This window comes from Phoenix dactylifera, chromosome 4 (assembly GCF_051530095.1).
Source record: "Phoenix dactylifera cultivar Ajwa chromosome 4, Ajwa_hap1_PhDact_Kaust_v1.1, whole genome shotgun sequence".
Lineage (NCBI taxonomy): Eukaryota > Viridiplantae > Streptophyta > Magnoliopsida > Arecales > Arecaceae > Phoenix > Phoenix dactylifera.
The window spans coordinates 5,661,302-5,775,712 of record NC_143193.1 but is presented as its reverse complement, the minus strand read 5'-3'; the positions used below and the strand labels follow the sequence as shown (position 1 = coordinate 5,775,712).

General features: G+C 38.9%; 2 protein-coding genes, 1 long non-coding RNA gene and 1 pseudogene across 8 annotated transcripts; 1 reads left to right on the top strand and 3 right to left on the bottom strand.

Moving 5' to 3' along the window:
* Positions 1 to 9,360: 9,360 nt before the first annotated feature.
* On the top strand, positions 9,361 to 76,744 carry LOC103697039 (putative magnesium transporter NIPA1; annotated as a pseudogene).
* LOC149753614 (uncharacterized) lies at positions 59,291 to 67,984 on the bottom strand. Its single transcript, XR_016400157.1, has 2 exons — positions 67,413 to 67,984; positions 59,291 to 60,327 (listed from the first exon to the last, which is right to left on the bottom strand). It is a non-coding gene; the product is annotated as an uncharacterized LOC149753614 (long non-coding RNA).
* Positions 76,745 to 85,354: 8,610 nt separating the features above from the next.
* LOC103717045 (galacturonosyltransferase 8-like) lies at positions 85,355 to 88,674 on the bottom strand. The gene is made up of 2 exons (XM_008805275.6): positions 86,550 to 88,674; positions 85,355 to 85,833 (listed from the first exon to the last, which is right to left on the bottom strand). The coding sequence occupies exons 1-2, from the start codon at positions 87,942 to 87,944 to the stop codon at positions 85,558 to 85,560; spliced, it is 1,671 nt and encodes a 556-aa protein (XP_008803497.2). The 5' UTR covers positions 87,945 to 88,674; the 3' UTR covers positions 85,355 to 85,557.
* Positions 88,675 to 90,288: 1,614 nt separating this feature from the next.
* LOC148703667 (wound-induced basic protein) lies at positions 90,289 to 106,573 on the bottom strand. 6 transcript variants are annotated; one of them, XR_016400155.1, is made up of 4 exons: positions 106,401 to 106,557; positions 97,335 to 97,875; positions 97,161 to 97,224; positions 90,289 to 90,303 (listed from the first exon to the last, which is right to left on the bottom strand). XR_016400155.1 is itself a non-coding variant. In XM_089930061.1 (3 exons), exon 3 carries the CDS (start codon positions 95,719 to 95,721, stop codon positions 94,501 to 94,503), a length of 1,221 nt encoding a protein of 406 aa, XP_089786187.1. In that variant the 5' UTR covers positions 95,722 to 97,224; positions 97,335 to 97,875; positions 106,401 to 106,557; the 3' UTR covers positions 94,213 to 94,500. The 6 variants fall into 6 exon arrangements, 3 of the variants coding, with proteins under 3 accessions (XP_089786187.1, XP_089786186.1, XP_088575812.2); XR_016400154.1 differs by having other exon boundaries at positions 97,161 to 97,875; XM_089930061.1 differs by lacking the exon at positions 90,289 to 90,303 and having other exon boundaries at positions 94,213 to 97,224.
* Positions 106,574 to 114,411: the final 7,838 nt, after the last annotated feature.

Below are 114,411 nucleotides of genomic sequence, written 5' to 3'. Positions count from 1 at the left end.
AGCAATTTTTTATTTTAATTTGACGGTAATTTCTTTTTCATATATCAAGTATTGAAATCTCTTTCTTTCTATAAACAACTTGTACTTTTGTTTAAAAAAAAAAAGTCTCCTCCCACACAATAAGTGTATTTTGCTTGTATAATATTAACAAGATAGGAAAAAGTAAGCCATCCCCTCACTAGAATTCATCAAAAAAAAAATATCAAACAAAAATCAGAGAAAAAAAAACCAAGTCATTTTCAATGGTCATGCCATTATTCTTAATATCCTATTAAAGAGTTAAAAAAATATTATTTTTCATATTTCTTTCTCTTGCTTGATTATTGATTATCATACAAAAATGTTGTGTTGGACCTTTCCCCTTCCTTTATTACTATAATAATGAGCTATCAGATTATGTATGGTAAGCATCAAATACTCTTAATTTAACATTGGGACTTTTTTTCATAAACCCTCACTCTAATTATTATTCCAATTATTTTATTTGTATATTTTTATTTTTTCTCTTGAAGTGGGGGTATTTTGCTGGTAGAAGTTTAATGGAATACAACTCTAAATTGAATAGAGAAGGTGAGATCTTATAGCTTTTTATTGTTGTCTCTCACTCTTATAGTCCTCGCTTTTATTCTCTTGGTGGCTTGGACTCCATACCTAAACTATTCTTATAATGAGATTCTCTTACTCATTTATCCTATTTTCCTCCCATCTTAACTGGTTTGAGGAAGATTTGCTATTGGTACACTAGATTATTGGTGAGAATCTAATTCTTTTGTTTTAGTCATTTGATCATTAGTAAAGTACCAAGGGTTGTATAAGAATATTATTTGAATGGAAAGATTTTACTGAAGTCAACAAGATTTAACTATATGTATTTTCATTATGATTTCTCAAAGGATTAATGCCTAGGTTCATGAATACGTCTCATCATGTTGATGTGTGAAAAGTATAAAAGTATGATAAAACATAGTTTGACAAAAAAATATATATACTACTTTTAGGGCTGGTCCCTAAAGATGGAAGGGCTATCTCCGCTTCTTTCCAACGGATCATTGGAGATAGAAGTAGTATTTCTATTCTGATTGATCTCCAGATGATGTAGGCTAAGAGCAAGCTAGGCCCAAAAATAAATTATCAAGACCTAAGAATCTATTGACAATGGATAGTGCAATGTCAGAATTCAATAAATAGTGCACTAGCCACCATCAAAAAGCTTCTGATAATAGCCTCTTACCATATGAAGGTTTCAATCCTTATTTGGGATGGTCTTCAAGTCCTAAGAAGCCAAGGTAGCTTTATTCGCTATTAGAATATCCAATGGCACTATAACTAGCATTGGGAGCTAATATCTTCTAGAAAACAGAGAGCAGTAAGATAGCCAAGTTTAGTTAGCTTACAAGTTGTTTCTCTTGTTTCTCCAAACTCTAAGGGTACCCAAATGTCCCTAACTTTGTAATAGACCTAGAGCCTATAAATACCCTCCTTTATATTCAATTTTGGTCATTGAAAAATTAATAAAGCTTATTTTATTGGATACACTCTGGTGCTCTCTATCTATGTAGTGTATTCTATGCTCCCCTGATAGATCTAGAGAATGGTAACACGACTAGATGATAGAATCCTTAGCAACATCAAGGTTCTTCTGGTAGTGAAGCAACAAGTAACTAGTTATCCCCCTTCTAGTTTATTTGTTAACATTTAGATCCTAGCCTTTTGAATCTTTAAATTGATAATTGCAACAAGTTACTAGTTATCCCATGAGAAATTGTTAATTTAAATGGGACCTAAATATCACATGAGAAAAAAATTAGAAAATAACTAAACTAGCCTTAATTAATATAACATCCGCCCAAGGTGGAGAATAACCATAAGACGCTATGGGTCTGGAGCTTGATCTTGATGAATTATCAGAAAAGAGCTATGTGTCAAGAAAAAAGTAATTTAGATCCCCTAGACAAGTCTTAATTAATATAACATCCACCTAAGGTGGAGAATGGCCATAAGGCGCTATAGGTCTGAAGCTTGATCTTGATGAATTATCAGAAAAGAACTATATGCCAAGAAAAAAGTAATTTAGATCTCTTAGACAAGTGGATGCCTCTAAAATTTTTTGTTGCAGAGAACTAGTATCAAGAGTTTTATCGCTTGAGCTAACCTGCTTATGATTGAAGCCAAGTCATGGAATCACAACTGAAATACCTATCAAAAAGAAGAGTTATCACACATATACTAATTTGAATTCTTTTGATGATAGGCCGCCAGAGCTATCATAATTCTATATATAGACATAGAAATCTTCATCCACAATGATAATGTTAAGAAATCTTATCTACAGTATTGGACAAGTAGAACTCAGAATCAGCAAATGATACATCCGCATCCCTGATCTTTATGATATGGTGGGTGGGGAAGCGATAACAAAATCTTGTTAGAAAGGATGCTTGTTGCCGAATGCTAGTCGAAAATTAAGAATGCTCATCATTAGATGCCAAATAGAAAGTTTATCGTCAGTCGCTCGTTGGGAAAGGATGCTCATGGTGGGGTGGCAAAGCAAAAATGAAACCTTAGCCATTCAATCTCAAAGAGGAGAAGACTCATAAAGATAAAAATCTTCGAAGAGATCAAAGAGTTGAAAAAGTAAAAGAAAATTCTTATTTTCTTATAGGAATAATTTTAACTTTTTATAATAGATAAATGGTTTCGCTAACGCTGTCAATTTAACTAGGTGTAACTGTAGATTTACAAAATATAAGGTATAAATGTAATATACATAAACCTTAGGAGAGTTTTTGTGTCATTTTAAAAAATTGTATGATGTGGCACTTGGGTCCCATAATTTACTATTGGACTAATGTTTTTTAAATTATGGGTTAAAGTATTGAATAAAAATAAACTTCAGGGTCGTAAGCTTAGGTTTTTCATACTATTAGGTGTAAATTTAATTTATCCCTAATCTTAGGAAGGCTTTTGTAATTTATGCATAAATAAAATATACCATCCTACTAGTATTTGGGTGCCAGGCTAATGGATAGCTTTATTTTCAATTATTTTATGTTTTTCATGTTAAGATTCTATAATTGTAATTGAAAAATAATCTTGGCTTGACAGTGCATCTAAGTCCTAGGAAAATAACTTTTTCTTCTTCTCAGCCCAAGAGTAGTTTCAGCATATTTTCATTGGCTATAGTTTAATTAAAGGATTTGAGATACTTCGAAAACAAACATAGTAGTTAACTTACTTAAGCTAGAGATAGATTAGATGCAAACTAAATCGTAATTAGTAGATTTTGAGGAGCTCCTTAGGCTATAGATTGCATCAAAATTCATGGCTCGGGAAAGAAAGTAAAAGTGAATGGTAGCGATTTGAGAGTCATTTCCTAAAATTTTTGGGATAATATGTGCTTGTGGAAAATGCATTGGATCTTGAGAAGAAAGTGGAACAAAGAGATTGATTAGGTCTTTTATCACATCATCATTTTTTCTCTTTTTATGTTTTAATTTTTTATAAAAAATTATATTATGTGACCTAGCTTGGTGATAGAGCTGGAGACAAATGGGCAAAAGCATCGTGTAGTTATTTGGATTGTAGTTCATTAAGCTCTTGCATGCTTTTTGCGTAACGTATGTCGCGTGAATGATATTTATGTGCCTAAGAATAAAGGTTGTAGAAATCTTCTACAGCTAGGGCTGCATTGCATTAGGGTTTTTTTAGTATGCAAGCATGATGATCTTGTCAATGGAGACAAAACGAATATGATCGATGGTGATGGAGCTCTATTGAAAGATGATGGTTGGGAGCAAAGACATGACATTTTTATCATTAGATTTAGACTATCTAGTGCCTTTTTAGCTTGTTTACTATGAAAACTCTTTTTAGATTTAAATAATCTATTTGATATAAAAATCATAATGTCCAGTCTATAATTATTGTTTTGGAAATATCAGCATCCTATTTTTAAAATATCACTATAACTTTGTAGAAAGGCTGATATAGTAGTGGATTAGAGAAATAAGAGAGAGGCATAGATATAGAGAAGAGATAGAAGGGTAATAACTATAGCTTACCATGGGTGCATGACATTGAAAGAATAATCTAAATTTCATGCAATTTAATTTGTGGATTCATAAAATGGCACCATATATAATTTCCAACATATTCTATTGGTTGACCAATGCATCAGTGAATTAAATATTTAAAATAAAATTTTCAAAATTTCTGGATGTCATTAGCAATATTGTTACATGTGTGGAGAAGGTGTTTTTCTCCCACTCACTCTTATCATTAAAAAAAGAAAATGAGAAATCCAGTTATAAACATCATCTTGGATGACCCTTGAATGTAATTGCAGTAATGCATATTTGACTCTATATTCTTATCTTCATGGAATTATGACAAAGTTTAAGTCGGCACAAGCCAAGCTACTATTCTTCATTATCTCCAAAAGTATTGTTACTCGTTTTCACGAGCCTCTAAACACTCACAAGAAACTTGTGTGATTCCCTCTTCCGATGCCAACTTAAGATTGCCATATGAAAACAGCATACGAGCAGCCCATACACATAAGCTCAAGTATGCGCGTGGCTTCAATAGATTAGATTCAATCTTGGATACCAAACTCAGAACCAAGTGGTAGCATCTGAACTGCAAATTTAGACCTAACCATCCAAGAAAATCTCCCTTCTTGATTCCAAACGCCAACATCGTGGCCGTCTCAAATTTCCTTAACAGCAGCACAAACTTAGGCTCGTTTGGAAGAGTTTTTGGAGGGCCAAAAAGTACTTTCTGACTCTCTAAAAAAACTTTTAGATGAAATAGGAGTGTTTGGTAAAAATTTCGAAAAGTTGTTTTAGTTTTTTCAGAAAGCTAAAAATAGCACTTTTAGGCCCAGTCGGGGAGCTTTTTTTTTTTTACCAAAATACTCATGATAAAATATAACAATTACACAAAATATCTCTTTAATAATTGTTTAACCAAATTTATTACCTAGCTAAAAAAAATTTTATATTATGAAAAATTAATTTATGCAAATAATTATAATATTTTATATCTTTATTATTGTATTATACTATAAATATAATACTATATTACATTATATCATAATATATTGATATATTTTGTTAAATAATTTAATATTATAATAAATTATTATGATATAGTATACAATATTATATTACTATATTATAATAATATACTACATTACAATAATATTACACTATATTATATATTTGTGTATTAATATATATTATATTTTATTATGCTCTATTGTATAATACTATGCAATGTTTTTTATGGTTATTTTGTCATACCAAAAGTACTTTGCAATGCTAAGGTTTCTTCTTATCTCTTGGGATTCCCCACCCCCCGGCTATCTAAAGGTGAATTTCGATGGTAGCGGCCCAAGAGTTGATGGTGGGAGCGGTGTAGGTTTTGTGATTAGAGGCCACGACTCATAGCTGATTGCTACTGATGGGCGACGGATCGATGGGCTCTCAGCTACAGGGATGGAGCTCAGGGCAGCATTGGAGGGGTCTCCTGTGCGAGATGGAGGTTAGGGGTCGAGCACATTATCTTAGAGGTAACTCGGCCACAATGATCGATTGGATACAGAAGAAGGAATGAAGGGGGGATAGCAGTCCCCTATTGTGCGACATCAGATTGATGCTGAGAGATTGCAATGCCTTTCAGGTAGTGCACGTGTACCGAGAAGTGAACAGGACTGCAGACTAAGTTGCATCTGTAATAATCCCAAAAATTTTTATATAAAAAAAGGATAGAATAGTCCTTTAAAATTGATATAAGGGGTAAAATTGGAAAGAATCAAAATATAATGGCATAGTTGTAGATGCGTTGAAGTGGTAAGGATAAAATTGGAAGGAGTTAAAAATTAATGGCATAATAGTAGATATATTGAAGTGTTAGGGGCAAAATTGAAATTTAATAATATTAAACAAAGGGTGAATAGTGCTTGATGTGACTTAATTCATGGGTTAGTGCTGTGTCCGTGGGATGAAACAGAGGAGGAAAGGGAGTCTCAGGCGGTGACAGAGAGAAGGAAAAGAAGAAGAAGAAAAGAAAGGAAAAGAAGAGGAGGAAGAAGAAGAAGAAGAAGAAGAAAGAAGAAAGGAAGGGAGCCCCGGTTGCGCTGCCAACTGAAGGAAAAAGAGTAGATCTCCTTTCCCTCTACGCAAAAATCTCGATTTTTCGAAGAAAAAAAGATATATACCCATCCCTACCTAGTCTTTTGATGAAATTAGGCTATACAAAGGGTAGATGTAGTCTAGTGGGATCGGATAAGGGTTGTAGAGGTAGTTAAAAGAGGAAGAATTAGATTTCGACAAGTTTTTCCGGCACTGCGGAAAAACTGTGTCGAAGTTTCAACTTCGGTGAATTATTTTGGGGGTCAATCGGTCTCTGATGGTAATGCATGTTATCTCTCTGGAAACCTCTATAAGTGTAGAATGTTAGGTAAAAATTTCATAAAATTTGGAGTTTGGAAAGTGGAACAAAACCGGGATGAAGTAACCCACTGTCAGTCCGGGTTATTGTTCACCCAAGATGAAAAAAAGTGAGAAAATGGTGGGAGTCGCCTCAAAACGCGCCGGAGTCGACTCGAGGTCAACTGGAGTCGACTCCGGGCAGATTGAGGTTGACTCATGCCTCAGAGGGGTCGACTCACGAGGTTGGGGGTCGACACTCTCTGAGAGTCCAGAAAATGAAGTTTTGCGGCTCTGTTGTCAGGATCGACTCATGAGGTTGGGGTCGACTCACGCCTCAGTGAAATTTTTAATGAAGAAGGATTTTGACTCTTTCTCGCATCTTGACCCTATAGCAGTAGCCTAAGGTATGTGTGTGATGCTTTTGCATCATAATACATATAAGGGAAAGATTTATTGATAGAAAAAAGAGAAAAAAAAGAATTTAGAAAAGGGGGGAGTTGAATCAATTAAAGTTTTCTATATTATGATTGGCACGCAAATTATGGCCCTTGATACAAGACTAAATATATTGTAAATGCATATATCAGTTGGGCAAGAAGCTAGGGAATAAGAGGAGGAAGTCCTTTACTGCCTACTGTAGATTTTTGGAGGTGTATCAGGGCTGTGCTGGATTGACAGGTGAGTGGGAGTTTATACTTTGCACCATGAGCACATTCCTTAGTCATTTTCATGAATGTTGCCAAGTGTGACTTGATTCCACCTGAACTTATTGATTAATTGTTGTGGTAGATTTCTCTATGTTTTGTTCTCCATGCTTGATTATTCTGTACATGCATTTGAGGGAATATTGAGAGGAATTACGAGGGATAGATGAGTAATTAAATTGGTTCCAAATTATGAAATGACTTCTTTTGTAAATTGATTTCATTTCCTCTATTTCAAAGACTTGTGAGTGGTAGTTTTGATTATACTCCTTTATGAGTAGTTAAATTGGTTCCGAGTTGTGAAATGACTTCTTTTGTAAATTGATTTCATTTTCTCTATTTCAAAGACTTGTAGAGCCCTTTTTTGTGGTATATTAAGTTGCATTGTACTCCCTTGACCTCTCACTCCCAACCCTGATGTTAGTTTATGATTGGGTCGGAGTCGAGTGAGTGGTAGTCTTGATTATGCTCCTTTTTAGTAGAGTATTGGGAGGGTGCATTATGGCATTATGCATGGCTTGACAGTATCTACAGGACACCTATAGTCGATGGGATTAGACATCGGTCTGTGTATACATAGTAGCCTTCTGGGTGGGCGGAGCCCAGTCCCTTCCTGGGAGGACACGGCCCTAGGCGTAGGATCGGTCAGTCCTACGATTTATATTCTGCTTGCCGTCGGGCATAGTAAGACCCCGCGAGGTGCAGTATGGCTTTTCGCGGATGTAGAATTTCCGCGAGATGCCATTTAGTATTCAGATGTGAGAAGAGTCTCACGATTTTCTATGGATTTCTGTTCTGGATACTGGCCAGCATTTACATGATCAGTGTGATGTCTTATTCTGCAGATGCATGTGATTGTAGAAAGTTGTTGTGGTTCGTCTGGGGCGTAAGACTCACCTTCCGATAGCTATTTATCAATGTTTCAGCATATTGACACCCGATTTGTATGTTCCAGCATTATGATCTGTCGAGTATATTCATGAGTAGCATATATGATTACTTGATTATTCCATATGTGCTCCAGATGAGTTGATTGTGATTGTTGTGATATTGATGATTTACTCCATATTCTCTATGTTGAGTTCATGTTCATCTTGTTATTGAACTTGAGATTTCATCTCGAGCCATGATTATATTCTGTCTCATATGCATAGTACTCTCTACTCCACTCACTGAGTATTCATATACTCACTCTCCAGTTTGGTGTTTTTGATTGCAAGGCAGGTATTGTATAGAGAGAAGCAGGATTAGTGGTTGCCTGCTAGCTGTGCCGCTCCATAATATACTGTAGATAGAGGTTTATACCTTTTGGTGTATTATAAACCTTCTTTTGTATGTAGTGTATAGTTGCAGTCATAGATCCTGTTGTGGATATGGGTTTGACCATGGATGGAATGGGAACTAGATTTTTATACTGATGAGTTATATGCCTGTGATGATGTATTGATATATATTATTCAGGTTTATTATGTGACAGATTATGTGATTGCTGCTCTGACAGGTAGTGTTGTTGTATGTATTGAGATAATCCTGACAGGTCACCATCGGAAAGATGATCATTTTGTGCATGCATCATGCCAAAATTTTTCAGAATTTATTGATGATTGATAGGTAGTAGGATTCTACGTGGTGGCTGGTGGCCTTATGCCTACCCGCACCCTAGGACCGTCGCGGCGGCCCGCCGGAAGCGGGGCGAGGGTCCTGACAGAAGTGGTATCAGAGCAAAGGTTAAGAAGAGTCCTGTCAGAGCAATAGGATGAGTCAGGATTAAGTATAGGATTATACTATGGAGCATAGGGTTTTTTATGTTATTTTATGAGTCATTTACAATTCAGTAAGATATATTTGGCGATGAGACTTAAGAGTTGTTTTTTTTGGCTCTACTTGAGATAAAATTTTATATCATTCAGTTTACAATCAAGATTTGTATTTTGATAGAAAGTCAATTAATAAATTCGGAGAATATTGATCAGAGTTGTGCACCGAAAGTATAGTGGATCGAGTCAATTTAAATTGGTCAAAAATATTGACTGTGATGGGAGACTAGATTTTTCAATAATGAAGGTTTGTGTTAATAAGAGAAGGTGAATATTGTAGATTCTCAGATTAATTATGATATGACTATGCGATCTCTCTGATAGTTTTTGCTATTTTTGCTATGTTAAGAGATAATTTATGTAAACTCATTATAAATTCTTGACTGCTAGGTAGCCGTAAACAATATGGAGGATGAAAGAGAAACAAGGGCACCTTCCCCGGACTCTAATAGCCAATCAATTTCACAAACTACTCCACACTCCATAGCAACCCAGGCAGACCTAGCAGGAGTGTACCAGTTAATGGCACAACTGCTTGAGCAACAGCAGCAGATGCAGTTGGCTGCCCAACCTGTACAACCGATGGATTCCTATTACGAGAGGTTCCGTAGGCTGAATCCACCAATGTTTGATGGTGGATTCAATCCCATGACAGCTGAGACCTGGATCCGGAAAATGGAGAAGATGTATGAGTTACTCCAATTTCCCGAGGAGGTAAAAGTCAAATTAGCTACCTCTATGGTAAGGGGGAGTGCTGATTATTGGTGGACTGCTATGAAGACAGCATATGAGGTCGACGGAATGACTTGGAAAGATTTTAAGAGGGTATTTTATGCTAAGTATTTGTCGGACTCAGTCAGATAAATAAAACAGAATGAGTTTTTATCGCTGTCTCAGTCCGAACATATGACTGTCCTGTATTATGCCAATAGGTTCGAGGAGCTGAGTCGATTTTGCCCCCAGTTCATGGAGGACGATATGAGTAGAGCCAACCGGTTTGAACAAGGGCTTAGATATAGGATCAGGTCCCGAACATCTTTACAGGTAATTTCCAGCTATAAGGATATTTTGGACAGAGCTTTGAAAGTGGAGGCTGAATTAAAAAGATCTGATAAAGAAAGAGCTGACCTGATGAGATATAGATCAGCTAGAAGTCAGAGTGGCAGGCTATGGGATTTCAAGGGCATTTCAATTCAAAAAAAGCCTAGGGCCCGCACTTACTCTAGCAGATTCCATAGTGGGCCCTATATGAGGAGAGCGAGGGCATGTTATAGTTGTGGGCGGACTGGACACCTAGCACGTGATTGCCCGTACAAGAGGAGGAATGAGCCCAGACCTCCTGTACTTGGTGACCAGAGGCCAAGAAGCAATGCTCGAGTTTTGCACTGACCCACCAAGGTGCTAGTGCCAATGACCGGGTGGTAATAGGTATATTACCAGTCAGCTTGATTGATCCCTCTATTTTGTTCGATTCTGGCACTATGCATTCCTTTATTTCAGTTAGTTTTTCTAGATAATTACACTGCATAAGAACTATTGTATGTTTCTACACCCCTATAGAAAATAGTAATTGTTGACATTAGTGCAAGAATTGCATATTTCAAATAGGGGTAGGAGAGTTAGCGACAAATCTTATATAACTTGACATGCAAGACTTTGGCATCATTTTGGGAATAGGTTGGATGTCTCAGTACCACACTCATGTCCCAGAAGGAACTCAATATGAGATAGGGAAGATGATTGGAATTGATAAAAATTATGCCTTGTCTATACACTACTCCCCGAAAAAAGCTAATGTTGAGGTAGATACACCGAGTTGAAAAACTTCTGGTAGTATTGCTGCTCTACTCATATCCGAGAAAAGCTAATGTTGTGGTAGATGCACTGATCAGAAAAGGTGTTAGTGATACAGGAAAGGTTGAGGACAGTGTTTAGTAGGCAGAAGAGCTACGCAGATGTCAGAAGGAGAGATATGCAGTTTGGCATGGGGGATCATGTTTTCTTAAAGATCTCTCCTATGAAAGGAGTAATGAGGTTTAGAAAGAGGGGCAAGCTTAGTTTCCGATACATTGGCCCCTTTGAGATACTAGACAAGGTTGGCAATGTATCTTACAGATTAGCACTGTCTCCAAACCTCGCCATGTGCATTCAGTATTTCATGTATCTATGCTCCGGAAGTATGTGCCGGATCCATCCCATGTGCTACCAGTGTAGGAAGTTACAGTAGAGGGAGACCTTTCTTATGAAGAGCTTCCTCTAGCTATCTTTGATACTCGGATCAGGAAGCTAAGTAATAAGGAAATACGTATGGTGAAGATCCAATGGCACCGGCACAATGTTGAAGAATGCACTTGATAGTCGGAGCAAAGTATAAAGAGCAAATGCCCTCACCTCTTTGAGTAATCATGTAATTTACTCTTTTAAATTCGAGGACGAATTTTATATAAGGGGGGAGGATGTAATAACCCAAAAAAATTTTATATATATAAAAAGGATAGAATAGTCTTTTAAAATTGATATGAGGGGTAAAATTGGAAGAAATCAAAAGATAATGGCATAGTTGTAGATGCGTTGAAGTGGTAAGGGTAAAATTGGAAGGAATCAAAAGTTAATGGCATAACAGTAGATATGTTGAAATGTTAGGGGCAAAATGGAAATTTAATAATATTAAACAAAGGATGAATAGTGCTTGATGTGACTTAATTCATGGGTTGGTGCTGTGTCCGTGGGATGAAACAGAGGAGGAAAGGGAGTCTCAGGCGGTGACCGGGAGAAGGAAAAGAAGAAGAAGAAAAGAAAGAAAAAGAAGAGGAGGAAGAAGAAGAAGAAGAAAGAAGAAGGGAAGGGAGCCTCGGTTGCGCTGCCAACTGAAGGGAAAAGCGTATATCTCCTTTCCCTTTACGCAAAGACCTCGATTTTCCGAAGAGAAAAAGGTAAATACCCATCCCTACCTAGTCTTTTGATGAAATTAGGCTATACAAAGGGTAGATGTAGTCTAGAGGGGTCGGATAAGGATTGTAGAGGTGGTTAAAAGAGGAAGAATTGGATTTCGACAAGTTTTTTCGGCATTGCGAAAAAACTGTGTCGAAGTCCCAACTTCGGTGAATTATTTTGAGGGTTAATCGTCCTCCGATGGTGATGTATTTATCTCTCTGGAAACCCCTATACGTGTAGAATGTTAGGTAAAAATTTCATAAAATTTGGAGTTTGGAAAGTAGATCAAAATCGGGATAAAGTAACCCGCTGTCGGTCCGGGTTACTGTTCACCCGAGATGAAAAAAAGTGAGAAAATGGTGGGAGTCACCTCAAAACGCGCCGGAATCGACTCGAGGTCAACTGGAGTCGACTCGGGGTAGATTGGGGTCGACTCACGCCTCAGAGGGTCGACTCATGCCTCAGAGGGGTCGACTCACGAGGTTGGGGGTCGACTCTCTCTGAGAGTCCAGAAAATGAAGTTTTGCGGCTCTATGGTCGGGGTCGACTCATGAGGTTGGGGTCAACTCACGCTTTAGTGAAATTTTTAGTGAAGAAGGATTTTGACTCTTTCTCGCACCTTGACCCTATAGCAGTGGCCTAAGGTGTGTGTATGTGATGCTTTTGCATCATAATACATATAAGGGAAAGATTTATTGATAGGAAAAAGAGAAAAAGAAAAGGATTTAGAAAAGGTGGGGAGTTGAATCAATTAAAGTTTCCTATATTATGATTGGCACGCAGATTATGGCACTTGATACAAGACTAAATGTATTGTAAATGCATGTATCAGTTGGGCAAGAAGCTAGGAAACAAGAGGAGGAAGTCCCCTACTGCCTACTGTAGATTTTTGGAGGTGTATCAGGGCTGTGCCGGATTCACAGGTGAGCGGGAGTTTGTACTTTGCACCATGAGCACATTCCTTATTCATTTTCATGAATGTTGCCAAGTGTGACTTGATTCTACCTGAATTTATTGATTAATTATTGTGGTAGATTTCTCTATGTTTTATTCTCCATGCTTGATTATTCTGTACATGCATTTGAGGGAACATTGAGAAGAATTACGAGGGGTAGATGAGTAATTAAATTGGTTCCAAATTATGAAATGACTTTTTTTGTAAATTGATTTTATTTCCTCTATTTCAAAGACTTGTGAGTGGTTGTCTTGATTATGCTCCTTTATGAGTAGTTAAATTGGTTTCGAGTTGTGAAATGACTTCTTAAATTGATTTCATTTCCTCTATTTCAAAGACTTGTAGAGCCCTTTTTTGTGGTATATTGAGTTGCATTGCACTCCCTTGACCTCTCACTCCCAACCCTGATGTTAGTTTATGATTGGGTCGGAGTCGAGTAAGCGGTAGTCTTGATTATGTTACTTTTTAGTAGAGTATTGGGAGGGTGCATTATGGCATTATGCATGGCTTGGCAGTATCTACAGGACACCTATAGTCGATGGGGTTAGACATCGGCCTGTGTGCACATAGTAGCCTTCTGGGTGGGTGGAGACCAGTCCCTTCCTAGGGGGGACATGGCTCTAGGCGTAGCATCGGCCAATCCTACGACTTATATTCTGCTTGCCGCCGGGCATAGTAAGACCCCGCGAGGTGCAGTATGGCTTTCCGCGGATGTAGAATTCCCGCGAGGTGCCATTTAGTATTCAGATGTGAGATGAGTCTCACGGTTTTCTATGAATTGCTGTTCTGGATACTGGCCAGTATTTACATGATCAGTGTGGTGTCTTATTCTGCATATACATGTGATTGTAGGGAGTTATTATGGTTTGCCTGGGGCGTAAGACCCACCTTCCGATAGCTATTTATCAATGTTTCAGCATATTGACACCCGATTTGTATGTTCCAGCATTATGATCTGTCGAGCATATTCATGAGTAGCATATATGATTACTTGATTATTCCATATGTGCTCTAGATGAGTTGATTGTGATTGTGGTGATATTGATGATTTACTCCATATTCTCTATGTTGAGTTCATGTTTATCTTGTTATTGATCTTGAGATTTCATCTCGAGCCATGATTATATTCTGTCTCATATGCACAGTACTCTCTACTCCACTCACTGAGTATTCATATACTCACTTCCCAGTTTAGTGTTTTGGATTGCAGGGCAGGTATTGTATAGAGAGGAGCAAGATTAGTGGTTGTCTGCTAGCTGTGCCGCTCCATAGTATACTGTAGATAGAGGTTTATACCTTTTGGTGTATTATAAAACTTTTGTTGTATGTAGTGTATAGTTACAGTCATAGATCCTGTTGTGGATATAGGTTTGACCATGGATGGAATGAGAACCAGATTTTTATACAGATGAGTTATATGCCTGTGATGATGTATTGATATATATTATCCAGGTTCATTATGTGACAGATTATGTGATTGCTGCTCTGACAGGTAGTGTTGTTGTATGTATTGAGATAATCCTGACAGGTCACCATAGGAAAGGTGATCATTTTGTGCATGCATTATGCCAAAATTTTTCAGAATTTATTGATGATTGATAGGTAGTAGGGTTCTACGTGGTGGCTGGTGGCCTTATGCTACCCGCACCCTAGGACCGTCGCGGCGGCCCGCCGGAAGCGGGGCGGGGGTCGTGACAGCATCTTACGCTGTGTAGCATTCTGGAGAGATACTTTGGCCGCACCGGAGGGCCCCTCCTTTGTTTCTGAGTTAGATTCTAGTCTCTGATTCTGTTGGCAGGTCCTACACTAGAGTAGGGTAAGGTGCCGTTGTACCCAAAAAAAATACTTCATTAGTTTATTTACCAAACACATATTAAAATGGCACAACACTTTATAAATATAGTTACCAAACAACAAACAACTTTTTATAAAAACTCTATTTCAAAAAGCTCTACCTTCAAAAGCTTTTTGTGCCCGCAGCTTTTTCAAATGGGACTTAAACACCTTCTCCAACGATCCACCATCTCTCTCTCTCTCTCTCTCTCTCTCGTTCTTCTACTAAATCTCGTCCCTGGTAACCAAATCAATTCCTAGGTCTCACCAGAACCATCCCCTCCTCCCCCATCCGAGTCCATACACGGGAAACCACTGTATAGTCTAATCAGATCGTTCAAACTTAGAACCAACGGACAGAAGTTCTCGGTGTGGGAAGGGACTCAGCTGTCGTCTACTAAAACGAAATATTTGGAACCCAACTATAATAGCAACAACTAATTCCACGTATCACGAGGTGATTCGTTTGCGTAACTGTAGATCCGAGTTCAACCAATTATTTCTTGCCATATGACATGGTCTCTGTTTGGTACTTGAATTGGGCTCCATAACAATAGTTTTGTTTACTTAGTACGGAGGGTGGGGTCCGAGGGACTCCGAGCCCGCCGTCTTAAACCGTATATGCCCGGGATTCGGCCCCCCGTGTAACCGAAATGCTGTTGCATCCTCCTCGTCCGCTTCTCCTCCTCGACTCCGAGCTCCGATGTCCTCAGCCCGCCTCCGGTCGCCTCCGCCGCCCTCCGCCGACCCCTCGCGCGACTCCAACCTTCTCGAAGGCATCTGCGAATGCTCTGAATCCGAGCAATCTGAGGTTTAATGGCGTTTAATGTGGAAATAAACTGAGATGAGTTATGCGTTGCTAGTTTTGGTTGGATGCTTTGTAGTTTTGGTGTTCTTTTTGGGGTTTGGTGTCTTGGGATTGGGTTTCGGGTATTTAGCTTGGATTTCGACCATGGTGATGTCATCCGATAACATCCGGGGCTTGGTGTTGGCCCTCTCATCGAGTGTTTTTATTGGCTCGAGCTTTATTTTTAAGAAGCAAGGGTTGAAGAAGGCCGGCGTTACTGGAGTCAGAGCAGGTTTCCGTCTCATATTCTGGCCGTTTATTTTAGGTTTCTTTGCTTTTTACCATCTTTATGTTGTTGATTTAGTCATGATTTGTATGAAAACTTGTATTTATGGTGCATGGACATGAGATGTAAAACCATCTGAAGATTAAAAATCTGATTTTTATGAAGTATCTTATGTTTTTGATCTGTTTCTATGAGCTTGAAGGATGGGATTCAGGTTTCTGTTTGGTTGTTCTGTGCTGCATTATGTTGTTATTTCCTTTTTCAGGATCTGGAGGTCACTCATACCTGCATGAACCTTTGTGGTGGTTCGGAATGATTACCAGTAAGTATTTTGTTGGACTTGATTTTTCTCCACTACACTTGTTGGTGCTTGGTAATATAAGATGGTTGTGTTATGAATCCTCTTTTTCTTTCTTGTTCTGTTGTGTGCATTTGGTGTGAAATTGTTTTTGTTATGTGTATTAGTTATGGAAGAGATTCTGCAAACTAAATTCCTACATTCCTAAGTGAGAATTTGAGATCAAAATATAATTATTGTTATACAAATAAAAAGGGCGTCCTCGTGCACAAGAATCCCTCCACTACTCGGTCCGGGGAGTGTTAGATGTACACAGCAAAAAATTTGTTTCCAGATTTCAAACCTATGACACGCAGGTAGCAACTTTACATTTGTGCCAAGGCCCGCCCTCATAATTATGGTCACACAAAAGAGTCTTTAGTGTTTTTTTTTTTGTTTTGTTTTTTTAAGTCTCAACCCGCATGATGGTTTTGAGTTCACTTTCCTTGTTATTGTTCCTGGAGGTGATTATGTGGATGATATATGGCTGAATAACTTAGATTGGTTGCTTTCAGATGTAGTATCTCTTTTAAGATAGTTCATACCCTTTGATGCGATGGATACTTTTGCTCTCTCAAAGAGAGATTACTTCAGAATTTTTTTTTTGATAGTCAAGCTGTACAAAATTTCTATTCTTCATTATCCAAAGGATATTGGGATGTGCGAAAACCTAGTTTCTTCTAAATATTAGGAATTCAGATAATGTTCTTACAGGATATGTGAAATTCACCACTAGTCATTTCTTAGTGGAACTTGAGTCCACAAGACTAGTGCCTCTGGGATAAATTTATTTTGGGTGCCAAATTGTTTGGATGATGAATAGACCTAAGGCAATTTAATCGTTGTGACTATTTAAATGCTTGATTTACTCTTTTATCGAGGATCATCAGAAAATGATTTTTTTCCTCCTTCGGCCGCTAGACAAAATTGAACTTGCAAGCTAATGATTTGATTTTTCAAGGATGAATTTTGCCTTTGCATCCCAACAATTCATCATTGAATGTATGGTGCCTGTACAGTTCCTTCCAGATTTGCTAAATGGTGCTAGCCGCTTCTAGTTTGAGTTCAAGCTGTGTTATAGGAGATGACACAAACTGAAGTTCTCTTCTAAACTTTGTATCTTTAATAGTATATAAGTATGGAACTTTTGTGGCCTGAATAGATATTGAAATTTCAATATCGTACATAAGTTTATGAATTGTCACTGCTGATCATATGCTGTATTGCAATCATCTTCAGCATATTCATGACTCTGTATTCTTTCTAGGTAGAACCTTATGAGTGAAGGCCACCAGTTGAGCATCCCACAAGACTGCTCCATTTCTAACTTGTGAGATGCCACATTTAATCATGGATATCTTTTGATACATTAGGAAGACTGAGGTACTACAAGTGATTGTTAAGTAGCCATCACCTTCCTAAAGAGACTATAAGAGGTGTACTAGTTTTCTTGTAGCTGCTTTCAGTTTTCCATAGGGCAACCTTATAGAACCTTTACCACGAACATACCATCTTGGACTGGTTCAACATGCTTCTCACCTTTAGGAACCATGGCCACCCCACCCTATTATCTGAAGGATACAATGGACATTTAGCATAGAGTTCATCGTCTCCTGAAGTTTTAAGGTTAGATATGGATGACAAGAATGTTCTCTTTAAAGCAAACTATTATTTAAGAAAACAAGGATGAAATACCTCAAAGCGTGAAGGACATTATTCTTAAAGTTTCAGATGGTTTCTTCAATAACCCATAATGCCCATTATGCAAAACTTGGGCCTTTTTCAGAGCATCAATTCCATGGACTTCGGTTTGGTTAAAGATTGACTTGATATCAAGGCTTATAAATATATACTTTAAGCTGCCTTATATATCACATCTAGCAACTGGTGTAAAATTAATTTAGACAGCTAATTTCACAATTGGGGTTTTACCCTTCCAAAATAAAAAATCATAACTAGAGCTTAGAAAAGTCAAATCAAAAACTTTTTGTATTTTCTGCTAGAATTTGATTTTTACAAGGTTTGGGTCCTTCCCAAATCCTGCTCCAGGAAATTTCACCAGTTGTGGCTCTTCAAGGAGGTTAATTGGTTAGACTTAACATAACTCCTATTCTCCATCTGATTCAGCCATGTGCTTGCAGTTTAAATGGAGCAGGAGAGACTTAAGTTGATCTCATCTGATTTTAATTTATTTATTCTGGCCGCATACCTAAACTGTAGGAAATTCTTAGGCTTTGGGATATGGAGAATCTGGTGCTGAATTTAGACTCATAGAGATAGTACTATGAAGCGAAACATGGTGAAGGTTCCAGGAACTCGTAGAAGATTGAGGTTAGGTTTTTGTGGCAGATTTGTGAGTGGCCTTATCTCGATTAAAATTTGTATAGAAATAAGACAATACTGGGAGAGGAGGAGACTTTTCATCCTGTTGAACAATAAGCAAGCGATCATCCATCCGTCAAATTCTAAAGCAACACCAATAAAAAGGCAAAGTGGTAAGGGCTCACACAAAGGATGATGTTGAGGGAAGGTAATAGATTTTGGAGACCTATCCTGGTTGAAATGGATTTAATACAGAGGCTAAGCTTGAGATGATCTGATGCCCAATAAAAGCGACCAATGTTAGCAGATTTTTAGCATGTTTGATTGCAGATATGCAGATTTATTTTCAATTTTTAGTCCCTTTGTTTTAGGGTTTTTATTTTTCTATTTTGGAAATTTGGAGTCTCTTTTATTTGTATGGTATATATTAAGTCATCTAATCTCTAGATTGAGGGCTTAGAACAATGTATCATGTGCCCATGTAAGGCACCACCACATCCTCAGGTCAAAATAATATAGCACTTATTGATCCAACCACAAAGAAAAAAAGAGAGAGAAAAAAGGGGACACATGGACCAATCCCCACCTTCTCTGAGGTGTCCATATGGATCCACATGTCCCGTGCTTTCTTACTCCAAGCAATGTAAGCAGCTTACTACTACTATGGTCATTTTGGAGAATTAAAATTAAGGTTCTTGGTTAGGGTTTGGTTGTTTAAGTATTATGGTTCTATGGCAACAAGAAATGATGATTATTGGTAGATTCGAAGTCCTATTCTCTATTGCACATCAAATTTCTCAATCTTTTCTTCTCTACTGGTTTTTTTCTTCCTAATCTCTATTCTTATATTTTTCTCTTACTTTTTTTTGACACATGAAAATGACAGCATTGGCCTTCCTTATCATCTTAGTTTCATTAAGCCAAGTTGTTGGTATAGGAAGGCCAAAAAACCCCCAAAGACCCCCACGTAGGTCATAATGGCATACAGAACATTAGAGACTTAGGCTTATCCTAGAACAATGCATGTAGTAATCCAATTACAAATAGAAAATATGAAATGAAGCACTCGTGATCCGAGATGTCAATGTCTTGCACTCTAGAGCATTCCTTCTGTTTCAAGCTCTCCAACGATCACTATATGGTACGCTATACTGGTCGGTACCAGTGCATATCGGGCATATCATAACCGGTAACGAATCAGCATATGGTACGACGGTATACCGAGTGTAAGTACGCCAAACCAGCTACCGTACCAACATATTAATATTGTACCAGGATGGCTGGTATATGGGGTTCATTACTGAGATAACGAACCTTACTGGGGCAAAGAAGAGATCCACCTTAGAAAAACTTGTGAGAGTGAGAAATCGATATCTTGCACATTAATTGTTGCCCAGATAGACAACCCAAGAGGGGGGGTGAATTGGGTTTTAAAATAATTTGGCTATTAAAACTTTTGTGGATAACTAATTAATGCTTTTGCGAGATGATTAATTAGTTTCTATGTGCGGTGAATGAAATGCGAGAGATAGAGAGAGACAAACAATCACAAACACAATGTTTTATAGTGGTTCGGAGCTAACCCTTGCTCCTACGTCCACTCCCCAAGTCTCACTTGGGAATTCACTATAACCCCTTGGATTACAGCCGGTTGTTTTCCAAGCTCACAACCAAACTTGTTGTTTTACGAGCTCACAACGAACTCGGTCGGTTTTTCCAGGCTCACCGACTAGAACCAACCCGATTGTTTTTCCGGGATCACAATCGAACCCTTACACGTTGGTTTTACACTCGGCTCACCAACCAACCTCAATACCCTTGATTCAATCCCCCGATTGAACCAAGCAAAGACAAGATGGAAGTAAAAAAGAGTAACAGAAAAACAGAGCTTCTCAAAAGCAGATAAATAACAATATAAACAAAAGAGAAGTTAGAAGCCCTCAAACACGTTAGAGTTGGAGTAGAGTAGGGCTTCTTGAACTTCGGGTCTCCTCTTGAATGTCTGATCGACTTGAATGCAGGAGGAGATCTCTTTCAATGTTGGGAAGAAGTAGGTGGATGCAGTTAATGTTGCTCTTCCCTCTTTTCCGTTGAAAATCAGGTTGCAGAGAGTGAAAGCTTGATTACTTTGAGTGGAATAGTTGTTCTCTACCTTGCTACAGTCCTCTGTGGCTATTTAAGCCATCCCCCACGGAAACTAGCCGTTAGAGACCTTTTTCTGCCGTTCTGCACACTCTGCACAGCCTGACAATATGTCCGTTGGTGGGTTGGAGTCGACTCGCGCGATCAGGAGTCGACTCGGCTGTAGCGGGAGTCGACTCATGCTTTTCTGGAGTCGACTCGGCAACTGTTCCGGATTTGAATTAAAGTCGCCTCTTCGACTGGGAGTCGACTCGACTTGACCCGGAGTCGACTCGCCAACTTCTGGAGCTGACTTGGCATTTTCGTAGTCGGCTCATCCCATGAAGTCCGTGGATCTATTTTTGAACTTGGTCCACTCGAGTCGACTCGACAATCCTGGGAGTCGACTCGGCGCTCAGAGCCCGAACTCTCGATCTACTGTCTTTTGGCTCGTCCAGTCTTGGAGTCGACTCGAACTGTTCCGGAGTCGACTCGGCTCTCAGTTTCCGAAACTTAGTCTTCTGTGTTTTTGGTGAAGCGCTGCCTTGGAGTCGACTCGAGCTGTCTGGGAGTCGACTCGAATCTCAGAGACAGCAAATTGGTCTTCTGTCTTCTTTGGGGTCGCGGTGTCTCGGAGTCGACTCGTGCAATGCGGGAGTCGACTCGAATCTCAAAGTCCGAAAACTGCTCTCTGACTTTTTCCTTGTGTTCCTCTGAGAGTCGACTCTCACTACCTTTGGAGTCGACCTGCCAACCATCGGAGTCGACTCGCGTTCCACAGGAGTCGACTCGAATCTCAGGGTCGAAAACCGCTCTCTGACTTTTCTGCCTGTGACTCCTTGGAGGCGACTCATACTTCTCCGGAGTCGACTCGGTAAACATCGGAGTCGACTCGCGCACTTCAGGAGTCGACTCGCTGACAGATTTTGAGTTGATGCTTTCTGTTTGTCTGTCTGTTCTCAGTTGGAGTCGACTCGTAATGGTCAGGAGTCGACTCGAGCCCGTGCCAGTGATCCTGATACGCTTGGAGTCGACTCGTAATACTCTGGAGTCGACTCGAGTCTCAGACTTTGGTTCAAACTGACTTCTTAACTTATCCAAAATATTATGAACCAAGTCTTGAGACACTTAGACAAGATTTTCACTGAAACACTCAATTGAATTCATTAGTAAACAACATATATACTCTAATGCTTTGAGCTCATCAAAATCAAATAGGGTTTTAATCAATCACTCCACAATCTCCCCCTTTTTGATGATGACAAAACTTTGAGTATATGTAAAGTGAATTGCTCAATAAACAAGGAAATAAAATCCATAAATGAATTCATATGTCTGGTAATTTAATATATCCAAGCTTGAAAGGTGTGAAATAATAAATTTTGGAGTTAAAGCTCTCCCTTTCATTTGGAATTATATAAGCCTTCATATCATGCAATCAATTGTTTGGCTTATATATATTTAATGATTTGGCTTTCTTAAAAATTCAGATTCTCCCCCTCAACATATGCATTCTACTATGTTTTGATTCTCTGAATTTCCTTTTAGTATATTGAAGTTTTTGAATTTTAAATTTTGGTATTTAGAGGGAAAATCTGTCAATTTGTTCTTGAGTTGGATTCAGCTAATTTCCGAATGTCCCTTGAATAGATTCTGGAGATTACTCCATTAGGAGCCCCAAAAGAGAGATAATGAGCCTCGAGGTACCAAATCCACTAAGAACAAATTATGTTTTAATTTTTGATTCTCATTTTGATTTCTTTTATGTTGATTCCATTTACATATCTATTCAATATTTCTCCCCCTTTTTGTCATCGTATCAAAAAAAAGGAGGTAAGCAGAACACACAATCAATCATAGATCAAATTGCACAGAAATGAAGATAAGTTGTCTACTCATTGTATTGATGTGTATGTGAATACATTTGAGAATACAATAAGTAAAGCAAAACAGTACATGTCAAAATAAAACACAAAAGCAGCTACGGTCTCCTCGAGGATGTAGCTCCTCCTCTCGAGGATGTGGCTCCCCCTCTCGAGGATGTATCTCCTCCTCTCGAGGATGTGGCTCCCCGAGGCATGCACTCAACCAGTGCTTGGACCGCATTGGTGACGTTCTCGAGATGTCGGATAACGGCCTGAATGGCCCTGCTCTGTGTCGTATCGAGCTCGAGGACCGACTTCTGCAGTGCGTCCAGCTTGTCGATGAGCACATTCGACAAGCGCTCGGCCCCCTGGGTAGTGGTGCTCATGTCCTTCCGGATGTCATCGCGCATCTTCCGAGTGATGCCCGTGACCTCACTCATACTGGAGAACTGAGCCTGAATCAAACTCCTCACGTTGTAGATCTCTTTCCGTGCATGGGCCGTCATGTCAGTCACGGCTGTCAAGGAAGGGACCAACTCAGAAGATGTGGGTGCAGGAGTGGGAGCTGGCACTGAACCTCGGAGCTCCCGAAGTAGCTCATCTCGCAGGTCTCTAACAATCTCCTGCCGCAACTCCAGGAGCTGCTCAGGAGCGATCCGGACCTCCATAGGTGGTGGAGCTGAGGAGGAAGGTCCGGCTGAGGTGGTAGGAGCAGAAGTGGAGGGAAAGTCAGGATAGTCAGAATCTGGCTCAGGGCTAGGAGAGTGTCGGGAGGTATGTGTGGAGGTGGATAACTTCCTAACCCATGTTTCCTCTACCTTCCGAAACCCCATCCTGTGTAGGGTCCCCGGACGCATGCGATCAGTCCATCGCAACGCCTTAGAGGGTTCCCCCTCAGGAATGGAAATCTCGTACTCCCTAAACAACAGAGTGAACATCATACCGTAGGGGAGGGTGAGCCTAGGTCTATCTAGGGGCTCACACAGATATCTATAAATGAGTTTGGAGAAGTTGATTGGGGTGTCCTGAAGAATATAAAACATAAGGGCGAGGTCCCTCTCAGACACAAAATCGAAGCGGCCAGTCTTCGGAAAAATGGACCTAGACAAAATACTCAGGAGGATCCGCACCTCAACAGGAAGTGAGCTAGCGGATACCTCGTCTAAAGGGGACTGAGGAGGATATCCTAGTATGGCCGTAAGGGCCTCAGTCCTGTCCTCGGGGTGTGTGGGAGCCACCCCTACTTGTGGAAGGTGGAGGATGTGGGCAATAAGATCCTCCGTAACGAACAGAGGGACACCGGCTACCGTGCCCTCGATACCCCCATCTCCCCGATGGACGGTACCGTAAAACTCTCTAACTAATCCAGGGTAAGTGGGGAGATCTAATGCAAGAAAATACTCTAAGCCCTGGACACGCAATCTCTCACCTATGGTGAAGCCCTTCCGGGAGAGATAGTCGAAATCGACGTATCTCCCGGTGGAGACCGCCTTTCCGGCGCACGGCCTCGCGGGAACCGCCCTCGACGGGGAACGAGCCGGAGGTTGTGACCTCGCGGGATCGTGCCGAGCCTTGGAGCGCCTCTCGGGACCGGCCTCGGGTTGGGGCCTCTTCCGGACGACGGCTTTACGAGGCATAGTGACCTAGAATGGGAGGAAAAGCCCTAATGGACGGTGAAAAGTCGACGAAAAAAGCTTGGGGACGACCGGGGACGACCTAGGAGTCGGCTCTAGGGCTTGTGAACAGTGGCGGCGGAGAATAGAAATGTTTTGAAAATGATGGAGCTAGGGTTAAAAAGTCGGATCCCGACTGCGAGTCGACTCCTCTGAGTCGCGAGTCGACTCGACCTCGAGTCGACTCCAAAGTATGCGCGAGTCGACTCTCCTTATGCGCCTATTGACCCCGACTCTCCTTATGCGCGAGTCGACTCCCGACTGTATGCGAGTCGACTCCACCTCTGCTGCCATCGACCTCGAGTCGACTACCGACTAAGCGCGAGTCGACTCCCCCTTACGAGCCGACTCTGAAACTTACTCGAGTCGTCTCGAACTTTGGCACGCACCTAAAAATTATGCTATGTTCGTGCCGAATGAGGGAAAATCACTAAATTATGATCTGATTTGATGATCATTGAAAAGAAACTCTATTTTAACCACAATCTAATCATCAAAATCAATGAATCTAGTGGAAACTACCACTAGGATGGATCAATCACTCCTAATCCCCTCCTAAGCACACTAAATCTCTCTTCACTTAGGGGTTTTGTAAAAATGTCAGCTAATTGATCATCAGTACAAACAAATTGGAGTGTCACATCACCATTCAGTACATGATCTCTTATGAAGTGATGTCTTATCTCAATATGTTTAGTTCTTGAATGCTGAATTGGATTTTTAGTTAGATTAATGGCACTTGTATTATCACAATTAATGGGTATTTTATCTTGTTTAATGCCATAATCTTCTAATTGTTGTTTGATCCATAAGATTTGAGCACAACAACTTCCGGCTGCAACATATTCAGCTTCAGCAGTAGATAATGCAACCGAGTTTTGTTTCTTGCTAAACCATGATATTAAGTTTTCTCCTAGGAATTGACATGACCCGCTGGTGCTTTTTCTATCAAGTTTACATCCAGCAAAGTCTGAATCTGTATATCCTATTAAGTTCAGGCTAGATTCTTTAGAATACCATAACCCTATATTCTTTGTTCCTATTAGGTATTTAAAGATTCTCTTTACTGCAATTAGATGTGATTCCTTAGGATTAGCCTGATATCTAGCACACATGCAAACACTAAACATGATATCAGGTCTACTTGCAGTAAGATACAATAAAGATCCTATCATACCTCTATATAGTTTCTGATCTACAGATTTACCTGATTCATCTTGGTCTAATTTGCATGATGAGCTCATGGGGGTGCTGATTGATTTGTTTCCCTCCATATCAAACTTCTTGAGCATCTCCTTGATGTATTTGGCTTGATTGATGAAGATGCCTCCTTCAGATTGTTTGATTTGAAGTCAAGGAAGTAATTCAGCTCTCCCATCATGCTCATCTCAAATTCACTCTGCATCAAGTTAGCAAATTCTTCGCAGAGACGATTGTTAGTAGCACCGAAAATAATATCATCAACATAAATCTGTACTAACAACATATCTTTGTTTTTCTTCTTTAGAAACAATGTAGTATCTACATTACCCCTAGAGAACTCATGTTCTAATAGGAATTTGCTAAGCCTCTCATACCATGCTCTAGGTGCTTGTTTTAAACCATAAAGTGCTTTGTTCAATTTATAAACATGATTAGGGCATTGATGATTTTCAAAACCAGGAGGTTGTTCTACATATACCTCCTCATTAATATACCCATTTAAAAATGCACTTTTTACATCCATTTGAAATAACTTAAAGTCCTTAGAGCATGCAAAAGCTAGTAAAAGTCTAATTGCTTCAAGTCTAGCTACCGGAGCAAAGGTTTCATCAAAATCTATACCTTCTTCTTGATTATAACCCTTGGCTACTAATCTAGCCTTATTCCTTATTACAGTACCATTTTCATCAAGTTTATTTTTATAAATCCATTTGGTACCTATAATTGAATATTCAGTAGGTCTTTCAACTAGATTCCATACTTTGTTTCTAGTAAATTGGTTTAATTCTTCTTGCATTGCATTTATCCAATTTACATCTTTTTCAGCTTCTTCTATGTGTTTGGGCTCAAAATGAGAAACAAAGGCTAGATGATTATTTACGTTCCTAAGGGATGCCCTAGTCCTAATAGGTTGAGATGGATCATCTAGAATTAATTCCTTAGGATGCCCGTGAGCATACCTCCAAGCTTTAGTTAGTCCATGATCCACAATAGCCTCTTGGCTTGATGATGCACCTTCAATTAATTTTTGATTATCATCTTGTAATGTCATCTCATCTATCTTTTCTTCAAGAATTTCAGCATCATCATCAAAATTAACTCTCTTGCTAGAAGAGATGTCACTAGAATCATCAAATACAACATGTATAGATTCTTCTATAACTAGGGTTCTTTTATTAAAGACTCTATAGGCTTTGCTAGTTGTAGAGTACCCCAAGAATATAGCCTCATCAGATTTTGAGTCAAATTTTCCTAGATTATCTTTCCCATTATTATGAACAAAACACCTACATCCAAAAACATGAAAGTAGTTTACCTTTGGTTTTCTGTTTTTCCAAAGTTCATAAGGTGTTTTCTTTATAATGGGTCTCAATAAAACTCTATTTAATATATGACAAGAAGTATTAATGGCTTCTCCCCAAAAGTACTTAGGGAGGTTACTTTCACATAACATAGTTCTAGCCATTTCCTCTAGAGTTCTATTTTTCCTCTCCACAACTCCATTTTGTTGTGGTGTCCTAGGTGCAGAAAAATTGTGAGTTATTCTCTTTTTACTACAAAACTCATCAAATAAATGATTTTCAAATTCGGTACCATGGTCACTTCTAATAGCTATTACTGTAGTATCTCTAGCATTGGTTACTTCCTTATGAAACTTTTTAAATACTGAAAAAGCTTGATCTTTATGTGCTAAGAACATAACCCAAGTGTATCTAGAATAATCATCTACAATGACTAGACCATATTTATTTCCACCTAGGCTTGTTGTTCTAGTTGGTCCGAATAGGTCCATGTGTAATAATTCTAGAGGTCTAGAGGTAGAGACACATTTTATGGATTTAAAGAAGTTCCTAGATTGTTTGCCATATTGACAAGCTTCACATATTTTATTCTTTTCAAATCTTAGTTTTGGCAAACCTATCACAGAATCTCTTTTAACTAGTTTAGATATTGTGTCCATGCTTACATGACCTAACTTACGGTGCCATAACCAACTAGCATCATTGTCCTTAGTTTCATTAACAACTAAGCATGGGTTGTGTTTGGCAAGATCCTCAAGATCTACAACATACACATTCCCACGTCTTATTCCTTTAAAAACTAAACTATTATCATTTGGGTTTGTTATGATGCATAGTGATGGTTTAAACATAACATTATAGCCTCTATCACATAATTGACTAATGCTTAATAAATTATGCTTAAGACCATCAACATATCGAACATTATCAATAAAAGTAGAAGGGGTAATTTGAACTTTACCTATACCAATGATGTGACCTTGGTTATTGTCTCCAAAAGTCACAGCACCTTCCTTCTTAGCTTCAAGGGTGAAGAATTGATCCTTGTCACCCGTCATGTGTCTTGAGCAGCCACTATCCAAGTACCAGCAATTTTTGTTGACCTTGGCTGCAAGACACTCCTACACAAGCAAATCATGTAATCTTAGGTACCCAAGTTTTCTTGGGTCCTTCATGGTTAGTCATGTTGGTTCCTTTTGGAACCCATACCCTTTTAATTTTTCCTTTTGTTTTTCCTTTTCTATAATTACACACATTTGCCTTATGTCCTAATTTTTCACAACAAAAACAGGTTATTTTCTTAGTTTTACTTTCTCCTGCTTTAACAAAGAAGTTACTAAGAAGTTTTTGCTTATTTTTAGGTTTATATCCTAAACCTGCTCTATTGAATACTGCACGTTGACTATTAAGTATCATATTTAATTTTTCAGAACTATAAGTAAATTTCTCAACCAAAGGTTTGTATTTTCCAAGTTCTTTAGTTAGAGTTTGTTTTTCTGTTTTTAGAGTATTCAAGTCTTTTATGAGATTTTCGTTTAAGATTTGTTTATTATTTTTAAGTTCTGAAATTTCCTTAGTTAGTTTTTCATTATCTTTACTTAAGGTGTTAGTTTTTTTAATTAAGAGTTGGTTGCTTGTCTTAAGTTCTAGATTTTCTTTGGTGATACAGTCCTTATCCTTAACTAGTTTATCATATTTATGTATGTAAGTTTGATTAGCTAGTTTTAGCTCTTTATTCTTAATGTTTATAGCCTTATATTCAATCATTAGTTCATTAAATGCATCATAAAGTTCATCAAAAGTAAAATCTAGATGCGTTTCGGATGTTACCTCATTTTCTTTGGCCATGAAGCAGAAATTGGCCTTTTCTTCTTGTTCCTCATCCGATGATGAAGATGATGCGTCGGAGTCCGATAAGGTGGTGACAAGGGCTTTCTTCTTCTTGTACTTGCTGCCCTTCTTAAGTAAGGGACACTCAACTCTGATGTGTCCCGGCTTCTTACACTCATAGCATCCAATCCCCTCATTTTCCCTTTCCTTACCTTTATCCTTGCGATAGAAATTTGAGGGGCCTCTCCTTTGATGATAGGACTTCTTGTGGTTGATGAATTTTCTGAACTTGCGCACAAGAAGAGCCTCATCATCATCTCCCTCATGATCTTCTTCTTCACTGCTGCTACTGCAGGACAAATCTTTGTTAGATGATGTGGATTTAAGAGCTATTACCTTTTTCTTATGTGAGGACTCTTCTTCGCTGTGTTGCTTCATGGTTAGCTCGTGAGTCATTAGGGATCCAAGGAGCTCTTCAAGTGGAAGCTTGTTCAAGTCCTTAGCTTCTTGGATTGCCGTCACCTTGGCTTTCCATGACCTTGGTAGACATCGAAGAATCTTCCTGACAAGCTCACTGTTAGTATAGTTTTTGCCAAGGCTTTTTAGGCCATTGACAATGTCAGTGAATCTAGTGAACATGCAAGTGATTGTTTCATTAGAATCCATTTTAAATAGTTCATACTTATGAACCAATATATTTATTTTGGATTCTTTGACTTGATTCGTGCCCTCATGGGTCACTTCAAGTCTATCCCAAATCTCTTTTGCAGAATTGCAAGTAGAGACTCTATTGAATTCATTCCTATCTAGTGCACAGTAAAGCACATTCATTGCTTTAGAATTGAGTTGTGCCTTTCTCATGTCGTGTTCATCCCAATCCTTTTCGAGTTTGGGTACAGTGACCCCCTCTACATAAATGGATGGGATGTATGGCCCATTTGCTACAATGGTCCATATCTCATAGTCTTGGGCTTGGATGAATATTCTCATCCTAGCCTTCCAATATGAGTAGTCAGATCCATTAAAGAATGGGGGTCTTTGGGTGGACTGACCCTCAATGTGGGAAGATCCAAATGGGGTTGTCATTTTGATCTTTGACTCTTAGGGTAGAAGAGTTTAGGCTCTGATACCACTTGTTGCCCAGATAGACAACCCAAGAGGGGGGTGAATTGGGTTTTAAAATAATTTGGCTATTAAAACTTTTGTGGATAACTAATTAATGCTTTTGCGAGATGATTAATTAGTTTCTATGTGCGGTGAATGAAATGCGAGAGATAGAGAGAGACAAACAATCACAAACACAATGTTTTATAGTGGTTCGGAGCTAACCCTTGCTCCTACGTCCACTCCCCAAGTCTCACTTGGGAATTCACTATAACCCCTTGGATTACAGCCGGTTGTTTTTCAAGCTCACAACCAAACTTGTTGTTTTACGAGCTCACAACGAACTCGGTCGGTTTTTCCAGGCTCATCGACTAGAACCAACCCGATTGTTTTCCCGGGATCACAATCGAACCTTTACACGTTGGTTTTACACTCGGCTCACCAACCAACCTCAATACCCTTGATTCAATCCCCCGATTGAACCAAGCAAAGACAAGATGGAAGTAAAAAGGAGTAACAGAAAAACAGAGCTTCTCAAAAGCAGATAAATAACAATATAAACAAAAGAGAAGTTAGAAGCCCTCAAACACGTTAGAGTTGGAGTAGAGTAGGGCTTCTTGAACTTCAGGTCTCCTCTTGAATGTCTGATCGACTTGAATACAGGAGGAGATCTCTTTCAATGTTGGGAAGAAGTAGGTGGATGCAGTTAATGTTGCTCTTCCCTCTTTTCCGTTGAAAATCAGGTTGCAGAGAGTGAAAGCTTGATTACTTTGAGTGGAATAGTTATTCTCTACCTTGCTACAGTCCTCTGTGGCTATTTAAGCCATCCCCCACGGAAACTAGCCGTTAGAGACCTTTTTTGCCGTTCTGCACACTCTGCACAGCCTGACAATATGTCCGTTGGTGGGTTGGAGTCGACTCGCGCGATCAGGAGTCGACTCGGCTGTAGCGGGAGTCGACTCATGCTTTTCTGGAGTCGACTCGGCAACTGTTCCGGATTTGAATTAAAGTCGCCTTTTCGACTGGGAGTCGACTCGACTTGACCTGGAGTCGACTCGCCAACTTCTGGAGCTGACTTGGCATTTTCGGAGTCGGCTCATCCCATGAAGTCCGTGGATCTATTTTTGAACTTGGTCCACTCGAGTCGACTCGACAATCCTGGGAGTCGACTCGGCGCTCAGAGCCCGAACTCTCGATCTACTGTCTTTTGGCTCGTCCAGTCTTGGAGTCGACTCGAACTGTTCCGGAGTCGACTCGGCTCTCAGTTTCCGAAACTTAGTCTTCTGTGTTTTTGGTGAAGCGCTGCCTTGGAGTCGACTCGAATCTCAGAGACAGCAAATTGGTCTTCTGTCTTCTTTGGGGTCGCGGTGTCTCGGAGTCGACTCGTGCAATGCGGGAGTCGACTCGAATCTCAGAGTCCGAAAACTGCTCTCTGACTTTTTCCTTGTGTTCCTCTGAGAGTCGACTCTCACTACCTTTGGAGTCGACCTGCCAACCATCGGAGTCGACTCGCGTTCCATAGGAGTCGACTCGAATCTCAGGGTCGAAAACCGCTCTCTGACTTTTCTGCCTGTGACTCCTTGGAGTCGACTCATACTTCTCCGGAGTCGACTCGGTAAACATCGGAGTCGACTCGCGCACTTCAGGAGTCGACTCGCTGACAGATTTTGAGTTGATGCTTTCTGTTTGTCTGTCTGTTCTCAGTTGGAGTCGACTCGTAATGGTCAGGAGTCGACTCGAGCCCGTGCCAGTGATCCTGATACGCTTGGAGTCGACTCGTAATACTCTGGAGTCGACTCGAGTCTCAGACTTTGGTTCAAACTGACTTCTTAACTTATCCAAAATATTATGAACCAAGTCTTGAGACACTTAGACAAAATTTTCACTGAAACTCAATTGAATTCATTAGTAAACAACATATATACTCTAATGCTTTGAGCTCATCAAAATCAAATAGGGTTTTAATCAATCACTCCACATTAATTGACATCTTCCTTCTAGTGGTCTTATCGCGGAGCACTGGTGCCAGAGAAGAAGATCTGCAATGTTCATTGTTTTCCACAAAACCATGATGCCAATTCCAACTTCCAAGAACCCATCTATAGCATTGCAATGAGCTGATCAAGTCACATTCCTCATGCTTCCTTGAGCATAGATTGGTCCACCGCTTGACATACTGCTTTGGGCTATGGGGATCACCCAAGAAATCTGATGGGGGGAAATCATGGACAGTCACTATCACTTGGAGCCAAAGAAAGGCCAAGATTGCAGGAACAGACATGATGAAAACAACAATACAACTACCTGAACTATAAAAGGCTGAGAACGACCCACACTACAATCTTGTTCCAAGAGAAGTTTTAGAGAGTGATGGGGTGCCAAGAACACTCTTCAGTGATCTCTATTTTGATATTTCTTCTACTCTATTTTCTTCACCTTTTCACCTCCCAATTATTCTCTTTTGTTGCCATCTCTAGTTAAGAGAGAGAATCAGTTGTAACATTTTGTTTGCAAGTTAAATCAATTTTTGATAGTCCTATTCTACATCAGGCTACATCAATTATCAACTGCCTAGGCAATTTTGGGTAGTGCACCCTCCCCCCTCCACAAAAAGAGAATGCCTAGGCAGCCAAGCAATACTATAGGTAATTATTTCAGTAGAAACAATTATAATTTTTCATATAGATTCTGAAGTTATTAAACAACAGTCACAACACAAGAGGAAGTTTTAACAATTAATATCAAGGGACAATAATATGTGTCCATTCAGATTTTATGATTATTCTGTGATGGGGTGCCTATAACATGTCATCCGTCAGACATTCAACAATGCAAAGAGTATTTGATGTTCAGTAGGTACAGGCATTATTGTAATGTTGTTAAAATATTATAATTCACAATCTGGATCGTATGATCAGAATCAAAATGACCCTAAATGATATGAATTGTATCTTTGGATTAGGTTCAATTAGGAAAAAATATGATCTAGATCCGTATTATGAATTACACAATCCCTTGGATCATAAGATTTGACTTGATTATGATAGTTAGATATTAAATCAGGTGTTATTCCATTTCCTAATATTTATTTGACTATATTGCTTTTTAAATTACTCATTACTGATAAGTCTTGACTCATAAGCTAGCAAGTTTGTCATTAGAGTTTATGGAGTTAAAGAGAGGCAAGTTTTTGTAACTTTTACATTCATAAATTAAAATCTTATTCTTGTTTATTTCTTAAGAAATTATAAGTAAAATGATAATTGAACTGAAAGGTAGTGTATAGATGTCTTGAATTACCGGAAAGTCTGAAACAATGTTTGTTTCATTAGACATGCAACATATGAGCTTTATTGGTGAAAACTAGTTTCATCATTCATCTACTATATTTGAATCATATGTCAATTTTTATAGTTCTCATAGACTTGAAAATTTTGAAGGAAATAGGAAAATATTTACAATTTATGATCCACAATCCAATCCGATCTAGCCAACTCTACAATTTATGACTCGATTCTGATCTTAACAATATTGGGTACAAGTGATTGGTTTAAGAGGCGAGAAATATGTGATGGATGGTCATGAACTCATGCTAGTTCGGTGTTTAGACTTGCCTCTCCATCTAGTATATTATTTATAGATTGTATTTACTTAAAAAAAAGTTTGTATTTTTTACATGGTAATTGATATGTAACTACCATCCTCTATTTTAACACTTATCTTATGTTTTCTATTTAAAATGTGTTCTTGGGAGAAGTAAAATAGTTGAAAAGGAGGGAAACAATTTATCATAATTTAAATTGTATAAATTGAAATTACCGAGCTGCCTTTATCTACTCAGCTAAGATCAGAGTAGCTTCTTGGCCACTAATTTGCCCTTAGGTGCCTAGGCATATGCTAGGTGCCATATCCAAGCAGCAATTTTTTAAGGGCCTCCAAAAGTGTTAGGCGCCTTAGTGATGGGGATCCCAGGTGCCTAGTGGGGACCGACTAGGCCACTAGGCTGCATCCATTCATGATATTGTCTTGCTTGGGGCCATAATAATAGTCCTTCATTGTCTCCTTAGGAGGAAGTTCTTTCCCTTTTCACGTTTTGTTCTTAGTGTTTTATTAAACCCTGCTTACATAAGGGCCAGTTTTTCTTCTTAGAATAAAATTTTTGATCTCCTCTTCTTACATGGTGTGACTCCAAGCTATCAAAGTAGAACTCCTCTAGTCCTTGATGTGACTACATGAAAGATTAAAGTGGTGCTTTGCTGCCTAATCCTCTTATATCTGTTGCTGTATTTTCCCCTTCTTCTATTCAGGCATTAACAAATCCCCTTTGCATTTCTCCTTTACCTTGTCCTTAATATTAACCATTCTTGCATTTAATCTCTTATAGCTAACACAAGCAATGCCAAATTGCAATCTTTGAAATCAATCGACCCTCCAGTAACTCCTTTAATTTTTGAGACTGTATAGTTCCTTCTTCTTCATTTCAACTTCAATCCCCTTGTCAATTCCATTAGAGATTACAAACTCTCAAATCTCAAGTTTGGCTAGAGTGAAATTTGAGGTTGAAGCAGAATTATTAGCAAATTGAACTTTGGACTTTTGCAACCTTAAATCCCATTAATATTTTAATATCCTTGCTTCTATATCTTCATATGTCAATTTGGCAATATCAAAGTTTCATCTCTTTGACCATCTTTCAATTTCTATACTTTGCATATATAGATTCTGTAGCAAGGTACGCTATACAGACTCGATACGCCAAAAAAACTTCATACCATAGTGTACTGACACTGTGCTAGTGTGGCACCGGTACGAGGTCCAGTACTAAGACGGCGAATCTTATTCTGTAGCATTGACCCTTTTGTGTAGTGTATTTATGTGTTACTTGGTGTGCATCCTTTTAAAAGGTAGAATCACTGTAGATAATCCAAAAACCTTGAATCTGTTCGCACGAGGCATTTAGTATTGCCTGTGATAAAAAGAATTAATGACTGGAGACCAAACATAGCACATTCCTTTGCTTTTACCACCTCTCACTACCTCCATATGTAAGTACAGACTAATCAGTTAAGTTCTTAATATGAGGTAGAGATGCAAGAAAAATGCACCACCTTTAATATAGTGCATTTTTTAAGTTATGTGAATAATCAAAATGTTTCTAATGACATGAGAACTCACAGCCATCCATGCTTCCACTGAGGTGCATCACATGCTCCAGTGCTAGTCTGTGAAATACTAAACAATTGGGTTAGCACAAACAACCAATTTGCTAAGAAGTTACACATCACATGTTGTAGGTGATTTTGCCAACAAGTTTCCTAATTCGGCTTACAGATTTCATGTGCAGTTGCCCCAAAAATATACAGATGATGGTGATTTACCATTTCTTAGAAACTTTAATCATAAAAGTATCAGTCATTAAGAATTTCTGTATTTCAATTAAATCCAACTGCAGTGCTGGCTGATTAGAGAAGGTTGTCAGCGGAAGAAACTTAAAATGTGGAGAAATATGATGATTGCTACTTTGCGTTAATTTTCTTATGGTGTCTAACACTTAAATGAACCTTGGACATTCAACATTTGTTCTTCTTGAACTCCTTACTTTCATAACATTCTCCCTAGCTGAAAGTTTTACTTTTATTAACTGTCTCTTTTATTTTGTAGTGATTGGGGGTGAGGTAGCTAATTTTTCTGCTTATGCATTTGCTCCAGCAATACTTGTGACTCCTTTGGGAGCTCTGAGCATTATTGTCAGGTCTGGTACTGGAGGCACTCAGAAATTAAATCAGAGAATTACATGACATTTTATTACTAAATCTCTCTTTCATGCAGCGCAGTGCTAGCACATTTTGTTTTGGATGAAAAATTGCACATTTTTGGTATCCTCGGCTGCATTCTTTGTGTTGTGGGTTCGACAACTATTGTATTGCATGCCCCGAAAGAGAAAGATATTGAATCAGTGAAGGAAGTTTGGAGCCTTGCTACTGAACCAGGTTAATTGACAACAAAAACAAACAAAAATTGTTACAATTATTTGATCGCCCCCCCCCCCCCCCCCCCCAAGGAATCATCCATATTAATTTGGTTTTATGACGACATTGGTATCAACTCCCTTTTGAGGAACTGAACTTAAAATATCTTTTCTTTTTTAAGGAGAAACATGGTCAGTTAAAACATCTCCTTGATACAGTTGCATTTTGTTATTAACATCAAGACTCAAGAGTCTTTCTAGTCATTTCAAGTTTTCAACTAATAATCTTTGATCTACAGGTTTCATTGCCTACAGCTGCGTGATCATTTTCTTGGTTATTTTCTTGATCATCCAGTTAGCTCCACATTATGGCAATACACATTTGGTTGTATATATTGGAATTTGCTCGCTGATGGGTTCTCTTACGGTATGTTAAAAAAGCTTTCTGAATATAATCTAGGCAAACTTCATGCTCTCTTAATCCCAAATGTTCATTTTGACAGGTAATGAGTGTGAAAGCATTGGCCATTGCCATAAAGCTAACATTTAAGGGAACAAATCGATTTATCTATGCTCAGACTTGGCTTTTTGCTGCTGTTGTAGTTATATGTTGTCTCTTGCAGTTGAACTACCTAAACAAGGTAATTATAATATGTACGAAATTCTGTTTAATGAGTATAATGAGGCATATAAGGTTGAGATTGATTATTTAAAATCTAATAGTTTTAATTCTTATTGAGGTTCTGAACATTACTTGGCCATTCCTGTAACTAAAGCGAATTAACTTAATACTACAAGGCTTCAGAGATTAAAACACCTTGTGAATTTCTTGTAATATGGCAGAGAATGATGCCAACAATGTCTTGTCCTGGTTGCTTTGACAATCAGCTAGTTTCTATTCCATACTTTTTGATTTGTGTGGGTTATATTGCGCTCTATTACAGGATGCATTGTGCAACAATTTTCCAGTATCTGCATTTTTTCAGTGCATACAAGTCTCTCTTCTTGTGCTTAATGCATAAAAGTCTGAGAGAAGGTCATCACAACACCCTGCCACTTCTGTTCTTCTTAGAAACTCGACATTTATGTGCTACTTAGAGAAGAGGCAAAATGGTTCCCTTTTTATGAAATTTTAAGGTGATGATGGAGAAAGATGATTGGGTTCCATTACAAGATAAAGAGAAGAGGCAAAATGGTTCCCTTTTTATGAAATTTTAAGGTGATGATGGAGAAAGATGATTGGGTTCCATTACAAGATACCAAATTAGAGCTCTGTAATGTACAAACTTTAAAAGTGCTGTTGCCTTAGACAATACCATGTCATCTTCATAAGCAGGATAAGTGTAAACCCTATAGGTAACTGGAGATCTTTTGTGCTCCAAAAGAGAATGTACACACATGAATGTCATAGCACATGCACAGGATTAACAGACTTTATAGAAGAGAGATGCATAGTGTGTCCCGTGAGTCCCACAAGGTGCCATGTAGAAACCTGGGCCATTATCTGATCATGTGTGGATCTATTGTATCCTATAAGAGGATTTCTTAGTGCTTTGTGATGATATGAATTATACGAAGCATGAAGTCATAATGTATTGTTATTTTTCTCTGAAGTTATTAATTGATAATAACATTGCTTCTTTCTATTGTGCAGGCATTGGACACATTTAATACTGCTGTGGTTTCTCCTGTCTATTATGTGATGTTCACTACTTTCACTATCTTTGCTAGCATGATCATGTTCAAGGTGATATGCTAGATTGAAATTTTAAATTTAGTTTTTATCTCAATACAAGTGTTAGTTCCTTTCATATTTTCTAGTGCTAATTCCTTTTAGTTATCTATATTAGAGCATGAGAGCTTTGTTAGAAAAAGTTGGATTTAAGAGTATCTTATCTTAATGTTGATGGTTGCTGCTACCTTTTACCTCAAAGAAAAGAAGAGTATATCATCTTATATCAGCTTTTCAAACTTACTCATAAGTTGCAGTCATTAAACTTACTCAATCTAGTCTATGTTAGCAAATATATGAAGAAGGATATTTATCAAATCCAAGGTACGCGGTATTGACTGAACCGACGTACTGGTGGAGACTGGTACCGGTTGGAACCAGTACCGAACCGGTTCAGAAAAAAAAGCGCAGACGCGCACGAGTCTGCGTTATGCCAACTCTGTGGAATTAAAAACCCACGTGGGTTGCCCCGTGCAGCGAGCCGCGTGGATGCGTGGTTTGCACCGCATGGAACGCGCGCGAGCGCGAGTCAGGGACATGTTTCCCCACTCGCGCCCACGCCCCCACGCACGGGCACGCTGCCCTGACCTCTCTCTTTTTTTTTCTCTTCTTCTCTTCTTCTCTTCTTCTCTTCTTCTTTCCGAGCCGCTCTTTTCTTCCCCTCTCTCCTCCTCTTTTCTCTTCTCTTTCCCCCTTCTCCCGCGAGCAAGGGAGGTCTTCTTCCCCGCGAGGTAGTCTTCTTTCCTGCGAGGTGCTCGGGAGGAAGAAAGAGACCCGGTAGGCAAAAATTCCCGCAAGAGAGGTCTTCTTTCCCCCTTCGATAGGTAGTCTTCTCCTCTTCTCTTCTTCTTCGTTTTCTTTCTTCCGCTTCTTTCCTCTTCTTTCCTCTTCTTCCCTGCGAGTACCGATGCGAATCGGTGTGGTTCGTAGCGGTAATGGGCTTGTACCGGTGGGAACCGCACCGGTTCGCATCAGTACGGGCAAGGAACTGTTCGGTTCCAACTCCTTTAGGATCGAAACTGTAATGTCCGGGCCCAATACTAACTGGGCCCAATACTTTTGAGGCCCAGTTTAAGGGTATTTGGGCCAGGTATTAGTGAGTCGTATTGGACCCATGGATGGCAGCCCATGGAGGGCTGCCACCTCACGCCTGAGGGCAGAAATGATAGGGCCCCAGCTAGCCAGTAGAGAGAAGGCCAGCTGTTGGCCCTTAACCAAGCAAATTAGGAGCTCGCCACCTCTCATCCTCGGTTAATAGAGGAACTTAGGTGGCCTGAGAAAGGGGGGCAGCTGGAGGCTCCCAGAGCAAGGGGGGAGGAGAGGATGCCACCTCTCCAAGGGGTCATTTCTTAAGCAGCATTATATAAACCCTCAGCTTCTTAACCTAAGATTTGCTATACCTTCTTAATCTCTAGCCCTTTGGAGTACTGCACCAGAGAAGCTGGACCCCTCGAGCTGGAGGCTAAAGGAGATCTAAAGCCCTAGGAGAGGATGGAGGGATTTCGTGAAGGTGATACTACTCGGATGCAACCAACCGAAGCAAGGTAAGATATGTTTTACTTAAGTAGATAGGGTTTAAATGAAGTATGAGGGGTGGGCATTTCTCTGTGGAGTACTTCTCCCCCCTGTTTCAACAGTGAAACAGAGAGGAGAAGACCCTTGCACAGGGGAAAGGCCGCCGGATTCCACCACAGACCAGACTCACAGGCCGTGGGTCGACTGGCCTGAGAATGACCCAAGTCCGGCCTAGGCCCAGGCTCGGTGTTCATCCGGGCCGAGCCCAACCGGACTCAGCCTGTCGATGAATAGGGCACCGCAGCCTCAGCTGCGGCTGTCCTAGGGCACAGGGGGCGACCACGGGCCGCCAGGTCTGGCCGAGTTGGCACCAAACGCGGCCACAGGGCCGCCAGCCCCAGTTGAGCCCCCACCTCTTCTTCGGTGAAGAGGTGGTGGCAACATTATTAAAAAAAAAAAGATCCGAGAAAGACCCCTTAAGCGGGTTGGCCTAACGGGTCGGATCCGGATTCGGATCCGAAACCCGTAGGCCCAAATAAAAGAAAATAGGTTTGGTAAACCCAATAAGACCTGAACCTGAGCCCAATTGAATAAAATAGGCTAAATTCAAGCCCAAATGACGTTGACTCTGAACCTAACTAAACTGAGCCGAGTTTGAACGGACCCAATTGAGCAAATTGGGTTAAATCAAAACTCAATTAAGCCCAATTGAGCTGGGTCCGAGCCCCATTTATGTTATACTGGTCCCAACATACCCAATTAATTTTAAATCAGGCCCAGTTCAAGTCCAATTCAACTGACAGAAGGCCAAATTGATCTTGGGCTGATCCAAACTCAGGCCCAAATGAGCCACATTGATCCTAAACCAAAATTTAAGCCCAATTAAACTTGAGACTAAGTCTATTGGCCAAATCAAAAGGCCAAATTGGCTAGAAAAGGCTGGATTCAATCATAAATCAGGCCCAATCCTTTCATTAAAAGCCAATTAACCCATGTAGACTCAATTTGGTTTTAATTGAACCCCAAAGGCTTCAAATTGGGTAAATTGGATTGGGCTAAGATCTTTGGATGGGATTCAAGCAAGTCCATAGTAAGATAAACTAAATTGTATAATAAATAAATAGAGAATAATGTGATCCTTATGATGTGGTTTTGGGTGATTAAGGATCTGTCACCTGGACTTAAGAATTACTGTAACTGTAAGTAACTTGCCTTAATCTTTTATGGATCATGCTATGTTTATGTCTTCTTACATGAATTATCAAGTATAAGTTATTTGTCCTCATCTTGTTGGATCATGCATGCAAGTAGCCTGTTCTTTAATCTTAATATGGATCATGTGAGCATCATGGTTATTAAGATTTTCTAAGTATTATCCATATACATACTTCATGTATGGCATATCATGAAAAGTAAGTAATTGACCTCATAATTTATGGTTATGCATGCATCAGGTTTATGCTGATTTTAAAGTATCATGCAAGCAAGTTGATATAGTAATTGCATTTAGCTATGTGTACTGCTTGCAAGAGGTACTATGGGCTCTTGATACTACGGGTTGAATGCAACTGAGCCGGCCTTGCCAGTGGCCGAGAATGACTGAGCCGGCCCCGCCAGTGGCTGATAAAAAACTGAGCTGGCCCTGCCAGTGACCATTAATGAATTCGCCGTAGCATCCAAGAGGTACTACTTGCAAGAGGTACTATTAATGGGCTCTTAGATGCTACTAATCGAATGCAACTGAGCTGGCCTTGCTAGTGGCTGAGAATGATGAGCCGACCCCGCCAATGGCCGATAATAACTGAGCTGGACCCGCCAGTGGCCGATAACGATTTCGCAGTAGCATCCGAGAGTATGAACCACGACATGCCGGGGGTGCGGTTTTTACAATATATATTTTTATGAAAATTCTTGATGACATAAAATACTAATTTATTTTCTCAGTATAAATGTTTTATCGTGATGAATTGTTAGGTAGTGTACATGTCAGCTTCTCAAACCCCGTTAAATATGTTTAGCATTATAGTTGATCCAATAAGATTATGCAGGATTACTTACTGAACCGTATAACTCATACCCGTTCATTTATATTTTCTCTCAGATTACCACCAATGATAGCAGTCAGAGACACTGTTCTTTTGTAACAGGGCTTCTTTCTTTTTGGGGTGAAACATATATACTTTTGTGTACATGTACTATATAGAAGCTCTGTATTTTGTAACAACCAGCAAGTTGTACCAAAAATATTTTAATATATGAAAATTTGACTGTTTTGGCTACCTATTACCCATGTATGAGGCTTCATGCTATTGTGGGCGGTAGTCGGCAATAACACGGCCGTGTCACGGATCCGGGTTCGGGGCGTGACATCTTTTGGTATCAGAGCCCTAGGTTTAACAAGAAAATAATCGTAAAAATATGGGATAATGGGTAGTTAAGAATGTTATAACTTATAGAGATTGTCATAATATGTTAGTTTATTGTAATCTTACTCTAAATTTTTTGATTGCTAGGTGACCGTTAAGAGTTATGGATGATGATAGGAGAGCACCCTCCCAGAGCCTAGCTATCAGTCGGTTTTCCAGGATTCTCCATATTCTGTAGCAGGCCATGCAGACCTGGCCGGGGTATATCAGTTGATGGCACAACTGCTCCAACAATAGTAGCAGATGCAGTTGGCTGTTATACAACTGGCAGATTCCTACTATGAGAGATTTCATAGACTGAACCCACCAATGTTTGATGGTGGACCCGATCCCATGGTAGCAGAAGCATGGATTAGGAAAATGGAGAAAATGTTCCGAGCACTCCATTTTTCGGATGAAGTAATAGTCAAACTGGCTATCCCTATGCTAAAAGGGAATGCCGAATTTTGGTGAACGGCCTTGGAGACGGCCTATGCCGTCAATGAAATAACCTAGAGGGACATTAAAAGGTTATTCCATACTCAGTACTTCCCGGACTCAGTCAGCCAGATGAAGCAAAATGAATTTTTGGCGCTGATCCAGTCCGATCATATGTCTATTCTGGAGTATGCTAATAGATCTAATGAGCTGGAACGATTTTGTCCCCAGTTCATGGAGGATGAAAAAAGCAAAGTAAAACGGTTTGAGCAAGGATTGAGATACGGGATTAGGTCCCGGATATCCTCCCACCTATTCACTAGCTACAGAGATGTGTTGGACCGAGCTTTAAAGGTTGAGGCTGACTTGATAAAGTCTGACAGAGAAAGAAATGACTTGAAGAGGACCAGGTCGACTGGAGGGCAGAGCAGTGGGCCCGGAGGCATCAAGAGGCCTACGATTAAGAAGAGACAAAATCGAGGTTGCCCCAGCTGTGGCAAACACCATAGTGGGACCTGCTTGAAGAAAATTGGGGCCTGGTTTACCTGCGGGCAGACGGGACATATTGCGCACAACTGCCCGAGCCGAAAAAGGAATGAGCCCAGACCTTCTGCACCAGAGGACTAGAGACCGCGGAGTAACTCTCGAGTTTTTGCACTGACTCGTCAAGACGCCAGTGCTAGCGATCAAGTGGTGACAAGTATATTACCAGTCAACTCGGTTCATGCCTCTGTTTAGTTCGATTCTGGTTTTACGCATTCTTTCGTGTCAGTTAGTTTTTCCAGACAATTACACTGCACATATGATAAATTAGAAGAACCATGACATGTTGCTACACCCTTTCAGAAAACAGAATTTATAGACACTAAATACAAAAACTGCATAATTCAGATAGGAAAAAGAGAATTAGAGACAATCTTTTGCAGCTTGACATGCAAGACTTCAACATCATTTTGGAAATGGAGTGGATGTCTCAGTACTACGCCCATATTGATTGTTACAATAAAAGAGTGGTATTCCGGATGCCTGGAGAACAAGAGTTCTTTCAGAGCGACACATCACTTCAAGGTAATTCAACACTGCATTTTATTTTCGCTTTGAAAGCTCGAAAGGCGCTAAGAAAGGGGTGTACAACTTATCTGGCCTATGTAATGGATACCCGAGAAGAGATCAAACTGGAAGATATTCCAGTAGTCAGGAAATACCCGGATGAATTACTGGGATTACCCCCTGATCGAGAGATCGAATTCACTATCGATCTCGCACCAGGAGTGGGACCTATCTCCAAGGCTCCTTATTGGATGGCTCCTGCTGAGCTAAGGGAATTGAAGATACAATTACAAGAACTCCTGGACAAAAAGTTTATTCAGCCCAGTGTGTCTCCATGGGGAGCTCCTGTCTTGTTTGTGAAAAAGAAAGATGGAAGTATGCGGCTATTTATCGATTACCGAAAATTGAATAAGATAATAATAAAGAATAAATATTCTCTGCCCCGGATCGATGACATGTTTGATCAGCTGTAAGGTGCCTAAGTCTTCTCCAAGATAGATTTGCGGTCCGGTTACCATCAGTTGAAGATCAAAGCTGATGATGTGCCAAAAACTGCATTTCGAACTAGGTACGGGCATTATGAATTTCTAGTTATACCTTTTGGACTGACCAATGCTCCGGCTGCGTTTATGGACTTAATGAACAGAGTCTTTAGGCAACATTTGGATCAGTTCGTGATAGTCTTCATTGACGATAGACTAATCTACTTAAGGAGCAGGGAAGAACACAAATGTCACGACCCCCGCTTCGTTCCCGACGGGCCGCCGCGACGGTCCTAGGGTGCGGGTAGGCATAAGGCCGCCAGCCACCACGTAGAACTGAGGATGATAGTGTTATTTTGATGATTAACAAGCAATAATCAAGAGTATGTTACAAGTTAATTCGATACTTCATTTATAAGTCTGTTACTCTCATTATATTCGTATAATAAGATAAAGATGCATTTCATTGTTTATATGGATGAATCTAACCTTGAGTTGCAGCAAAGTGTGGATTGAGTCGACCCCAAGGTTGATTGGGTCGACCCCGGCACATAAAGAAAGCATCTGGCACACTTCTGCAAAAATGGCACGGATGAACAGTAGTTGGGTCGACCCAAGGAAAGCATGAGTCGACCCAAACCTCAAGCCTCAAAAAAACAGTTCTCTGGAAATACTGAGAGGATCGACCCAAGAGGAAGTTGAGTCGACCCAAGCTTGAGTCAACCTAAACACTGAGAGGGTCGACCCAAAGGCAGTGACAGAATACATTGACAGAATAGGTTCTCTGGAAACCCTGAGAGGGTCGACCCAAGTGAAAGTTGAGTCGACCCAACTGAACCTTGAGTCGACCCAAAGAAATGTTGAGTCGACCCAAGTGAAGAAAGGCTGAATTACAAGTTTCTGTGGTTCTGAGAGGGTCGACCCAAGGAAAGGTTGAGTCGACCCAAGTGAAAGTTGGGTCGACCCAAGGAAAGGTTGAGTCGACCCAAGCACGGGCAGAAGCATAACGGCTAGTTCTGCAGAAGTACTTTTTGTCCTTCCAACAGTGAGTAACGGCTAGTTTTTGAATTCTAACCATTGGGGCTTGTCCAATGGATGAAAAAAACTATTTAAAGTGGCACTATTCATCAGAGAGAATATCCTTTTGCAAAATATCAAAGAGTACACAAGAAAGACAAAGTGCCCTAATCTTCTTCATCCAAGTGCTTCATTCAAGAGTCAAAAGAAAGTGGTTGAGCAGATTCCAAGAGTCATTAAGAGCTCTATCCACCCTTGAAGAGTGAAGCATCCTTGACAAAGAAGAGAGAAGTCACATCAAGCGATAACTATTCTCTAAACTCTTCTTTGTAAATTATATTGTTATATTTGCTCATCTAGGAGCTTAAATCTTCTTACTTTGTTTATTAAACTCATTGTAAAGGTTAGTTGGTAAGCCCGCAAAACCAACGGTATAGGTTGATTGGTGAACCCGTAAAATCAATTGTAAAGGTTCGTTGGTGAGCCCGGAAAACCAACATAGGTTCGTTGGTGAGCCCGTAAAACCAACATAGGTTTTTGGTGAACCCGGAAAACCAAAGTGTAAAGGTTTTTGGATTGTGAGCCCGGAAAACAATCCAACTGTAATCCGCGGGATTATAGTGAATTCCCAAGGGGTCGCTTGGGGAGTGGACGTAGGTGCTTAGGAGAGCACCGAACCACTATACTTCTTGTTGTTTGTATTGTGATTTGTTTTAATTCCACTAACTCATCAATTAACATAAGTAAGATAGTTAAAATTAAGAGAAACCAATTCACCCCCCCCTCTTGGCTTGTCACCTTGGGCAACAAGTGGTATCAGAGCAAGGTGCTCCAATAGTACTTATTGATCTCACAATCAAGAGTTAAAGATCATGACAACCCAAGTGGGATGTTCTATGAGTGAGGGGCAATCCACAAATAGACCTCCTCTATTTAATGGCACAAATTACACATACTGGAAAGCTAGGATGAGGATATTCATTCAAGCTTTAGACTATGAATTGTGGTATATCATTACTAGACTATGAAGGGACTAATCAAGTTAAGGAGTCAAAAATAAACATATTAGTACGTAAGTATGAATTGTTTAAAATGAAATCCACTGAGTCCATAACTGATATGTTTACTCGTTTTACTGAAATTATAAATGGGCTAAAGAGTTTAGGAAAGTCTTATACTAACTCTGAATTGGTGCGAAAAATTCTCAGGTCTCTACCAAGAGTTTGGAAGGCCAAAGTAACTGCAATTCAGGAAGCTAAGGATCTCAATATACTGCAATTAGAGGAACTTCTAGGATCACTCATGACCCATGAGTTGACCATGAGGCAAAATTCAGAAGATGAGGTCAAGAGAAGAAAGACTATTGCCCTAGAGTCAACCACTCCAAAACAACAAACTGAGTCGGAAGATTCAGATGATGATGATGAATTTGATGAAGAAGGAATGACTATGCTTGGAAGAAAATTCAGAAAATTTATGAGAGGTAAGAATAGATTTCATAAAAAGAAATCCTTCTTCAAAGGTAGCTCAAGCAAAGAAAAGGGTAAGGACAAAGAAAAGGAAAAAGAATCACCTATTTGTTATGAGTGTAACAAGCCCGGGTATTATAAGATAGATTGTCCGGAATTAAAGTGGATGGCAAGAAAACTGAAAAAGAAGAACTTCATGGCTGAATGGAGTGAAAGTGAGGAGTCAAGTTCGGAAGAGGAAGATCATCAAGAGACGGCCCAAATATGTCATATGGCCAATGACGATGAGGTAGAATCTGAACTTGAATGTGATTTTACTATTGATGAATTACATGATGCATTTTTAGAACTCATGGAAGAACATAAAAAACTAATCAATAAAAATAAAGTTCTAAAAGAAGAAAATCAATCTCTTATCAAAGATAAGTTAAAACTATCTCATAACTATGAAACATTAAGTAGGAAACTCACAAATGAAACCAAGAATCTAATTGCTGAAAATGTCAAGTTAAAAGAAGATGCTGAAAAATATAAATCCTTAGTAGATAAGTTTACACTTAGTTCTACCAAATTAAATATGATTCTTGATAGTCAAAAAGCTGTATATAATAAGGCTGGATTAGGATATAAAACAAATAGGAAACAAAAATACTTAAAGAACATTTTTGTAAAAGCTAAAAATGAAAATATTACTTGTCATTGCTGCAATAAATTAGGACATAAAGCATATGAATGTAACTATAGAAAGTCCAGTCAAAACAAATTGAGTAATAATCATAAGCTTAAATTAAAGAAAGTTTGGGTTCCAAAAGGAACATCAAGTACTAACCCTAAAGGACCCAACATAGTTTGGGTACCTAAAGCTCTTTCTTGATCTTTATTATAGGGGTGTCTTGCAGCTAATAAAGTGGAAAAACGATGGTATCTAGATAGCGGCTGTTCAAGACACATGACCGGTGACGTAGATCAATTTGTCACCTTGGAATCTAAGAAGGGTAGAGTAGTAACCTATGGAGACAATGAAAAAGGGTATATCATTGGAAAAGGTAAAATTTTCATTACTCCATCTACTTTAATAGAAAATGTCTTATTAGTTAAGGATTTGAAACATAACCTACTTAGCATAAGTCAATTTTGTGATAAAGGGTTTAAAGTCACATTTGAAGCATCAGTATGCATAATCACAAATCTTAAAGATAATAGCATTGTACTAGTAGGACAAAGGCAAAGAAATATTTACATGGTAGATCTTCATGATTTAGGCAAGAAAAATGGATTATGTTTAATTACTAATGAAGAAAAGAAAAATGAAACAAGTTGGCTTTGGCATCGTAGACTAGGACATGCTAGTATGGAATTAATATCAAAACTAGTCAAGAAGAAATTAATAAAAGATGTGCCAAAATTGATTTTTGAAAAGGACAAAATCTGTGGACCATGCTCATTAGGAAAACAAACTAAATCATCTTTCAAATCAAAGAATATAGTGTCAACAACTAGGCCTTTTGAACTCATACACATGGATCTATTTGGACCTACTAGAACTGCGAGTCTAGGAGGGAAGAAGTATGGACTAGTTATTGTAGATGACTTTTCAAGATATACATGGGTTTCTTTTTTGGCACATAAGAATGAAGCATTTTCAGAATTCTTGAAATACTATAATTATATCATAAATGAAAAGAAGCTCACCTTAGTAGCAATTCGAAGTGATCATGGAACTGAATTTGAAAATCAACACTTTGAAGAATTTTGTAATAAAAACGGTATCGGACATCAATTTTCAGCACCTAGAATGCCTCAACAAAATGGGATTGTTGAAAGGAAAAACAGGACATTGGCAGAAATGGCACGCACGATGTTGTGCGAGTCAAATCTTTCAAAGTACTTTTGGGCTGAAGCTATAAGCACTGCTTGCCATATTCTAAATCGGGTTCTAATACGACCAATAACCAAGAAAACTCCTTATGAACTTTGGAAGAATAAGAAACCAACTGCTAAATATCTTAGAGTATTTGGATGTAGATGTTTCATTTTAAACAATGGCAAGGAGGATTTAAGTAAATTTGATGCCAAGTCAGATGAAGGTATCTTCTTAGGATACTCCACATCTAGCAGGGCATACAGAGTATTCAATAAAAGAACTCTTGTAGTCGAAGAGTCAGTTAATATCATATTTGATGAGTCTGATAGTGAGTCTGCTAGGAAAGAAAATATTCTTGATGATGATACAGGAATTATTAACTTTGAAAAGTTGAATATTGATGACGTGCCAATTCAAGATAAGGGAGATGATTGCGTGCCACCACAATCTCAAAACTTGCCAAAGGAATGGAGGTATGCATATGGGCACCCTAAAGACTTAATCATTGGTGATCCATCTCAAGGGGTAAAAACTCGATCATCTCTTAGAAATTTAAATGATTATCTTGCTTTTGTTTCACAGTTAGAACCTAAGACTTATGAAGAAGCTGAAAAAGATACCAATTGGATAAATGCCATGCAAGAAGAATTAAATCAATTCAAAAGAAGTAATGTATGGACATTAACTGAAAGACTAAAGCATAACTCTGTAATTGGAACAAAATGGATCTTTAGAAATAAATTAGATGAAAATGGGTTAGTTATAAGAAATAAAGCTAGACTTGTAGCTAAGGGATACAATCAAGAAGAAGGGATAGATTTTGATGAAACATTTGCTCCTGTAGCTAGATTAGAGGCTATTAGATTACTTCTAGCTTTTGCATGTTTCATGGATTTCAAATTGTATCAAATGGATGTAAAAAGTGCATTCTTAAACGGTTTTATAGAGGAAGAAGTATATGTAGAGCAACCTCCTGGTTTTGAGAATCATGAATTGCCAAATCATGTGTTTAGACTACATAAGGCATTATATGGATTGAAGCAAGCACCTAGGGCTTGGTATGATCGATTAAGTAAATTTCTACTAAATAATGACTTTAGTAGAGGCAATGTAGATAAAACACTGTTTCTCAAAAGAAAGAACGAAAATCTACTAGTGGTACAAATATATGTAGATGACATAATCTTTGGTGCCACAAATGATACTCTTTGCAAAGAATTTGCTGATTTAATGCACGGAGAATTCGAAATGAGTTTGATGGGAGAACTAAGTTTCTTTCTAGGATTACAAATCAAACAAACTAAAGAAGGTATCTTCATTCATCAAACTAAGTATACAAAGGAAATACTAAAGAAGTTTGGGAATGAAAATCATAAGGGAGTAGGCACTCCAATGAATCCTATTAGTAAGCTAGACAAAGATGAGAAAGAAAAGAGTATTGATATTAAGCTTTATAGAGGACTAATTGGATCCTTGCTCTACCTTACTGCTAGTAGACCAGACATCGTGTTTAGTGTAGGAATATGTGCTAGATACCAATCAGATCCTAAGAAGTCATATTTAAGTGCTGTTAAAAGAATCCTTAGGTATTTAAGAGGAACTACGAACATAGGATTATGGTACTCAAGATACTCCTGTCTAGATTTGCTTGCATACTCAGATGCTGATTTTGCTGGATGCAAATTAGATAGGAAGAGCACTAGTGGAACATGTCAATTTTTAGGAAACAACTTAGTATCATGGTTTAGCAAAAAGCAGAATTCAGTGGCACTGTCAACAGCTGAAGCTGAATATATAGTTGCTGGCAGTTGTTGTGCTCAAGTACTATGGCTTAAGCAACAACTAGAGGACTATGGAGTTAAGCTAGATAACATTCCTATTAAGTGTGATAATACTAGTGCCATCAACCTCACTAAAAATCCGGTTTAGCATTCTAAAGCCAAACACATAGAAATAAGATATCATTTTATTAGGGATCATGTGCAGAATGGAAACATATATATTGAGCATATATGCACTGAAAAACAATTAGCTGACATATTCACAAAACCCTTGAGTGAAGATAGATTCTGCACGCTAAGGAGGGAATTAGGCATATATGATCCTTTTATTGAAGAGATATAAAAGGGAGCAAGCAGTCTCATGATACATTCCTTCCATTTCTAAAAAACCCATGAAACATGAGTCAAACTTGTCGTCTATAGATTCCTTGCTCATGTATCATTGTCCCAGAAAGAATTTGTAAGGATTGGAAGCAAAAAAAAAATTTTTAGAAGCGAAAAGGAAGAGAAAGGAAAAATTTCTGAACTTGGGTCGACCCAACCCAAAATAGAGTCGACCCAACGTTGAGTCGACCCAAGAAAATTCTTGAGTCGACCCAACGTCGGGACCCCACTGTTAAAAGGGGGACCCGTGAGCTATCTAGGGCACTGTTTACACTTTGTCCTCTTCCGAAAATCCTATTCCCCACTCTCCAATCTCCTCCAATCATCTCCAAATAGTAGATTACTTCACAATCTTGGAGAAATGGGACCCAAAAGAGCCGTAGCCAAGCGATCCGGGAGAGTCTCACGGATCCAACGTGCGGAAAGAGAAGCTACGGAGCCATCTACAGTGTCTCCACAAGGTGAGACACGTGTAGAGCCACCTCCTCCTCCCTCCCCTTCAGTACAACTTGCAAAGTTTGCGGGGAGACCGGTTACAACGGGGAGAAGGATCCATTCCGAGTTCTTGGATCAAGAAGGATTCCGTTTGGAGGAATGGATCCGAAGGCAAGGATGGGAGTATCTCTGCTCCCTAGATGTGGTGATATGCCCGGGACTAGTCCGGGAGTTCTATGCCTTCCTCAAAACTGGGATGGGAGGGCTCATATCGGAAGTTCGAGGAGTTAGGGTTCGAGTTTCCGAAGAGAGTTTGAGTGAGTTGCTTCATCTCCCCTGCGAAGGAGCAACTCCAGAAAAGCCAGAAAACAAGTTGAGAGCCCTGCAGTTAATTCTTGAGAATGAAGACTTCGACTTCTCGGAGCAGGTTATAGCGAGCTCTCTTTCTGCAGAGATGAGGTTGTTGCACAACATCATTGATAGGATTTTATTTCCGAAGAGCGGGAGATTTGATCTCATTTCAGAGCGAGATCTAGTTGTGATGGAGCATATTATTCAGGGTATTCCCCTGAATCTCCCGGCTATGATACTGAGGCAGATGAGGAAGGTGATCTGCAACTCCAGAGTATCCCTGCCTTATGGTATGATACTCACCTTGATCTTTCGACAGCACGACATATCTGTCGAGGGGGAGATCTCCAGGCATCTGCTTTTTACTGATACATACACTGCACGATCACTTATTCGCATGGGCTATGAGAAAGTGAACGGGCAGTGGGTTCGTGCTGGAGCAGGGATTCAGGGTGATGCACCAGAGGGTGATGCACCAGATATTGGAGACCCTATCCCTGAGGATGAGGAGCATATGGATCATCCTACTGCACCTTCAGAGGCTGGACCATCGTCATCTGTTCCTGCGGGAGACACAGATGAGTTCTGGAGTAGGATGACTGAGCTTATGTCAGCTCAGGCGAGGACTATCACTAATGGGCTGACGAGCAGACTAGATATCATGTCTGCTGAGATCAGTGATCTGAGAGAGCAGATAGGAGCTCTACGGCGAGAGAGAGAGACTCATGGACCATCTGTGCCACAGGCAGCTGAGTTAGAGATTTCGGCACAGAGTCATCCAGCTCACCGTGCTCCACGCCAGACTCAGTCTCATCAGGCTCGACCTCCCCTCGCCACTTATACTAGGAGGATGAGGACTAGATCACAGCCATTAGATACTCCCTAGGCTGATATTAGTATTTCTGTTTAGAGCCTAGGATATGTATCTAGTTCTCATATGTATTTTGTGTTGATCATGTATTTTAAACTTTGATTGAGGAACATTGTATTTGTTTTTGTTTTTGGCATTAATTGTACTAAAATGTTCCTATTTTGATCAATGAAGTTTAAATGTTTGTTAATTATTGTGTATATTCCCATGCACCTATTTGATGATAACAAAAAGGGGGAGAAGTAAGGAAAGACAAATAAGTTGTGTAAGAAAGAGAAATAAGTTGTCAAACAAGTTGAAAATTATAATAGGAAAGCATATACATTTAAGGGGGAGCAATTTGTAACAATGAAAATGATCAAATCTAAAATTTCTATTGAATTTCAGAATTTGGCACATAGAATTTCAGAATTTGGCACATACCTTTCACACCTCGATACATAATCTGAAACTCATGCTTTATCTCAAATTTTTGAAGTTTCATCTTTAATGAAATATAAATGAAAGGGGGAGCAATTCAAAAAGTCAAATTGGAAATATTTGGATGAAATAGGGGGAGACTTCACTCTCATATTTGAAAAGCTGAAATTCAGCAACTTGAGCCCTTTTAAAATTGATTTTAAGATAAGTATCAATAGGCTCATACTCTATATTTTGTAATCATCAAAAAGGGGGAGATTGAGGATGATAGTGTTATTTTGATGATTAACAAGCAATAATCAATAGTATGTTACAAGTTAATTCGATACTTCATTTATAAGTCTGTTACTCTCATTATATTCGTATAATAAGATAAAGATGCATTTCATTGTTTATATGGATGAATCTAATCTTGAGTTGCAGCAAAGTGTGGATTGAGTCGACCCCAAGGTTGATTGGGTCGACCCCGGCTCATAAAGAAAACATCTGGCACACTTCTGCAAAAATGGCACGGATGAACAGTAGTTGGGTCGACCCAAGGAAAGCATGAGTCGACCCAAACCTCAAGCCTCTCAAGCCTCAAGAAAACAGTTCTCTGGAAACACTGAGAGGGTCGACCCAAGAGGAAGTTGAGTCGACCCAAGCTTGAGTCGACCCAAACACTGAGAGGGTCGACCCAAAGGCAGTGACAGAATACATTGACAGAATAGGTTCTCTGGAAACCCTGAGAGGGTCGACCCAAGTGAAAGTTGAGTCGACCCAACTGAACCTTGAGTCGACCCAAAGAAATGTTGAGCCGACCCAAGTGAAGGAAGGCTGAATTACAAGTTTCTGTGGTTCTGAGAGGGTCGACCCAAGGAAAGGTTGAGTCGACCCAAGTGAAAGTTGGGTCGACCCAAGGAAAGGTTGAGTCGACCCAAGCACGGGCAGAAGCATAACGGCTAGTTCTGCAGAAGTACTTTTTATCCTTCCAACAGTGAGTAACGGCTAGTTTTTGAATTCTAACTATTGGGGCTTGTCCAATGGATGAAGGAAATTATTTAAAGTGGCACTATTCATCAGAGAGAACATTCTTTTGCAAAATATCAAAGAGTACACAAGAAAGACAAAGTGCCCTAATCTTCTTCATCCAAGTGCTTTATTCAAGAGTCAAAAGAAAGTGGTTGAGCAGATTCCAAGAGTCATTAAGAGCTCCATCCACCCTTGAAGAGTGAAGCATCCTTGACAAAGAAGAGAAAAGTCACATCAAGCGATAACTATTCTCTAAACTCTTCTTTGTAAATTATATTGTTATATTTGCTCATCTAAGAGCTTAAATCTTCTTACTTTGTTTATTAAACTCATTGTAAAGGTTAGTTGGTAAGCCCGCAAAACCAACGGTATAGGTTGATTGGTGAACCCGTAAAACCAATTGTAAAGGTTCGTTGATGAGCCCGGAAAACCAACATAGGTTCGTTGGTGAGCCCGTAAAACCAACATAGGTTTTTGGTGAACCCGGAAAACCAAAGTGTAAAGGTTTTTGGATTGTGAGCCCGGAAAACAATCCAACTGTAATCCGCGGGATTATAGTGAATTCCCAAGGGGTCACTTGGGAAGTGGACGTAGGTGCTTAGGAGAGCACCGAACCACTATACTTCTTGTTGTTTGTATTGTGATTTGTTTTAATTCCACTAACTCATCAATTAACATAAGTAAGATAGTTAAAATTAAGAGAAACCAATTCACCCCCCCTCTTGGCTTGTCACCTTGGGCAACAAGAACCCTACTACCTATCAATCATCCATAAATTCTGAAAATTTTTGGCATGATGCATGCACAAAATGATCACCTTTCCAATGGTAACCTGTCAGGATTATCTCATTACATACAACAACACTACCTGTCAGAGCAGCAATCATATAATCTGTCATATAATGAACCTGGACAATATATATCAATACATCATCACAGGCATATAACTCATCTGTATAAAAATCTGGTTCCTATTCCATCCATGGTTAAATCCATATCCATAACAGGATCTATGACTGTAACTATACACTATATATAACAGAAGGTTTATAATACACCAAAAGGTATAAACCTCTATCTACATTATACTATACTATGGAGCGGCACAGCTAGCAGGCAGCCACTAATCCTGCTCCTCTCTATACAATACCTGCCCTGCAATCAAAAATACCAAACTGGGGAGTGAATATATCAATACTCAGTGAGTGGAGTAGAGAGTACTATGCACATGAGACAGAATATAATCATGGCTCGATATGAAATCTCAAGATCAATAACAAGATGAACATGAACTCAATATAGAGAATATGGAGTAAATCATCAATACCACCACAATCACAATCAACTCATCTGGAGCACATATGGAATAATCAAGTAATCATATATGCTACCCATGAATATGCTCGACAGATCATAATGCTGGAATATACAAATCAGGTGTCAATATGCTGAAACATTGATATATAGCTATCGGGAGGTAGGTCTTACGCCCCAAGCGAACCACAACAACTCCCTACTGCCATATGCATGCATAGAATATGACACCACACCAATATGTAAATTAGGGTGTCCATATGCAAAGTCATCACTAGACAGCTATCGGGAGGTGGGTCTTACGCCCCAGGCGAACCACAACAACTGCCTACTGTCACATGCATATGCAGGATAAGACACCACACTGATCATGTAAATGCTGGCCAGTATCCAGAACAGAAATATATAGAAACATCTCACATCTATATACTAAACGGCACCTCGCGGGAATTCTATATCCGCGGAAAGCCGTACTGCACCTCGCGGGGTCTTACTATGCCCGGCGGCAAGCAGAATATAAGTCGTAGGACCGGCCGATCCTATGCCTAGGGCCGTGTCCCCTCTAGGAAGGGACTGGGCTCCGCCCACCCAGAAGGCTACTATGTGCACACAGGCCGATGTTCAACCCCATCGACTATAGGTATCCTGTAGATACTGCCAAGCCATGCATAAATGCCATAATGCACCTTCCCAATACTCTACTAAAAAGGAGCATAATCAAGACTACCACTCACTCGGCTACGACCCAATCATAACTGACATCAGGGTTGGGAGTGAGGAATCACGGGAGTACAATGCAACTCAATATACCATGAGAAGGGCTCTACAAGTCTTTGAAATAGAGGAAATGAAATCAATTTACAAAAGAAGTCATTTCACAATTCGGATCCAATTTAACTACTCATAAAGGAGTATAATCAAGGCTACCACTCACAAGTCTTTGAAAAAGAGGAAATGAAATCAATTTACAAAAGAAGTCATTTCACAATTCAGATCCAATTTAATTACTCATAAAGGAGTATAATCAAAGCTACGACTCACAAGTCTTTAAAATAGAGGAACTGAAATCAATTTACAAAAGAAGTCATTTCACAATTTGGAACCAATTTAACTACTCATCTACCCCTTGTAATTCCTCTCAATGTTCCCTCAAATGCATGTACAAAATAATCAAGCATGGAGAATCAAGATTATAGAAGAATCTACTACAATATCAATCAATATGCTCAAGTAGAATCAATTCACACTTGGCGACATTCATGAAAATGAATAAGGATGCTCATGGTGCAAAGTACATGACTCCCACTCATCTGTCAATCTGGCACAACCCTGATACGCCTCTAGAACTTTATGGTAGGCAGTAGGGGACTTCCTCCTCTTGTTCCCTAGCTTCTTGCCCAACTGATACATGCATTTACAATACATTTAGTCTGTATCAAGGACCATAATTTACGTGCCAATCATAAATATAGAAAACTTTAATTGATTCAACTCCCCCTTTTTCTAAATCCTTTCCTTTTTCCCTTTATTCTTATTAAATTAATCCTCAATTTACATGAATCATGATGCAAGAGTATCCCACACACACCCTGGGACCAATGCTATAGGGTCAAGGTGTGCGAAAGGATCGAATCCCTTTTAATCCAAAATTTTACTAAATCTTGGATTGACCCCAACTTTGAGAGTCGACCCCCGCTTGGATCGACCCCAGCTTACCCTGAGTCGACCCCCAGCACAGAGCCGAAAATCTCCATTCTCTGGGATTTTCTGAGAGAGTCGATCCTACCAAACTTGGGTCGACCCCACTCAGCCCTGAGTCGACTCCGGCTTACTTTGAGTCGACCCAACACCACTTTTTCATCTTTTTTATCTCGGATGAACAGTAACCCAGACCGACAGTGGGTCACTTCATCCCGATTTTGATCCACTTTTCGAACTCCAATTTTTATGAAATTTATACCCAATGTTCTACACTCATAGGGGATTCCAAAAAGGTAACATGCATCACTATCGGAGGCCGTTTGACCTCCGAAATAATTCGCCGAAGTTGAGACTTTGACACGATTTTTCCGTAGTGCCGGAAAAATTTGTCGAAATCCGATTGTTCCCCTTTTAACACCCTTTACAACTGTCATCTACCCTTTCTATAGCATAAATTCTTTAGAATACCAGGTAGGGATGGGTATTTACCTTTTTCTTCTTGTGAAACTTGGGTCGTTGCGTAGAGGGGAAGGAGACCTACGTTTTTTCCTTCAGCTCGCAGTGCAACCGGAGCTTCCTTCTACCTCGAATCCCTCTTCCTTCTTCTTTTTTCTTTTTCTTCTTCTCCTTCTCTTTTTTTTTTCTTTCTCTTTGTTTCACGCCTGAGACTCCCCCTCTCTGTGACTCTCTCTCGGTTTCCATCCAAAAGCCACAGCAAACCCTCCCTAATTAAGTCACATCAAAACACTATTCACCTTTTGTTTAATATTATTAAATTCCCATTTTGCCCCTAACACTTCAACATATCTACTGTTATGCCATTAACTTTTCTCCTTCCAATTTTACCCTTGCCACTTCAACACATCTACAACTATGCCATTATGTTTTGATTCCTTCCAATTTTACCCCTTATATCAATTTTAAAGGACTATTCTATCCCTTTTTATATATATTTTTTTTAGGGTTATTACATCCTCCCCCCCTTATATAAAATTCGTCCTCGAATTTAAAAGAGTAATTTACCTGATTACTCAAAGAGGTGAGGGTATTTGCTCTTCATGCTTTGCTCCGACTCCCAAGTGCATTCTTCAACATTGTGCCGGTGCCTTGTACCTTCACCATACATATTTTCTTATTTCGCAGCTTCCTGATCTGAGTATCAAGAATAGCTACAGGAAACTCTTCATAAGAAAGGTTTTCCTCTACTGTAACTTCCTGCACTAGTAGCACATGGGATGGATCCGGCACATACTTCCGGAGCATAGATACATGGAATACTGGTTGCACATGGCTGAGGTTTGGAGGCAATGTTAATCTGTAAGATACAGTGCCAACTTTATCTAATATCTCAAAGGGGCCAATGTATCGGGGACTAAGCTTGCCTCTTTTTCCAAACCTCATTACCCCTTTCATAGAAGAGATTTTTAGGAACACATGATCCCCCGTGCTAAACTGCACATCTCTCCTCCTGACATCTGCGTACTCTTCTGCCTACTAAACATTGTCCTCAACCTTTCCTGTATCACTAACACCTTTTCTGATCACTGCATCTACCACAACATTAGCTTTTTTCCGGATGTGAGTAGAGTAGCAATGCTACCAGAAACTTTTCAGCTCGGTGTATCTACCTCAACATTAGCTTTTTCCGAGGAGTAGTATATAGACAAGGCATAATTTTTATCAATTCCAATCATCTTCTCTATCTCATATTGAGTTCCTTTTAGGTAAAAAGATATTTTAGACTTTTATGATTCGTATACATCTTACAAGATTCATCAATCCGGACCAGAAGGTATTTATTCTTTATTGTTACCTTGTCAATCCTCGATAACCAATACATAACCTCAAACTTCCATCTTTATAAACAATACTAGAGCTCCCCCAAAGTGACACACTAAGTCGAATGAAGCCTTTATCAAGCAGATCTTGCAACTGCTCCTTTAATTATTTCATTTCAACTGGAGCCATTCTATAGGGGGTTTTTGAAAGTTGGTGTGGTATTGGGAGTCAAATTAATTACAAATTCAATCTCTCTTTGGTGGCAAACCAAGAAGATCTTCCGGAAAAACATCAAGATATTCATTCACTACTGGAATATCCTCCAATTTGGTCTCCCTTCAAGTATCCATTGCACAGACTAAATAAGTCTTACACTCCTTTCTTAATGCCTTCCTAACTTTAAGGGCAGAAATTAAATGTAATGATGAATTACATTACACAGATGCATCGCTTTGAAAGAAGAACCCTGGTTCTTCAGATATCTAGAATATCACTCTTTTACTGTAGCAATCAATATGAGTGTGGTACTGAGACATCCGGCCTATTTCCAAAATGATGTCAAAATCTTGTATGTCAAATTATATAAGATTTGTCACTAACTCTCCTACCCCTATTTGAATTATGCAATTCTTGCACTAATGTCAATAATTACTGTTTTCTATAGGGGTGTAGGAACATACAATTGTTCTTCTAGTTTCTCAAGTATGCAGTGTAATTATCTAGAAAAACTAACTGTAATAAAGGAATGCATAGTGCCAGAATCGAACAAAATAGAGGGATCAATCAAACTGACTGGTAATATACCTGTTACCACCCGATCATTGGCACTAGCATCTTGGTAGGTCAGTGCAAAACTCGAGCATTGCTTCTTGGCCTCTGGTCACCAAGTACAGGAGGTCTGGGCTCATTCCTCCTCTTGTACAGGCAATCATGTGCCAGGTGTCCAGTCCGCCCACAACTATAACATGCCCTCGCTCTCCTCATATAGGGCCCACTATGGAATCTGCTAGAGTAAGTGCGGGCCCTGGGCTTCTTTTGAATTGGGGTGTCTCCGAAATCCCATGGCCTGCCACTCTGACTTCTAGCAGGTCTATATCTCATCAGGTCAGCCCTTTCTTTATCGGATCTTTTTAATTCAGCCTCCACTTTCAAAGCTCTATCCAAAATATCCTTATAACTGGAAATTATCTATAAAGATGTTCAGGACCTGATTCTGTATCTAAGCCCTTGTTCGAACCGGTTGGCTCTACTCATATCGTCCTCCATGAACTGGGGGCAAAATCGACTCAGCTCCTCGAACCTATTGGCATAATCCAGGACAGTCATATATTCGGACTGAGACAGTGATAAAAACTCATTCTGTTTTATTTGCCTGACTGAGTTCGAAAAGTACTTAGTATAAAATATCCTCTTAAAATCTTTCCAGGTCATTCCGTCGACCTCATATGCTGTCTTCATAGCAGTCCACCAATAATCAGCACTTCCCCTTAGCATAGAGGTAGCTAATTTGACTTTTACCTCCTCGGAAAATTGGAGTAACTCATACATCTTCTCCATTTCCCGGATCCAGGTCTCAGCTATCATGGGATTGAATCCACCATCAAACATCGGTGGATTCAGCCTACGGAACCTCTCGTAATAGGATTCCATCGGCTGTACAGGTTGGGCAGCCAACTGCATCTGCTGCTGTTGCTCAAGCAGTTGTGCTATTAACTGGTACACTCCTGCCAAATCTGCTTGGGTTGCTATGGAGCATGGAGTAGTTTGTGAAATTGATTGGCTATCAGGGTCCGGGGAAGGTGCCCTTATTTCTCTTTCATCCTCCATGTTGCTTATGGCTACCTAGCAGTCAAGAATTTATGATGAGTTTACAAAAATTATCTCTTAACATAGCCAAATAGCAAAAACCATCAGAGAGGTCACATAGTCATATCATAATTAATTCGAGAATCTACAATATTCACCTTCTCTTATTAACACAAATCTTCATTATTGAAAAATCTAGTCTCCCATCACAGTCAATATTTTTGACCAATTTAAATTGACTCGATCCACTATACTTTCGCTGCACAACTCTGATCAATATCCTCCGAATTGATTAATTGACTTTCTATCAAAATACAAATCTTGATTGTAAACTGAATGATATAAAATTTTGTCTCAAGTAGAGCCAAAAAGAACTCTAAAATCTCATCCCCAAATATATTTTACTGAATTGTAAATGACTCATAAAATAACATACAGAAAAATCCTATGCTCTATAGTATAATCCTATACTTAATCCTGACTCACCCTATTGCTCTGACAAGACTCTTCTTAACCTTTGCTCTGATACCACCTCTGTCACGACCCCCGCTTCGTTCCCGGCGGGCCGCCGCGACGGTCCTAGGGTGCGGGTAGGCATAAGGCCACCAGCCACCACGTAGAACCCTACTACCTATCAATCATCCATAAATTCTGAAAAATTTTGGCATGATGCATGCACAAAATGATCACCTTTCCAATGGTGACCTATCAGGATTATCTCATTACATACAACAACACTACTTGTCAGAGCAGCAATCACATAATCTGTCACATAATGAACCTGGACAATATATATCAATACATTATCACAGGCATATAACTCATCTGTATAAAAATCTGGTTCCCATTCCATCCATGGTTAAACCCATATCCACAACAGGATCTATGACTGTAACTATACACTATATACAACAGAAGGTTTATAATACACCAAAAGGTATAAACCTCTATCTACATTATACTATACTATGGAGCGGCACAGCTAGCAGACAACCACTAATCCTGCTCCTCTCTATACAATACCTGCCCTGCAATCAAAAACACCAAACTGGAGAGTGAGTATATCAATACTCAGTGAGTGGAGTAGAGAGTACTATGCACATGAGACAGAATATAATCATGGCTCGAGATGAAATCTCAAGATCAATAACAAGATGAACATGAACTCAATATAGAGAATATGGAGTAAATCATCAATATCACCACAATCACAATCAACTCATCTGGAGCACATATGGAATAATCAAGTAATCATATATGCTACCCATGAATATGCTCGACAGATCATAATGCTGGAATATACAAATCAGGTGTCAATATGCTGAAACATTGATATATAGCTATCGGGAGGTAGGTCTTACGCCCCAGGCGAACCACAACAACTCCCTACTGCCATATGCATGCATAGAATATGACACCACACCAATATGTAAATTAGGGTGTCCATATGCAAAGTCATCACTAGACAGCTATCGGGAGGTGGGTCTTACGCCCCAGGCGAACCACAACAACTGCCTACTGTCACATGCATATGCAGGATAAGACACCACACTGATCATGTAAATGCTGGCCAGTATCCAGAACAGAAATCTATAGAAACATCTCATATCTATATACTAAACGGCACCTCGCGGGAATTCTATATCCGCGGAAAGCCGTACTGCACCTCACGGGGTCTTACTATGCCCGGTGGCAAGCAGAATATAAGTCGTAGGACCGGCCGATCCTACGCCTAGGGCCGTGTCCCCCCTAGGAAGGGACTGGGCTCCGCCCACCCAGAAGGCTACTATGTGCACACAGGCCGATGTTCAACCCCATCGACTATAGGTGTCCTGTAGATACTGCCAAGCCATGCATAAATGCCATAATGCACCTTCCCAATACTCTACTAAAAAGGAGCATAATCAAGACTACCACTCACTCGGCTACGACCCAATCATAACTGACATCAGGGTTGGGAGTGAGGAATCACGGGAGTACAATGCAACTCAATATACCATGAGAAGGGCTCTACAAGTCTTTGAAATAGAGGAAATGAAATCAATTTACAAAAGAAGTCATTTCACAATTCGGATCCAATTTAACTACTCATAAAGGAGTATAATCAAGGCTACCACTCACAAGTCTTTGAAATAGAGGAAATGAAATCAATTTACAAAAGAAGTCATTTGACAATTCAGATCCAATTTAATTACTCATAAAGGAGTATAATCAGAGCTACGACTCACAAGTCTTTAAAATAGAGGAAATGAAATCAATTTACAAAAGAAGTCATTTTACAATTTGGAACTAATTTAACTACTCATCTACCCCTTGTAATTCCTCTCAATGTTCCCTCAAATGCATGTACAAAATAATCAAGCATGGAGAATCAAGATTATAGAGGAATCTACTACAATATCAATCAATATGCTCAAGTGGAATCAATTCACACTTGGCGACATTCATGAAAATGAATTAAGGATGCTCATGGTGCAAAATACATGACTCCCACTCACCTGTCAATCTGGCACAGCCCTGATACGCCTCTAGTACTTTATGGTAGGCAGTAGGAGACTTCCTCCTCTTATTCCCTAGCTTCTTGCCCAACTGATACATGCATTTACAATACATTTAGTCTTGTATCAAGGGCCATAATCTACGTGCCAATCATAAATATAGAAAACTTTAATTGATTCAACTCTTCCTTTTTCTAAATCTTTTCCTTTTTCCCTTTATTCTTATTAAATTAATCCTCAATTTACATGAATCATGATGCAAGAGTATCCCACACACACCCTGGGACCAATGCTATAGGGTCAAGGTGTGCGAAAGGATCGAATCCCTTTTAATCCAAAATTTTACTAAATCTTGGGTTGACCCCAACTTTGAGAGTCGACCCCCGCTTGGATCGGCCCCAGCTACCCTGAGTCGACCCCCAGCACAGAGCCGAAAATCTCCATTCTCTAGGATTTTCTGAGAGAGTCGATCCTACCAAACTTGGGTCGACCCCACTCAGCCCTAAGTCGACTCCGGCTTACTTTGAGTCGACCCAACACCACTTTTTCATCTTTTTTATCTCGGATGAATAGTAACCCGGACCGACAGTGGGTCACTTCATCCTGATTTTGATCCACTTTCCGAACTCTAATTTTTATGAAATTTATACCCAATGTTCTACACTCATAGGGGATTCCAAAAAGGTAACATGCATCATTATCGGAGGCCGTTTGACCCCCGAAATAATTTGCCGAAGTTGAGACTTCGACACGGTTTTTCCGTAGTGCTGGAAAAATTTGTCGAAATCCGATTCTTCCCCTTTTAACACCCTTTAGAACTGTCATCTACCCTTTCTATAGCATAAATTCTTTAGAATACTAGGTAGGGACGAGTATTTACCTTTTTCTTCTTGTGAAACTTGGGTCCTTGCGTAGAGGGGAAGGAGACCTACGTTTTTTCCTTCAGCTCGCAGTGCAACCGGAGCTCCCTTCTATCTCGAATCCCTTTCTTTTTCTTTTTTCTTCTTCTTCTTCTCCTTCTCTTTTTTTTTTCTTTCTCTCTGTTTCACGCCTGAGACTCCCCCTCTCTGTGACTCTCTTTCGGTTTCCATCCAAAAGCCATAGCAAACCCTCCCTAATTAAGTCACATCAAAACACTATTCACCCTTTGTTTAATATTATTAAATTTTCATTTTGCCTCTAACACTTCAACATATCTACTCTTATGCCATTAACTTTTGATTTCTTCCAATTTTACCCTTGCCACTTCAACACATCTACAACTATGCCATTATCTTTTGATTCCTTCCAATTTTACCCCTTATATCAATTTTAAAGGACTATTCTATCCCTTTTTATAATTTTTTTTTTTTGGGTTATTACAACAAAGATCATTTGAGAGTGGTGCTACAAACTCTTCGAGAGAAAAGGTTATATGCCAAGCTGAGCAAATGTGAATTCTGGTTGAACAGTGTGGCATTTCTCGGTCATGTGATCTCGAAGAATGGAGTATCGGTAGACCCCAAGAAGATAGAAGTGGTGGTGGATTGGCCTCGTCCCACCAATGTCAAAGAAATTAGAAGCTTCTTAGGACTGGTCGGGTATTACCGACGATTTGTGGAAGGATTCTCCAAGATAGCCACTCCCTTGAGCCGTTTGACTAAGAAACGGGCCAAGTTTATTTGGGACGACAATTGCGAGAAAATTTTTCAGGAGCTTAAACAGAGGTTAGTATCTGCTCTAATTTTAATCTTGCCGTCCTCAACCGGAGAATTTATTATTTATAGTGATGCCTCCAAGAACGGGCTAGGTTGTGTACTCATGCAAAATGGCAAGGTAGTAGTCTATGCCTCAAGATAGATAAAACCTTATGAGTAGAATTACCCGACCCATGACCTAGAGCTAGCTGCAGTAGTTTTCGCCTTGAAACTTTCGAGACACTATCTATATGGCGAACACTGTGAAGTATATACTGACCATAAGAGTCTAAAATATATATTCACCCAGAAGGAATTGAATATGAGGCAAAGAAGGTGGTTGAAGCTTTTGAAGGATTATGATTTGAGCATTAAGTACCACCCAGAAAAGGCCAACGTGGTGGCTGATGCTTCAAGCAGAAAGTCGGCAATGGGCTCCGCTGCATTACTTACCACTCAGCCGCAGATTCAGAGGGATCTTGACAAATTGCAGGTTGAGGTGGTTATACAAACTGCAAGAAGTCTACTGGCCACTTTGAGAGTGCAACCAACACTGATTGACAGAATAAAAGTCGCTCAGCAGTCTGATGTGCACACCTGTCAGCTCAAGGACGAAGTAGAGAAAGGGTTGCGACCCAAACTCTAGATCCACCCAGATGACATCCTGAGATTTGGCCACCGGTTGTATGTTCCAGCTGATGCTAACCGAAGAAGGAAATCTTGAAAGAGGCCCACCAATCTCGTTTCTCTATCCACCCTGGCGGTACCAAGATGTACAGGGATCTTCGAGAACATTACTGGTGGAAGGGTATGAAGAGAGAAATAGCTGAGTTTGTGGCCCGATGCTTGACCTGTCAGCTGGTAAAAGCAGAACACCAGAGGCCGGCTGGATTACTGGAAGCAATAGAAATCCCAGAGTGGAAATGGGAGCATATTACTATGGACTTTGTTATTGGGCTTCCTAGAATAGTAAGAAAGAATGATGCAGTGTGGGTGATTGTTGATCGTCTCACGAAATCGGCTCACTTCCTACCTTTCAGGATTGGTAACCCATTGGACAAACTGGCTCAAATATATATTGATGAGATTGTGCGCCTGCATGGAGTGCCAGTGAGTATTATTTCTGATCACGACCCCCGATTCGTATCCAGATTCTGGGGAAGCTTTCAGAAGGCTATGGGTACCGAATTGAGACTCAGTACAGCATATCACCCCCAGACTGATGGTCAGTCAGAGTGGACAATCCAAACTCTGGAGGACATATTGAGAGCTTGTACTGTGGATTTAGGTGGAAGCTGGGATGATCACATACCTCTAGTAGAGTTTGCTTACAACAATAGTTACCATTCCAGCATTCAGATGGCCCTATATGAAGCTCTTTATGGAAGAAAATGCCGATCTTCTCTGCATTGGGATGATGTCGGGGAGCGAAAGTTACTGGGTCCTGAACTAGTTTAGAATACTAGAGATAAAGTGCTTTTAATTAAGCGAAGGCTTCAGGCTACCCAGGACAGACAGAAAAGATGGGCTGACAGAGGGAGAAGGGCATTGGAATTTTTGGAGGGAAACTTTGTCTTCCTAAAAATTTCTCCTTCGAAGGGTGTTACCCAATTTGGGCGACACGGCAAGTTAAGTCCTCGCTATATCAGTCCATTCGAGGTTCTTGCCAGAGTAGGCAAGGTTGCCTACAGGTTGGCCTTGCCTCCAGAGCTATCAGGCTACACGATGTCTTTCATGTCTCTCTTCTACGAAGGTACATCCCGGATCCTAACCATGTGGTGCCATATGAACCTTTGCAAATAAATGAAGATTTGACCTATGAAGAGGTTCCCCTGCACATTGTTGATAGAAAAAAACAGATTCTACGAAAGCACACTATTCCCTATGTTAAAGTCTAGTAGACCAATCACACTAAAAGGGAAGCTACTTAGGAACTGGAAGAAGAGATGCGTCAGAGTTACCCCCCAGCTCTTCGAGAATTGAGGTATGTTTAATTTCGAGGACGAAATTTATTTAAGGAGGGAAGAATGTAATGTCCGAGCCCAATACTAACTGGGCCAATACTTTTGAGGTTCAGTTTAAGGGTATTTGGGCCAGGTATTATTGGGCCATATTGGACCCATGGATGGCAGCCATGGAGGGCTGCCACCTCACGCCTGAGGGCAGAAATGAGAGGGCCCCAGCTGGCCAGTGGAGAGAAGGCCAGCTCTTGGCCCCTAACCATGCAAATTAGGAGCCCGCCACCTCTCATCCTCGGTTAATGGAGGCAGGGGCGGCCTAATGCATTTGGGGGCCTAAGGCAAACTCACTAAGGAGGGGCCTTTTTTTTTTTTTTTGAAATGGTGAAAGAATTTTTGAAGACTTCCTCTTGTTGACGGGAATCTATGCTTAGTTACGTATCACAGATTCTTTTTTTTAAACCTTGTTTACTATGCTTCAATCTTGAATAAGAATTAGTATATCTTTACACCCTTACGGGTTCATTACCGTATTTGCTCATTGTGTGCAAACAATATCGCACTGTTTTCATCTCATCTCAGCTCACTGCTTGGTATCCTAGTTTATCCAGTGATCCACTATCAAAATTAGTCTAAGAGAGGAGCCAATACCTTCTTCCTTGCTTCAGCTCAGTATTGAATATTTTTTCTCTAACCTGTTTGAGTTTGGAAACATCCAAACAATGCCAGCGTCCGCCAATTCTCATGATCGTACTACTTAAAATGTCTAATCCAAGGCCCCACATAGCATATGTGCTTGAGACTCTACAATTGCCCCAGCATGGAACTGATAGTCTGTGTTACCTTTCATGATCGAACTGCAACCACACATTTTTTGTATTCCATTTTCCACCATTCTCCTCCTTATCCTCTCTGCTTCTTCCCATTTTTCTGAAGCAGCATAAATATTCGATAGCACTACATATTGTGCATCATTAGTGGATCCAGCACTAGAATTCATGGTTCCAATCTCATTCCTCTCAAGCATTTCATCGAATAACTTACGAGCAACAGCGGGCTGATGACATTTACAGTACACAGAGACAAATGTGGCAGACATTGTGTTGATACCAATAAGCATAGACAGGCAAATCAAAAAATATATTGCTGTATGCAGTTACAAGATTCATAATCATATGTTGTTACAAGACATACACAACCTAAAGACATATAGTTGCATATAGTGGGTGAATAGGTGTCAGATCAAATTTGTTGGAGTTGTGACAGGGGACTACCAAATGGGAAAGACTCAAAAATCATAGAATGAGGTCATCTGACAATCAAAGAAGTAAAAACAGTACCATCTCGCCGATGCTCAAAATCCATTTGGAATCTAGAAAATGTCTGATTTTTGCAATTGGTTAAACAAAAGATTGAAAAACCCCAAATGTATGACCAGCCTTTAGAATGCTCGCATCGAGAGCAACTGGAAAGAACCATCAGAATCTAAACTGGGGCTCCATGATGAGTTCAGTAACCAGCTGAAAAAGAAAAAAGAAGGCGAAACCCACCTGAACAGCTAAAAAGATCTCTCTTTTCCACCATTTTTACATTTAAATGCAAGCTATAAATGAGAAAGCGACGGAAAAAAACACTAAAAAAAAACCATTTCCCCCCTGCGATTTTTCTTGTATAAATTGCAAATTATCAACAGGAAACCAGGTAAATCTGTTAAAAAAGGTAGTATTTTGATACGGTTTCGGCAACAATAGACCCAGAACAGACAACAAACAGCGATAAAACTCAAGTCCAAACTCAAATCTGCCCCTCCACTTCTCAAAACCCGCAAACACAGGAAACCCAGCACCATCCAAGAAACAAAAATGATCTATACAGCACGATTATTGCCCTCTAAGGCTCTAAATCACATGGATGAGCGAAAAATCCATTTTTAAGGGATTCTGGAAGGAAAGAGGAAGAAGAGCAGGAGAAGAAGGCTCACCCAAAAATCGTAGGCAATGGAGGTGTGATCACTTGACAGCTATTCCTCAGCTCTCAGCTATTCCTCACCTCATCCCAGCCGTAAACGTATCCCAAATCCTTTGTCCCCACTCCACAGCGGCGTAGTTCAGGCTTTTGGGGCGGGGCCTTTTATAGGGCCGGGGCCTTAGGCGACCGCCTAGGTCGCCTAGGGGTCGGGCCGGCCCTGAATGGAGGAACTTAGCTGACCTGAGGAAGGGAGGCAGCTGGAGGCTCCCGGAGCAAGGGGGAAAGAGAGGATGCCACCTCTCCAAGGGGTCATTTCTTAAGCAGCATTATATAAACACTCAGCTTTTTAACCTAAGGTTTGCTATACCCTCTTAAGCCCTGGTTGGGGGAGCTGTTAGTAGTAGAGCTTTTGGAAGTAGAGCTGTTGGAAGTAGAGCTGTCTGAAGCAGAGCGTTTATAAAAAGCTGTTTGCTGTTTGGTAACTACATTTCTAAAGTGCTGTGGCACTTTAACATGTATTTGGTAAACAAACTGAGGAAGTACTTTTGTGTGACAAAATAATCATAAAGGACATTACCAGTATTATACAACAGAACATAATAAAATATAATACGTATTAATACATAAATATATGATATAATATAATATTATTATAATATAGTACTATAACATTATGTATTATAAAATAATAATTTAATATAATATTAAATTATTTAACATAACATATCAATGTATTATGTATAATGTAATATAATATTATATTTATAGTATAATACAATAATAAATATATAAAATATTATAATTATTAGTGTAAATTAATTTTTCATCCTTCTAATGACCATTTATCTCTCTAACCATGGTCTGCCGTACCGTCGGTACCGGCCGGTACATATCGGTACCGGACCCTACCGGTACGGTACAGCTACATATTTCGGTACCGATGCGTACCGATCTGGTACCGACGCGTATCGATCCAGTACCGATGCGTACCGATCCGGTACCGGACCGAACGGACCGAACCGACAGTCCGTACCGGCTCCAAATTTTTTTTGGCTTTTAGTCCCATCGGTACAGTACCGGTTCGGCTCGGTTTGGTTTGGTACCGTACCGGTACCGATGCCCACCGGTACGTCGGTACAGTCGGTACCGCATACTTTGTCTCTAACAAATTTTCTAGCTAGGTGATAAAATTGGTTAAATAATTACTAATATTTTTATTTATTTATTTATTTAGATCAGATTATTTGCCGCTCACTCATTATTTTTCTTTTTATTTATGTTATTTATATTATTTATTTATTTATTATTTTATTTCATTGAAATATAGAAGGATTGCCGACCATGGGTGGTGGCCAGCATGGTGGCTGCCACCATGGGCAGCCACGTGCTCTCAAAACAAAAAAAAAAAAAAAAAAAGAAGAAGAAGGAACAGAGGCGGCGGCGTTGAGAGGAAGAAGAAGATAGAGAGGGAGAGGGAGAGGATGGGTGAGAGAGGAAGAGATGGGATGAGGGTTTTGGGGAAAAAAATGAGATATAAATGGGGGTATTTTGGTCCAAAAAACAGCTTCCCGACAAAGCTGAAAACAACATTTTCGGAAAGCTCCAAATTGGAGCTTCTCCCCAAAAGCTGTTTTCAGCTTCCCGCAAAAGCTAAAACAGCTTTCTGAAACTTTTACCAAACATCATTTTTTATCTAAAAGTACTTTTGGAGGGCCAGAAAGTGCTTTTTGGCCCTCCAAAAGCTCCCCCAAATAGGGCCTTAATCTCTAGCCCTCTGGAGTACTGCATCAGAGAAGCCGGACCCTTGGAGTTGGAGGCTAAAAGAGCTCTAAAGTCCTAGGGGAGGAAGGAGGGATTTCGTGAAGGTGATACTGCTCGGCTGCAACCAACCGAAGCAAGGTAAGATGTGTTTTACTTAAGCAGATAGGGTTTAAATGAAGTGGGGTGGATGTTCCTCTGTGGAGTACTTCTCCCCCTTGTTTCAATAGTGAAACAGAGAGGAGAAGACCCTGGCACGGGGGAAAGGCCGTCGGATTCCACTGTGGGCCAGACTCAGGCTACGGGTTGGCCAGCCTGAGAATGACCCAGGTCCGGCCCAGGCCCAGGCTCGGTGGTCATCCGGGCCGAGCCTCCCGTCCTTTGCTGCTCCGAGGTGGGAGCACCACCTCAGACGGTGGGCCGAGGGAGTCTCACCCCCCGGTTGCCAGCGAGAGGAAGGGGAGGAGACAGTGGGCTGTAAGGGAAGAGGAAAAGGCCGGAGGAGGACAAGGCCGGGGGTTCGGTCGAAGGGGCTAGAGTTCCAGTGGAGACGAAGGAGAGAAAGAGAGAGACAGAGAGAGGGAGAGACCAAAAGAGAGAGAGGGGAGCAGGAGACGAAGAGGCGGAAGCCTCTGGAAGACCCGAGAAAGACCCCTTAAGCGGGTCGGCCTAACGGGTCGGATCCGGGTTCGGGTCCAAGACTCGTTAGGCCCAAATAAAAGAAAATAGGTTTGGTAAACCCAATAAGACCTGAACCCGAGCCCAATTGAATAAAACGGGCTAAATTCAAGCCCAAATGACATCGGATCTGAACCTAACTAAACTGAGCCGGGTCTGAACAACTCAATTGAGCAAATTAGGTTAAATCCGAACCCAATTAAGCCTAATTGAGCTGGGTCCGAATCCCATTTAAGTTTTGTTGGTCTCAGCAGACCGAATTAATTTTAAATCAGGCCCAGTTCAAGTCCAATTCAACTGACAGAAGGCCAAATTAATCTCGGGCTGACCCAGACTTAGGCCCAAATGAGCCACATTGACCCTGAACCAAAATTTAAGCCTAATGAAACTTGGGACTAAGTCTATCGACCAAATCAAAAGGCCAAATTGGCTAGAAAAGGCTGGACTCAATTATAAATCAGGCCCAACCCTTTTATTAAAAGCCCAATTAACCCATGAGGACCCAATTTGGTTTTAATTGAACCCCAAAGGCTTCAGATGGGATAAATTGGATTGGGCTAAGATTCTTGGATGGGACCCAAGCAAGTCCATAGTAAGATGAACTAAATTGTATAATAAATAAATAGAGAATAATGTAATCCTTATGATGTGGTTTTAGGTGATAAGGATCTATCACCTGAACTTAAGAAATTTGGATAATGAATTACTGTAAGTAACTTGCCTTAATCTTTTATGGATCATGTTATGTTTATGTTTTCTTACATGAATTATCAAGTATAAGTTATTTGTCCTCATCTTGTTGGATCATGTATGCAAATAGCCTGTTCTTTAATCTTAATATGGATCATGTGAGCATCATGGTTATTAAGATAGAAGTATTATTCATATACATACTTCATGCATGGCATATTAAAATAAAGTAAGTAACATGCCTGATCTCATAATTTATGGTTATGCATGCATCATGTTTATCCTGATTTTAAAGTATCATGCATGCAAGTTGATATAGTAATTGCATCTAGCTATGTGTACTGCTTGCAAGAGGTACTATGGGCTCTTGATGCTACGGACTGAATGCAACTGAGCCGGCCTTGCTAGTGGCCGAGAATGATTGAGCCGGCCCCGCCAGTGGCTGATAAAAAACTGAGCTGGCCCCGCCAGCGACCGTTAATGAATTTGCCGTAGTATCCAAGGGGTACTACTTGCAAGAGGTACTATTAATGGGCTATTAGATGCTATTGATCGAATGTAACTGAGCCGGCCTTGCCAGTGGCTAAGAATGACTGAGCCGGCCCCACCAGTGACCGATAATAACTGAGCTGGCTCCGCTAGTGGCCGATAACGACTTCACAGTAACATCTGAGAGTATGAACCACGGTATGCCGGGGGTACGGTTTTTACGATATATATTTTTATGAAAATTCTTGATGACATAAAACACTAATTTATTTTCTCAGTATAAATGTTTTATCATGATGAATTGTTAGGTAGTGTACATGTCAGCTTCTCAAACCCTGTTAAACATGTTTAGCATTATAGTTGATCCAATAAGATTATGCAGGATTACTAAAGATGGGCATCGGGCCGTGCCGGGCCCGGCTTGGCCCAGGCCCACCGGGCCACAGACCAAACGGGCCGTGCCTGGCCCGGCCTGTTACTAAACAGGCCGTGCCTGGCACGGCCCGCTTAACCTAAAGGCTAAGCCCGGCACGACCCTAGGCCCGTGGGGTGGCGGGCCGTGCCGGGCTCGGTGCGGGCCGTGCCGGGCTCGGCACGGGCCGTCCCAGAAGAGTCTTCTGTTAAGTCCAGAAGAGTCTCAAACACCCTTGTGGAAGTAGGGATAAACGCCACTCCCCATTTTGAGTAATTTTAGCAACAGAAATGAGCTCTCCCTCCAATTCAAGGTGAACTCGTCACTAGCCAGCTAGGTAACTCAGCCCTCTGTCAAGCCATGGAGCACTCTGGAGTACAGAGCCCATCCCTAACACTTCTTTTTATGAGACCAGAAACTACAGTGACAGGGGCGGTGGTGGTGGTGGAAGGGAAATCCGGCGACGGGGGCGACGGCGGTGGAGGAGGCGAAAGAAGGGGGAGGGGGGAGGGGGGAGCCGGTGCCGAGGGGGAAGTTGGTCTTGGCTTTGGGGCTGCGGAGGGCGCAGGCAGCGGCATCGTAGGCGCGAGCTGCATCCTTGGCGGAGTCGAAGGTGCCGAGCTAGACGCGGCTCTTCTTCCAGGGGTCCCGGATCTCCACCGCGAACCACCCCCATGGTCGCTTCCTCATGTCACGGAACCGTGCCTCCTTCACCGATCTGGCTCCTCCCGCGGCCGCCGCCGCCATCGCCGTGGTCGCCGCCGCTCGCCCCTTTCTCATCGCCGACCGGGACGAAAGCTGATATAGATGTGGGAAGGCAGAGCAATGGAGGGGAGAGAGAAGAGAGATTTAAGGGGACAGGAATGGAGTCCGCTTCCTTGCTTCTCCTTCCAAGAATGATAGATATTAAGAGGAGATCAGGAGTCTTGATCTCTCTCCATCTTTCTCTCTCTCTCTCTCTCTCGCTCGCTCGCTTCCTCGCTTCCGTAACAGAATTGGTGGATTTTCAATTTTCCAGTTGTCAATTCATATAGGTCTTTCCCCCATGGTGTTCTCTTACCTGGACTGGCAGAGGAGTTGAATTGACTTGATTGTCAATTCAGGCCCTTATGGGCCATTCCGGGCTGGCCCGCGGGCCGTGCTGTGTTTGGCCCATGAATCGTGCCAGCCCAGGCCCTTATGGGCCGTGCCGGGCTCGGCCCGCGAGTCAGAAATCCTTAACCCAGCCCGGCCCCTTTTTATAAGCCATGCCTAGCACGGCCCGTTACTGTAGCAAGCGGCCCGTTTCGTGCCGGGCCGTGCCGGGCCATGGGCGGCCCGGCCCAATGCCCACCTCTAAGGATTACTTACTGAGTCGTGTAGCTCATACCCGTTCATTTATATTTTCTTTCAGATCACCACCAGTGATAGCAGTCAGAGACACTGTTCTTTTGTAACAGGGCTTCTTTCTTTTTGGGGTGAAACATATATACTTTTGTGTACATGTACTGTATAGAAGCACTGTATTTTATAACAACCAGCAAGTTGTACCGAAAATACTTTAATATATGAAAATTTGACTGTTTTGGCTACTTGTTACCAATGTATGGGGCTTTGTGCTATTGTGGACGGTAGTCGGCAATAGCATGGCCGTGTCACGGATCCAGATCCGAGGCATGACAGGAACCTAATTTAACCAAATTTTATGATTGTACCATACCGATGCCGACCGGTACCCAGTACGGTACAGGCTGAATCGGTCGATTCCGACCGATTCAGCAGACCTTGATCAAACCCAACTTGAAATAACCCGGGTGGTGCTTATAAAGCCTTTCCGTTTGCCTATGTACAAATTAAACTACATAAAATTACTTTTATTAGCAAAATGGACCTTGAGATTGGTTAACGCTAACATATGAGCTCATGATTGTTTTTTTCATTGTTTGGTGGAACCATTATAAGTTAGGGGCCAAAATTATTCCCATCTTCTTTAGTATTTTGGGTGGACCCAATGTTGAATTCATTGACCAAATCAAACACTCTGTAAGAAGGATATTAACTAGAGTGGTGAAGACTACTAGGTCAACCCACACCACGTCCTGGTTCATATGGAGAGTTATAGAGATGCTGTCGCCACCATCCTCTGGCATTAGCTTCTCCTTCACCCCTATATGAAGCATCCTTTCCATGACATCTACTGTGATAACATGATCATCGACTTTGGTTCTTATGCAGTCTTAAAATTTACATGCACGGGCTGCAAAGATTTAACAAGTCTTAAAATTCTTATCCAGTCTCAAAATCCATACCTAGACCACTCCTGTAATAAATGCTGGGTTGTCCCTACTGCTCCTTTTTTCTTAAAAAAGAAAAGAAAAGAGGATTAAATTAGACTCTATTTATTGGGTCATGTGACTCCAATTGGTTTCTTGGATCCCACTCATTTGAGGCATATGCAGAAGGATATAGTTGTCATTCTTTGCTATTGAACATGTGTGGAATTTCTAGCTTTAAATTTTATTTTTTATTCAAATAAATGCAAAACTCCATGCGTTAGTTCTTTATTTTGGTTCATAATTTATGCTCCTTATTAACAATCTTGCACCAAATTAATTATTTGAGACTTAAGTTCAACCATCTGTTGTGGGATATATGGCACATGGTCACTACCCTTCAATGCTTGTTACAACTGACCTCTCCTTTCTCAATAGCACTTCTCTGCCTTCTCATTTTTATTCTTTTGCTTTAGCTGATCATGCAAGCCAAAACTATTTGAATTTTGAGGATTGTCCCTCTTTATCCAAAAAAGAGAGTTTTGAGCAAGCTATAGTATTTATCTTATTGGCTGACTACAATAAGTGAAATGTTAATCTATTTAAGGAGCTGATCCAACAAATATGCACTTGTAACATAGAATATGTCACTTGAGATAAAGAATAGTCATAACATGAATTATCATTGCTATCTACCCAAGGTATCAAGCAATCATAACTTGCCTTTTTGAGGTTAAAACTAAAGAGTTAAATAAAGTTACTCAATTTCTGCTTCATCAAAATATGAGAGCATTAGTGATGGTCAACCTAATATCACTTACAAGGCTGGAGTCATGCATGAAGGAGGAGCATGATGATGAGCCGACTTAGAATAATTCTGTAGCTCATGAAGACACATTACCTCAACAAAGGTTCTTATCCAAGAGCAAGCTATTGACAATAAGGTAATCAACAGTGTTCGATGATTTATCTAACATGAGGGCATGATGAAAACATTGTGCTTACACTATCAGCTTCAAGCTGTCCCTGAACATGCCAAGAATCTTTGGACAATGTGCAATTGTGCATACATGAAGACATGCTCCCATCAACAATTAAGTGCAGTAAGGCAGGGAAGGTAGCAACGGGAGTTCTCATCATGATGGCCCTAAACTCAAATTAACATACACAATGAGACTAAATGATATCAAACTGCATACTTGGAGTCTTGGACTTCTTATTGATATTTTGATGTGGAGGTGTGGTCACTTTCACTTTGATGAATATCTTTAGGATTGGGAATATCTTCTAAGCCAGTCAGCTGGAAGGCTACATTTGGATTCGGTAACATCACCAAGACTTTCTAGGTTTCTTCCTGTTGGACGTTTTTTTAGCATTATTCTGTTAGTGTTTGTGGTATTTATAATGGACAAATCATTAATCAATTGGATTCATGAACCTGTTTCAACAAATTTACTAGGCCCTGAAAAGACTTGCCCCAAAATATATCTTTACCATCATTGCTTTTAGGTTATTTGTGATTTTAGTATTTACTCTAATGTTTCTATACTTCTTAGGCGTAGGTCCTTCAAAGAACTGTGTATAAAGCAAAGCCTGTATGTTGCAACAGTCTTCACAATTGAATGAAATTTTTCAAGATAATACTGTTTTAGTTTTTTATTAGTTTGATTATTGTGACTTCTGTTAGTTTCACATTTATACAGCTGTATCTAGGCTTAGTTCAAGTTGGGAGTATAATCCTTGTCCAAGAACAGAGTTGATAGTAGTTAGTAGGCAACTGGTTTACATCTCAGTGGAAGTTTCAGAGAAACCAAATTGAGAAACTGGTGTGATTCTTGAGAAACTCGTTCCAAAACATAAACAGGAAAAAAAAGCATAGTTTTGGAAACCAGACTCCTAAATCCTAATGGATTAGTGCTGAAGAAAATGTCATGACAAGGGGTGGGGGGTGGCGGGGGGCGCAGAGAGAGAGACCTGCTGTTGGCGCTTGCCCCTGCTTATCATCTACTCCAACCCACCACATAGAGGTTTCAATCCCAGATGTTTTAAAACTATAAGGGGAAAAGGGAGGAAAAACTGAAATGAAGTTCTCCTTTATGGTCTTGATAAAACCACTTTCCATTTCTTTGATACATTAAACTCTCTTTGTTTTCTTATAGGAAGAGAGAGACCAAACACTCTCAAAAGAGAAGTTCCTTTATAAATATCCATAACTTCAGTTTTAGCTATTTATGAAATTGAGTCCAACATCAAAAACTAGTGATGATCCACTTGGAAACCAGTTTCTAAGTGGTTTTTGCGCATGTGTTGTATAAGCTATTCTGTTTACTTGGTGACCATATTTCCCATTTCCTGCATTAGGTTATTTTCTCAATTATCACTTCCCATTCTTCGCTTTCATATCATTTCCTGCATCACTTTCCCCTAACAGCTTTGCTTGTGGCACCTCCAGTTATCCCTTTATATATTTTAGTTGTCCCTTGTCCTATATATTCCAAGTTGAGTTGTCATGTTGGTAGAAGACATGGTAGCATGATCGAATTCTTACTCACTGATGCCTTCTATAACTATTGAGCCATCTATTCAAGGTTCATAGTCTAAATATTCTATTTCTAATTCAGGACTGGGACTCACAGAATGCTATGCAGATTGCATTACCATTCTGTCAGGAATTTTCCTGCTGCACAAGACAAAGGATATGGGCAACTCCGTCACCACAGAACCAACTAGGCTGCCTGAATCCGAACTTCAAAACCAGTAAATGTCTATGCCATCATGCTTCAAAGATTGTTGCTTCCCAGGATCTGTTTCTTTGCACAAACTTTGACCTCAAAGACACTAAGAACCTCAGGTCCTTACATCCAAAATAATGATGGGGTTCACAATTGGCTGGTACATACATTCTGAGGCCAGACTTTCTTCAGGGATCTTGACATGCTTTTATTGCTTTCAAGAACCGTGAGGCTTAACTCTGCAGATTACTTAAGGAGAGCTTATCACTTGCTGTGTTATAATAGGCAGACTATTCTATTCTACCAAAATAAGAGAAGAAAAAAGAAACGAAAAAATGATGTACATATGACTTCGTTTTTTTTTTTTTTTTTTTTTTTTTTTTTTGCTGTAAGGATGAAACATTTTACTTCCAATTCATATCATAGAAAAGCTGTTTCAGCAGACCATCTACACCCTTAAATTATCATGCAGCAATTTTAGTACTAAATTTTCTTTACAGGATGGATGGATTGATTGTATATAGGTGGATCAATCGAAGGCTGTCTCCGGGATGCATTGTCGACCATTTGAGAACATTATAAGTACCGTCCTACATGTATTAAGAAAACAGACCCCACCTGATGCATCCATTTGACAAAGAAGTCATAATTCATATTATTTATTCACTTCTTCTACTTATTCCAGCTCCATCTTGTTAGATGTCTCTGAAACTATATATGCAGCCTTGGCTTTTGGCAAACTTCTTTGCAGCATAGGAAATAGCAGAACATAGTAGTGGAAAGAACCAAGGTTCAAGGACGAATTAAATTCAAAGTATTGTAATGCAGTTTGATTTTATTTTCTAAGTCAACAGCTTTAATCAATGAATGGTAAAACAAGCTAGAGTTGCATTTTGGTTGCATTATTGTTGTATGCAGAAGAAAAAGAATGTAAAGTTGTTTCATGAAAAGAAATATCTCAGATTCTACTAACGGAGGTTCAACAAAGAAGATTTTGCTCTTTTTTTGAGAGAGAGACTTGGGAATTCCTGAGAATGAATACCGTAGTGGAAGGTGGAAATGTTTTTGGATAGCTTATTTCATTTCTTGTAATAACTATACAAATGGGAGGTTTTAAAATTGGTCCTTTTAAGTTTTTTGTTTTGTTATACCAAAAGGCTGTATGAGTTTTTTTACTTAAATTAGCTGTGAAGATCATCATTGAAGGATAAAATAACAACCTAAAAAGAATAGCTTATTTCATTTCTTATAATAACCATACAATGGGGAGGTTTAAAAATTGGTCCACAAGCCTTTTGTTTTGTTAAACCACAATGTTGTATGAGTTTTTCCTAAAATTAAAAGAAAAAACTATGAAGATCATCACTGAGGTATAAAATAATAACATAAAACAAACCCCTCCAATTATTTTAAAAGTAAAAAGCCACTAGTTAATATCATAGCTTGGGCATTCCGCAGCCATCCTACTCCAAAAAAATTACAATCATGATAATATGCTCTTTTTATTTTCTCTTATTTTTTACTTTTTAGAGTGATGCTACTTGGCCAACTATGTGTTATTGACTTGCAACTCAAAAAGCTTAAATTGTTGGAAGGAGGATCAGCTCAGGCTAATAAACCTATGTGGCACCATTTTTATTAGTTAGTATTGGACTATGACAAGCTTTCCTACCCAATCTCATGATGCCCTCATCATAATTGGCTCCTACTCGAAAGAGGGGGGACCTATCCATTCTTCAGGAACTATTCGACCATACCGTATCCTCCTCGATCTTGATATCACCCAATAAAGAGCCCATATGACTAATAAAGATTGTGAAGCATGGACTTGGCTCTAATACCACTTGTCATGGATTCATGGTCTAAAAACTTAAGCTATTAGGAGGATTGGATTAGGCTAATAAACTCATGTGGCACCCCTCTTATTAGTCAATATGGAACTATGACACATGCCATCTTACAACAGCTTGATGATATATGGCATAAGTGAATTACCATGATTTGCAAGTTTGATGCAATATATAGTGGATGTAATGTTACATGATCATTGGTTGTTTTATTTGTCATAAATTTCTTCAACTTTTTCTTCAATAATATGCTCTTTTCATTTCATTTTATTTTTGTAGTTTTTTGAGTGATGCCACTAGGAGCATGGATGTATGGCACAAGTGGATTGCTGTTCAGGGCTCGTTTGGTTCGCGGGAAGCATTTTCCTTCCTAGGAATATGATTCCCGGGAAACAAATTCCTAGGAAGAGGATGCCTAGAAAAGTACTTTTGGCATGTTTGGTTGACCATGGGAAAGTGACAAATTTCCAAGATGCTTATGTTTGGTTGGCCATCCACTTTCCTAGGAAAGTTATATATAATTCCTATTATGCCCTTAATAAAAATTAGATTTTTAATGCCTCTTTAATGCTTCTTTAATGTTGAAGGGACTTTTTGGAAAAAAGTAAAAATGGAGCGATTCCCGCCTCATGGGAAAGTAACTTTCCCATGTTTCTCATGGGAAAGACTTTCCCATGAAATGTGGGAATCACATTCCCATGGAAATACAACTTTTCCTTCTCTCTCCTTTGAAAACTCCAACCAAACAAGAGGCATTTCATTACTTTTCCGTTGACCACACTTTCCCTCCTTCTTTTCCCGCGAACCAAACGAGCCCTCAATGTACTAAACAGTGAAGGCATCACATAATCATCGGTTGCATCATGTGTCATAAAATTATATACTCTCTTTATTTTATTTTATCTTATTTTTTGTATTCATTTCTTTTATTTTTTTAGAGCGATGCTGCTAGGCCAACCATGGCACCCCTTAACAGTTTTATGACGTATGACATAAGTGGATTGCCATGATTTATAGTTTCAGTGTAATACATAGTAGTGGCATCGTATAATCATCAGTTTTCTTATTTATTATAAAATTTCTTCTTCCTCTTCTTCAATTATATGCTCTTTTTATTCTATTCTATTATATTTTTTAGAGTGATGCTATTCGGCCGATCATGACATCCCATAAGAACACTATGATATATGGCACGAGTGGAATGTTGTGATTTGTAGGTTTGGTGTTGTACATATTGGAAGCAACGTATAATCAACAACCGCCTTATTTATCATAAAATTTCTTTTCTTCTTCTTCTTCTTCAATAATATGCTTTTTTATTTTATTTTATTTTATTTTTTATATTTATTTTATGGCAAGTTTAATGCAATACCTAGTGGAGGTGTCATATGATTATCAGTTATCTCATTTGTATTAAATTCCATCTTCTTATGCTTCAACTTCTTCAACGAGGCGCTCTTTTTATTTTTTTCTGCATTTATTTTATAATAGGTTCAATGAAACACCCCACCTATAATCATCAATTGCTTTATTAATCATAAAACTACTTTTGCTATTTTTATATTTTATTTATTTTATATGATTTTATTTTATTGCATCTATTTTACGGCAAGTACAGTGCACTAATGTGCTCATTTGTCTTAAAATTCCTTCTTCCTCCAAAACAAACATCAACCCATCAAATGCCAATTACTTTCAAGTGAGTCATTATTTTGTACATCCATATTAAATCTCGAGGCTAGGTGGCTCTCCGCACTCCCACCACAACACATACTTTTTTCTCTCTTTTTCTCCAGAGTCCAAGATTATATAGATACTTCATTTTTTTTCTTTTTTCTTTTTCTATTTTATCCTCACCTAGGTTGGAGTCTAGACCTACAGTTAAACCAAATTACTGCTCATGGAACTGGGAATTTATATGTACAAAGATCGAAGCGAGAGGGTTGACAACCTTCGAAACCAAACCCCACCCCTTCGAAACCAAACCGTCCAGACCAAGATTCAGGAGTCAGATGTCCTAATCTTTCTTAAGTACCCTTCCACCTACTGTCGTCATCTCTATAATTAGTTCAGTCTTTATCAAGATATGCAGAACGGGATCCAATTTAGAAAAGGAGATATGTGCAGGGGCTACTAAAATGATGTCTCATCTCACTGAATGCAGCTGAACCTAGCAGAAAAACAGATCTAGTTTGCCATTCCAAAAGTACTACAGAAACATATTCCAATCGGTGAAATTTTCAGAAGTTTCAGTTGAGTTAAATCTCATCTGCAAAACATTCTATAGAAATTTAAATACAGTATTGGGGGTGATAATAATTGGCCTGGATTTGACAAGAACAGTATGTTATCCTCGCCGCTAGCGTTGTGATGTTGTCCAGCTTTTGACTAGTTTGTCAATTGAGCTATTTTCAAGGAAAGATAGTCGAAATGATAGCAACAAATATAGACCTCAAAGCAAGTCAGGGCACCAATAAAGAATTTAAACAATAGTATGCAAAGATGCCTCAGAAATCTCCTACAAAATCTAGGTAGTTTAACATAAACAACTAGTGCATCTACAATTTCATCTGTCAACAAGTCACTTTTAAACTTACTGAGACAATAAGATATTAACACTATAGGAATGTACTATGAAGACGTTCTGTATGGTAAAGGTTACAAACAAAAGGATAAAGCATGACAACCTCGAGCAGCATCAGTTCTATAATTGTAATAGTTGGAGTTTCCATGAACAAGTGTTTGCAATCTTTAAAGTAAAATACCACAGGACTAAGATTAGTTAACTGCTGATTGGGTAGTATTGAGAAAGATAGAACCATAGCAGACCTTAGAAATCCCCAAAATAAACATGTAACATAAACAGACTCAGGTTACGGTATGGCCCAAAAACACAACCCAGAAACACTATGTAAAATATCACCTTAGAAAATGATCAACCTGTTTTCCTCTTTTTCCTTTCAATAGTCATGGGTACACTTCATTAGATCATCATGTATTTAAAGAACAAGAGTAGTAAATGTAGAATAGCACCCCATTCTCTTTCTCAATATAATCCTGTATCTCCAGGATACAGAATCCACAACACCTCAAAGACAAAGTTAAGAAAACCAAAAATCAATTGGTCCTGGGAGTATATGGGTGAAAAAATTACTTGAACTTGAGACATAGTCATATTGTTAACTTATCAGCAGGAAATTAGGATCAAGACAATGGCAAAAATGAATTCATCCATGTTAATCATTGAAGCAAATTGGAGGATCAAAAACTAGATAAATTTCTTTGGCAACTAATTACAATTTCAGTTAAAGGCTTTACTTGACCTGTGACTCTTGAGAAAATCTTAAACCATATACCTGTAGTATATTCAAATTGTCAAATTCTAGCATCTGCTCAATGAATCTGAAGCACAAAAATCTAGAAGAGCATACAATATGAACAATGCTACAAGCAAATTCATAACAATGGTGCTGATTAGAAAAGACCGAAGCAATGCTATGGGGTAGTCACAGGGTGCCTGAGTTAACAACCCCTCACCCCATTATCATGTCACTTGAACAAAAGGTAGAGAAAGTGCACACATGCAGTCATACTTTAATTGGAGAAATAGTCCCTGACGTCAAATTATCACATGTATGTATACTTGATGTATACCTTGAATATTCAACAATACATCTCATCCTTTATCAACAAGACCTCCCATCAAAGTAAGAGAACAATTTACAATGCCTTTTACCATTGCACCATGCAAATGGCCCCCACAATTATAAATAAATGCCAGTATAAAATCCTCTATCAAGCAAATCCATAAGATGTGATGCGTTGTTTTTCCTCAACCACGACATAAAGTGAGAAAATGACCCTTTAATGTATATTCTCTCCTTGATCATCCATTTAATTAACATAATCCCGTTCACAATATTCCTGCATCAATTTAACAAGTTCTGGTACATCTCTGTTCCTCAGACTAATAATCCATACATGATAGCCTCTTATTAAAAAAAGAAAAAAAAACTCTTTGGCAATGGAGAAAGCATTTTGTAGGCCGACATCTCTTAAACCTTATTAAGTCCAAAATAGCTCCAACTCTAATTTAAATCAACCAAATCATATTTTTTTTCACTTTAAAGCAACCTAAAGTTTCCCTTCAAAACATTACCCAGCTCAACCTAGCCTTGCAAACCAAGTCCAAGGCATTCTCAATACAAACACAAAGAATGAACTAAGCTTTATGGGTTATTCTCCCAACTGATACGGATGCTATACTTGACATTTACTTGCATCATATAAGTTTGAGAGACAAATAAAGTGCAATAAGAAATTATATCTTAGAAGGGTGCAGAGGACAAAACTTTATAGTTAAGAAAGTGATAGTAGACATTCATAGTTAAATAAGTGACTAGACTTTCTCTTCTCCAAATCCTAGAGGCAGTTGATGCTCAACTATTGGGTACTCAAATATCCAATTCAAACATCTAAAGGAGTTTAAGGTTCAACTAAGTTGGTTGGCAAATCATAGAACTCGCAATGCATTCATACGGAGCGGATACATTTTGATTTTTGAACACAAGGTGGTCAGCCTTCTCGGTCACATGCTCGTAAAAATATTATCAGTTTAGTTCTTGGCAACAAGAATGCAACATTTATGAAGACACGCTTAACTATAGTTGCCTCACCTACTCTCTCAGATCATACAACTTAATACCTCCCACCAGCCAAAGATTTTAACCATCCTTCCCTCCTCCCTTGCAAAAGGAACTTAAGCATGCTGACACAGGAATTTCTTTCAAAAATGTAATATTAAAAAAACATTCATAAGTTCTAGTTGGACAAAGCTTCATAATACCTTGAGAGACTTCTTATGCACCAATCTTTTTTTTGTGTGTGATAGAGCTTGAAAATCACACCTGGTAGCTTTTGATCAACCTTGGGAAAAGTTACTAACTCATAGGACATATTATTAAGGTGTGTATAATTTCTAGAGTGTCAATATATCATAAACCCTCCACATTCTTTTTTTGAGGCTTCCAACAGAACAAATGAGGAACAACCAATTTAGATGTTATGACACGAGCAACAAAACATCTAAAGAAGATATAGGAAGAAGATGTTGTCCATTCCACGTCAAAATGTCAAGAGGGATAAAAACATGTAAGCACTCATGGATGGATGTTTTGAGAATGAACTTGGAAATGCATGTAACGAAACTGCAAGTAGCACTTTAATTTAGGGTCAAATATGGATGCCTAAAGCCAATTAAAAATCGTTAGGATTTCGGACAAGGCTTTATGGCAATGGTTGTTTAGCATGCTTGAACCTTTAATTTAGGGATTAATCGGACACGTCTAGGCAATCAGGTCTCAGGGTTTGGACACATTTAGGTTTGTTGGAAGGATAAGGCTTTGCAAATCATGGAATGTGTTTTAGATTGCAATAATTATGAGATTTTATATTATCTTCTTTACTTTTCATGAAACAGGAGGTATGAAATGAGAAAAGAAGATGAGAAGCAAAATGAACTCTGAGCAAATTCTTCTATTATGTTTCTGACTCTTACCAAAAAAGTCAAACTTGAAATAAATCTCTTATAATTAAACAGCTGTTTGAAACCTTCCCTACCACTCTTCCCAAAATTAAATAAAAGAAAAAGGTAAAAAAAGAAAAACCTAATTTTTTAACATGTCTCTGTTTTATAAGATATCATCTTGCTCACATTCTGAGACTTTGAAACTCCAAACAAGGCCAATAGAAGTCCTGTTTTAAGCTTTACAATCCCAATACTCTGGGGCATCATCATGTCTTCTTGTCCAAGATAGTACACTAATAGGCTAAGACATGGCAAATTTATTCAGATTGGTTTCATTGTGGCCCATGATTATATTCATTCTCCACAATTTGAGAACCATCAGATCAGACTGGCAAATGCATGTTATCTGATGAACTGATTCTCATGTTAGTTAAGTAAAAATTCCCTATGTTAGCAAATAGGTGTATGAGTGACTTTTTTTTACTAGTACAGGCAGGTCAAGGCCTACAACAAGGAGAGCCAACCCTCTTTTCTTTTTTTTCTTTTTTGCACTCATAGAGTATACCAGTATAACCTTGGCCATGAGTTAATTGAGATAGAGTGAGGCAAACCCTAGATAAGGTCCTAAAGCACATAAAATTCACACTAAATTCATCAGAAAGGCTTTAACAAGATCCTACAACTATATAAGACTGTACATACTTTTCTAGGAGCTAAAAATCAACTTCCAGGATCTCCAGCTAAGGAGTCGTGCCATCTTCCAAATTTCAGTGTTATATCAATGTTTTGTAGTGCACACTGAGATCAAAGGCCCAATTTGCTATGTCCCAACTCACCATCTTTTTGTTGTACCAAATTTCAATTTTGATTAATGAAAAATCATCTCTCTTTCCTCAACCAATAAGAATTTAGCTTTTCACAAGCTAAGGCAATATGAACTTCAAATAAGAGCATGGTATGGCCAATTCAACTTATTTGGAAGCAGAGGGATCTCAAATTTTACAGACATCTATTCTTAAGAGTTGTAGAATTCACTAGAGGATCTGGGTTGAATCTTAGGAGCTTTTAATTTGTTTTGCTTGAAGGAACTTCTCATATAGTTGGAAAATTAGAATATCGCGTATATCTTTTTTATTCTTCAAGGATTGATTTTAGGCTTCGCTTGAAAAGATTCATATTGCTAATACAATCACAAAATAAAACAATAATAAGCATGAAAGTATAACATTTTGGAAAATAAGGACCAATTATACAAGCATAATGAAAAATATTTGACATGAGTAGATAAGTAATGGGCATAAAGTTTCTATATGGAAGTATTATAATCAATGTCACAAAGAGAAATGACACCAATAAAAAAACAAAATACATACTTATAATAAGGTCATGGCATTTAGATGTGTCATTGCCAACAAAGCACAGAGAAACACAAAAAATGGAAGTTAGCTAAATTAGAAACAAACAAACTTATTATTTCTTAAGCATATTACAAAAAATATAAGGGCTAGGAGACCTTTGAAAATGTTATTAGATAAGTCTAATGTATCAAAGATATAACACTAGATGCATGTGGATAAAGACAAAAGATTTTTCAATAGAGAGCTGAAATATTACAATTTCGGAGAAACTTTTAACATGTCTATGCTCGATGAATAAGAGCATCTAATCATTTGAAGGGACTGCAACAAAATTTTAAAAACAAATACAAGTTGCTGAACCGTACACCATACTTCTCTGGTTCTCCATAGAAGCTTTGGCTATGCACATTCTCCTTTATGATGCAAAATTGCATTGGCGGATAAACTCCATATCGTAGTCCACATACTTTGTCCAGAGGTGTCGAAACTGGTTCATGGCAATATCTAGCCAGGGTTTCATATTCCCATTGAAATGCACAACAGCAGCATTCTTTATCTCTTCCATGCTTATGCTTGGATTATATCCAAGCCCAAGCACATGCCAAGATTTGTCCAAAGGTTTTGTTGTCGAGTAAAATGTGATCAAACCTGGTGGCAGGGTTCCCAATTTCCACAAGGTTCGGTTCTCATTCTGCAAAAGTTTCAAACAACCTCCAGATTATCCACATATGAGATGCAATATAACATTAAGGGACCAAAGAACGAAGATCATTATCAGGAAGATTTTCATATAGAGCCTCCTCATGTTCTAAAATCATCCAGCATTATAGCTCAATCTTGATAGGCATTGGAATACATAAAACAGAGCATGTCTCGGTATACATCAATTAAGATTGGAAAAGGATCTATTTCTTAGGTAAAGAAAAGTGCCATATGAGATCTATGTCAGAGTGGACTAACTCAAATATTAGTTTATTTGTTTCTTTCCACTAAAATTCTCATATTAAATCATCAATCAAGGATTATATCTACATTCTTCATAGTAGAAAATTCTTGTGGACAGTTTTTTTATGGATAATATCTTTAATATACAAACACAAAGCAAGCCCAAATGAACACAATCATATTCTTACAAATGAAAACTTATTAAAATTATTGATTAACTACCAATGTGGAGACACTTCCTAGTCTAACCCAATTTAGCACTTCATTGCATGTAAGCTGGGAAGAATAACACATTCCAGTTATAAAATACTAGTTTTAATGTCAAGCTTATATTTTAGTTTTTACTAGCTCAGAATAATAATAAGCAAGATTTATAAATATAAAGCATGTAGACAGCCACAATTTAATCATATAGTAAGACAATCCACCAAATGGTAGACAATTTATAAGATACCCACTTACCAGATTCTGCCAGTAATGGTACTGCTCAGTACACTTCTCCTTCCTCCATGCATCAAGATCGAAGAAGTTCATTCCATATGCCCAGCCGCAAGCCTTTGGATTGAACCTCTCCTTGATCAATGGGTGTGAGAAGTTCATGTACTGGGCATACCGGTGGAACGACCCGAAGCACGTCTCCACCGCCCCATTCACCTTCCCTTCCATGTCGATCTTCCATAGTCCCGTGAGGTCCCGCTGCACGACCACATCATCGTCCAAGAACAGAATCCGGTGCAGCTTCGGGTACATCTCCGGCAAGTAGAATCTGAGATGGTTGAGCATGGACAAGTACTTGGGATTCCTGAACTTCATGTTGGTGGTGTCCTTGGTGGCATTCTCGAGCTTGTTCTCAAAGTAGAACCTTTGAAGGTTGGCAGACTCGAGCTGCCGGAGGACAGGCACGTAGGAGGAGTTGAGGAACTTGTAGTCCTCGACGGCCGTGACCTCAATGTGGGCGCCATTGTAGTCCTTGAGGCGGAACATCACCTGCATGGCGCCGAGGTTCATGCGGTCCGTGACGACATGAAAGACGTGCTTCCAGGGCTCCCTGGCGTTGCGGACGGCGGAGTTGACGACGACGGACGCGGCAAGGACGTTGTCAGAGAAAATGGCGTAGTGGTAGAGACGAGGGTCCGCGAGCTCGGGGGGAGGGGAAGGGGGGTCCGTGTAGCGGTCGGGGCGGGCGATGCGCTGCTCCATGAGGCGCATGGCGAGGCAGTGGAGGCTCTTGGGGATGGATTTGGCGGCGATGAGACTGGAGAAGGCTCCCTGCTTCTTGGCCTTGGAAAGTTGCTCGTTGACGGCAAAGATGGTGTCTTTGAGCCTTTGGATCTTCAGCTGGTTGTTGAAGGCGTCCTTGGCATCGGAGATGAGCAGCCGAGCGGCGCGGATACGGTCCTTGACCTCGCGCTCGAAGCGGAGGAGGGCAACCTCGTCGAGCGAGGCGGCGGGGTCGAGGAGGGGCCGGTGGGCGGCGAGGAGGGCGGAGAAGTTCCGGCTGAGCTCCGCGAAGAGACGTACCTGCTTCGAGTTCTCCAGCTTGAGCTTGCGAGCGTACGAGGCGTACGCCGCCGCGAGGGCGGCGTGGTCGCCGGTCTGCTTGCGGATCAGCTTCGCGCGCTCCCGAACGGGTTCAGATCGGACGGCGAGGACCGATCGCCGGAGTAATGGGATCCCGGAAAAGTACGGATCTGATGATATCTCCGTGGCTCCGTCCGCCGCTGCGGATGAGGAGGGGGTGGTGGTGGAAAGGAGGAAGAGGACGGCAGCAGCGAAGAAGAGGGAGGCAGCGACGGGGAGGAGGAGAGAGAGCCCGATCCGGCGATAAGGGATTCGTTTTCGATCGGAGATAGCCATTTTTCTTAGGGTTTTGAGGGTTTCGGATCGAAATGGAGTAAGAGGAGAAGAAGGGAGTGGGGAGAACGCTGCTCGATTTCGCTCGAGCTTCTCTCAGTAGGCAATAATACTAGCGTATAATTAAACTAATTAATTAGAGAATAAGATGTACTTAGAACATGGTTTAGTGTTAATTGATAGTTAATTAATGAATCTTAGAAAAAGTGCTCGTTATAGTATCTCGCGGACAAGTTTAGATTAACGTGAGCTGTGAGAAAAGAGTGGGAATTGGCCAGCTTTCGGGTGGGCTGCCATTTGGGCGATGGAGCGTATGATTGGGTGGGTGACAATGAGTGGAGATGTCGCGCGGAGGAATGGAAGCGGAAGTGGAAGGCCTTTGTGCTTGAATACCGACTTTCAGATATGGTTACGTGGCTAATGACGTTTGTAATTAATATTATAATTAGGAGTGCGGGTGGACCGTGGACCGGTGGGCGACCGGTCCGGCCTAGCGTTGACACGGACGGGTCGGATATGGGCCCATATGTTGTCGGGCCTTCTTCAGTTGGGGCCACAACTCATTATGATATAAGGTGGTGTTTAGTTGGACCATAAGAAAAATGTGAACTAGGAAAGCTAACGAGGGTAGTTATGCTAAGCGTTTATGAAATAACTTGATAATTGAAATAAACTATCTAACATTTTTAAAATGATAAAACTACCTATAATCTATTATAGTATAGCTTATATAGCAATATTAATATTGAAATATTGGATGATGGGGGTGTGACATCGGTGATCTTTGCTATTAGATATGATCTAGTATATCTAAATTGTGTAACATTAAAAATCATGTGATTTGAAGACTTCTAGTCTATAGATGAAATGGTTAAAAATTAGATAATTTAAATTTAACAAAACAATACATATTTTTTGACCACTTGACGTAGGACAAGAATTTGTTTATTGTTGTCATTACTTGACTTGATCTAGACTTGACCCAACCTATTGCCACCTCTACCTGCCATTGTAACAATTTCTTCCACTACTATCACCTAACCTAAGCTTGGTTAAAGTTAACCATAGTTGGAAAAAATCAAAATGCCCTTTAGGGTTTGTTTGTTTGGGGTAGGCTTATGAGATATTCTGACAATTTTTGAAATCATTTATTTGAAAAAATGATTGCGGAGAAAAATAAATTTTACCATATTTAGTTGGTAAAAAATTACTCTAAAAAATATCAACGGAAAAATATTACTATGTTTGGGTCGAAGTAACTTATATAGGAATATTGCCAAATTTTCAACAATACCCTTGAGTAAATTTAAGTAATAACATTTTTTTCTCAATCCATTTATTAGCTATTCATAGCCCATTATATAAACATTATCAATATTGGCTATTTCGAATATTGAAATATATTTACATAAATTAATAAAAAATTTAAATTAATAATATATATTAAAAATATATTTCTTTTATAAACAAATTTTAATATATTTTGGTTAAAAAATAAATATATTTATTATTAATAAAGATTATGTTAGATTTATTGATAAGTAATAAATATTTGTTAATTGTTTATTAATAATTAATATTCATTAATAAATATATGAATATATTTATAATAATTAATATAATATATTATAAAATTAATACTAATTATACAGTATAATTAATATAATATTAATATAGTTTTAGATTACCTCCACTCGATAATCTAATATAGAGTTTTTAGTACATAACAACTTAAAATTTCAAAACTCTATTAAGCCTTTGTAATGTTGAGTTTTTAAACTTCAAGATGCATATTTCAATTTGAGCATAATGTCACATTCATAGTCATGAGACACAATCTTAAAAGTAGATGAGGCAATCATGAAGCCATGCTAGCCATAATACCATAAGGGCATAAGGCATAAAAGGTATTAAAAAATGTTTAAGCCTATTTCAAAGGCATTAGAGCTCAATATAACCAAATTTTAGAGTTGGAATTTATTTGTCTGGCTTCTCTCTAGGCATGCCACAGAACTTATTGACCTACTGGCATGAGACACAATCTTGAAAGGAGACGAGGCGATCATGGAGCCATGCTAGCCCTAATACCATAAGGGCATAAGGCATAAAAGGTATTAAAAAATGTTTAAGCCTATTTCAAAGGCATTAGAGCTCAATATAACCAAATTTTAGAGTTGGAATTTATTTGTCTGGCTTCTCTCTAGGCGTGCCACAGAACTTATTGACCTACTGGCATGCCACCAGCACTAGAGCAGCTAGAAAAGGAATAATCGAAGGAAGGATATAAGAGTAGCATGGGTCTAGGTGCCTTGATCTTCAAGAATTTTCGCCTCTGTCACACCACCATTCGAAGAAGATGGATCTGGTTAAAGATAGGGTATAGCTTAGGCTACAGTAGTAAAGATCTAAATTAGCAATACTCCTAAAGTAGAGTCCTACTAGTAAATAAAGTATAAGGTAAAATAAAGCTAAGATAGGATAAAATAGAATTTTGATATGTTGGATATCCAAAAGTTTTTTGGGAGTACAACTCTACTTATTTATACATAACAAAATAACTGTAAACCAACTGCTGATCTCTGTAAACTGCCCTGTCGCCACAAATCTCAGCAGTTCCAAAGGTTCGCTCCCATGATCCCACGTGTAGTATAACTACGAACCAAACCACAAGCTAACATCCTTCGGGCTGTAACTCGCACCCGTGCATCGTGGTTGATCATGACCAGATTTTGATCCTTCAGCCTATTTATCTATATTATAACCGAATTCTACGTCTTTGGCTTGTGCCTTCACATTTGGTGAAATTTATCACGGCCAAAACTGGTTATCTCATCAAGGGTCATGCGACTTTCATCTGCTTTGGGCCTGCCTAATTTTGTCCACATGGCGCTTGCCTACAGTCTCCAGCTAGCTTGTTGAGATGGGATATAAACAGAAGTACAAACAACAATCTATTCTATTTGTCTTAGTTCTGTGAATTAGATCACAGGATGCACACCTTTCTAGGGAAAGGTGCTTCAAAATTCTTTCAAATATTTTGGCTAATAAATTGTTCATGCAGAGCAAAACTACTTAAGAGCTATTTGAGAGCATATTTTAAATAATACATGGAAAGTTGGCATCTTTCAATATTTTAAGTGTTCATTTTGCAATAAAGGTAGCTGATCTCCACTTACCATTCAAAACTTCCAGTGTTTATACTCCCATGAATTTATCCAAGGCACATTCTAGTTTGAGCTTAAGTAGATTTAAGCCTTTGTAATGTTGAGTTTTTAGTACATAACAACTTAAAATTTCAAACTCTATTTTCACATAGTATTTGTTTTACCTTCTCTCTTAGAATAATAAATATAGAATCCATCATTTATTTCATTATCTTTATATCTAGTTTTCATATCAAAATAATAATTTGATATGAAATTTATTTTTTCATGCTAAATTATCTCCAATCAAAGGGGCCTTGATGAAGCCAAAATTTCTTCCTCTCCTTTCCTTGTCCTCTATCCACTCACAAGAAAGGGTTCCTCCAATCCTCTTCCCTCTTGTCTACAATCCTTTTGTTGCCATCGCCTCCTTGGCTATATTTGCCATCTCCTTTACTATCTACGCCGCCGCTACCTTTTTTTTTTTGTTGATACTACGAAGACTCACACTAATCGAGCATGAGTACAACTAATAAGATCATAAAAGTAAAGTTGATGGAGAGGAGATGAAACAAACTTGTGACTCTCCCAAAAGATCTCTTCCGAATGATGTGTAGCATAGAAGGCGACCCAGTCAACAGCACTGTTCTTCTTCTGATAAACATGAGTGGCCTAAAAAAAGCCAAAGCCGCTCGAGAGCCTGCATATGTCCCGAAGCAGTGGGTGCCGGTCATCATTCCTCTACTGGCCTTGAATCCACTCGATTACTATAGCCGAATCTCCTTCAAGGTAGATATTGTTCGTACCCAGAACTAGTCTCACATGGGTGATGCCCTCCTATGTAGTTCTCAGTTTTGCTTCGATGACAGTCTCATCGAAGATGCATTGACCCCCGGCTGCGATAAGTCTAGAGTCATGATCTCCTATTACAAAGCCCACTCTTCCTCCGTCTCCATCCTCAAAAACACTACCATCAAAGTTTACCTTAAGAAAGCTAGGGAGTGGGGGCTTTTAGGAGACAAAAGCAATCCTGGTCACTGCAAAAGTTGAGTGAAAATTTCAGATATCTCTAGCCGACCCAAGTAATACCACCATAGTAATACTAGTAAACTCTGCAATATAAAGTAATGCTCTGTTCACCACTATCCTTGGGTGCACCCTTCTGTCCTTGAAGATCCGGACATTTCTCTCTAACAATATATGATAGGCCACATAGGCACATCTGATGCCCTACTCCATAGTGATAGGCCTCCACAATGACTCTTTCAGATGGCCTAAGAAGTCCTCAGTTGAGGCTGTAATCCACAACATATTGGGTGAATCCATAGCACACCCCAAATTTGAGACGCTTGTAGGCGACCAAAAAGAACATAACTAATAGATTCCTTCATGTGAGGGCACCCCTCGCATACTAAAGTGACTATCACTCCCCTCCTAGCCAGCACGCCTCTGGTCGGCAGGCATCCCCAGACCACCTTCCATACAAATAAGGCAACATGCGGGCGTCACCATTACCTTCACTCCTATCATCTCCACCCCACCATTTACTCCATCACCCTCGCAACATCTGCTCTATTCCACCATATCTTCGGCTTATTCCTCCTTAATCCACATCATCGACCCTACCTTTGTCCATCCAAAATCCCAACCCTTTCTTTGCCCTCAAGGGAGGTATTTGCTTGATGATAAGGTGGTCACGATAGTCAAGAAGGGCCAATACTTCGCTAGCATTAGTGGGATTACGACATCCATTTTGCCAAGCTCCTTCAATACATTAGATTTAATTTCTATATCTATAATCCATTTATCATTTTATTCCCATCTATTGATTTTGTCCTAAGCTAACATAGATAGAAGTTGTTGGAAAGGATTTGTAATTGCTTGCCAAAAAGCTTGAGTTATCTCTTGATAAGAATGACCGTCCAATAAGGATTATAAAGCTGACAAGATAAAGAAAACATGGCCAATCTCTGAGAGGCATTCCTCTGGGTCCCATTCATCATGCGTTCATCTCGATGATTGGCTCACAAGATTGCGTCTTGGTGGTGGTGCACGGCCATATTGGTGCACATGGTGTAGAATATAATTTCTTCTGGAGAAGCAGTTAATATATCACTCCAAAAAAAAAAATTTAGGTCTAGTCCTACCTTCTGGTTTGAACAAAGAGCCATGCTCATGCTTGAACCCGAATCTAGATCAAGCCAATATTAATAATACTTCCATGAGAAAGAGTAAGCTCCTTTCAAAGCTTAGATGTCAGTTCACTTATTTTTCAAATCCAATACTGTGAATTGTTCAATTTCAGTATTTGTTGATTGATATGAAGTTCCTAGATAAATTACTTCGGTAGAAACACATTTTGGGGATCACCATTTGGAGTAGCATTCAAAGGAGAATTTTAAGTACAATATTAGATTAGGATAAAGAATTATTGCATTGAATGAAGAATTGCGATAAAACAGAGGTTTAGATAATGGCTAAGTTAATCTTCATGAAGAAAAAGGAAACCATCACAGGCTAAGCAGTTGCATCACGATGTGCAATGCCGAGTTTGCGACGAGTTATCTACCTTCATTAGGAGATTAGCTAAGTGTCTTGCTTTGGTAGGTAGTCGATCTAATGGATAGAGAGAATGCTGTTAGAGCTAGAATCTGAAGAAGCTCTTTGCATCAGGTGATGCTTCCAAAGTGGAAGACATGGAAGAACTTTCAGCATGACAAGGACAAAGTGAGAGTAAAATAATGGACTCTTGATGGGCTTCTTTTGGGAATCAATATGATCACGAAATATGGGAGTTTGTCTGTATTTCTTGGGGATCAATTATGTGGACTAAAATTCACCTTTCTTTGCACCTGAACTCCTGTCAATTGTGGAAACTCCACAACAAGAACAAACAAGCTAAAATAGTTGTCTGGAAATGGATTGAATCAGCCTGCATGCTAATTGTTCATAATCTATTTGCTATTCAAGCATGAAAATGGATCCCCATAATGTAAAGATGATGATGATGATGATGATGATTAAAGATCGCCATTTACAAAATAACTGCTTGATTTCATTGTCAGAATTGATGGTAAACATATGACAGCGTAAGCTTCGGCGTCACGAGAGATGTGGAAATACCATGGTTATTTATAAAACATTCTATTTAGATTCATAGGGCTCAAGATGAGCACATTTTTACAAAAATGATCCAAGAGAAGCCAGTAAGTTGTTTCAAAAGTGAAATGGAAAAAAGAGAAGAATTGATAGCTAATAGCTGGGAAAAACATTTATCTAGAAAACAAGTTACAAGATTCTATATACTATAGACATGGTACCTTGAGGTGCTTCTATAGACTTGGAGGTCACATATCAAGCTTATTGTTTAACTAATATCTGCTCATATAAACTTCTTATCTATAAGTTGCTCAATTTCATCCCTTTCTGCTACTTCGTCCACCGATACGCTGAAATATCGCCATTCCTTTCAAGACCTTGGATATCTTCATCAGATTAGGTTTCCCCACTCCCAAATTCATCTTTCTTGTCGATAGCCTTAATGCTTGTAGGCAACACAATTGGCCGACCTCTGCCTGATCTTCCTCTTCCTTCTCAACTTTCTTTTCTTTCTTTCCATTGTTCTTCAGCTTATCATCCTTAGAAGCACTAACCTCATAAGCCTCCCAAAGCAGATCCATCTCTTCACCACTTTCGATGACTATTCGCTCCTCGTATAGCTTATATGTCACTCGCTCCTCGTAGAGCTTGTAAGCTAATGTCCTCTTCCACTCTTTCTCCTTTCTCATAAAATTATCTCTTTGAAGGTAGTCGGAGCTTCTATATGTACTCTGATTTCTTCTTCTTGAATTAGATCTCATAAGTTCTCCTCCTACATTGTCAGCAGCTAACTCAAGTATCCTGCTTGAGTTGTTGAGCTCAAAAGCTTTCGACAAATCCTCTGCAACCCTGCTGGTTAACTGTGCCTTGTTAGCTGCACCTTGATCTCCAATTCCAAAGGTTGGAACCAAAAGCTCACTCTCTTTAGAGTCCTCCAAAGCATCCATAAACGGGCTCTCTCCTAATTCACTATTAAAACTTTCATCTCCAATTCCATGGTTGGAAACCAAAAGCTTGCTCTCTTGAGAATTCTCTGGAGCAAGCTTAATTGGGCTCTCTTCTACTACACAATGTAGACTAGAATGATTGCAGAACTCACCCATGGTTTGGAACTCCAACTCAAACAACCCATCACCATCCAATGCTGGCATGATCGGATCTTTGAAGTACGGCCTAGCATCGTCAGTTGGCACAAGAACCATCAACGCTAGTTGCTCTAGTAGCCCGACTGAGGAGTCACCTTCAAGCTCTACCTTTAAAGTATTGAGTACAATAGAGCAAGTGTTTCCAAATAGCACATGTGGTGAGAAATGGAAGCCATCAAGGTGGGGGGAGATGGTGAGGAGGGCAAGGAGGAGGAGGGAGGTGGAGAGGATGAGTGGAGAGAGGAACGAGAGAAGCCGGAAAAGGTAAGGGAAGAAGTAGACAAAGTAGGCCGATTGGAGAGGGTGGGAGGCTAAGAAGGAGCAAAAGGAGAGCAAGTCATCTAGTATGAGGCCCAGGAGGAGGCGGGTGTCAGAGTTGCATAGTTGGGTCATGTCTTCTTCGCCTCAGCTTTCTTTGTTGTGTGGTGGGGGAGGAGGAGAAGAAAGAGATGGGAAAGAGGAAGAGGTAGAAGAAGAGAAGGTAATTGTGGTGTTCCTTTTCCTTCTAGTAATGAAGGCAGGGAAGGAAAGATAATTCAGCGTGAATTGGGCTGGCAAAGGTGGCGTGAATAAAGGTGGGATGGAAAAGACTACCAAAAACACCTTTCAGAAGGATAATGTTTTCCAAATTTGTGCATATCTTTCCTATCTTATGGTAAGAATGGCAAGGTAGGATTCTATAGATATGGTTAATAGTGACAAACCAAGATGGTAGAGAAGCATTAAGAAAGCCAGCTATGATGATCACAACCTTCTAATCTCTAGACTTTATTGTGGTAAGAGTCCACAAGAGTTCAGAGGTTGAAATCAAAAGTTTGGAGGGATGAAAAGAACCAAGACAAAGGAGATGGGAGGCAAAAGGAGAGGTAAGATGGAAGGAGAAGGGATGGGGAAGAAGAGCTTGGAGGAGTTGCGAGTACATGCACATGAAAATCATTGGTGATATTCCTCTCTCTCTATACTCAAGTGGGAGTGCCGTTGAGCTCATGCACAAGTCTTCTACCCTTCAGTCCTTAGTCTTTGCTTTAGCTCTACCTAGCGGCCCCATATGTCCCCCTTCTTTTTATTGATTTGGTTGCATGGGATTCTCTCCCCACCACTGCAACCACCACCTATTTTTCCGTTCCTTCTCATATATTTAGTTTTGTTCACATGCCAGCCTATTAAACATACTTTGATAGCATAAATCATATACTGCTTTTGCAGCACCTAATATTTTATAAATTGTAGGGTAAATTACAAAAAAAATAATTAAGAATTACATTTTTTTTAGATTAAATGTAAAATCTACACTTGCATCTAGTTAAATTAACACTATTATTAAAATTATTTATTTTATATAAAAAGTCAAAATTACTTTTGGATAAAAAGAATGATGCACATATTTTCTTACCTCTTTAGATGGTTGTTATATCACTAAGATTATTTTGAATATTTTTGCATTTTTTTCTGACATAGTATTCCAATCCCATCTACGATTAACAGTTTAATGAACATTCTGCTAAGTTATGGATTAAAGTGTTGGATAAAATTAAACGTCAGAAAAAATAAGTGTAGATTTTTCAAACTATTGTGTGAGTATAATTTACCTCTAATCTTATAAAGATTTTTATAATTTATTCTAAATTATATCAACGGATCTTGCTGAATGTTATTAAGCACTCCCAATTTCAGGGCGGAAGACCGATCACAGCTCAGCTGTAGCTTTGCAATATTTTCCATCGGATCGATGCGATTAGTGGTAGATTGGATGGTAAACGCATTGCCAAGTAGAAAATCATTCTTGTACTCTTATCAAAATTTCACTCACAAGGACCTCAGCAGAGACTTACCTCCTCAAAGATAGCTTTATAAAAGATAATTGGCAGTTTGCTGTATATGAAAAGCCACCGGCATCTGCGCAGAAAAGTATGTGAATTTAGCTAGAGATCTGATTGAGCAGCACACATTAAGCTGATGAAACTTTGGATTCCATGCAACATGTGAAAAGATCCATGGTAGGAGACCTTTCGTATCCTTCCACTGACTCTGAGGTAGGTTGCGAGCTTGCGAACAACAACCCATCAGAAAAAACGACCGCTTTGGTCCCTTTGGGGACCAACAAGGGTAGTGGGATTCAGCATTTAATTCCAGCAAGGTCCACATGTCCTGCAACCAAACAAAAGAAACAAGCAGGAATAGACCACCTCCAGTTTCCTCTAATATATGCCAATGACTCCAAAGTAATCTTTGGATCAAAGCACAACTGCTTAAAAACTGCTTACTCTAGTAGAAAAAAAGGTTTAACAGCTGTTAAACTATCAATTGACCATCAAAATTCGGGTATATACCCATGTCAGTCATCAAAATGCATTAAAGTTTAAGCTAGAAGGAGATGGTTACAACCATAATCCAGATAAATTCTGATGTCACACAACCCTACACAAGCATATCCATTGCCTTTGGTCAATTAGGCAGTCTTGCTCACGTAATTCTCATTCTGTCATCACAGGCTTGTTCTCAGAAGCCTTTGGCCTCTGCTCCTTTGGCTTTTGTTCTTCAGATCTCCTGTTTCCAGTGAAAATGACAAACACTCAGAAAACAAAATAGCTGTGATGTCAAGAATCTAGTGCAATCAGTGATTCTCCAATAAAATAAAATGGCAATATATCAACTAAGACAACTAGACAAGATCCAATATACACATTCCCGTTTTTAGCGCACACATTTTCGAAACATGATTGAAAAAGCTGGCTCATTCTAGCAAATTTACTAAATTTATGGCTATGACTATCTAGATAGCAGCTCTCGCTCGTATCTAAATCTTCTTGAAAAGGTGAGGGGCCATTAAACCTCAAATGAGTCAAACTAAGTGATATGACCAGAAGTGCATATCAGGACACAGCCAGAAAAGAAGCTGCACAGCAGATACCATATGGGCCCCGGGGGGGGGGGGGGGGGGGGGGGGGGGAGGGGCCAGTAACAAGTAATGACCAAGAAAATGGCAAGATTACATCATGTCAATAGGTTTCAGTTAATCTAAAATTCTTGATTTTCGTTTAAGGTTCAAATCACATATCGGTCTGTTTTAGTTTAGGCAAAGTGTTGTTCTCGTTCGTTCAAAAGCAAGAAGTTATATTTCATTAGAAAATGCTTATGAAACTGCAGCATTGACACTACTTCCATCATGGAAAACATCCAGTTTTGGTCATAAAAAGTGTGATTTGGTAGGATTTTAACTTTTTTTAGATACTAGGTTCACAGGAATTCTATTAAGATCTTCAGGCATTTTTTTTCTAATACATGACAAACAAGAAGATATAACCATCTTGCAAGTATATGAGAGATCCACGTATTCAAATCCACTTATTAAAGACAATAAATGAATTATTTTTTTTATCAAATTTGTCATAAAAATATTTCCTATTTATTTATCTAGAGCTACTTACCTAGCACACTCTTGACAGACCCAAAATTCATGTCATTGATGTGTTGGGACCACCAACCACATAAGGTGGGCTCAATCCTAAAGAATAAGAGCAGTCTTGGGTGTTCTGGAAGTGGGTACCTTAGGTATTTTTCTTTTATTATTGGTATCTTATGTGCATTTGTTCTCTATGAGTATTATATTTCATACTTCTCTACATTCCATTTACTTTCAACATGTTTATTTAAGATTGAGAAAATCAAACATCTGAAATACAGAACTTTCATCCAAACTAAATCAAGCATCTGGAATGCAGCATATTAACTTCATTCAACTATATTCCTAGGCAACCCCAAGTAAGCATCCAATAATTGCTCATCACTTCATTTTACCATATCTTTGTGCAAATTCCTACTTCAAGCAAATAAGAGCACAAAATCAAACATAAACTTACCTTGTTGTACAAATATAATATTGTTGCACCAAGGAAAGAGTAAACTAAAAGGCTTGAGTTGCCTCGAATGCCTTATGAGACAGGTTACCGTCATCAAGTAACGCATATTTTCCCAAGGAAGATTGTTTTTTTAAACTATCACAGGGTAAATCTTCGTTGAAACCAAATATTCTAACCCAAATCAAGTCTGAAAAATGTTCACAGATCTTCAAAATAGATGCCAGCCCCATATAAAAGGAACATAATTGCACCTGTTTAGTTTAAATAAAATCAGTTTCCATATGTATCCCTAGATGTCATGGTGAATGATTTCAAATGAAGGCACAAGGATTTCAAGATTGGAACTAATAAGGTTACGTATTACTATCACAAATCTGTTCTGAAACAGACTCAAGCAGAAAAGCTAAAATTTACAGGCAAACTGGACTAAATTCCAAAGGTTAAAATCTGGTTATAGATTTGAGCAACGCTAGAAACAACATTTCAAAGAGAAAGGCATAGGACAAAATATTCATGCTTTCACTGAGGTGAGGCATAAGCCTCAACAGTTACCTCAATGAGTTAATAATCAACAAAAAACATCATGAGAAACAAAGCAAGGTGATGGATGTGCATGTTGGACTAGGACTTGGTTATTAACAATGGTAAGCATTATAAATTAGAGAACACCAGATGTAAACAAACCGTAGATGGTTAGCACACAGTAACATCTTATGGTAAGTAGCTCTAAAGTTGTCTATGACAGCATCATGCAAAGATTTTGTGAAAAAGATAAATCCCTCCCCTTTCAATGGCCTTGCTGACATGAAACCACAATCAGGGTGCCTTAAGATTTGTGCCACACTTAACCTTTGACATATATGCCTCACTATCTACAGCCTCGCCCATAGGCCCCAAAACAATTTTGAAAAGATTTACCCAGAAGGGTGAGATGAGGTAAGCCTCAAATAAGTCAAGTCAAACAAAGGGTCCAATTATGAGCTTAAATTGGATTGCAAGAATGGCAGCGGAGGCAAAACAAGGAAAGGAAAAAGATAGAGAAGGAAAATGGTAGAATAGCAAGAAAGACAAAAATGGTATAAAGAGCTGAACATCTTCCCATCTCAATCAACTTGATTTAGTTGCCTAAAGCATCCTGATCTTACTTTTACAGTGTCGCTAGGAATTATGAACAAAACAAACAGTAAACACAACTTCCAAGTCATAACTTGTTAAGGTGCCAGGCATTAGAATATAAGTTAGAAACAAGAGAAGGAATGAAAATAATGAGACCTTCTAAAGTGTGCTAGAAAACAGAGTTGATAATTTTTAATAATATGATCAAAATAACTCTCCTTTTCTTATATTCATAAATATTACTAGCACTGAAAATATATACTCAGTACCCATAAAATCTCAAATCCTGTTTCTTGCTTTTACCAATGTAAATCCCTTAACAATTGCTGACCTCATATCTATATCCATAAGTATTGCTTCCTTATGACAAGAGGGTTGGAATATTGTTTTTTTCCAATTTGGCACGATTTTAGATATTTATACCTAAAGACTTAAACTTTTGGTGCTTTGTCGCCTCCGGCTGTTAAACTATCAGGGCCTTGAATAGAAACATCTAAATTTTTAGTCCTTGGCCCTTTTATAAGCATGCCAAACTGTCAAAAACAATGTGTATATAAATTCAAAAGGAGGCACTAGTGTGTATATAACAAGCACAAGCATGTGTCTACACAATGCATAACAGAGACTAGAATATGGGCAGGCCATAATTTGGAAGTGATAGTGAAACTACTACTCAGGAATTAATTTCCCAAAAAAAATAATTGAAAGTTCAAACTACGTAATACCTATTACTTTTCGTGTGCATTCTTTAAGAAGTAAAAGAGGGAAGGAGAAGAGACAGAGAGATCTTATATTGGCTAGTTAAGGCCTCATGGTGTGAAAGATATCTATAGTGTTTTACAATTGTGTGCCGGGTAGATCTTGGGCACTTATATAGGACCAAGGAACTCAAATAACAACTTAACTATCTTTTTTGAATGAGGTCCTGGGTCATTACAAATGGTACCTCTATGGGATCTCATATACTCTCTCTATTTAAGTCAAAATCTAATTAAATCAAATCACAAACACTACAACCGGCTCATGGTCAATCCAAAAGTCCTGTGTTGTAATGTTCCCTAGCCCTCATAGGCCATATGCCGAATTTACTCAGATACTAGTTGTAATGCCTAGGATCTCACCCAAAAAGACTAGCCATAATATTCTTTGGAGGTTCCTTGGCCTTGTATAAGTATGCAAGATCTCCTCCATAAATAACTGACTAAACTAACACCCGCACAAGTTCTTACATATACCTCTTATTTAAGTCCTAGCATCCTCACAAGACTAAGGAGATCAAATTCTAAACAAATCTAATCACAAATACCACGACTGGCTCATGGACAAGCCCAAAAGGATCTAAAGTGCAATTTCCTCTAGTTAAAATGGGCCAAGAAGCAGGTCCACTCCAATACCATTTGTAATGATACAGAACCTCACCCAAACAAACTAACCAAAAAGTTATTATTTGGATTCTTTAGCCCTATCTAAGTACCCAAAAAATCTTCCTAACATACAACCACTATAGAACTAAACAAACACCCGCATAGGTCCTCACATAGACCTCAAACACAATAAAGATAAAGTTGACTTCATCATTAGATCCAAAATCTCTTGATAGCATCAATGTTTATATTTCACAAACCCCATCCATGAGCTTAGTACCTTCATATCTAGCTCCTCCAAACATCTTGTCTGTTGTCAACTATCACTTCTAGTACAAGTGGGAGAAGGATAGGAATTTAGTAAGTCCAATCGACGGTCTCTTACTTCAAGGGTGTTGCTTATGTCTTGTTTAACCCATGGAGCAATAATTGGCTCAAACATCATGCTCTAAATTAAATCAAATAATGATAATTTTCTCATTAGGATATGCATTACCCCTTATACTTCTTGCCAAAAAAAAAAGACTCGCCATTCTAATGTTTATGTTTATGTTGGCATAGGTACCTTCCCTATCAATTATCATCTAACGCAACTTACTACCAGGTTTTGCTTCCAATTAGGTCATTTTTTGGCTTTTCTATCATCATAGACATTTACAGGAAGGATTCTTTTCTGCTTTATTAATATCCAATGAAAATGAATACTTCTTATAACTTTTAATGCACACTAATCATTATGATCTCTAAAATGCAAAACTAAAGTTTTTGCAGTAGTAAAGATGAGAGGTGTGTGATTTAGAATTAGCTTCCATTATATCTATATTTTTCATTATTTCACCCTTGTCATTCAAGTGTGTGCAGTCTAGACTTTTGATAATCAAAAGGCTTATAAAATGGAGAGGCTAAATGGATGGATCATAGGTGACAATTCAACTTTGAAATACAAAGTTTTCTTGACATCTATCTTTAATACCTCAATCTTAACTCTTATTAACAAAGAAGGATCTCCAATCTTGAAATCCATAGTCTTATTGAATCCTTCATGCACATCAGAAGATCACTTGTTTCATACCAAAATGATGAAATAGTTAGTTTATCTTTTGAAGATTAAGGCTGCATTTAGTTATTTTTAACACTGGATAATTCTCGCATGTTCATTTATTCCTGGGTCAGTTATCCCTTGTTTGGTTGAAGTTTGAGGATTGTTGGGATAGTGTGTGGGATAAAGTGAAAAAGTTTGAGGGAGAAAAGAGAACTTTCCATGTTAAACTTATTTTACCTGGAGAGGTGAAATAAGCTTGTCATGGTTATACACCTTTTTTGTTGCTGAAGGGGAAAACTTTTGGAGATGGGCAGAGTTTGACAATGGGAGAGGGGTGCACTTAATACTGACTATAGATGTAATTTGTTCAAATTCAAATCTATTTTACAGCAAAGAGCTGGAGGGACAGTAGGAGAAGAAGGTAGACTATCCAATTGAAGAAGAAAAGAAATGCATAAATGATCTAACATTTGTAACTTTAACTCTAGTTACTATTGAATCTCAAATTTGATCATAATTTTTTGTGCCACAAAATTTGATGTATTGTGTCATAGGTCTTAGATAGACTATAGATGTAATTTGTTCAAATTCAAATCTATTTTACAGCAAAGAGCTGGAGGGACAGTAGGAGAAGAAGGTAGACTATCCAATTGAAGAAGAAAAGAAATGCATAAATGATCTAACACTTGTAACTTTAACTCTAGTTACTATTGAATCTCAAATTTGATCATAATTTTTTGTGCCACAAAATTTGATGCATTGTGTCATAGGTCTTAGATAGACCTAGGCAAAAACCATCCCAGCTTGCTCGACCCTATTTTTGCCAAACTGAGTTAACGTTTTCAAATTGCTTTTTTTTTTTTTTTTGGGGGGGGGGGGGGGGGGGGGGTGTTTGCCACTAGGACTACATCTTTTAGGCCCAAATCAAATGAAGTCATGTTCGAGCTTGCTAAATTTCAATCTGACAAAGCCCGTCCTAGCCTAATTTTTGATCTTATATAAATCTTATATATAAATTATAGGAATTAAAAAAACAAAATTCTAATCTAAATTCCCTCTACCCTTCTCTAGTCATCGCCCCTACACACCCCCTACCCCATAACCCACCCTACCCTTATCTGTCCAATCCCTCCCACTTCCTCTCTCTAGCCCCCTCCCAACGCCAAAGCCTCTCTTTATCTCTCTGTTCGACCATCCTGTTGATCCCTCCCTTTCCTCTCCATCACACCACCTCCCCCTAGCTGCCAAAGCCATTTAGTTGATTCCACCCCCTCCTTTCATACCCATTCCTCCCCCCTCTTCCCGATCTGGTTGTTGGAGCCACTTGGCTTAGGTCATGCTTAGGTTAAATCAAGCTAAGCCAGACTTTTCTAGGCCGAGTTAGGTGAGGCCTGGGTCTCTATTTTATCACCAAGCTAGAGGCTCCAATCCCAGTCAAGCTTAGGCCAGCCTATTTTTATTGGTATAAAGTATCGGCCCACCTTGAACCCAACACTGGCCGAGAAATGCTAAGGTTTAGTTTTGGATGCACAAGTCCCTACCATTTTATAACAAAGAATTACTCTAAAGATCTTTCACTTGAATTACCTAGCATTTCATGATAAAATGGCACCTAGGGGGCTCAACCTTTAAAAGCTATCATCTATTGACATATTGCTATTCTTTTTATAAATAGTGATGGCAACAGGTCGGATATGGGTCGAGTAGGCCATTATCCGTACCCGCTCCATACTTGTCTCGGGACAGTGCGGGGTCAGTTGAGTTAGATGAGACGGGTTGGACGGATCAAAATAGGTAAAACTACAAAAATCATTTTTTCATACAAATCTTTTTTTTTTTGTTTCAAGGAGATTTATGAAGAGTTAAATATATTCAGATCGGGTTCGAGGCAAATTTTACCATTATCCATACCTGTCCCAAATCTGTTACGAGTCAGCTAAAACCCACCCCATTAGGGTGGTCAGGTCAAGTACCCAATGAGACAGAGTAAATTTCCACCCATACTTATAAGAAAGTACATGTCAATAAACTTGACATGATGACCATTCCAACCATTGCCCTAAAATTATAGAAGGATTGAGCATATGTTTATTTCCACTTCTTTTATTTTTTTCAAAAAAGAGGGGAAGAAGTTTCCTTAATTAAAATGTACATAACAAGCAAAAACAATGTCCCACTTGCTTTGGAGGTAAAAGGAGCATTAACTAGAAAAAAAGTGAGATCTACAAGCTTCTGCACTTCGATGTTAATCCCACATGATTGTTTTCTTAGTTTCAACATTCTTCTTTTCCATTCTTTTTTAATGATTTGCTGTTAGTGTGCAAGTTTTTTGACAAAGAAACTTAACCAAAAACTCACACTGATATTCATAGCTTATCCTGATCTTAAGATGTGCCAGAATCTAGTTGACATCATAAACAATAGGGATTTGCTAAAAAATTGCTGCTAGCTTCTCACGCTAAAACCTTATCTGCAATACCCTAAGCATTAAGATGTGCCATAGCTTCTCTACCTCCTCCCCAACACATTTGGAAGTACCATGATCACAAATGGCCATCTTTCTTTCCCGACGCAATACATACCCTAACCATAGATCACCAACATATATTTATAATTGTTAATTTTCCATGACTGAGAGCCAACCCTCTAACGCCACAAGACAAATATTCATGGAGGAATTTGGTACAATTCCCTTGATTCGTATCTTTTGCAACGCTTGATTCGTATCCTTTGCCTTTCTTATGTCTCTCTTTCTCTTGAGTAATAAAGATCATAGATAACATCTTATAAAGAGATTTTTCACTACAATAAGATATAGCATGATACCATTCCCAAGTGTCAACCCATCACAAGTTGGTCACCTCTCCAAGTCTTCTTTCTCCACAAGAAGAATTATTTTCAAGGAAAACACATAAGCAGCAAAGTTTAGCCACATACCAACACATCATATGCATAAAACCAACCAAACACAAAACCAACGCATACATAACAGCCCCATCCGCACAAACTCTGACCCCAAAGGATTTTATTAAATTTTTTAACATATACACTCCCAATTTCTTTTGTTGTTCATTTTGCATCTCTAAAATATGCAATATTTTAAACTTTATTATGTGATTTTCCACCGAACGTCCCAAGCCATATCCATCTCTATAAGTTGCCCATAACTCCAAGTTTTCTTTGTGAATAATAATCATTTTCTCCACGATAATAATACTCATATTATCATCCAAATAATGTTTTGAGTTAGAAATGTTATTCAAAAAAAAAAAATGAATTTTTTTTCCTAATATATGACCATCCACCCTGTGCTACCCTCCCATTGTTTAATCCACCAAATGTAACCTATCCTGAAATATTTCTTTAACACCAAATCGCTAATTTAATATCGACAAATAGAAAAATTTCAGCTACCAATCAATCAGAAACGATCGGACATCAGAATCTTTAAAGCTCCAAGCATCGAAAACATGGAACGAAATCCAAATAAACGAAACAAGAAATAGAATCCCACAAGCCCGAGGCACCGATTAAAGCCACAAAATTGCCTGCATTACATAGCAATCTTATAGATAGAGATTGAAAGAGCTGACCTTCAGATAAGGGCTTCATCTATAGGAAGAACAGGCGATTTTATTAACAATACAAAGATATAATGACGAGAAGTAGAGGAGAAGAAAAGGAGAATACCTCTTGTCGAAGGAGCCTCCCTTCTGGCTGAGGAAGGAGCGGAAGAGAGGGGAGTTCACGTCGTAGATCATGGTGTTAGCCGCTAGACTTTGGCGTACAGTGACCTCCTAAGAAAACCCTCGAGAGACCGAAAGATACGAGCTTTTCTTGGCCGAGTCCGAGCTGCTATTAATATCTTCGAAAACGCCATGCCGTCAGGGTCCACTGATCGGTATAATATTAGAAATGCTTTAAGAGCTGTGCAAGATGCGATCCAACGGCTATTGTCGTGAAAAAAAGACCAATCATTCTTTCCTCCAAAGATACAACTCGAACTCCTACTTTCTAACGTATACTTGTAAATAGTATTTTTGAAAGGATAGCTATGCAAAATTAAATGTTTATGAGAGTAAATATGCTAAAAAATAATAATAACAATAATAATAAATATTCTCAGTATCTATTAAAGACAAGAAAAGAATTTCCTCTAAAGCAATGGCAAGATGTCAGTAGCGTCAAAGTGGTACACAAGAAATAGATCAATTTTGCAAAGATCCTGAACAGTTTATTGGCATCATTTGTCTTGCATAAATTCTAAAAACCACTTTCAAGATATTTACACAAAATCTAATATATGTGGATCGGTTATAATAAATTATTGATGATGAGAATCAACTAAGATTTAGTGAATTGTTAATGCAGCATAATGGGAAATTGTTCAAACAAGAAAGAATAAGTGGCCATCACCGCCTAGGAAGAGTTACTGCATAAAATAATTTTCACTTTTATGGTAAAAGCATAAAGAAGTTGTTGAAAATATTTTACCTAAACTTGTTATTGCCTAGATATGCAGCCCAAGAGAAGGGGTGAATTAGGTTTTTAAACAATCTTTAACTAGAATGCAACGGATAAACAATAATTTGATTGTGAAAGAAATAATGTGCTTTGAGCAATGAATGAATAATGGGAGAGATTAAAGTGCAATAGTGTAAAGAGAAAAATACACACATATATAGAAAATTTATAGTAGTTCGGTGTAACTTACACCTACATCCACTCTCCAAAACTCTTGGAAATTTCACTATAACCACCCAGATTACAGTATGATTGTTTTTCGAGCTCACAACTCAACTCGTTGTTTTTTCGGGATCACAACGAACCCAGTCGGTTTTCATAGGATCACCAATCACAATCTTAAACCGTTTGTTTTCCAAGTTCTCAAACAACCCAGTCAGTTTTTACAGGCTCACCAACCAAAACCTTGCACAATTGTTTTCCGGGTTCACAAACAATCCAGTCAGTTTTCACAGGCTCACCAACCAAAATCTTAAACGATTGTTTTCCGGGTTCACAAATAACCCAGTTTGTTTTCACAGGCTCACCAACAAAAATCTTATACGATTGTTTTCCAAGTTCACAAACAAACTAGTCGGTTTTCACAGGCTCACTAACCAAAACCTTAACCTTGTTGAATCTCCTGATTCAACAACTTCCAATTAAGGTTTGGAAGAACATTTATCAATTTTAGAGCAGATAGAACTGTTACAGTAGAGTTTAAGGAATATGTAATAAATGTTGTAATTATGTAAACAAATTTTCAAGGTAAACAAAATAATAAATATGGATTAGAAGCTTTGAAGATGGTTGTTGGCTGCAGTCGAAGATCTTGATAGCACAACAACAACTCCTTTGTTGAGTATTTCAACTGATTTCCTCACAATATGATTTTTCCTGAAAGGTTCTTTTGTAAGAATTTATCTTTTGAAGCTTAGATTTTGGATGATATGATTTTCTTACTTGATCCTCTCCCTCGTCTTATTATTCCCTTGGCGTTCCTTTAAATTTATAGACTGTAAGCTTTTCAGAAAGTACCAGATAGCCGTCACACCAAAAAACTATCCGTTGTCACCTAGAAGAAGTACTGTTGAAAGTAGCCGTTGGAGCTGATAGGATGCCAGAGGTCGACTCACTAGTTTCGAGGGTCGTCCCATGTACCAAGAGAGACGGCTCACTAAGCATATGAGTCGGCTCTTTCCTTCAATCCATACAAAGTTCTTGCATTTGCCTCTAAGGTCGACTCGTCAATATCGGGAGTCGACTAGTGTAGATATTGGGTCGGCTCTTCAAACACAAGAGTTGCCTCATTCCTTTAATGCACATAAGTTTTCTGTGCTTCCCCAAAAGTCGACTCATCAATGTCGGGGGTCAGCTCATGTAAATATTGAGTCGCCTCCTTAAACACAAGAGTCGGCTCATGTAGTTGGTCTCAGGCGGTGATTTTTCCCTGTTTTTCTTAAATTATATAGGGGTCGACTCAGTTTCTGTATATGTCGACTCATTAAGTTTTTCACAGATTTTTCAGAGATCTTTGATTTCATTCTTCTTGATTCTTGGAGGTTGTAAGTGCAACTTTTGTCTAGAGATTTAACCCTTCACATTTAAGCCAACATCATTAGAGTACATATTTAACTCAATTATTTTTGTGATCATCAAAATCCATCCTTTAGGATTAACAATTGTTATATCTTTATTTTTATAAAAGTATTATCAAGAAATAATCTACTAGAATAAAATTAGAAGATTGAAAAAAAAGCTTGCCTACATCGAGGCGTGTAATATACACCGCCTTAAAAATGTGATTCATCCCCTAGATGCAGGTCTACGGCGATCTTGTCCCCAAAGTACAACAATCTGGCTTAGCTCGATCCTCTTTTAACGAGCACGATCGCTGAAGAGGCTTGATCTGACAAACTCTTTTAAATGCCTAGAAAATAATTAGAAAAGAAAAGAAAAAAAGAACGAAAGAAAAGAAAAATATTGCATTCTCTATCTCTCTCAATGGAAGTATCTACGACTAATCTTCTAACTATATTAGCTTATATATGATTAATCTTATCGCTTAATACTTTACTAGATGCATGGTTGGATGCTTGTAAATATTGATATATGTGCTTTAGTTTAGCTAAATACAATCGAGCAGGTTCTAGGCTTTTCAATGTGCAGCTGCAAGAAATAGTCCACCCTAGAGCCTAGAGGAAGCGGAGAAAGCACTTGGAGCTTTCAACCATGAGGCTCCCCAGAAGCCACTGGGAAGCACGGGGCCAAGAAGATGTCCTGCTCCCTACATGTGGTTGTGGCCACTACATAGGCAGCTATATTGTTGTTGATATCTATCTTGGTTGTTGCCTTATTATTTTGAGTAGACTCCTTGATTCATGGTACTGTCATCTCTCTCTCTCTCTAACATATTGACATATAGACTATGGCACATGTATGGTTGTCTCTTGACTGTTTGTGCCAAAAAAACAAGATAATCTACCTGGATGCATATGTCTTATCTTAGCTATACTTATTGCGTATCCTTAATTTCAATTTTGTTGTGCGACATACGTGTGGTTAATTGGAACATATGGTTATCTTGGATGCTTCTATTGCTTGTTCTATTGTATTCCCTAGTGCAAGATATGTTATCTTAGGACCGAATTGTACTGGTGCTACTTTATTATTGTGTTGGTACGTCTGATACTGAGGCCGGTTCGAAACATCAAATATCGGTACGTCCCTCCATACTATGTACCAATTTGGTACATAGTATATTATGATATGTCACATACTATCTGGTACAGTATGGTATGATGTGCTTTGCCATTGTGTGTACTTGCTAACTTTTGGGACATGTAATTTGCGATCATTCTGTCTTCTTTTGACATGTGTGAATAGGCTCCATGGCTACTGTCCCACTTGGTTTCTAATTTTCTCCTTCCTTTCTCAAATTGTTTTAGCTCTTGACAACAAGCAGTGATTTGCTTTTCAACGATCACAACATTGTCTATGCCTCTTTTCATATTTGTGCTTCTTTTCATATTTCTCAGCTATATATGCTTCTTGCATGTTTAGCGTGCTAAAAGGAACACCCAAACTGACTTGTTCTCCAACAGCCTCTTCTTGTTCCAGATAATATATTCTCTACATGTAGATATAGTTCATATATATATATATATATATATATATATATATATATATATATATATATATATATTCAGCTTTGGGGATATATAGAGCTCAGGTTGTTCAGGGCTAATCCTGGATGTTTGTATTTATAAAGGCTTCTAGATTTTTTTTAGAGCCTTATGAACCAAATCGTGAAAGCATATTACTTTCGATATGTTACTGTTTATGTAGCGGCTTTCATGTATTTTCAAATGGGTGATAGGTTGCCTCTGTATCATGCGCAAGCTTACCATTTTAGATGGATAATACCAGGCCAGGAGCATAACAAGGCCTACGTATTTTCATTTGAAGGGTATTGCATGCAAACTATTACATTCAAGTGGTTTGGAATGTACATTATCTCGTTCAAATGGGTGGATATGTAAACCATTGAGCACAGTAGCAGATACTCCTAGCATAGATTTATTTTAATGGCTGCAAATATAAGCTATTGTAGTCAAATGATTGTACATAGTTAGAATATAAGATATTATATTGGAATGGTCAGAGATGGTAGCAGTTGAGGAGTTCTTGAAATCGTTGCAGACATTTTTCTATGTTGCATTGGAATATTATATTATGGGATAGTAGAACTATTTGAGTATTATAACAGGTGTTGATTGAATGATTGGTTTTTGTTTGAATGAATGATTAAGCACAAATATTTTGAAAGCTGCTTGGAGTCCTACAGTTAAAGTTGCATTACAACTTAGATTGCAGTAGTTGATTTATAAGAAAGCTGACTACCTATGTTGGAAAGAGAATTTAGAGAAAGAAAAAAAAAAAAAAGACGTCTTTGATAGACATTCAATCTAACATCCTACAAATGGATATACTAGGTCGAAGCATTCGATGTATATAAAGGTGAGGGTGTTCTGAACAAAAAGTTAACATCAAAGTTAACGATAGCAAGGACTTGGGTGTGGACCTGGGTGTCCATGGGGAAGGAGCGGGCAGTGATGCATGCTTTGAAGAGGGTAGATAAGGTGAAGGAGATGGGGGGACACTGGAGTGGAAGAGAGAGGAAGGAAAGAGAAAAAATCTTTTCTTTTAAATTAAAATACCTACTTTAGGTATTGCAACTCATCCTGTGGCTATTTTTAACTGCAAATTGACCAACCACAATATTGCCCTAAGACTTATTGTATAATTTATGTTGTAGGCATGCAAATAAATAGTTTGGCCTGCACTTGAAACGTGAGCTCCATATGGCTCTACTTACATAAATCTAAACAGTGCTTTAATTTGAATGACAACTTGAAAGGCAAGCTTACCACTTTCATTTTAGAGTGATGGGAACTCCCAAGTGAACTGCAATGGCAACTTTCAGTTCTGAGAAAACAAACAAACGTTAGAAGGGGATTTTTCTTTTTTTTTTTTGGTGCACCGGCGCCTCACGACACACGGATGTGAGTACGCCATGAGCCATCAAAAGACAAAACATGGGCTAGGCCCTGCAGAATGAAGTATGTGTCATCCCATAGAAAAGCTCCGAAATGATGACCTATCAATTAGCTAAGAACTATCCAACTATCATGACAACAATATATTTTTATTAAAATAAGGTTTATTATAATTTAAAAGCTATTCACATAATGAAATTACTTGTTGAATATATATTGTGATGTTTCATATTTTAATAATTATTTTTTTAAAAAAATCAATTTTTTTCCTTTTATAAAAGTAAAAAAGAAAATAACTTGATTCTATTATTATTGATATTTGTAAGATAAATTTTTTAAAGTATTTTAAAATATTAATAACTTCAACATATTCTTATGTTTGTATATAATTTTTTTTCTTACAAGTTTTTTAAATATTAATTTTATTTGTGTTGCAATTGAAGAATGATAGGGGCATTTAAAGTACAAACTTTTAATAAGTTTATATTATATAAATTATTTAAATAATTATAATTTTTAATATATTTTTTATATAAAAATTTGGTCGAATCAATAATTGAAATTCTAGCCAAATATCTCTTGCATCCTTATTTTGGGATCGAATTAAATTATGCATTTTTATTTTACATTAGCAAATCATATCATCAAAGAGTATTTATGACTTATCTCTAAGAAAAATAAGGATGAGCTACAAATTAATACCTAGCAATTAATCATAAATATAGGATAAAATATTATGTCTTGGAAATTTTTAAAAATGCCACTACAATAATAATGTAAATTTAATGATAAAGATGAGCTATAAATTAATGCCCTATAATTTATCATAAATGTGGAGCAGAGTATTATTTCTTGGCATTTTTTTTTAAATGCCACTAACACAATGCCATAGATTTTATGATAAAATGAGCTACAAACTAATACTCAACAGTTTTTTATTATAAATGCAAGATGAAGTATCATTTCCCAACATTTCTTAAAAATGCAACTAAAATGATATCATGGATTTTATGATTTCTTGTAGTGGCAATTGTAGTTGTACTGCAAGTCTGCAACTAAAGTCGTATTGCAACTTAAGTTGTAGCAATTAACTTATAGGAGAGATTACTTCTTGGGATGAGAGTTTGAGAAAAAGAGATGTAATTCTGCCAAATATTCTATGGGACATCTTACAAGCAAATCCTAGGTTAGATTACTTGGCATACATAAATAGGAGGGTGTTATGAAGGAAAAGGTCAGCATCAAAAACTCCAAGGGCCTGGACATGGACTTTAGGCACTTATGGGGAGGAGTGGGCAGTGATATGGGTCTTGAGAAGGAAGAAGGTGAAGGAGAGGCAAGGCAAAGAAGGTAACGAAGGCCTGCGACCTGGGTGCCCATGTTTGAAAGATATTACCATATTGGCCAATTATACTTAAAACCTATATTACATTTAAATAAAATGGTGATGTCAAACATCACCATTTTAATAAAAAAAAATTACAGTTTAGAGTTAAATTAAGTAGAATAATTCAAGTTAAATTAAAATATGTTGTCCAATGCATGTAAAAAGTCATAATCAAAATAATAGAAATTTTATGAAAACAATAAAGAAAAATCATTTTACTTCTATATTGCAATTTTAATTGATTATAAATAAAAATTATTTTTTTTTACAAACCTCAATATCTCTAATAGAGGATTTATACTAGTATACTATGTGATTTTAGTTTCAATATCATGCAAGAATAAATTACATAAAGTACAATAGGTACCTTACAAATTCCGGTGCCATTACAAGATTTCAACTTATGATAAGTAAAAAAAAAAATTATTCATTTTTTCTCAAATATGTGTCACACATGCCCATTTACTACCACATTGCAAAATATAGGTTTCAAATCTTTTAATAGGACATATCTTATGTAATACTATTAACCTCTTAACAAAGCAAGAAATTTAACACATACCACAGGTAAATGAAGAGATTAAATATTTAACATCTACGGTTGTTACTATTATTAGCACAAATCAATTATAGCCAAGAAATCATAGAACATTTGAATTTTATACCTGTCCATTTCATTCTATTTCTTCTTTCAATTGAGCATAAAGCATATCTTGAAAAATGAAAAAACAAGAAAAGTAGGGTACAAGACGCCTCAAGGGCACCTCAAAGGGGAAAAATATTACATTCCAGATGAGGACGTGTTCACACATTGTTTGCCTATCTTTCAACCCTTCTTTCGTTTTATCATTTCATATTGTCAAAAAGAGGATGAAGTGTTAAGTAGAGGAAAACTGGATGATTGATTACGCCCTTTTTTTTAACCTAACCAACATTAATGTCCAAAACAAGGTTGCAAAAGACTTGTTTCGTATAACTAATTACAAGATTTTGATTCTAAAGTAAAGATAGCAACCAATAAATCACATCATAATTCAATTCATAAAAGGAATTAAGTGCAAATCCAGTTCACAATATAGTTGTCAAGCATGTTTGTGCATTTATGGTTTGGTATGGAAGATTCTCTCTACTTTATATAGCTCAAAGATGTATGATTTCTGAACAATAAGTATTGGGCCAAGAGATACTCCATGCAAAAGCAATCATTTGCCAGCCAACCAATATCCACAGGTTTATTTCCTTCAAGGTTCCC

Excerpts from the sequence above, each read along its gene's own strand:
- LOC103717045 (XM_008805275.6), bottom strand. The coding sequence starts at position 87,944 with ATGGCTATCTCCGATCGAAAACGAATCCCTTATCGCCGGATCGGGCTC. Across the intron at positions 85,834-86,549 it reads ACCATTACTGGCAGAATCTG|AATGAGAACCGAACCTTGTG; the intron begins GTAAGTGGGTAT and ends AAACTTTTGCAG.
- LOC148703667 (XM_089930060.1), bottom strand. The coding sequence starts at position 95,721 with ATGACCCAACTATGCAACTCTGACACCCGCCTCCTCCTGGGCCTCATA.